The 144179-nt window shown below is 43.6% G+C and overlaps 1 protein-coding gene and 1 long non-coding RNA gene across 3 annotated transcripts; one reads left to right on the top strand and one right to left on the bottom strand.

Moving 5' to 3' along the window:
* The first annotated feature begins 58911 nt into the window (after window positions 1-58911).
* Window positions 58912-143896, top strand: TGFBR2 (transforming growth factor beta receptor 2). Its single transcript, XM_038761184.1, has 7 exons — window positions 58912-59058; window positions 99731-99896; window positions 108651-108841; window positions 128224-129011; window positions 130924-131065; window positions 138786-138913; window positions 141468-143896. The coding sequence occupies exons 1-7, from the start codon at window positions 58950-58952 to the stop codon at window positions 141645-141647; spliced, it is 1704 nt and encodes a 567-aa protein (XP_038617112.1). The 5' UTR covers window positions 58912-58949; the 3' UTR covers window positions 141648-143896.
* LOC119940842 lies at window positions 76445-88215 on the bottom strand. 2 transcript variants are annotated; one of them, XR_005455056.1, is made up of 4 exons: window positions 88133-88215; window positions 87113-87231; window positions 84534-84715; window positions 76445-76883 (listed from the first exon to the last, which is right to left on the bottom strand). It is a non-coding gene; the product is annotated as an uncharacterized LOC119940842 (long non-coding RNA). The 2 variants fall into 2 exon arrangements; XR_005455055.1 differs by lacking the exon at window positions 84534-84715.
* Window positions 143897-144179: the final 283 nt, after the last annotated feature.

The following is a 144179-nucleotide window of genomic DNA, read 5'->3' as shown; positions in this document are numbered from 1 at the left end:
TCCTAACTCCACCTGTAACAAAGTGCAAAAAATGATGTTTATCAGAACAGTACTGTCATAGGAGAAGAAAACAAGAATTATTTTTGCCTCTAGGTTAACACAGAAAACAAGATACCATGTCTGAAAGGCTCTCAGTCTAGTTGGATTTATGTCCATCTACCCAAAAAGCTGTTTTAAAAAGTTTGCACTGGACAACACCGAACTTGAAAAGATTTGGTGGGCAGCTATTTCCACTAAAACACACTGTGTAGAGGTAGGAAAATGGAGATGTACAAAACTGTCAGGAGAAAGAGAGTAAATAAATAAAACAACCAAGAAACAGCTGAATGAAAATCAGAGAACAGAAAAAGTGCATTGCCCTTATGAAATGGTTCTGCTTACTTCAGAATGTAGCAAAAGAGATACCATTTCTCAGCCAGACCAAGTTTGTTTCCTAGTATTTGGATTCCCAGCCATACAAAAGGATGCTTAGAAGTACTATGAGTTGGATTTTCTTCTTGAGGACTAAACTAATGTTTTAGTACGTACCATCTTTTCCCTTTAACGACTCAATGCTCCCTCTATTACCTTCTGGACCAGCTGTCTTTGGATTTAATAACAGTGGTATTTATTAAGTGCTGGAGTAGACATATGTCAATGAGGTCAGACACAAACCCCATCCCACAGGAAGCTCAGAGTCAAAGTAGGTGGGAGAACAGGTATTTAACCTCCATTTTACAGATGAGGAAACTGAGGCACAGAGATGTTAAGTGCTTTGCCCAAAGTCACACAGCAGGCCAGTGGCAGAGCCAGGATTGGAACCCAGGTTCTCTGGCTCCCAGATCCCAGTTCTTTCCACTAGGCCATTAAACATCTTCTGAACCTACTGATATTTTCTGCCTACACAATTTCCTGTGGTAACAGTCTACATTCTTAACCCTCAGTTCTGCTGAGTGCTTTTTTTGTGTTTTTTATTTGAATCTAAAGCAGCATGGCATAGTGGATAGAGCACTGGGCTGGAAGTATGAAGATCATGGGTTCTAATGCCGGCTCCTCCACTTGTCTGTTGGGTGACCTTGGGCAAGTCACTTCCCTTCTCCGTGACACAGTTGACTCATCTGTAAAATGGGGATTGAGACTGTGAGCCCCATGTGGACAGGGATTATGCCCAACCCAATTATCTTGTATCGACCTGGCAGTCAGAAGGTCATGAGTTCTAATTCCAACTCTGCCACTTGTCTGCTGTGTGACCCTAGGCAAGTCACTTGACTTCTCGGTGCCTTCGTTACCTCATCTGTAAAATGGGGATTCAGACTGTGAGCCCCACTTGGGACAGGGACTGTGTCAAACACAATTTGCTTGTATCCACCCCAGGGCTTAGTACAGTGCCTGACACAAGGAAAGCACTTAATAAGTACCATTAAAAAAATCTACCTCTTCAAGCTTACATTTAGCCTCGTTAAATGTAAGCTAATGGAGAGCAGTGATGGTGTGACTCACTTCAGTTCTACTCTCCCAAGCATTTAGTTCAGTGCTTTGGACTCATGGGTGCTCAATAAATATCACTGATGATGTTGACGTTAGTGACAATAGTTATGTGTTTCCCCCAATCACACCCTTCATGGTTTGGTAAATTTTGATATTGTCATGTGATGGGATGTATTTTTCCAGATGAAAATCCTACCTTCCTTTTCTTTCCCAATCTCCATTCTGGGGTCAAGAGAAAAATCCCAACCCTCTAAGTTTCCTGTCCACCACTCCCAGGGACTGGGGTTTAAGTGTAAGAGTGGCCAACAGCACTAAGGGGGGAGTTTTTCCAAAACTTCCAGTCATTTTTTATTTCTTTTTCTGTTCCTAGCCAAGACCGATAGTGCAAGCATCTCAGGAACGCCTAGATCAGCCCCTACCAACCCTAGTGTGGTAAAGCCACTGCAAGACTAACAACAGTGTTCACAGAGACCCAATAATGCCCCATTGACAGAACCTCCAGAGTAATCAATTTATCCAAAGAGATTGGAAGTAAAATCCCTAGTTTTACTATTCCTCGTACCTATTCACCTAATTTGAGAACCATGCCTCCAAACGAATGAAGTGATTTTAGCTGTGTTCCATTTCGTTGGGCTTATAGCTCTGTTCCGATTGATCCAGGGCAGAAGCTTAATTCTAAACAACTTTAAAATCGCCTTCGAGCCCCCCCAAAATCATATTCAACCTGTCTAAAATCCAATTGTCAAAAAATTATGGTGGAGCCCATATCAACCTGATTTTTGCATCTTTTTCTCTCTCCTCTTTGTTTAGTCCTTATTCTACAGCCTTCTTGCAATCCACAGGAGCTCCAACCAGTGAGACACCAGGCTGGAAAAACCCTGAAGGTTTTAAAATTTTGACACCAAATAAGTTTCATATAACACCTATCTGGTGGGAGAGTCATAACTTCAAATCTCCAATCCCAGCTCCCTGATTCAGTCCTTACTATGGTTCTTTATTCTCTCTTCTCACCCCACCTAAATTCTCCGTGATTCACTCCTGGTTCCGATTATATGAGCAGCTCATCCTGAAGAGCTGAACCCATCCTTGAATTTCACTGAGAGAAAGAATGGGTGAGGTAAGTGAAGGTGAGATAGGGCATGGGGATATACTAGGAGAGATTGTATATCCTTCTATAATAATAATAGTAATAATAATTATGGTATTTGTTGAATACTTATTATGTGCCAGGCACTGTACTAAGCACTGGGGCACTGTACTAAGCACTGACGGTAAGCTCACTGTGGGCAGGGATTGTGTGTACCAACCCAATTGTATTGTATTCTCCCAAGCACTTAATTCAGTGCTTTGCACATAGTCAATGCTCAGTAAATACGATTGATTCATTAATTCATTCAATCGCATTTATTGAGCACTTACTATGTGCAGAGCACTGTACTAAGCGCTTGGGAAGTACAAGTTGGCAACATACAGAGAGGGTCCCTACCCAACAATGGGCTCACAGTCTAGAAGGGGGAGACAGACAACAAAACAAAACATGCAGACAGGTGTCAAGTCATCAGAACAAATAGAATTAAAGCTAAATGCACATCATTAGCAAAATGAATAGAATAGTAAATATGTACAAGTAAAATAAATGGAGTGATAAATCTGTACAAACAAATATACAGGTGCTGTGGGGAGGGGAAGGAGATAGGGCTGGGGGGATGGGGAGGAGGAGAGGAAAAAGGGGGCTCAATCTGGGAAGGCCTCTTGGAGGAGGTGAGCTCTCAGTAGGGTTTTGAAGGGAGGAAGAGAGCTTGGCGGATGTGTGGAGGGAGGGCATGCCAGGCCAGGGGGAGGACGTGGGCCGGGGGTCGACGGCGGGACAGGCGAGAACAAGGTACAGTGAGATTGATGATGATTCTGGTGAAGGATGGCTCAGGGAGACGGGTTCTGGAGGCACCTCATTTTGGAGACATCATTCCTCCTCACCAGGGCAGGGTCTGCTGTGGGGTGGTTTCATGGTAGCCTGGTTTCTGGGAACAGTCCTTTAAACCTGCCTAGAGGTAGAAGTAACTGGAATCTCTTGTCCTGCCTTTGAACCAATAACCCTTCCCTAAGTATATTTGAGAAGCTGTGTGACCGTGTGGATAGAGCGTTGGATTGGGAGTCAGAAGAATCTGGGTTCTAATTTCAGCTCCACCACTTTTCTTCTGTGTGACCTTGGGCAAGTCAATTAACTTCTCTAGACCTCAAGTTACCTCATCTGTAAAATGGAGATTAATATTGTGAGCCCCATGTGGAACACGGGCCGTGTCCAACCTGATTACCTTGTATTTACCCCAGCACTTAGTACAGTGCCTGGCAAATAATAAGCGCTTCATTCATTCAGTCATATTTATTGAGCACTTACTGTGTGCAAAGCACTGTATTAAGCGCTGGGGAGAGTATGATAAAACAACAGACACATTCCTGCCCACAACAAGTTCACAGGGCATAACAAATATCATGAAAAAAAAAGTACTCTAATGCTCCTGACCCTTTCTGGCTCTAGTCTCTCATCTTGGGTGGAGGACAACTTTCTGATTTTTGTTACTCTTTATTTGATTTTTCATTTCTTTTCCCTTCTAGACTGTGAGCCCACTGTTGGGTAGGGACCGTCTCTATATGTTGCCAACTTGTACTTCCCAAGCGCTTAGTACAGTGCTCTGCACACAGTAAGCACTCAATAAATTCGATTGAATGAATGAATGAATTTCTTTTTTTTTTCCTTTTTCTCCTGGCCATCACAAGACAGTGGAGTGGATTCCCTCCCTGACCTTTAATAAACTAATCTGAGCAGCATATTCAAAGGTGGCTCAGAAAATGGGTGAGAGCACAGTGCTGTCTACTGCTCTTAGAGTTTCCAAGACATTTTTCCCTGTGACTACAGACTCTGAGCAGTCTCCCTACCAATTAATCAATCAATCAATCGTATTTATTGAGCGCTTACTGTGTGCAGAGCACTGTACTAAGCACATGGGAAGTACAAGTTGGCAACATATAGAGACAGTCCCTACCCAACAGTGGGCTCACAGTCTAAAAGGGGGAGACAAAGAACAAAACCAAACATACTAACAAAATAAAATAAATAGAATATATATGTACAAGTAATATAAGCAGCAGGGAATGTGTTTGCTTTTATATTGTACTCTCCCAAGAGCTTAGTATAGTGCTTTGCACACAGTAAGCGTTCAATAAATACAGTTGAATGAATGAATGAATGTGCACCTCAGGGCACAGGGGAACCAGGAGAAAGAGTATGGGTGGCTCAGCACAAACTATCATCTCTACTGCAAAAACATCTCAACCACATATCTTGCTGATGATGTCACGACTTTCTCCTCTTGGCCACAGGTATCCGAGCAGTGCTCACCCTGAGTGGCAAGGACAGAAAAACGTTGCACTACTCTAGAAGCACTGTTCATGTAAAAGGTGGGCAAGAGACTTTCGGTGTGACACCCGTGGATATAATCTCACTATCGGCATCGTCATTTTCCAACCTCTCTAGCACAGCATTGTTGTGTTGATGGACAAGATGAGGTTGAAGCCCGTTATCGAAAATGCCAGATGAACCTGAGATGTCAGGCCTGAAAACATAGATGGAGGAGTTGATTAAGGAGCTTGTGAGTTACACAGCACCATCTGCATTCTCTCTTCCCCGCTCACTGTGTTCCCACTGTGACATGGAATGCAGCAAATGAGGCAAAGTGCCAGCAGAGAATTATGTTTTCTTACATGCAGGACCCATTGACAGCTGATGTGACCCCAGCAGAATGTCAATGTCATCCCACAGAGCCAGAAACCAGCAGGAGATTTCCTCAGGAGTCACTGGCTGTCTTTGACGCTCATGTGAGCCTGCTGTCTTTTGGGAGTTTTGCCAGTCCTGTCCACCACAGGGAATACCCAAGGTGATTTTTGGGTCAGAAACCTACATTACTTAGGGTGTAGCTCCAGAAGGAACCAGGATAAGAGCCCAGATCTCATGAGTTTCAGATAGTTGCATTTTTTTATAGTATTTGTTTAGCACTTACTATGTGTCAGGGACTGTATTAAGCACTGGGGTAGACTAATGAGGCTGGACAGAGTCCATGTCCCACAGTCTTAATCTCCATTTTACAGATGAGGTAACTGAGGCACAGAGAAATTAAGTGACTTACCCAAGGTCATACAACATACAAGTGGCATAGCTGGGATTAGAACCTAGATCCTCCTAGCTCCCAACTTTCCACTGGACTAACAGTAGGGCCAGGCTATTTGTAATAAAGGAATGGATGGGTGATGGACTGACTGCATGGAGTAGTGGCTAGAGCATAGGCCTGCGAATCAGAAGGTCTTGGGTTCTAATCCCAGCTCTGCCACTTGTCTGCTGAGTGACCTTGGGCAAGTTGTTTACTTCTCTGTGCCTCAGTTACCTCATCTGTAAAATGGGTGCTGAAACTGTGAGCCCCATGCAGGACAGGGAGTGTGTCCAAACCAACATGCTTGTATCTACCCCAGCACTTAATACGGTCCCTGGCACATAGTAAGTGCTTAACAAATACCATAATTTATTATTATAATCTCTATTTCTTACTAAAGTTATTCATTCAGTCAGTCAGTCATATTTATTGAATGCTTACTGCATGCAGAGCACTGTACTAAGTGCTTGGGAGAGTACACCTAACACTTAGAACAGTGCTTGGCACATAGTAAGCACTTAACAAGTACCATTATCATTGTTATTATTACAATACAACAATAAACAGATACATTCCCAGCCCACAGTGAGCTTGTGACTGCTTTGGGGAAGTCCTGGAGTGTATCTTATCAGGTTGGGAAAATATAGAGACAGTATGGCAAAGAGGTGGAGTTAAGAGTGAAGGGATAAAGTGGGGTGTTAACCAAGGGTAAGGAAGGGAGCTTGATATTCAGGAGTGTGGGAAAGATTTTTCAAGCAAGTCACGCACTGAAACAAAATTGCAAAAGATTGTGTGGTGTCAACATGATTGACATTAACTTCTATGCATTCACTAACTGCAATGCCATTTTAATGCGCGCTGACTTGAACTGAATTATTAAAGCATGGCTTTGAATCCTACAAGAAAATCAGAGAATGTGTTTAGTACTGAAAAGGCATGTTGAGTTTGCAGAGCACGATGTGAGATTAGATGGCCCATCTGTGCCACCTCAGTCCCAGAAAGTAATCATAATGAACCAAGATTATAATTAAATACATTTTGCATGGCGTTATTAGCATTTTCAGATTTCCCATTGGTCACACACTACATGACATATACTCTCACTGCTCACTTCTGGTATTATTCTCTCTCTCTCTCGCCCTCATTTTGTAAAGCTATTGTCATAACTGGGTTAGCCTAGATTCTGGATTTCATTTTGAAGTTGCATTGTTTGGGATACAATTATTTGCTACTCTTTGATGACTGATTTCATGGGATGATTAACCTAACATCAATTGAATATTATGAATCAATTTTTGATTATTTAGTAGTAGCTATAGTATTTATTGAGTGTTCACTGGGTGCCAAGCAATGTACTAAGCTCTAAGAGAGAATACACAAGTGGGAATTAGACATGGTCCTTGTCTCTCACAGTGCTCACAATCTACAAGATTATGTAAATAAGTCTACTTTAGATTATTTATTATACCCTTAACTAGAACTTTGGCTGGCTCCATGCAGTTGCATGCTTCCACAGAATTAAAAAGAGAGGCATATTAGCATGATCCTTGACATTCCAGGTATCCTGTCTCCTTTCAGATCCATAAGATTACTGAAAGATAGGTGGCTGAAACACCCTCTGGTTGAAAATTCCAAAGTGCCTATAGCTAAACTATAGCTAATCCATAAATCAGCGAGGCCTAATGGAAAGAGCTCAAGCCTAGGAGTCAGAGGGCGTGGGTTCTAATCCAGCTCTGCCACATGTCTGCTCTGTGACCTTGGGCAAACCACTTAACTTCTCTGTGCCTCGGTTACCTCATCTTGAAAATGGGGATTAAAGCTTTGAGACCCATATGGGAAGTGGACTGTGTCCAACATAGTAATCAATCAATCAATCAATCAATCGTATTTATTGAGCGCTTACTATGTGCAGAGCACTGTACTAAGCGCTTGGGAAGTACAAATTGGCATCACATAGAGACAGTCCCTACCCAACAGTGGGCTCACAGTCTAAAAGGGGGAGACAGAGAACAGAACCAAACATACCAACAAAATAAAATAAAATAAAAATAAAATAAAATAAGTAGGATAGAAATGTACAAGTAAAACAAATAAATAAATAAATAAATAGAGTAATAAATACGTACAACCATATATACATATATACAGGTGCTGTGGGGAAGGGAAGGAGATAAGACGGGGGGATGGAGAGGGGGACGAGGGGGAGAGGAAAGAAGGGGCTCAGTCTGGGAAGGCCTCCTGGAGGAGGTGAGCTCTCAGCAGGGCCTTGAAGGGAGGAAGAGAGCTAGCTTGGCGGATGGGCAGAGGGAGGGCATTCCAGGCCCGGGGGATGACGTGGGCCGGGGGTCGATAATGATAGTAATGATAGTTATTCTTATTATTATTATAGTTGAAAATACTTACTATGTGCCAAGCACTGTTCTAAGTTCTGGGATATCAAGTTGGACACAGTCCTTTCCTACATGGGGTTCACAGTCTTAATCTCTATTTTACAGATGAGATAACTGAGGCACAGAGAAGTTAAGTGGTTTCCTCAAGCACTGTTCTAAATTCTGGGATATCAGGTTGGACACAGTCCCTGTCCCACATGGGGTTCACAGTCTTATTCTCTATTTTACAGATGAGATAACTGAGGCACAGAGAAGTTAAGTGGTTTCCTCAAGGTCCCACAGCAGACAGGCAGAAGAGCCAGGATTAGAACCCACATCCTTTGACTCTCAAGCCCAAACTCTTACCAGCATTTAGTAAAGTAGTGAGTGCTTAAGAAATTCCATAAAAATAAATCAATAAATAATAAGTAATACGTAAGAGAGCTACGAATGACTGCTTAAATAATAAAAAATAAATATAGCTGGCGCAAAATGCAAAAGTTCAGACTACACCAAGGGCTAGTGGACATTTCCCAGAGATAAACAAACTAATTCACACTTTTCCTTGGAGAGAAGGAGAGGGAGAAGAGTTATCTGGAGAGAAGGGAGTAGGAGAGAGGCGAGCAAGAACAGCGGCCCTGCCATGCAGTAGAGGGTCCGGCACAGATTCTGTGGTTTCTTTGGCTGCCTTCTGCTTACGGTCTGGTTCTGAACACAGATCAAAACTTAAAAGCCTACACTGTAAAAACAGACTTGAACACTACTCAGAAAAGGAGCTATAACAAATTACTCTCGTGAGGTCAGTACCTGAAGCAGACTTCCACTATGACCTTGGCATCACCAACTAACTTGATAAGGCAGGAAGGAGTAGCATTCCGATTTACTGACCAGTATGTCTTGCAGTAAGCCTTAGAAATACCATTCTGGTCTCTAGCCTGCCAGTCCTGATATCTACAGCACTTATCAGGGTTAAACCTTTCTCATGTTGAAGTTTAAAGTCTCCAAATTGTTCCTGTCTCCACAACCACAGTGGCCTGGAAAGTAGATATTTGGTCACTCAGTTAACATATTTTTGTTAACACTGTTATTATTTGTAGTAGTGTATTGACTCTTACATATAAAGAATCTGAACACAGTACACTTGAACCATTTTTCCTAAACAGTTTGCAAACTTCCTCTCTCATATTTGCTGAAAACATCATCGTGAAGAATTCTGTGAATTCTTTCATTTCAAAAAAACTTTCAAGGAAGTCAGCCCCTAGAGTCATGAGTTCTGTATTTATACTCGTGGGGAGAAAGGCAAGTGTGGCAGCAGCAGGATGCAGGCTATAAAAAACTTGGACAGAGAAGACTGATTAGTTCCTTCTTCCCTACCGCAAAATACGACTTCAACACAAGCCCACGTATCCCCAAAACAACAAACTGGGTGGGGAAGTGCGTAGTGCTCGCTCCTCACATGAATCGGGTGGCATTTTGGCTACTTTAGATTTCATTTCAGGCCATGGGTTTGAAAGTAAATGTTCTTTCACCCAGAAAGACGTACTAGTCTCTTCAAAGAGGTCAGTGATCTGTCAACTTCCTTTAACAGGAAGGAAATGAAGGGGTTTAGCTGAAACCACCCCGCTCCCCGCTTCGATTGGAAAAACTGGTAATCTGCTTCCTCCTTCTTTACCGCATGGGGCTGCCACACTAGCTGAAGCAACACAAAAACAAGATGCTTCAGAAAGCAATGGCAGAGAGCAAAGATTAACCAGACAACTCACTTCCAGATGAGATTCGTACTATCAATTTGCATTAGAAATTGATGAGCCGGGAATCATCCACTGTCCTAGATGAGTCCAGAAGAACAGTAAACAGTTCTAGGTGAAACTAAGGATACAAAACCCCTGTGCTCCTATTCCCAATTCACTTTGCCCCAATCTTCAACCATGCCAAGTAAATCTCTGGAAGTTGTGAGGCAACTTTGGGAAAGGGAAGTGATTGTCCCACAGGAACTTCGGTCAAATACAAAGTCCAATAGTTTGTGCACAAATTAACAGTCGTTAGCTGTGTTACACTATTTTTTTCAAATGCTATCTTGAATGTATCCAGTACTGTGCTTCCAAGTAGTTATTAATAGAACCTGATTTCAGTTAAAATCAAGTCTATTCTAGAATAAACACCTACCCCAGCTCCCCTGATTGCTTCCACCCCATATGTTAATGTTTTCTTGGTATTCCTCACAAGTGCTAATGCACCACTCAGAAATTCTCATTAGCTATTGCCTTTCTCCACTAGCGGGGTTAGTATTACCACCCTACAGACTTTGCGCCTCTGGCCATGACCACTGGTGCCATACTCTGCTTCCTGAAACAACCTGGCTTAGTGGAAAGCACTGAACACATCTTAGGTTTCTCTAGACTGCAACCTCGCTGTGGGCAGGAAATGTGTCTACCAACTCTGATGTATTGTATTTTCTCAAGAGCTCAGTGCTCTGCCCACAGCAAGCACTCAATACCTATCACTGATTAATTGATTGACAGACATTAAGTGCTTAACTACCATTAAGGAAAAAAACAAGCTTGGAACTGCCCTTGGAATTAATAGGTCATAATTATGATGGCATTTAGTAAGCACTTATTATGCTCTAAGAGCTGGGGTAGAAAGAAGGCAGAGAGAACCTGTATGGCAGTCTCACATGGCTCACATTCTATCTTATACCCATTTTACAAATGAGGAAACTGAGACCTTGAGAGATTAAGTGATTAGCCCACTTAAGTGATTAGCCCAAGGTCACACAGTAGGGCAGAAGCAAAGCAGGGACCTGAACTAGAGTATAATGATTTCCAGTCCCATGTTCTTTCCACTAGGCCATGGTGCCTCCCAATCACTCGATTAATTGATGGCATTTATTGAGTGCTAACTGTGCAGACGTGATCTTTGACCATGAAGAGTTTAGAGTTTAGAGAGATGTGTTTACAAATGATGGTCTTACACTTCCCTAGGAAAAGCAAGAGATCTGTATAAGGATCTAGATTCAGTCATCAACATTCAACCATCACTCTCGTCATGGGTGATGGGTCAAAGATGACTCCATCATTGGGAAAATTTTGAAGGAGGAATCCCCTTTCTGAGTCTTTGTGTAAAGTTAACATTTTCCTGCCAGTAGTTAGTGCAACATGCATATGACCAATATTGTGATTTTTAATGATTATATTATCCTCTGGATTGTGCTCAAAAACTTCAAAGTTCATACAATTTAAAGGTTCGATAATATGGTGGCCCAGAGAAAAGGGTAGGAATGGAAATATATTCTGCAGGTCAAATAGGTAATTTGTTCACTTATTATCCATATTGGGCACCTTGATGTATTTATTTCCCACCCTCAAAGCTCCAGTTTCCTGCCCATGCATTACGAATCCCCTCCACATTCTTGCATCTTCCCCTCATTGGAAGTTGTGCAAAGATGCTATTGTTTGGAACTTGCCACCATCCTTCAACTCTACTGTTGACCACTGTTGGTACTAAAAAATCCCGGACACAGAGACAAAAGCGGTGTCTGTCGTATGACCCGGGGCATGTGGTGCAATAAAATAATGTCATAAGCATCATTTAGTAGGAGTCTGCTGCATTCTCCCTACAATTAAATGATTCTCAGGGAGGGCCCCACCTTTTCTGCCCCCACCTTATGTCAGAATCATATGACTTTCCTCTTCCAGATCCCTCTGAACATAGGTGCCCCTTCTGAGCTATGAAAGTTGGCACCAGGAGATTTGGTCAGAGGAAGGCCGATATCTCAAAATACAAATGCCAGCGATACTGGCCACGAACGAGTCCAGTGTCATATCCATAACCAGACAGAGGAACAGGCCAGCTGTAAACCAGACTGTCTGTGTAAAAACAGACAAATGGCCACCCAAGAAGTCACAAGTCATTGCCTTTTGGCTTCAGAGTCTCCTAAAACAAGAGCTAAGTCCCTCAGCCTTCACAGATGGTTTTAAGTTCAGCAGCTCCACTGCTATTGTAAGACCCCCTGCCGCAGGACGAAGGTTGAAGAAGTGTGCTCGTAACTCTTCCACATCTCATGTGCCCTATGTGGTTGCCCACCTCCCCCTGATTTTGTGCCTGCCCTTGCAGCCCCCTGAAGGTTAACATCAAAGTGTGCTCCATTGACACTGATGTTTGGACATGTGCAGTCTAAGCTCCAAGTTTGGGTTTGAATACTGTTTTACCCAGCTCACTGGCACAGAACAGCGACTGTAAAATCAGTTTTGTTCTCAGTTCACTGAATGAACATATTTAGGTTAATTTAGGCCTGAAAATAAATGGCTAAATATATATCCACAATGCCGGCCATTCACCCATTAACAATTAACTCCCAGGTCTTTCTGACATCAAAACCGTCATTGGCCTACTCAGTCTTTCAAGGACTACAATTTGCTGGAGCAAGTGAAAAATATGCTAGACAAAAAGGCAGCTTTAAGCTCTATGGAAAACCCACATAAACCTTCATATGTCTATTCCGCAGTCGGCCACGACCTCACTGATTGGCCTCTTGGCACAGCTTAAGAAACCTGGGAAGTAATCAATCAATCAATCAATTGTATTTATTAAATGCTTACTGTGTGCAGAGCACTGAACTAAGCACTTGGGAGAGTACAACAGAGTTAGTAGGCACAAAGTACCGAGAAACATTCAGTCCTCCTCAAGAAACTCCAGTAGTTGCCCATCTACCGCCCATCCCGGCTCTACCGAATGTCAGCTGTGTGACTTTGGGCAAGTCACTTAACTTCTCTGGGCCTCAGTTCCCTCATCTGTAAAATGGGGATGAAGACTGTGAGCCCCCTGTGGGACAACCTGATCACCTTGTAACTTCCCCAGCGCTTAGAACAGTGCTTTGCACATAGTAAGCGCTTAATAAATGCCATCATCATTATTATTATTATTATTATTATTACCACTGCATCAGACAAAAACTCCTTACCATTGGCTGTAAAGCACTTAATCACTTTGCTCCTTCCTAACTCACCTCGCAATTCTTCTACTACGACCCAGACTGCACACTTTGTTCCTCTAATGCTAACCTTTTTACTGTACCTCCATCTTACGTATCTCAACACTGACCTGTCGTTCACATCCTACCTCTGGCCTGGAAAACCCTCCCTGATCATATCAGACAGATAATTGCTCTTCCCCACTTCAAAGCCTTACTGAAGGCACATCTCTTCCAAGAAGCTTTCCCTGACCTCCTCTTCTCCCACTCCCTTCTGCATCGCCCTGACTTGCTCCTTTCACTCATCCTCTCTCTCATCCCCACAGCACGTACACGTATATCCAGTGCTTAGAACAGTGCTTGGCAAATAATAAGCACATAACAAATGCCATCGTTATTATTTATATAATTTATGTATTTATGAATATATATTAATGTCTGTCTCCCCCTCTAGACCCTGAGCTCATTGTGGGCAGGGACTGTGTCTCTTTGTTGTTATATTGTACTCTCCCAGGTGCTTAGTACAGTGCTTTGCACATAGTTAGTACTCAATAAATATGAATGAATTATTGAATGAATACTGGGATCAAGGTAGGTCAGCCACTTTGGATGGAAGACTCTATTGATGCCTTTCTACTTGTTTTGTTTTGTTGGCTGTGTCCCCCCTTCTAGACTGTGAGCCCGTTGTTGGGTAGGGATTGTCTCTGTCTGTTGCTGAATTGTACTTTCCAAGGGCCTAGTACAGTACTCTGCACACAGTAAGCTCTCAATAAATATGACTGAATGAATGAATGAGACTCCCAACATCCTTGGAGACTATTTGTAGGGGTCTGAAATGATTTGGTAACATGTCATTTCCATGACTGAGCTCTTCAGGAAGAAATACTCTTATTGGTATTGTCTAATCATAGAGCTGAAAGAGAATTACAGGGTCAACAGGTCCAAACCAATGAGATATGAATTTCTATCCAAATTTTAAAGATCTCAAAGGTCTGTCTTTGTCTTTCCTTGTTCAATCACCCTAATGAAATTGGAGGATAATTCTATTATTTTGAGTAGGACGTAGTAGCCTGCTGCCCCACTAAATCTCATTTTTCACTAGGTTGTCTCCAAGACTTCAGAGAAACATTCTCCCTTTAATTAAAGTGGGTTTGAATGCTGTTTTACCCAGCTCACTGGCCCACAGCAACAACTGTAAAACAAGCTCTGTTCTCAGTTCACTGAGTGAACATGTTTAGGTTAATTTAGGCTTGGAAATAAATGCCTAAATATATACCCACCTTGCTGGTAATTCACCCATTATCAATTAACTCCCTAAACCTGTGGAGGAATGCTAAGCCAGACAGAATAATTTGACAATTAATGAGTAGCATTTTAAATAACTAATTTTGGACTCTGATGTTCTGTGGCAAGGGCAGGAAGGGAATAGGAGGGGAGGAGATCCAAAGGGCCTCTATCAGCCTCTGTGACCCGATGACTGATCTCCCCTGGACTCTCTCGCTGTCCCCAAACTTGAGCACCTGAGGGAAAAAGAGATAGTTCATTCATCCCTGGGACCAGAGCTGATTCTACATATTGCCAGGGTGGTGTAAATCACGGTAAAGCACTTATTATTCAGGGGCTCCACATCATCTTATCTGTCCACATATCAGTGCCACTGCTGCCCTCCTGAAAAGTGAAGGTCTCCCTAAAGCACAACCCCCATCCTTAAGCATGGCCCTGCCCCAGGCTATCCCCCAAATTGCCCACCCCTAAAATTGGCTCTATCGATTGCTAAGCTGAAAAAGTCACCAGAGGGAGGTTCTGGTATCCCTGGTTGAAAAATAATCAGTCAGTCACTCAATCAATGGTATTATTGAGTGCTTACTATATACCCAGCACTGTTATAAGTGCTTGGGAGAGGACAACACAATAGTCAGTCAATCATATTTATTGAGCAGTTATGGTGTGCTAAGTGCTTGGGAATGTACAATATAACAGAGGTATTCCCTGAGTTGGTAGACATGTTCCCTTTCCCCAAGGAATTTACATTCTAGAGGACTAAAGTCTAGAGGCCACTCCTTTAACTCACCCTTCCTGACAGAATGCCTCATTCCTTACTAATTAATGACTAAAGCCATGACTAAGTTTTCCCTAATGACTACATCCCAAATATCATCAGTGGAAACCTCTTGAATTGGGAACATGTCCTAATGTTAAATCAGTTTATTCAAACTTGTTAACCTACAGTCTTTCTATTCCTTGCCTTTTGCCCATCCCCAAAACACTAGAGTAGCAGAATTTCTGGGCTCTTGAAAAGAGGAGCTCAAAAGCATCTTCTCTTTGTTTCACTCAGGAGAGGAAAAACTACCACAGGAGCAGGAGGGAATGCGGTAATAATGGTGATTGATGTGCATATAGCTATAATTCTATTTATTCTGATGCTTTTGACACGTCTACATGTTTTGTTTGGTTGTCTGTCTCCCTCTTCTAGACTGTGAGCCCATTGTTGGGTAGGGACCATCTCTGTATGTTACGGACTTGTGCTTTCCAAGCGCTTGGTACAGTGCTCTGTACAGAGTAAGTGCTCAATAAATATGATTGATTGAATAAATGACTGATTCTAGAGGAGGCCATGAGAAGCTCTGACATGGGTACAAAGCACCTAGAAGCTGGGAAGCAGCGTGGCTCAGTGGAAAGAGCACAGGCTTTGGAGTCAGAGGTCAGGGATTCAAATCCCGGCTCTGTCAATTGTCGGCTGTGTGACTTTGGGCAAGTCACTTCACTTCTCTGTGCCTCAGTTACCTCATCTGTAAAATGGGGATTAAGTCTGTGAGCCCCCCGTGGGACAACCTGATCACCTTGTAACCTCCCCAGTGCTTAGAACAGTGCTTTGCACATAGTAAGCACTTAATAAATGCCATCATTAGAAGAGTCCGGTACCCACCTTTCCATGTTTATTTGTCCGTTGACTGGAAAAAGAGAAGCCCCGGGTAAGGAGTATATGTGACTGTGTAGGATGGAGAAGAGTAGTGAAGACAATGTAAGAGAGAGCTCACCTCTTGCTCATTCCCTCCCTTCTGCCTAGAACAAGTGCCCCCTTTCACATCCAGCAGACCACGGCACTCCACATCTTCGAAGCCCACCTGAAATAACATATCCTCCTCCAGGAGGATTTTCCTGATGAATCTCTAACCCTGCAACTGCCAGTTCACTACTTCCAAGTCACTGGGTATCATCCCACTGCCCTTAGAACTTTTTTTTTCTAATGGCATTTATTAAGCGCTTACTATGTGCAAAGCACTGTTCTAAGTGCTGGGGAGGTACAAGGTGATCAGGTTGTCTCCTGGGGAGTTCACAGTCTTAATCCCCATTTTACAGATGAGGTAACTGAGGCCCAAAGAAGTTAAGTGACTTGCCCAAAGTCACACAGCTGACAATTGGCAGAGCTGGGATTTGAACCCCTGACATTCTGACTCCAAAGCCCGTGCTCTTTCCACTGAGCCACTCTGCTTCTCTGTCTTGTCTTGTCTTGTCTTATGTAGTCACATCATCTCCTACCCACAGCCACACCATGGACACAGCTCTCCCAGAACATCCCATTATGTTATGTTGCCAATTTGTACTTCCCAAGTGCTTAGTATAGTGTTCTGCACACAGTAAGCGCTCAATAAATACGATTGATTGATTGATTGATCCCACCTTCATCTACAATCATTCTGGTAGTGTGTCCATAGAGTTTTCTCGGTAAAAACACAGAGGTAGTTTACCATTGCCTCCTTCCATGCAGTAAACTTGAGTCTCTGCCCTCCCCTCTCTCCCAGGCCACTGTTGCCCAGCACAGGTAAGTTTTGACTTGTAGCAGATTGCCTTCCACTCGCTGGCCACTGCACAAGCTAAGAAAGGGTATGCCTCTGCTTGACTCTCCCTCCCATAGTCAAGACTGGTAGAGTATTGGAAACTCTCCAGTTGCAACCCTGAGAGGGAAGAACTTATATATATATATTTATTCTTTATTCCTTTCTCCTCTATTCACTCTCCTCTATTAGATTTAAAGTCCTTGAGGGCACGGATTGCATCTTCTTATTTTAATGTAGTCTTTTAAGCACTTAATATGTTATTAGAGAGAAATGAAGAGAGGGAGTAGGGGACTAGTGTATGAAGACATAGTTAAACTGCTATTAGAGAAGCAGCATGGCCTAGTGGAAAGAACACAGACCCAGAAGTCGGAGGACCTGTTCTAATCTAAGCCTCTGCCACTTGCCTGCTGGGTGACCTTGGGCAAGTCACTTAACTCCTCTGTGCCTCAGTTTCTCATCTGTTAAATGGGGATAAAATTCATGTTCTCCCTCCCTCTTACTTAGACTGAGAGCCTCATTGGGGACAGAGACTTGTGTCTGATCTTGTATCTACCCCAGTGCTTAGTAAAGTGCTTGGCACATAGTAAGCACTTCACAAATGCCAGAAGTAGTATTATTATTTTCAATCTCTCACATTCCTTCCTATCCACTTTCACACATGCTCAAATCTCCCCTATATTTAAGAAGTCCTCTCTAAACCTATGGGGCTCTCTATATATTGTCCCATATCCCTCCTCCCATTCTTATTCAGACTCCTAGAATGGGGACTATACACTCTCCATCAAAACTCACCAGTCAGATTTTCGACTCCATTCACTCTAGCAAGATGGCACTCCCTAAATTCACCAATGAGATCTTTATAATAATAACACTAATTTTGGTATTTGTTAAGCACTTACTATGTGCAAAGCACTGTTCTAAGCGCTGGGGAGGATACAAGGTGATCAGGTTGTCCCATGTGGGGCTCACAATCTTAATCCCCATTTTACAGATGAGGGAACTGAGGCCCAGAGGAGTAAAGTGACTTGCTTAAGGCCACGCAACTGACAAGTGGCGGAGCCAGGATTAGAACCCATGACCTCTGACTCTCAAGCCCGGGCTCTTGCCACTAAGCCATGCTGCTTCTCTACTAAGCCATGCTGCTTCTCTATGCCCTTCTCCATCCTGACCCTCCTTGAGTTTCAGCTACTTAATATTAATAATAATAATAATAATGTTGGTATTTGTTAAGCGCTTACTATGTGCCAAGCACTATTCTAAGCGCTGGGGTAGATACAAGGTAATCAGGTTGTTCCACGTGGAGTTCACGGTCTTCATCCCCATTTTACAGGTGAGGAAACTGAGGCCCAGAGAAGTTAAGTGACTTGCCTAAGGTCACACAGCTGACAAGTGGCAGAGCCGGGTACTTCTGTGCTGTGGACCCCTCCCTCCTCCTAAAAACATTCCTAGGTCTCAGCGTTGCTGATTCAGTAAGTATCAGGGCTTGAAACGGCAGAACGACCAGTGCTGACCTTCACGTGCTCAGTCAGCAGTTGGCACTGTGACTCGGTCCGCACCAGAAGCTGGACCACATTCCCAATCCCCAGCTCTGGAAGACCCCCGACCTTGGAGCTGGAAGATAATAATAATAATAATGGCATTTATTAAATGCTTACTAAGTGCAAAGCACTGTTCTAAGCGCTGGGAAGGTTACAAGGTGGTCAGGTTGTCCCACGTAGGGCTCACAGTCTTAATCCCCATTTTACAGATGAGGGAACTGAAGCCCAGAGAAGTTAAGTGACTTGCCCAAAGTCACACAGCTGATAAGTGGCAGAGCCGGGATTTGAACCTCTGACTCCAAAGCCCGGGCTCTTTCCACTGAGCCACGCTGCTTCTCTGGAAGATGCTCAGTGTCAGCACTGGGAGGCAGGAAAGAGGCCAAGGAGCGGCAGCGGAAGGAGTCCAGTCAGTGGTACCGGGGGGGTGGGAAGAGGGGAGGGTCAGATGCGGGTCAGGGTTTGAGTTTTCCATCCTTCCATCTGAACTCTGCCAGGTCTCATTCCTTCCTCCTATCTCGGGGGTTCAGCTGGTCTTGTACCATTAAAGGACTGCGGAATGCTGGGTCACTCTGTTAGGAATTGTCAGGGATCTAGAATGAGGCACTGCCATACCCCTTCAGTGTGGGGACGGAGATCAGGAATGATCAAGAGCGAGGGAGGAAACTCTCCATTTCCTGGCAGATTGCTGGGAGCCAGGAACCAGGGACCTGGAGCATTCCCTGATGATCATCCACTAAGCAGAGGGTTGTTTTGTTTTCTTTTGTTTTTTATGGTATTTATTAAACACTTACTATGTGTCAAGCACTGGGGCGGATACAAGCTAATCGGGTCAGACGCGTCCCTGTCCCACATGAGTCTCACAGTCTAAGTAGGAGGGGGAACAGATATTGCATCCCCACTTTGCAGCTGAGGAAACTGAGGTACAGAGAAGTTAAGTGACTTGCCCAAGGCCATACAGCAGACAAGTGGCAGAGCTGGGCTTAGAATCCAGGTCCTGAGACTCCTGGGCTCATGGTCTTTCCACTAGATCGTGCTGCTTCACAGGGGTCACAAAAACATTTTCCACTCACCATGGAACATCCCAAAAGAGCTTTGGCACCCCCTGGCTGGTAACGCAACTAATCGAACTATATCGTTCCAGATATTAATCAATCAATCGTACTTATTAAGCGCTTACTGTGTGCAGAGCGCTACACTCAATGCTTACGGCATGGTAGATGGATATATGGTATAATGACATTCCATGTGGTAATCTAGAGGCACTTCAGTGTTACCTACATGGGCCTTGGAGTTTAGCCCCTGTGAGTCTATCACTACCACCATAGTTTTACAAGTACCTCTTCATAGAAACAGGATCACGGGACTCATTAAAAACCGTGTTCCAACTCCAAGTGAATGAAGTCCGTCCCATACGGGCACCGCTGAACGTCACAGTCTAGAGGTTAGATTGAGCAAGTTCGACAAAAATGATAAACATGATTCCAAGCACATTCTGTGCTGCATCCTTAGGGCTCAATTCCTGTTATCCATCAACTCTATTTTAAAATAGTCAAAGTTTTTGGTACTGCAAAGTCAACAGTACTGGAAAGTTGGCAGGTTTGCTTGTTTAAACAAAGTTCCCAAGTAGTGTTCTGGCAGGTGTTTCCAGCGTTCTTTGAGCACAATTCTTTGGATAGGATACATGCCAATGTACATAGCAACAGGAAAAAAATGTTTTCCTTTACCACAGTTAGGACAGTGCAGGGCTTTAGATGTTAAACTCTTTATTCATTTCAGGGGATTATTTTGGCATCAGGTCAAGGACTACCCAATAATAAAACACAGCATCTTCCTGCACACAATTCCGGAGCACTGCAGAATGGGAATAATATCTCCCTGACAGCAAGTCTTCCATGGTCCTAACTGACTGCTGGGATAATTTAGAATCAGTGATATCAGGACACCTCGAGCTGGGCTGTCAGATTTGCTGTACTTTCCACGAGTACAAGGGCCATAGCTGACTCTGGCATGAACGAAAGGGAGGTAAAACCTTTTTACCATGGTAGAGGAAAACACGTCTTTCCTGCTAGCTGTTTGGTATTGATTTCTCTTACTCCTGAATTTGGCTTCCAGAATCAAAAACTGTGGCCGACTTGAAAGCCCTTGGCCAGTTTTATAATCTGCTTCTTGTCAGTCTGTCCTGTTCAGTCTTGTGCTGTGACTTGATTTGTACTCTTCGCTTTTAAATAAAATTCTGCACTGCCATTGCATTGATCTCCTGTTCCTCCTCCAGGCTGAACACGAGGAAAGTGAAGGAATAAACCCGGCTCTAGGCCTGGAAAAAGTAGAAATATAGTGCTCTTTTGGTTAAAGCCGACAAAAGAAGGAGCTTTTCCTGTTTTTTTTTCCTAGTCTGACAAATTCCCTTTTATATCGCTATACAGCATAGCCTAGTGGCAAGAACACAGGCTTGGCAATCAGAGGCTGTGGGTTCTAATCCTGCTCCGCCACTTGTCTGCTGTGTGATCTTGGGCAAGTCACTAAACTTTTCTGTGCCTCAGTTACTCCATCTGCAAAATGGGACTTAACACTGTGAGCCCCACATGGGAACACCCAATTACCTTGCATCTACCCCAGTGCTTAGAACAGTGCTTAGCACATAGTGAGAGCTTAACAAATACCATAATTATTCTTATCAATTATTATTAATTCAAAAATGGACTTAGAGCTGATAAAAATGCCAATTAGACCCATAGAAAAAATAAGTCCCGTCATTTTCATCTCATAGAGTGTGGACTTCATTACATCACAGTGCGCTTTTACTGTCATCCTGTCCTAGAAATGTGTCCTTTTCCTGGCTGTGAATCTGAAACTGCCCATCTGATGCCTAGTAGGAGTGACTAATTTTGGGGAATGTACAACTGCCCAACAGGAATTGGATTTAACTTGAACCTTCCTTTATGTATCTTTCAAACGATGGCTCCTAGTGAAAGGGGCCTTTTTCTCTCCAGTGACTCAGTCTGAGATGTTGTGTATTTAGAATGAGCTCTTTACTCAGACACTGTGGGAAGTTCCCTGGTTCCAAATGGAGGACTGGTTTACTGTCCTGCAAAGTCTTGAAACAGATTTGTTTCTATTTTATGTGACAAGCATGGCAAGAGAAGTCAAAAAGAGGTTGAAGATGCCACCAAACAGAAGGACTCATCTTTTCACCCTGTGTTTGCTAAGAATATGGATATTCATGAAAAGAATAGTTTTCTGGGTAGAATTCTGCCATTAATTATATAATTTCCAGAATTTCTTCATTTCAGTTTATTGTTAATATAGTTCTTCATACCTGCAAGTGAATAGATGTGTACTGTGCATGGCGTAGTAGAAAGAGCATGGGCCTGGGTTCTCATCCTGCCTCTGCCACATACCTTCTGTGTGACCTTGGGCAAGTCACTTAACTTCTCTGTGCCTCAGTTACCTCATCTGTAAAATGGAGAGTGAGACTGTGAGCACTGCGTGGGACAGGGACTCTGTCCAACCTGATTAGCTTGTATCTACCCCAGTGCTTAGCACAGTGCCTGGCAAGTAGTAAGCACTTAATAATAATAATAATAATAATAATAATGGCATTTATTAAATGTTTACTATGTGCAAAGCACTGTTTTAAGCGCTGGACAAATACCATTTTTTAAAAAAGCTAGATTAAGGAGAGGGAACAGACCAGGATGATGTAGACTTGTTCCACAAGAAATGAACATGGTGGGGTTGCAAATTCTAAGCAGAATATTTTCTCACTGAAAGAAAGGGAAAGTAATTCTGAGGTGGGTACCACTAAAGACCCCAGAGGAACTTTGTTGTGGTTAAAATCTGAAACTGCAGGAGAATTCCTGTGACTATGCAAAACACAATGTTTCCCCTGGCAACTCCTGAGTAGTGAAATGAGGAGGAATTGATAAACGATAACCTTTTTCCACGTTCTCTTCCCCCTCCTTACTCCCCCCTCCCCCTGCACCTTCCACTTTTCCCTTTCACCCCAGGAAATAGGTTAGCAGTTCCAATGGGCTAAATAACCAGAGATATTTATTTTTTGCTTATCCTAAAGACTCTTTTAAAACTGACTCTCTGCTAGATTTCATTTCAGTGAGAAATCTGTATGTAATGTGCATGGTAAGTAAAACATATGCTCCCCATATGTATAAGAATTAATGAAAGTGAAGTATTTATTAGGTGAATCGCTCCCTTAAGTAGGGAATTGCCTCCCCCAACACCCAACCCCTGAATCTCAAAGAGTGAGGGAAGGAAAACAAGTACAATTTCTCTTCCATGAGGAAAGGGGAGAAATGATCAGCATTCCAACTTTTTCCTGCCCCGGGAAGAAACCCAAGACCAATTCTTTGGGGAAAGAAACCAGTCTTGAAAGCTTTTGTTCTCATCTTCCTGGCTTTGATCAACTGCGAAAACAACATCATCATCATCAAGAGGGTTTTTTTCTTCCAGAAGTCATTGTAAGGCCCCTGTTCCATTAAATAATAACATTTGTGCCCGTTTGCTAAGCACTTACTATGTGCCAAGTGCTGTACTATGTGCTGGAGTAAATACAAAGCAATCAGATCAGACACCTTCTAATCTCTACTCCAGACTGAACCCCGGAAACTTTTTAACCAGGGAATAAAGTCTAGTTATCAGAGACACAAACGTGTCTAATAATTAACACTGATAACAGCAAAATGTAGCACTCACAACTTCCCAGGACTTCCCTTTCCCTAACTGGTCTAAAATACAGAACACCTTCATAGGAAGCAATAGAATCAGAATAAAAGACCAGTTGATCGAAAGACAAAGGTTCATTCACTCAATCATATTTATCAAGCACTTACTGTGTGCAGAGCACTGTACTAAGGTTCTAGTCAGTGCTTACCCTGCTTGACCTTGGGAAAGTCTTGACCCTCTCTATGCCTTAGTATTAGTAGCTATAAAACAAGAATCAATCAAGCCATCAATTAATCGTATTTATTGAGCACTTACTGGGTGTGGAGCACCATACTAAGCCTATTGTAACGGAGTTGGAAGATATATTCCCTGCCCATAAGGAGTTTATAGTTGAAACAATAAAGGTATCTGTCTCATTTCACAATTAAGAAAACAACAGATACAAGGGTGTTAATGGAAAGTGAGAGACTTGATCAAGTCAGCATTGACAATAAAACATGACAAAATTCACTGTCATGATTTAAATGACACAACCTTTTAGGTCAACACTGAATCATCAACCAATCAATCACATTCCTTGAGCACTTACTGTGTGCAGAGCATTGTACTAAGCTCTTGGGAGAGTACATCATATCACTGTTGCCGACTTGTACTTCCCAAGCGCTTAGTACAGTGCTCTGCATACAGTAAGTGCTCAATAAATATGACAATGAATGATTGAATTAATGATAATGATACAATATAGCAAAGTTGGTAGACACATTTCCAGCCCACAATGAGCTTACACTATAGAGGTGGAGACAGACATTAACATAAACAAATCAATTACGGAAATGTGCATAAGAACTGTAGAGCTATGGGAGGTGTTAATAAAGAGGGCAAATCCAAGTGCAGAAAGCAGTGGGAGGAAAGGAAATGAGGGTTTAGTTGAGGAAGGCCTTTTGGAGAAGATGTACTTTTAATAAGGCTTTGAAGGTAGGGAGAGTGAACATCTGTTGGATATTTACCTTACTTACGGTATTTATTAAGTGCTTACTCGGTCAGGCACTGTCCTAAGTGCTGGGGTAAATACAAGCTAATCAAGTCAGACACAGTCCATGTCCCACATGGAGCTCACAGTCTAAGTAGTGGAGAGAACAGGTTTTGAATCCCCATTTTAAAGTTAAGGAAACTGAGGCACAGAAGTGAAATAACATAGCCAAGGTCACACAGCACGCAACTGGCAGATCCGGGATTAAAACCCAGGTCCTCTGACTCCCAGATATGAAAAGGCAGGGCATTCCCAGCCAGAGGCAGGACATGGGCGAAGGTCGGTGATGAGATAGATGAGATCGAGGTACAGTGAGAAGGTTAGCATTAGAGGAGTGATGTATGAATCAATCAATCAATCATATTTATTAAGCGCTTACTGTGTGCAGAGCATTGTACTAAGCGCTTGGGAAGTACAAGTTGGCAGCATATAGAGACGGTCCGTACCCAACAGTGGGCTCACAGTCTAGAAGTGTGAAGTCTGAGTTGTAGTATGAAATCAGGGAGGTAAGGTAAGAAGGGACAAAGTGAGTGCTTTAAAGTGCTTAGTACAGTGCTTTGCACACAGTAAGCACTCAATAAATGTGATTGAATGAATAAAGCCTGCTGTAAGGAGTTTCTGTTTGAGGTGGAGGTGGATGGGCAATTACTGGAGGTTTTTGAGGAGTGGGGAAACATGGACTGAATGTTTTTGTAGAAATATGATCTCATTATAGGTCATCTCACAGAATCCCTGACTCCAAACAGGCATATAATTAAATAATCCAATCAGTTTCTTAAAAATCTTCAGGAATAGGGAATCCACAAACTTCTTCAGTGACCTTCATTAGTATTTATTATCCCTGCCTCTTCCATTTCTTAGGAAAGTATATCTCTAGGTCGGAGAGTTCAGAGAATGAAAGAAAGTGCTGGAACAGCAACTAGAAAGTAGCGCAGGAGAAGTGAAGATGAGAGAGAGGTTCTCTTGTTTATAATTAAGTCTTAAAAAAGAAACACCTGCAGTTGTTGGAGATAGTATAAGATTCACAGCAAGGAACCAGAAATTAATTGGAAAAAAACCCAAATTGGTGAGGGGGAAAAGATATATATTAGATATGGTACAACTAAAAGTGTCAAATTGATTGTAAATGTTGCTCTTCTGTATAAAAAACCTATAAGGCAGTTTTCCTAGTTCCTGAGACCCAGTAGTCTAAAAAGAGGGATTCCTCAGAAAATGCCAATATGCCCAAAATAAAGCAGGGGAAGGAACAATCTCACTGTGATAACTTTCATCTATATCGAGCATTTATTATGTACAAAGCAGTATACTAAGCACTTGGAAGAATAAGATATATGGAGCTAAAATTCCTACCAATTTACACGGGACCAATCTGGCCCACTTGGAAAATCCCAAAGGACTTGTGGCTCCCATGTAACCTCATCTAAACAATGTCTCCAGACATGGGGGACTAGTTAAGGAAAGACGTTGTCGGCAACTGCACAGCCTCAAGAGATTGGAAGAGAACAGTAGCCTCTAGCCCCATTTTCAAGATTTCATGCTGCCGAAGATGTCAGAGTCAAGCTAGCCTTCCAGTAAGTATCTCTAATCCAGTGTAGGCCCAAATACACCATTAGAATTCAAGCAAATGTCTATTCCTCTTTTCTTGGCAAGAAATAGGAAGTTTAAGAGGAACAGCTCTACAAAATATTTCTGTGGGTTCATTAAACTAAGAGCAGACCTGGCTGGGTTATTTCTGAAGGAAGGGAAAGACGAATGGAATTGTGTTAAAATAAAAAAAGGAAGGGGTGGGGGGGCGGTGCGCGCGCACGTGCTCGTTTGGTATTATAAATGAAGTAGTCAGGGTCCAAAGTAAAGATCCATTGGTCAGAGAGAAAGTGAAAGGAGAACTCAAAATCCTCCACATTTTAATTTCAGAGCTTTCCCTGAAACACGATCATGCCACACGATGAAGACAGCCTCTTATTCTGTAGGTCACGGCAATCCTGGGAAGGGTTAGGATTTAGGCAGGCTCAAATGAAAACAGAAGATACGTAACTAAACCATGGTCAGATGAAACAGGAAAATGTCTCTCAGCGACTTACCTCGGAATGAATTCCTAGTTAAAATCAGTCAGTCAATCAGTGGTATTTATTGAATACTTATTACTATTAAAAATAATAATGACAACATTATCATTATTATTGCATTTGTTAAGCACTTACTACGTGCCAAGAACAGTTCAAAGCCTTGGGGTAGATACAAGATAGTCAGATTGGATACAGTCCCTCACCCACATGGGATTTACAGTCTTAATCCCCACTTTACAGATGAGGTAACTGATGCCCAGATAAATTAAGTGACTTGCACAAGTTCACACGGCAGGCAAGTAGTGGAGCCAGAATCAGACCCCAGGTCCTTCTGATTTCCAGGCCCATGCACTATCCACTAAGCCAGGCTGCTTCAGTACTGTGCAGAGCACAGTTCTAAGCATTTGGCAGAGCACTATGCAACAGAATTAGAATTAGAATGTCACTTTAAATGAAATTTAAAAGGCAAACTAGTAGTAGTATGTTGCACCGTGATTACTAATTTACAAGGACAAGCAGAAAAAATTCCATCCAATGGAATTATAAATTCCTTTCTATAAACAATTTTAATAGTCAAACAGAAGCAGTGTGGTCTAGTGGAAATAGCACAGGACTGGGAGTCAGAGGATCTGAATTCTAATCCTGATTCCAACCACTCCTGCTCTGGGACCTCGGGCAAGTCACTTAACTTATCTGTGCTCCGGTTCCTCAGCTGTAAAATGAGAATTCAATCCTAGAGCATGGGCTTTGGAGTCAGAGGTAGGGGTTCAAATCCCGGCTCCGCCAATTGTCAGCTGTGTGACTTTGGGCAAGTCATTAACTTCTCTGTGCCTCAGTTACCTCATCTGGAAAATGGGGATTAAGACTGTGAGCCCCCCCGTGGGACAACCTGATCACCTTGTAACCTCCCCAGCACTTAGAACAGTGCTTTGCACATAGTAAGCACTTAATAAATGCCATCATTATTATTACTTAGACTGTGAGCCCCATGTGGGACAGGGACTGTGTACAGCCTGATTATTTGATATCTATCCCAGCACTTAGTCCACTACTTGGCACAGAGTTAAGCGTTTAACAAGTACCTGAAAAAAAAAATCAACTTGCCATGACTAGCCGGGCCATTTCCATTAAGTCCAAGAGATTTTTTTAAAAAGCATGGACTTTAGGCCCGGTGGAATATTTTGTACAACTTGAGGAGAGCTTTTAGACTGTGAGCCCACTGTTGGGTAGGGACTGTCTCTATATGTTGCCAATTTGTACTTCCCAAGCGCTTAGTACAGTGCTCTGCACATAGTAAGCGCTCAATAAATACGATTGATGATGATGATGGGAGCTAGGCTTTGATAAATTAAGGGGGCTAGCAGGAACCTGTACAGTTGTTAGCCTTTGTTTCATTTGAGATCTATTTTTTCCTCTAGTATAAAAATAGTTTGAGGATAGTTTCTGTCACCCACATTTCTTGCACAAGTACACTGGAAATGATTATATGTAGCAAATGGCTTTTGGTTCCTTCAGTTTATACATTCTTGACCCTATTTTGTCCCAGCTTGAGAAAATGACTGCTGACTTTCTTGCTGCCTGGAGAGATGTAGCAGCGCCCTTTGCATTTCCAGGAAAATTGCCTGCTGTGTACCCCCAGTAGTGGAATGCCAGCTCACCAGAATCATTAGCTCCTTTCCTTGGCCAGGCCTGCCTTTCCATCCCCCAGAGCTCACCCCAGCTACGTCCTGGTGGGGAAATGAAAAGCAGAGTGACTCCAGTGTGGGCTGGTCAGTGGAAGCTTAGGAAAGAGAATAATAATTGGAGTCAGGCCCGAGCTTACTTATCACTGTTGCTTACAGCCCTGTTTTCTGGGTTTGGACTAGGGACAATTCCAATTTGCCGCGAGGGCAAAGGGAAAGTGCTTGTTGTTGTCTTATGCTGTCGATTCGTGTCTGACCCATAGTGATGCCATGGACTCATCTCATGCAGAACATCTCACCTTCATCTGCAATCATTCTGGTAGTATATCCATAGAGTTTTCTTGGTAAAAATCCGGAAGTGGTTTACCATTGCCTCCTTCCGCGCAGTAAACCTGAGTCTCTTCCCTCGACTCTCTCCCATGCTGCTGCTGCCCAGCACAGGTGAGTTTTGACTTGTAGCAGATTGCCTTTCAAGTTTACAACTGTTTCAAAGAGTTGGTATTATATAGTTCTTGTTTTGGTGCAGGAGGGTGGGGAGATGGTAAATAGGTTTTGTTAAGCACTGTACTAACTAATGCTAGAGTAGATATTATCCTTATCATTATTATTATAACTGTTATTATTATTATTATGGTACTTGTTAAGCACTTACTATGTGCCAAGCACTATGTGCCAAGCACACAGTCCCTGTCCCACATGGGGCTCACACTCTTTATCCCCAATTTACAGATGAGGTAACTGAGGCCCAGAGAAGTGAAGTGACTTGCCCAAGGTCACACAGAAAACATGTGGCTGACCCAGGGTTAGAGCCTATGACCTTCTGACTCCCAAGCCTGTGCTTATTTCCCACCTCACAGTTGTAAATGCTCCAAAACCAATAGAGAAACATGGTACCCCGAAAAGACCAATCAAAAGCAACTATAAAGAGAGAAAACCTAGTTTTTAATCACTGTTTCTTCTACCTCCACTAAACATTATAAGTAGCCTTTAATGGAATAGAAAATGAGACATTTAAAACTTAATTATGAAACAATGGAGTGTGGTGTGTGAAACTCCTTTTATCATCTTAGAAGATTAGGTGAAGGGAGGAAGGATTTTTACAATGTTAGCTTAGCTTTCCCTTATTTGCCAGGTTCATCCACCCTTTTCCACCCCTTCCTACTAAGTTTTTCGCTACTTTGCTATTATTGGCAGAAATCTCTCCCTCACATGTCATTCATGTGGATGGAAAAAAAAATCGTTATCCTCCCCACTCCATAGCCTTTTTTTCATTTGTGAGTAACTCACAGGGAAAAAAAATCATTACTATATTTAATTGTCAACTCGACACTTTGCTGGCAGTAGCAAATTCACTTTTAATACTTTTGCCCCCTGAATTGTGTATTACCACTAGCCAAATGCACAGAATTAACACACATAATTCCTCTGAGCTTAAAAGAATTTAGATATTGAATCCAGGCTTCTCCAGGTTCTGAAGCTGCAATTGAGAAAGAGGAAACCTGTCCACGACCGTTCATACCCTTGTGGAAACTAACACGGGGAAAGTCAACACAAGTCCTCAACGCAGTCAGCATGAAAGGGACGATCACACTTCAAGAATCATAAGCACATAAGAAATGCCCTTAATGGAGTAGACTAATGGTTGATACAGTCCAGTATCCCGATTCTGAAAGGGCGCAAAGAGGAAAATCATTATGGACATCCATTTCTGTAATGGGATGACACCCCCAACTTCCCCTGAGAAGCAGTGGGGCCTAGTAGAAAGAGCACAGGCCTGGGAATTACAGGCCCTGGGTTCTAATTCTGACTCTGCCACTTGCCTGCTGTGGGACATAGGGCAAGTTATTTAACTTCTCTGTGCCTCAGTTCCCTCATCTGTTCTCCCTCTTACTTAGATTGTTAGCCCCATTTAGGGCTTGATGGACTTGTATTCATTCATTCAATTCATTCAACCGTATTTATTGAGCGCTTACTGTGTGCAGACCACTATACTAAGAGCTTGTGAAGTACAAATCGGCAACATATAGAGATGATCCCTACCCAACAACAGGCTCCCAGCACTTAGTGTAGTGCTTGGCAAATAGTATGTGCTTAACAAATAGTATGTGCTTAACAAATATTATTACCCTTATCATCATCATCATCATTCTTATTCCCTATGATCATTCATTCATTCAATCATATTTATTGAGCGCTTACTGGGTGCAGAGCTTGGAAAGTACAATTTGGTATAATCCCTAAAGGGCCCTTATTTCATTAGCCTGCCCACACCTCTTTTGAATCTACTGCTATTTTCTGCCTGTCCAACTTTCTGTGGTATAAGATCCCATATAATAACAATAGTATTTGTTAAGCGCTTACTATGTGCCAAGCACTGTTCTAAGCACTGGAGCACTGTTTGAAACACTGGATAATAATAATGATGATGGTATTTGTTAAGCACTTACTATGTTAAGTGCAGAATTTGTTAAGCACTGTTCTAAGCGTTGGGGCGGCTATAAAGTAATCAGGTTGTCCCCCATGGGGCTTACGGTCTTAATCCCCAATTTACAGATGAGGTAATTGAGGTACAGAGAAGTTAAGTGACTTGCTTAAAGTCACACAGCTGACAAGTGGCGGAGTGGGGATTAGAACCCATGATCTCTGACTCCCAACCCTGTGCTCTTTCCCCTTGGCTACGTTGCTTCCATATGTTTATCATCTACTGCATGTAATGAGCATTTTCTTTGGTTTGTTTTAAAGTTTTAAGTTTCAGTGGATGTTTCCTCATTCTGGTGCTATGGGATTTCATCATTATAATTAACATTTGGGGACTGTGTTCACCCTGTACACATCCGTCATGATTTTATAAAGCTCAATCTGGTCCCCTCTGTTTCTCTTCATGACGAAGTGGCCCATTCTTTTCAGCCCCTCAACCTAAGGAAGCTGTTCCATATCCCCTGGTTGCCCTTCTCAGTTCCTTTTTCATCACACATGCTGATCTGGATCCAGGAAGGTGGTCACCAGAATTTAAAATTTAGAAAGGTCACTAAGTGATGTAACATGTTTAATGAATAATATCTTCTGGTGTCTGGAAAAAGTAGAAGGTGAAAGGGCATTGAATGTATCAATTATCACTTTCTGTCTTGAAAAATATGAAATAGAGCTTCTATTAAGCTATCTAGAACTCGAAGGGATAAAGAAGCTGCAATTCATATTTGACAAATTGTTATGACCTGCCCTTTAGGTACACTCGCTGTCTGAATTCACAAGTTTATTTTCCTATTACAGTCTGCTTTGGCAATGTACCCCACTGATGATTTGTACTTTAATACCTGACTGAAATATTAATGTTTATTTTATTGAACCTGCGCCTCTGTTTACATGTACGTGTAAAATATGTGAAACCTCCTTAGATAACACTAATTCCACATAAATGAGAGCCTGGCTCTGAGTATGTGATTATAGTTTTAGCTCCTTTATTTCAAATATTTGATTTTATTGACCCTCATATTTTACATTGCATTTTATATTAAATTGAAAATGATTAAAGAGGTTGTTCACATAAGGGGAGTTTAATGAAAATATTTTCTAAACCATGCCTTCAGATAATCTCAAATCTAAGCTGAAGTGTCCTCAGAAGGAATGTTTTCACAAGTGTACAACATCGATAGGGAAATTTTCTCTGTTTCTAAATCCCAGAGAAAGAGTAATTGTTCAATTGTCCTTAGATTCTATTTCTGGAATAGGGCTTGTTAGTTATAATATCCATTAAACACACTGTGCTAAGCACTGTACTAAATTCTGGGGAAGACACGAAATAACCAGATCATACAGTCTCTGTCAAGAGGTCAAGAAGACAGATACCTTAAACCCCTTTTACTGAGGAAATTGAAACACAGGAAAGGCAAGTGATTTGCCTGACGACATAGAGTAGAATTTGAGCAGCAAAAATGTTTGTAGTCAGTATGGCCTTTCCACGGAAAGATTTTTTCATTTGCTTGTGTTTCATCTCTCTATTGTCCCTACTACTTGCTATATTTAAAATTTTAGATTCAAAGGATGGGAGGAATATCTTAGGGAGTCATTAGATGCCTAAGGTAATATTACATATCCATTAATGGGGGAAACTATACTCTGTCCTTGGAGCAACTCTGTTGTATTGTAGTCTCCCAAGCATTTAGTATCGTGTTCTGCACACAGTAGAGCATGAACCTGGGTTTTGGCTCTACTACTTACCTGCTGTGTGACCTTTGTAAATCACTTAACTTCTCCATGCTTCGGTTCCCTCATCTGCACAATTGGGATTCAATACTTGTATTACCTTCTACTTAGAATGAGAGTTCCAAGTGGGACCTGATTATCTTGTATCTTGCCCAGCAGTTAGTACAGTGCTTGGCACATAGTAAGCACTTAACAAATATTACAATTATTATTATCATTGTTGCTATTATGATTAATGAGCACTCAGTAAATGCCACTGATTGATTTAAATAAGCAACTGTTCTTACACTGACTTTAACATTAACTTCTAAATGACATTTTTCCTGAGCCAAGTATACAAGAACTAGTATTGGATTTCACTTCCTAACCTGCTACATTCGTCTGAAATAGTCTAATACAAGCTATCACTGGGATCCACATTCACACCTCTTGGTAGGAAAAAATGGGGAAAATCAGTCAGTGGTATTTACTGAGCATCTACTGTATGTACAGTACTGTATTAAACCCTTGGCAGCGTTCAGTACTATAGAGTTGGTAGACAAAATCTTTGCACTCATGGAGTTTACATTCCAGAGTTTTCTTATCTCTCCAGTATACGTCTCATTGAACAGTCAAGATTCTCTGAATAAAACATTTCCATAATGTTCCTAATACCGAACATGATACCTTGAAATTACCACGCAGGTCCTGATGCTTTGGAGTTCTCTTCTGTTATTTTTCAAACAGGGATAGCCACATGAAATTCGATAAAGACAATACAAACTAGTTATAATCCAAATTATTTTGTAAATCTATGATTTACACTTCTCTACCGATGCTTCCTTAAGACACTGCAGTATTTCCCAGGTACCCCTTTTTCCTCCTTTCAGAGAACATAGAATCTTTCTAATAATAATAATAATAATAATGGCATTTATTAAGCGCTTACTATGTGCAAAGCACTGTTCTAAGCGCTGGGGAGGTTACAGGGTGATCAGGTTGTCCCACGGGGGGCTCACAGTCTTCATCCCCATTTTACAGATGAGGTAACTGAGGCCCAGAGAAGTGAAGTGACTTGCCCAAAGTCACACAGCTGACAAGTGGCAGACCCGGGATTTGAACCCATGACCTCTGACTCCAAAGCCCGGGCTCTTTCCACTGAGCCACGCTGTTTCTCTAAGCTGCTTCTGATTTCTGTAATTGTTTCAATTATTTGAAATTGGTTTCTTTCTTGAGTAAACAACAAAGCAATCACTATGTGAACAGTTTAAATCGAGAGAAGTTCTCTATTAGATGGCACCTACGGGAAAGTAGATGCAATTTCAGGCATGAGAATTTTGACACTCTTCCTTAATTGCAGAACACCTAGTGACACCTTTGCAATAATGCTTGTCTTCTTGGTTAATGGATAAAACAGTTGTTCCTGGAAATTAAACAGAAAGTGCTCAAGGAAGTTGGGATTTCTGTTTACCTAAATGTACTCATTCTAGACAATAAATGGGAGATTAATTAATGTTCACGCACTACAGATTTTGCTGTGTAATTTGCAATTCTGGGTTTAAAGACACTCACGCAGAACCTCATTACTACACATCTCCAGTGTTTGTTCATGAGAATCATTTTTATAATACTTCTATCCAATCAATTTTTATTAAAATTCCTTTGTCCTGTATATTCATTTTGATCACTTCTGTTAATCGACAAGGAAAAAATGGTTGCCTGCTGAGTCTTTTGTTTTCCAACACAGAATGCTTTTCCGCGTTATGGAAATTTGAAGGGAAAATCCCACAAATTTACTCTCAGTTTGTTGTTCCAATTTACTGCGGAAATGATATTATGTTGGAACTAAGTACTTTCTCCCCTTTCAATCTGAACTTGGAACAAAAGAATGAGAGCATGGGTTTAAGCAGTGGAGGAGATCCTGTGGGATTCAACAGGTTAGTCACATACAATAGGTCTGATTAATGGCTAAAATGATTGTTTGAGGCTTTGTTTCTCTCTCTCCCCAGACCTCTCCCTCCTCTTTCCCCCCTCCTAATTACAATTGCTTTTCATTACTTATTCCCCTTTTAAACTTCTTTGTATAAAGAAAAAGCATTTTATCTTTTGTAGAGAAGCACAGTGATAATCAAGTCTGAAGAGGAAATATGGGTGGGAATGAGTAGGAAGTAAAAAAATTAATAATGCTTCAGTTTGGGCTTCAGAGCAAATAAGTTAGAAGCAAACATTATTTTTAGGAAAGGAGTGTTCAGGAAAGAGGTCTAAAAATCAAGACTTGCTTTAAACATAATCACAAATTCAACTGTTTCTGATTAGAGATGTAGCTGCAGTCATGCAGAAAGGAAGGAAAGAGAACCCCTACCAGAAACTTTTAGTTTACATCTAGAAGTAGTAATGGCATTTATTGAGGCCCTTCAGTGTTCAATGCACTGTATAAAGCACTTGGGGAAGTACAACATGCAGTAATGATGTGATAGCTGCCCACAGGGAGCTTACATTTTAACATGGGACAGACATAAAGTTATTGACAATGTATTCCAAATAAATAATAGACTATACAACTGAATGAATATATATATATGTACCTGATGAGGATGGGTAAAAATAAATGCACTAGATTTATCTGTTGTGTGTTGATGTAACCTGGAGTGCTGGCAGTTAGTCAGGGAAGCCTCTAACCTCAAAAAGAAGTGATCTACAAAAGCAAAGATCTGGAGTGGGGTCAGTGGATAGAAGAATCATTTGTTTTGTTTTTTCTGGAGATTCTAAAATGTGTTCTGGTTGAATAAAAGGAATTTATGAATTCAGGCCAAGAGTATGACTGCTTAGTAGTAGTAGTATTTATTAAACGTTTACTATGTGCAGAGCACTGTACTTAGCACTGGGAAAGAAAGCGCAGATGAGAATTGGGCAGAATTAAACATGGTTCTTGTTCCTTGGGTGCTAACAACCTAAAAATATAAAGAAGGTGGGGGAGAATGCCAGCCCAACAGCCCTTATGCACAGATATGCAATTTATGGATTTACATTTATGTCTGTCTCCCCCCTAGGCTGTAAGCCGCTTGTGGTCAGGGAATATGTCTGTTTATTGTTCTACTGTACTTTTCAAGCACCTAGTATAGTGCTTTGCACCCAATAAGAGCCCAAAAACTACAATTGAATGAATGAATGAATGAATGAGAGATAAAACAAAATACTAAGACAACTTAAAGGTACATATTTATTATTCTATTTATTTTATTAATGATGTCTAGATATCTATAATTCTACTTATCTATTTTGATGCTATTGATGCCTGTCTACTTGTTTTGTTTTGTTGTCCGTTTCCCCTTCTAGACTGTGAGCCCATTGTCGGGTAGGGATTGTCTCTACCTGTTGCCAAATTTTACTTTTCAAGCACTTAGTACAGTGCTCTGCACACAGTAAGCACTCAATAATACGACTGAGGCAGGAGAAGGAGAATTTCAGGCCCTTCGCGACTCAGAGTCAATACTCCCAACCGCAGTGACAGCTACAGGAGGCTTGGTCACAGCCTTCTTCCCAAGGCTTTGTGGAAGCGGCACCAGGATGCAGCTGCTTTTCTCTTTCCCTCCTGGGTGTCGGAATGGAGGCTTGATAACTTGGAGGAGAGCAGGTGTAAATTCCCAAGGAGACAGCGTGGTGGTCAGGAAGAGGAAGGGGCTGAAGGCCTGGGAGCTGGGGCCTGGCTATGAACTGAATCCTCCCCACTGTACAATGCCAGGACCTCTTTAGCATCTCATGGGTTACAGGATCTCTATATTCATTCATTTGGATTCTGCGGGGACTGGAGTGACTTTAAGATGGCAGAGCTGCGGAGTAGAATAAGTAGGGCTGTCTCCATGGGCTGAACATCATGAGAGGTATGAAGTTGGAGCCTCTGGACTTTACCCCCTCAGAGAATTGGCCAGTGTGCATTGTTGACTTTCTCTCCATAACTGGGGTGGCATGGCTTAGTGGAAAGAGCGTGAGTCTGGTAACAATAATTTGGTATTTATTAAGTGCTTACCGTGTGCAAAGTACTGTTCTAAGAGCTGGGGAGGATACAAGGTGATCAGGTTGTCCCATGTGGGGCTCACAGTTTTAATCCCCATTTTACAGATGGGGGAAGTGAGGCACAGAGAAATTAAGTGACTTGCCCAAAGTCACACAGCTGACAGTTGGCAGAGCGGAATTTGAACCCAGGGCCTCTGACTCCAAAGCCCGTGCTCTTTCCACTGAGCCACGCTGCTTCTCCTAAGCACTTAGTACAGTTCTCAGCACATAGCAGGTGCTCAGTAAACACGATAGATTGATCAATTGATTCTTCCAGGAAAGTCCCTAAATGTATGAGCATATTCAGCACTTTTTGTAACATAAAAAGAGGAAGTATCTGACGTAAGAAGACTTCAATTTAATTCACCTCGTAGTATTCATAAGCGTGGCTCAGTGGAAAGAGCAAGGGCTTGGGAGTCAGAGGTTGTGGGTTCTAATCCCCGCTCCGGCACGTGTCAGCTGTGTGATTTTGGGCAAGTCACTTAACTTTTCTGTGCCTCAGTTACCTCATCTGTAAAATAGTATATCCTATACTGTGAGCCACCCGTGGGGTAACCTGATTACCTTGTATCTCCCCTAATACTTAGAACAGTTCTTGGCACATAGTAAGTGCTTAACAAATACCACCATTGTTATAGAAAATGAATGCCAGAGCAGAAGAAACTGCTAATCTTTTGTACCAGTGTTTGATTTAAAGACAAAGTAATTTAGAGGATGGAGTAAAACAAATGACCCAAATATCTCACTGGGAAAACCAAAATGGATAAAAGAAAACAGTTGAAGAATGAATAAAAAAATATAATAAAAAAGCCATTTGTTGGAAAGAAATTAGAGAGAGAAGGGAAAAGGCAACGGAAAGGCCAAGATAGATACCGCTGGGAAACGTTAAATGAAAGGTATTGAAATCAGGCTAGTGGAATCTGCAGACGAAACTAAACTGCCTCTGATTAATCAACATGATTAAAATCTGACTGTGAAAGCTAGTAATTTTCCCATGCTAGCATTCCAAACTTTAAAGAAGACAAATAGAAGGAGCAAGTTTTATCAAAGGGCTGTGTGCGCTAACCCTCAATTACTGTAAACTTTTGCTTCAGCATAAACATTCTGAGACTGCAGTTCCTCACGTCTACCTCTTCCTCCCTCACTGTGATTCCAAATTTCCTTCTCAACATTGGCCTTGAGCCTGGCTGACGACCAAATTTTCAAGTTGCATCACCGCTCTGCAGTCCCAGTAAAGGAATAAGTCCTTCATTTGTTCTAAAGAGAGGCTTCTCAAGAGGGTTAGATTTGCTCATTACAGCTCAGCTCTGCTCAGAAAAGTTTTGGAGACCCTCTTAGACACTTAACAGAAACCAAAGATGTGGAGCTCGGATGAAACAGCAGGGCAGAGTGCAGGATAACTGAATCCAATTTCTTTTACTTCCCTACTCTGCAGCTGTATTTCCCTGGAAGCAGTGAGGCCCAGTGAATAATAATAATAATAATAATAATAATTGGCATTTATTAAGCGCTTACTATGTGCAAAGCACTGTTCTAAGCGCTGGGGAGGATACAGGGTCATCAGGTTGTCCCATGTGGGGATCACAGTCTTAATCCTCATTTTACTGATGAGGTAACTGAGGTCCAGAGAGGTTAAGTGACTTGCCCAAGATCACACAGCAGACATGTGGTGGAGTCGGGATTCGAACCCACGACCTCTGACTCCAAAGCCCGTGCTCTTTCCACTGAGCCACGCTGCTTCTCTAAAACCTGGGAGTCAGCAGGAGCTGGGTTCTTATCTTGTCGCACTTGTCTGCTGTGTGACCTTGGGCAAGTCACTTCTCTGTGCCTCAGTTAGCCTATCCGTAAAGTGGGAATTGAGACTGTGAGCCCCATACGGGACAGGAACTCTGGCCAACCTAGTTAGATTGTATCGATCCCAGGGCATAGAACAGTGCCTAGCATATAGTAAGCGCTTAACAAATATCATAAAAAAACTGCCGAAGACCAGCATGCCACCCAGTTCGCTCTCTTTTAAACTATGGGTTCATTGTACATTCTAGACTGTGAGCCCGTTGTTGGGCAGGGATTGTCTCTATTTGTTGTTGAATTGAACTTTCCAAGCACTTAGTACAGTGCTCTGCACAGAGTAAGTGCTCGATAAATACAATTGAATACAGTTTTTGTTACATTTTCAAGAATTGTTGTCAGTTATGCTTAGATCCTACTATTGAGGGTAACTTAAAAAGGAAAGCATCGTTAGAGTTGATTTATCTTACTTCAGTGGTGCAATGCAATCCTTCACCGGTTTAAAACTTAACAGACTTCTTTTGTTATGGTATTTAGCTTTGATGTGTCCATCTCTGAACAGCATATAATTGCTGCTATAAATTCTTTGACATGAATCACTGACTCCATAACTGAAGCAGTGTGGACTATTGGAAAGAGCACCGGCCTGAGGGTGAGAGGACCTGTGTTCTAATTCCGACACTACCATGTGTCTGCTGTGTGACTTTAGGCAAGCCACTTTTCCTTTTGTGATATTTGTTAAGCGCTTACTATGTGCCAGTCCCTGTACTAAGCCCTGAGGTAGATATAAGTTAATTAGGTTGGACATAGTCCATTTTCCACATGCGGCTCACAGTCTTCATCCCCATTTTACAGATGAGGCAACTGAAGCACAGAGAAGTGAAGCAACTTGCCCAGGGTCCCACAGCATTAAAGGGGCAGAGTTAGGATTAGAATCCAGGTCCTTCTGAATCCCAGACCCATGCTGTATACACTAGACCACACCGCTTCTCACGTAACTTTTCTATACCTCAATTTCTTCATTTGTAAAATGGGGATTAAATTCTATAACCCTCCTACTTAGACTGAGAGCCTCATGTGGGACAGAGATTTTGTCACCTTGTAAAATCCCCAGAGCTTAGAACAGTGCTTTGCACATAGTAAGCGCTTAATAAATGCCATTATTATTATTATTATTATTATTATTATCTTGTATCTATCACAACGCTTAGAACAATGCTTGGGACATAGCAAGTATTGAATAAATACCACAATTGCCATTTATTATTATGTTTGTGACCTAGAATTAAACACGTTACAGCTCACTGAGGGCAGGGAATATATCTGTTTATTGTTGTATGGCACTCTCCCAAGTGCTTAATACAGTGCTCAGCACACAGTAAGCCCTCAATAAATATGATTGAATGAATGAATGAATGAATCCACCCAAGGACTCAGCAAAGGGTTCTATGATTTCAATGTCTAGTGAATAGTCCTTTTTATGCAATGACCAAAGTGCCCTGTAAGACCATGATTACAGCATTAGATAGAGAATGCCTTTCCAAGTTACTCAAGTACCAGTCCATTACAGAGAATGTGTTTATCCTGCAGACACCAAATTCTTCAAATATGAAGGACAGTAATGTAGGCAAAGTTAATAGAAAGTTAGACATCCATCTCATTGAAACTAGTGAGTTTGAAAGCTGTTTCAGTCCTTGAAAAATATCACTGTAAAATCTGTCATCGTTGCAGAGGAAAGCCAGAGGACCTGGGTTCTAATCCCAGCTCTGCCACTTGTCTGCTGTGTGACTTTGGGCACATAACTTCTCTGTGCCTCAGTTACCTCATCTGTGAAATGGGGATTCAATACCTGCTCTCCCTTCTGCTTAGTCTGTGAGCCTCATGTGGGATCTGATTACCTGGTATCTACCCTAGTGCTTAATACAGTGCTTGGCACTTATTAAGCACTTAACCAGTGCCACAATTATGGTTATTATTATTATTAAGTGGAACTGTGGGCCCTGGGAGCCTCCTGTGGATGGACTGGGCCCATTACCAAAAATACAATAGGCCGGCATCTCTTGGCCTGCTGGGACTGTGAGCCCCATGTGGAACATGGACTGGGTCCAACTTGTATAGCTTGTATCTACCCCAGCGCTTAGTACAGCACCTGGTACATAGTAAGGGCTTAACGAATACGATAAAAACGAAACGAGACAAAATTTAAAATCGATGCCATATTTTCTGCAAATGTGGAGTCACTCAAGGATACTACTTTCTTTAATGTTCCCCACATTACTAAGAAGAGGAGAACAGTTAATATAATTCCCATTTTGCAGTTTGGAAAATTGAGGCCCAGAGCGATCACACAGTTGGTAGAAGAGTCCAGGGACTAAACGGTAGGATTCCTGACACCTAGGAAGCCATGAAATACCCTGGAAGGCACTCTGCACTCTGGGGGTCCTTCAGGGTGCAGGTAGGCATTGATAATTACTAACCTGATGATCATTACATCAATCAATCAGTCAACCATATTTACTGAGCACTTACTATGTGCAGAACACTGTACTAAACTCTGCGGAGAGTGCACTATAACAAGGTTGGTAGATATGTACCCAGCCCTCAGTGAACTCAGAGCCTAGTGGGGGAGTCAGATGTTAATATAAATAAAAAAATTACGGATAGGTACATAAGTGCTGTGGGGATGAGGGAGGGATGAACAAAGGGTGCAAGGGTGACGCAGAAGGGAGTGGGAGAAGTGGAAATGAGGGCTTAGTCGAGGAAGACTTCCTGGAGGAGATGTGCTTTCAGTTAGGCTTTGAAGGTCGGGAGAGTGATCGTCTGTTGGATATGAAGAGGGAGGGAATTCCAGGCCAGAGGCAGGATATCAGTATAAAAACCACAGGCAGCCCCCACTGTCAAATGAACTAGTGAGGGGGGCATAAGTAGTCAGTCTGGTTGACAGCCTAATTCTGGGCTGCAGCTGAGGAATAAAAGTAACAATAATAATAATAATAGTAATAATAATAATAATGTATTTGTTCAGTACTTAGTATGTGTCCAACACTGTTTTAAAAGCTATTAATAATAATAATAATAGTGATGGCATTTATTAAGTGCTTACTATGTGCAAAGCACTGTTCTAAGCACTGGAGAGGTTACAAGGTGATCAGGTTGTCCCACGGGGGGCTCACAGTCTTAGTCCCCATTTTACAGATGAGGCAACTGAGGCCCAGAGAAGTTAAGTGACTTGCCTGAAGTCACACAGCTGACAATTGGCTGAACCGGGATTTGAACCCATGACCTCTGACTCCAAAGCCCATGCTCTTTCCACTGAGCCATGCTGCTTCTCTGTTCAGGTTGGACACAGTCCCTTTCTCACATGGAACTCATGGTCTTAATCCCCATTTTACAGATGCAGCAGCTGAGGCCCAGAGAAGTGAAGTGCCTTGCCCGAGGTCACACAGCAGACACGTGGCAGAGCTGGGCTTAGAACTCAGATCTTTCTGACTCTCAGGCCTGTGCTCTGTCCACTGGGCCGTGCTACTTGCTAGTGACCCTACTACCTTTATGGTTTCCTGAACATCCCTAAAGCTCTTTCTGTCTCCGTTTGGGTAGCAGAGGCACTGCAGAGGGCCCTGTGAGCCCACTGTTGGGTAGGGACTGTCGCTATATGTTGCCATCTTGTACTTCCCAAGCGCTTAGTACAGTGCTCTGCACACAGTAAGCGCTCAATAAATACGATTGATTGATTGATTGATTGCCCAGATCTCAGCACAGGTGAGCCGAACCCCAAAGCAGCTACATCTTGGGTCCCCTTCTCTGTGGGAGCCGGGACATGTCCTCAGATCTCTCTCAGTGCTGCCACAAATCGGAATGGCAGTAAGTGCTTAACAAGTACCATTATTATCATTGTTATGATTATTATTATTAGGCTGTAAGTTTGCAATGAGCGGAGAATAATAAAAATAATAATAATGGTATTTGTTAAGCGCTCACTAGGTGCCAGGCACTGTTCTAAGCGCTGGGAAGGATACAAGCAAATCAGATTGGACACAGTCCCTGTCCCACGTGGGGCTCACAGTCTCAATCCCTATTTTACAGATGAGGGAACTGAGGCACAGAGAAGTGAAATGATGTGCCCAAAGTCACACAGATGATAAATGGCAGAGCCGGGAGTAGAACCCATGACCTCTGACGCCCAAGCCCTTGCTCTTTCCACTAAGCTACGCTGCTTCTCACGTCTCTGCTAATTCTGTTGTACTTTCCCAAGAGCTCAGTACAGTGCTCTACATGTAGTAAGAGCTCAAGAAATACCACTGATTGACTGGTACACAGACATACAGTGTCTGTATGTATACATACTGGTATAAAGACATACAGTGACTATTCAGTCAAAGCCAAACATTTCTCTATGTATTTAAAAATGTCTTTAAAAATTGATGTTAACAAATCAAGCTAATGCATTTCAGGGAAGCAGACGGCTGGGGTGAAGCGAAGCATGATAAAAGGGGCCTGTACGGTAAATAGCAATATTTGAAAGTGAACATTCAATTTCACAATAATATTTCAAGAATCTTTCCTAGGCAGATTTGTTAGAATACAGAGCAAAGATTAATACAAAATTCAAGGACAACGTTATTGTTGTGTTACATCTGAAATTCTGAGGAACTCTCTAATAGCCTTTTGGTGATGAATGATTGCAAAAATCAGATGTTTATACTTTATTATGCCTTGGAGATAAGAATTATGTTGAGGGAATACAAATAGTATTCAATTGGTCTTTCCTTTCTTCAGCTTTGATGTTAAGCCAGCCTCTTTTAAATGTCTATAGTTAAAACCCCCACCTGATTTCATAATGATCTGGTGTGTTGATCATTAACAAGAAGTGGAGATAAACTGGAGAGATTGTGCAAAAGCAAACATAATGGACATTCTTCACCCCTTAGTAAATTCAAACATTTGTGTTCTTCTAGAGTTTATATCTGCAAGAAGGACTACAGGCTTTTTATTTCACAGATCAGCTTAGTGGAAAAGATTTTAGATATTGGATAGATATTAAAAATTAGACTAGATATTAAAGATCGAGCATGCTTTTTTTTCCTCAGCAAGTGAAAAATAGTGCACTATTCACTAGATTTCAAGATGTGGTTCTTTTCAAACAAGGACACCAAAAAAAAATTTAAATGCATTTTGGTATCTCATACCTTAATGCAGAAGAAATTCTAGCCAACACTTAATGGCTTGATTTAGCTCTTTGGATTTGGGGTTCCAGGAAATTTAAGTGCAATAAAAATCTCTATGGGTGCCTTGTCCTCACTTGATACTAGGCGAGAAGCAGAGTGGTCTAGTAGATAGAGCTGGGGAGTCAGAAGGACCTGGATTCTAATCCCAGCTCCGCCACTTGCCTGCTGTGTGACCTTGGGCAAATCACTTCCCTTCACTGTGCTTCAGTTCACTCATCTGTAAGATGGGGATTAGGACTGTGAGCCCCATGTGGAACATGGACTGTGTCCAACCTAATTAGCTGATATCTACACCAACCCTTAGTACAGTATTTAACAAATGCGATAATAAATATACATAAGTAGATGTATAGATATAGGTATATAGTTTGCCAGGGGAGGAGAGATGCAATGAGGGCCCTCGTTGTGAGGAATCTTGGCCGTGTTTCTGAATAGTCCACAGTGGGTGACTTTACTGTCCCAATTAGGGTTGACAGCCTCTTCAGTCCCTGTTACAAATGGCCTATTGGCAGTTGACAATGGGCATGCGGTCTGCGCTGCTCACCCATCTTGGGGCCAAAAGACAGAGACAAGAGCCCAGGCCTGGCATAAGCCATTTTGGCCGTCTCACTTAATCACTAATAACTGTTTTGACTGGAAACCTCCCCTCTCTACGGCGGAACACACTGGCTCAAAACAAACCTTTTGAGGGGCTGATTGGTTGAGCGGACCAAGTTAAGAAACTTCCATGCCTGAATGCCCTAGTTTATTCCATGCCAAAACATTTTTAACCATTGTGTGGACATAGGCCAAGAGTTTTCCTGCCAACATACATTCCTAAGGAAAATAAACAAAGAGGAAGGAGCAACGGAATAAAGAGCATTTTAAATGTCTCCTAGGGCTGCCGCCTGATTTCCATTTGGCTGTCCCTAATTTCCTTAAAACCCCAGGGCCAAGTGATGCGTGTGGCAAACCAGAGCAGGGCTACATCGACTGAATCAAGCAGCTGTCCACTGGGGCCTTTAGAGAAGCGGTTGTTTCATTGCACCGGACCCAGTCTCGACCAGTATCCTCAGTTTCCCCATGACATGCGTTTTCACTCTACGGTTTGGACAGAATGCTCTTAGGGAATGAGAGAAAACATTTCAACAACCCCATCAATCTGAAGAGGACCTGATAGGATGTTGGAAGAAACAGTTGTGCACATGCCTGTGACACAGGTCAGGGTATACATACTATTCCAAGTTTTTCTAAAGTGAGGTTTGCCAGGAATGTAATTCCTGCATTATGGGAGAAAGGAGTGGACTTATTGCCTTCCATCAGTAGAATTCAACGAATACTAGCTGAGCACAGAGCACTATGCTAAGCATGGGGGAGTACAATACAATTAATAGACTTGATCCTTCAAGGAGTTGCCAGTCTCGCTGGGGAGACAGACACTAAAATAAATCACAGGCAGGAGGAGACCATAGGGTATAAAGATATGTAAGAAAGTGCAACTGAGAGGGGTGAGGGTTACCAAAATGGTCAGCAAAAGTGCTGAAGAGACAGAAAGAGTTGTTGTGTGTTGGTTGGGGCTGGGGGAGACAGAGTGGGGAGTGAGAGATTAATCAGGAAAGGCTTTCTGAAGGATAATGATAATAATAATTATGGTATTAGGTGCTTACTATGTGCCAGGCACCATACTAAGCACTGGGGTGGATACAAGCAAGTGGGATTGGACACAGTCCCTGTCCCACGTGGGGCTAACAGTCTCAATCCCCACTTTACAGATGAGGTAACTAAGGCACAGAGAAGTGAAGTGACTTGCTGAAGATCACACAGCAGACAAGTGGTGGAACCGGGATGTAATTCAGAAGTGGTCTTGAGGGTTAGGAGACCAGTGGTTTACCGGATGAGAAAGGGAAGAGAGTCCCAGGTAGAAAGTAAGACATGAGAATGGTTGGCAGTGAAGTAGATAAGAATGAGGGGCAGTGAGTAGGTTAGCATGAGAGGCACTGTGGGAAAACAGTGATGATAGGTAGTGGGGAGAGAGAGCCGATCGAGTGCTTTAAAGCCAATGGTCAAGGGTTTCTACTTGATATGGAGAGGGATGGGCAAACATTGGAGGGGAGATGGGTGCAGAATGATAGTATGGTGTGAAGAGGGTAGAGCCTAGAGGCAGGAAGGTTTTTTGAGGATACCGATGCAGTACGCAGGCCGAACATGAGCCATGCCTGGGTGAGCATGTTGGCAGTTTGGCTGGAGAGAAAGGGATGGATTCTGGAGAAGTTTGGGGAGGAAATGTGGGGATGTTGTTTTCATACTAGCTTAGTGGTTGTTTTGCTTATCTGACTGTGATCCTTCTAGACTGTAAGCTCATGGCAGGCGGGGAATGTGTCTTCCAACTCTGTTATATTGTACTCTTCCAAGCGCTTAGTACAGTGCACTGCACACAGTAAGCACTCAGTATACGATTGAATGATTGATTACATAGCACACTGCTGCTACATTTGTTAACAGAAATAGTCTCAACTAATCACTTGGCTTTCTATACCAAACTCAGATGTGGTGTTTAAAATCACGACTTGGCTTCTTGTTGCTCTCACCTTTTAGACATTTTAAATCGTCAGAAGAGCATTGAAAATATGCTCTTTCCAGGTCCTCTGGATTGTAGTATCATTTTGGGCAGGCAGTGTGTCTGCTACCATCCTCTGGACTGTAAGCTCACTGTGGGCAGGGAACGTGCCTACCAACTCAGTTATATTGTACTCTCTAAAGCACCTAGTAACAGTGCTCTGCACATAGTAAGTGTTTAATAAATACAATTGATTGATTGATTAACTGGCAGGTCTGTGGTGCATAATGAACCCAAGCCACTGTGTCCTCTGGGATTTTGAGCCCTGTGAATTCCTAGAAACACGTCTCTCGAGGACACGTTGGTCCGTCTAAGCTGCAACCGTGCCAGCAGTGGGATTGCTTAAAGATTGGACCGCCATCCTGGCCTGGCACCAAGAAGTACTGTGTGCTTTTGGAAGCATGCCTGCACACAATGTGTGACAGAGGCAAGGACTTTCTCCCCTGTAGAAGTCTGTAAAGGAAAGCCTCAACAAATGTGGCCTTATTGACAAAGTAAGGGGGAAGAATAGAGCTTCACACTGTAGGCCAAATGCCTGGAAAGCCAATAGTAGCCCAAACACCAAAGTGCACTTTAGTCAGAGAAGGACCCCTGAGTCCCCTTTCCCGTACCCTCAAACTCACACCTAGAGTAGAGAAATGTTTCAAGGTGTCAGCAGGGAGAGGGCAATCTTGTCTGGCAAGATGAACTGTCCAAGGCCCTGGATGCAAAGGGAACTGGGTAACCGACTCTGGGTGGTGTCTGGCTGAATATTTCCCTTAGGGAACAGAGGGGACCTGAATGAAAAAATTAAAATTAAATAGAGATATTGAGTCACCAGTCAAATACAAAACCACATTATTAAAGATCCCAGAGCCCCTCCCAAATTATATTTTGGAGAAGTGTGGCCTGGTGGATAGAGTCCGGGCCTGGGAATCAGAAGGACCTGGGTTCTAATCCCGGTTCTGCCACCCATCTTCTGTGTGTCCTTGGATAAGTCACTTCACTTATCTGTGCCTAACTTACCTCTTCTGTAAAATGGGGATTCACTCCTACTCCCTCCTACTTGGACTGTGAGTCCTACATGGGACAGGGACTGTGTCCAACCCGATTAGCTTGTATCTGCCCCAGTGTTAGTAGAGTAAGCGCTTAACAAATACCATAAAAAAGGAAACTTTTCCCTTTACTCCACTGTCCCTTTGCCTACCTCTTGGGAGGCACTGTACTTCTTGGGGAAGTGGCATAGCCGAGTGGAAAGGGCACGGGCCTGGAGTCCCGAAATTTATATCCATAATTTATTATATCCGTAATTTATTTATTTGTTTTAATGCCCATCTCCTCCTCTAGACTGTAAACTCGTTGTGGGCAGGCAATGTGTCTTGTATTGGACTCTCCTGAGTGCTCAGTACAGTGCTCTGTACACAGTAAGTGCTCAGTGAATATGATCGATTGACCGATTGAGTCAGGGTACCTGGGCTCTTAATCCTGGCTCTGTCACTTGCCTACTATGTGACCATAGACAAGTCTCTTAATGTCTGTTGGCCTCAGTATCCTCATCTGCAAAATGGGGATTCAGTGGTTGTTCTCCCTTCCCCCTAGACTGCAAGCCCAGTTTGCGTCAGGATCTGTGTCCAACCTGATTATCTTGTAATTACCCCAGCGCCTAGTACAACGCTCAGCACTGAATAAACACTTAACAAATACCCCACGATTATTGTTATTATTGTTGAGAGAGGAAGCTCTGGGTAGAGTGGTGGGATTAAGGTTTCCAGTGAGAAATGTCAAGCAATTGAGACTTAAAAGGGGCAACCAAAATGAATCGCTTGAATCTCTCGGTTGTGTGGCATCTAGGCCAAATGCTCCTCTTCCTCATTAGGTTAGCAGTTCTTAAGGAAAAACACTATTGCTCACACTTAGGTTCCTTATGCATATCTGTTCACCGTAGGTACCCAACAGATTTCCTTGAGGACTATGCGGATGTTAAATCACTGAATAACAGAGGCCCAGAACAAATAAAAGGCTCAGGAAACAGGAAACTGAAGCCTAAAGTGGTGTTCAAAGTGAAGCATAAAGGGAGTGAAGGGAGTGGAGAATTTAGAAGGTGAGCAGGGAGAAACTAAAGCAAGAAGAGAAAGCTGATGTGTGGAATGAGGAAAGTGCGGAGGGCTGACCCTCTGACCTGCTTTCTTTCCTCTCAGACTACATACAAGAAAACATATAGAACTCAAATAAACAAGGAAAGGGACTAAAACAGAATCTTTCTTCACATTCAGAGCATAAAGGCTAGTCATTTTATTTACCTAGACCACTGAAAATACATACCCCTTGCCTAGCATCTGGGCTCCTCTGGTGCATGCCTGATAAAGATAAAAAAAGTTTGCCTTTGTTTTGATTTTATCTTTATTATTTGTCATAATGCTCAATTTTTCAGCTGACTATCGCTGATCTTTGCCATACTAATGACACCAAAATGTCAGATTAGATTAGTTTGCATTTGGTTTCCTTCCTGACCTAGTTCATTGATTGTAGCTACGGGATCTCAGAGCACTTAATATCCTCCAGACTGACGTGCAGATGTTGCTAGAGGAATTTATCATCATTAACAGTATTTATGGGGTGTCCACTGCATGCTGCACACTTTACTTGATGTTTAGGGAGCATTTAGGGGACATCTCTGGAGTTGAAAAGGAAGTAAAGTTGACATAAAAGAATGAAACAATAACTAAAAGGTTGAGGTGGATACAGATAATATGTGATATAAATATGATGGATAAACCAAAACAAACAGAAAAACAGAATGGTGAGTGCGTGGCATAAGCAAGCAGGTGGAGGATTAATCAGGAAATGCTTCCTGGAGTAGCATTTAGAAGGGCTTTGAAGGGGCGGAGGGACATATTTTGGCAAAGGAGGGAAGGGTGCACTAAGCAGGGGGAACAGTGCAAGCAATAGATTGAAGGGAGAAGTGGAGGGTGAGGGATGGTGATCTGGCTTTCTTGGACGAGTAAAATGCATGATCTAAGTGTAGTAGGAAAAGAGCCAGAGAAAGGTAATAATAATAATAATGGTATTTATTATGTGCTTACTATGTGCCAAGTACTGTTCTAAGCGCTGGGGAGGTTACAAGGTGAACAGGTCATCCCACAGGGGGCTCACAGTCTTAATCCCCATTTTACAGATGAGGTAACTGAGGCCCAGAGCAGTGAAGTGACTTACCCAAAGTCACATAGCTGACAAGTGGTGGAGCTGGGATTTGAACCCATGACCAAAGCACATGCTCTTTCCTCTAAGCCACGTTGCTTCTCTGCGCAGCATAGTTGTAGTAGTAGTAGTAATGGTATCAAATTCAGGCCTTCCCAGACTGAGCCCCCTTTTTCCTCTCCTCCTCCCCTCTCTATCGCCCCCCGTCCCTCTGCCCTACAACACTTAATAATAACAATAATAATAATAATGGTATTTATTAAGCACTTACTATGTGCAAAGCACTGTTCTAAGCGCTGAGGGGATACAACGTGATCAGGTTGTCCCACGTGGGGCTCACAGTCTTAATCCCCATTTTACAGATGAGGGAACTGAGGCAGAGAAGTTAAGTGGCTTGCCCAAGGTCACACAGCTGACAAGTGGCTGAGCCGGGATTCGAACCCATGACCTCTGACTCCCAAGCCCAGGATCTTTGTATAGATTTGTACGTATTTATTACTCTATTTTACTTGTACACATTTACTACTCTATTTTATTAATGATGTGCATATAGCTATAATTATATTTATTCTGATGGTTTCGACACCTGTCTATTCGTTTTGTTTCGTTTTCTGTCTTCCCCTTGTAGACTGTGAGCCCGTTGTTGGGTAGGGACCGTCTCTACATGTTGCCCACTTATACTTCCCAAGTGCTTAGAACAGTGCTCTGCACACAGTAAGCGTGCAATAAATACGATTGAATGAAGTGCAGTGCACTGCATTGAGTGCAAGTCGTTTTTGGAGAGTCACGAAACTGATGGCCAGGAGTTTCGTTCTTACACACACACGCTAGTCTCTCATGCACTGGGCGAATAAAATGATTTCCTTCCTTGGGCTATTGCAGTTGCCATTTGCAGAACCTGGTGCTGTTTTTGACTCAACCTCTTATTCTCCGATTTTCTTGGTGCCTCATTTCTCAGACAGACGCTCTACAGAGGAGTGGCATGGCACAGTGGATAGAACAAAGCCCTAATCCCTGCTCCGCCACTTGTCTGCTGTGTGACTGGGAGCTGTGTGCTGTGTGAGCGGGAGTAGAACCCACAACCTCTGACTCCCAAGCCCCTGCTCTTTCCACTAAGCCACGCTGCTTCTCAGATGTATGGCTAGAGCTGCTGCTACAGGAAGTGGAGTAGTTTCATAAATGCTGTTGCAATCTACAGTCAAGGAAGTGGAGGCATCATCACTGCCTATCCAGAGTCTGGCCTGGCTTGCATCACAAACCATCAGTTCACAGGACTGTAGGTTCAAAAGCTGAAGTACAGGCCTTCCATAGGTCATGAGAAAGGCTGGAGACCATCATTCCGGTTTCAGTCCTGTTATCACCTGGAAGTTAGTCTATCTTCATTCTTGGTGTACCATTCGTCCCTTGCTCCCAGGACGGGCTGTGATTACCCCAGAGAGCATTTGTTCAATCACCAGATAACGCAGGGTGGCTTGAACTTTCTAATGGAGGGAGGGGAACGGTGGCAATCTGCTTCCCAGTTTCCATGTCCACCAACAGTCATCCCAAGCTTAGTGCTAACACGTCGGGTGGCTCAATTCCTGTATTCCATGACTCCAGAAATAGAGGCTTACAGAGGCTGGAATTCTCAGGCCTGGACTAAGTTGAGCCTCAGGAGTGTGGATCTTCTCTCAGGTCTGAAATTCCATCAGAAGCTTTGAGGGTGAAGGTGGAGGCCGCGTAAGTGTGGTGTAGTGTGCAAACCCATTTTTCAAAAAGGCCATTTTTCAAAGTCTTCTGCTTCTAGTGGAATTCCAAGCATGTAGTACTGGGCTCTGCACACAAGAAATACCACTGGTAGGGGGTATGCAGAACTGCCCCTGATGGTGGACAAATACCTCAGAGGCCCCCCAAAATCAATCAATGATATGATTGAGCAATCAGTGTGTTCAGAGCACTGTACTAAGCAGAAAGAACGATACAACAGAGTTAGTAGATGTACCCCCTCCCCACAAGAAGCTTATACTCTACAGGGGGAGACAGACATTTCAGTAAATTAGGGCTTGGGAAAATAGTAGAGAACAAGAATATTTACATAGGTGCTGTGGGGCTGGGGTATCAGAGTGTTTAAGGTGTACTTAAGGAAAATAAAACGCGTAGTCTGTGAAGAGCTGTTGGAGGAGACATGATTTTAGGCAGGGTTGTGGGGAGAGTGGAAGATGGTGGGATATGACAAAGGAGGGAGACACAAGTCCGAGGGAGAATGTGGGTGGGGGGTTGGTGGTGGGATAGATGAGATTGAGGTACAGAGAGTAGGCTGGTTAGGGGAGAGGAAAGTTGGGGTTAAGTTGTAGTTGGAGATAAGCAGAGTTAGGTAGGGGAGACAGTAAGCTGATTGGGTGTCTTAAAGCCAATATGCAAGGAGTTTCTGTTTGATGTGAAGGTAGACAGGCAACTATTGGAGGTTTTTGAAGAGGAGGGAGATATGGACTGAACACTTCTAGTCAGGAGGTACAACTACTAGTCAAGGTGGGATATGATAAGTGATATGGTCAGCCTGATAGCAGTTTGGATGAAAAGGACAGGGTGTATTCTAGAGATGAGGTGAAGGTAGAACCCGTCTTAGACTGTGAGGACCTATCTGCAACAGGGACTATGTCTAACCTAATTATTTGCTATCTACCCCAGCACTTAGTACAGTGCTTGGCATACAGTAAGCACTTAACAAATCTAAGATAAAAAAAGATTTCATGACATTGAATGCATGTATTGAATATGAGAGATGATTCGAGATAATGCCAAAGTTACAGGTTTGTGAGCCAGGGAGGAGGGTGGTTCTGCCTGCAGCGAGAAGAAATTCACGGGGATGACAGGGTTTGGGTGGGAACACACCTAGCAACTCTGTTGTACGGTTATTTTGTACTCTTCCAAGCACTTAGTACAGTGCTCTACACATAGTAAGTGCTCAATAAATACAATTGATTGACTGATTGGTATCCAAGTAGAGATGTCCTCAAGGCAGAAGGATGTGTGAGACTGCAGAGAAAGCGAGAGATCAGGGCTTGAGAGGTAGATTTGGGAATCATCCACGTAGAGATGGTAGTTGAATGAGTTCTCCAAGGGAGTGGGTGTAAATGGGGAAACTGAACCTTGAGGTGCCCCCACATTTAGAGAGCAGAAGGCAGAGGAGCCCACAAAATGGACGGAGAAGAGCAGTCTCTGGAGTTGCCCTTATGCCTTCGTCTGGTCCCCGTAAGCCCTGTAATACTCACCCTACCCCCTCAGCACTTAGCTTCCTATCTTTACACTGGATTCCTTTTCTTGTTATTTGGTTGAATGTCTGTCACCCCCGCTAGATTGCTTAATGCAATGTTCTGTGCACACCAAGTACCCAGTAAATACTACTGACATTGATTGGCCAGACAAGTCCCACCCTCAACTGGATGAGGCCCAGTATTCATTAGCCCATTTTAGCCGTAGCAGTGCTCTACCTGATAGACTCACTTCACAAAAAGCTCCATTCGGTGGTCCAACAATCAAGGGATTTTGATTCATCTGTTGAGAGGAGGTGATTAGACACTGCTGAGTTTACTGTTGCGAGGGACATTTAAGCACTTTGTGAAACCACAATGATGACCTCAAAGGCACTGGGACTGCTGCACCGAGGAATGGATTAGAGTGCTAGTGGTTTGCACAGCACCCTGTCCTCCCTCTCCGTTTGGATAGAGTGCAGGGGGGTCGTAGGATGGCAGGGGTAGAGCACACCGTGAGGTGCCCAAAAACGTTTTCACGTAAAAACCATTTTCAGCTCAAGGGGCCAAAACAGTGCCACGGCCTCACGGGAGGTGACACCTAAAGCAGAGAATAAGGGGTCGGTAAAGTTCACAACGAAAGAATCACGCAATAGCTCCCAGAAGAGACATTCCTATGTTTTTAGGCTATGTCTGAGTCCTCCATTTGTTTTTGACTAATCCTGATTTTAAGAAGAAATTGAGTGAAATCTAAGATCTTGGGAAAGAAATTCTATTCGGCCTCAACAGGCTCCTCGGAGAGAGGCCAGAGAGGTAACTCACCAAGCACAGGGTAGGAGGTGATGGGGCTTTTTCTCCCTCATTGTTACTACCTGGGTCCCAGATAGAAAGAGACACTGAATAATAATAATAATGATGATGGTATTTGTTAAGCGCTATGTGCAAAGTGCTGTTCTAAGCGCTGGGGAGGTTGAAAGAGCCTGGGCTTGGGAGTCAGACATCATGTGTTCAAATCCCGGCTCTGCCACTTGCCAGCTGTGTGACCTTGGGCAAGTCACTTAACTTCTCTGGGCCTCAGTGACCTCATCTGTAAAATGGGGATGAAGACTGTGAGCCCCACGTGGGACAACCTGATTCCCTTGTATCTACCCCAGCACTTAGAACAGTGCCCGACACATAGTAAGCGCTGAATACCAACACTATTATTATTATTACAAGGTGATCAGGTTGTCCCACGGGGTGCTCACAGTCTCCATCCCCATTTTATAGATGAGGTAACTGAGGCTCAGAGAAGTGACTTGCCCAAAGTCACACAGCTGACAATTGGCAGAGCCGGGATTTGAACCCATGGCCTCTGACTCCTCTGAATCAAGGGTTTTACTGAGTTTCTAGACTGTGAGCCCGTTGTCGGGGAGGGACCGCCTCTGTATGTCGCCAACCTGTACTTCCCAAGCGCTTAGTACTGTGCTCTGCGCTCAATAAGTACGATTGAATGAGTGCAGAGCACTGAATCTCGCTAGGATTTCCCAAAAGAATATCTGAAGCTGGGGGAAAAGAAAGATACCATCAGAAGGACGTTGGATGAAGCCCCCCATTCTCTCAGAATGAAACATTTTTAAACAAGTGTTTGTGAGGTTCTCCACGCCTGAGGCAGAAGGCCTTTTGGATGGTAGTTTTCCTCTGAAAATGGTAGTTTTCCTCTGAAACCCTTCCCCACCTAATCAGTCCTGGGGGCCTGGGGCTGGAGTTTGGGGGTCCCCGGCGGCACGGAGGAGGCTGGTCTCGGGGAAGTGATGTGAGGGGAACTGCAGCGAGGGAAAAGGGAGACTAATAATGATAATAATGGCATTTATTAAGCGCTTACTATGTACAAAGCACTGTTCTAAGAGCTGGGGAGATTACAAGGTGATCAGGTTGTCCCACGGGGGTGCTCACAGTCTTTAGACCCATTTTTACAGATGGGGTAACTGAGGCACAGAGAAGTCAAGTGAGGAACTGCCATAAGTGTAAGCGGTGCTGCCTGCCCTGCTGTTGGCCCAGATTTCCTGTTTCCCCCCACGACGCTCAACTCAAGTTGAGTCACATATCCGCGTGTATTACGCGCCCGCCCGCCTGCACACCCAGACTCACTCTCTCTCAGATTCTCTCCAAAGACACTCACACATTCATCCATTCATTCAGTTGTACTTATTGAGTGTTTACTGTGTGCAGAGCACTGTACTGAGTGCTTGGGAACTACAATTCAGCAACAAATGGAGACAATCCCCGCCCACTCCTAGTTTCTGTCTCTCTTCCCACCTCCCCATACATACACAAACTCTTATACACACACCCAATCTCTCTCTCTCTCTCACACACAGTCACACATTCATCCATTCATTCAGTTGTACTTATTGAGTGCTTACTGTGTGCAGAGCACTGTACTGAGCGCTTGGGAACTACAATTCAGCAACAAATGGAGACAATCCCCTCCCACTCCTAGTTTCTGTCTCTGTTCCCACCTCCCCATACATACACAAACTCTGACACACGCACCCAATCTCTCTCTCACACACAGTCACACATTCATCCATTCATTCAGTTGTACTTATTGAGTGCTTACTGTGTGCAGAGCACTATACTGAGCGCTTGGGAAGTACAATTCATCAACAAATGGAGGCAATCCCCGCCCACTCCTAGTTTCTGTCTCTCTTCCCATCTCCCCATACATACACACACAAACTCTTACAGATACACCCAATCTCTCTCTCACACACAGTCACACAAACTCTTACACACACTTCCAGAATCTCTCCCTCACACACACATAAACTCTTACACACACCCCTAGTCTCTCTCATACAAGCTGTTAACCCCTCCGAGTCAGTCTCTCTCTCTCTCTCTCTCTCTCTCTCTCTCTCTCTCTCTCTCTCTCACACACACACACACACACACACACTCTCCCAATGTGTCTGTGTTTCACCCCACGGCACAGGGTCTCTCCTTCCCTCTCTCACACACACACTCCCAGACTGTTACACTCCCCGAGTCTCTCACACACCCCCCCACATGCGAACACACCCCCAGAGTCTCTCTCTCTCTCACACACACACAAACACAAAGCTCCCCCCTCCCTTTCTCTCTCTCTCTCTCTCTCTCTCTCTCTCTCTCTCTCTCTCTTTCTCACCACACACACTCCCAGACTGTTACACTCTGTCTGTCTGTTCTCACCCCTCCCCAAACACACACAAACTCTTACACACACCCCCAGAGACTCTCTCTCTCTGTCTCACACACACAAGCTTTTACACCCCACCCCCAGGGTCTCTCTTTCTCTCTCTCACACACACTCCCAGACTGTTACACTCAGTCTGTTTGTGTCTCCACCCCCCCCCCCCCCACAAACTCTTACGCAGACTGCCAGAGTCTCTCTCTTTCACACAGACACAAGCTCCCCCCCCACCCCCGGGTTCTTTCTCTCTTTCTCTCTCTCTCTCTTTCTCTCTCTCTCTCTCTCTCTCTCTCTCTCTCTCTCTCTCACACACACACACACACACACAATCCCAGACTGTTTGTCTCACCTCTCTGGCACACGCACACACACTCCCAGACTGTTATACTCCCAGAGTCTGTTTGTGTCTCACCTCCCCAACTCATAAACTCTTACACACACACTCAGAGTTTCTCTCTCACACACAGAGAGGCTCTTCCCCCACCCCCAAGATATCTCTCTCTCCACACACACACACACACACACAAACACACTCCCAGACTGTTACACTCCCAGTCTGTCTCAACCCCCGCACACACCCACAAACTCTTACACACAAACCCAGAGTCTCTCTCACACACATAAGCTCTTACACCCCACCCCACCCACCCACCCAAACTTTTACACACACCCCCAGAGTCTCTCTCGCACACACAAGCTCTTACACCCCACCCACACAAACTCTTACACACATCCCCAGAGTTTCTCTCTCACACACATAAGATCTTACACCCACCCACCCACACGAACTCTTACACACACCCCCAGTCTCTCTCGCACACACAAGCTCTTACACCCCACCCACACAAACTCTTACACACACAAGCTCTTACAACCCACCCACCCAAACTCTTATACACCCCCCACCAGGGTCTCTCCCTCTCGCACACACAAGCTCTTACACCCACCCCCAGAGTCTCTCTCTCTCTCACACACACACACACACACACACTCTTACACCCCACCCCCAGGGCCTATCTCTGTCTCACACACACACTCCCAGAGTGTCTCTCTCTCCCTCTCTCTGAGCCTCATTGTCGGCAGAAGCGCCTTTGGGATAGCGGCCGCTGTAAGCGACGCCCCGCCCCTCTCCCCCTCCTCCTGTTCCCTCTTCCCGTCCCAATCCCAGGGAATACATCTGGGAGAGGCCCCGCCTTTCCCAGGCCAGGGCGGGAGCAGGAGGAGGAGGAGCAGCAGCAGGAGGAGGAGCAGGAGTATGTTAGTATGTTTGTTAGTTAGTAGTATGTTAGTATGTTTGGTTTTGTTCTGTCTCCCCCTTTTAGACTGTGAGCCCACTGTTGGGTAGGGACTGTATATGTTGCCAACTTGTACTTCCCAAGCGCTTAGTACAGTGCTCTGCACACAGTAAGCGCCCAATAAATACGATTGATTGATAGATTGAGGAGGAGGAGCAGCAGGAGAAGGAGTAGAAGAGAAGGAGGAGCAGCAGGAGAAGGAGGAGGAGCAGAAGGAGAAGTAGGAGCAGCATCATCATCATAAATCGTATTTATTGAGCGCTTACTATGTGCAGAGCACTGTACCAAGCGCTTGGGAAGTACAAATTGGCAACATATAGAGACAGTCCCTACCCAACAGTGGGCTCACAGTCTAAAAGGGGGAGACAGAGAACAAAACCAAACATACTAACAAAATAAAATAAATAGGATAGATATGTACAAGTAAAATCAATCAATCAATCATATTTATTGAGCGCTTACTATGTGCAGAGCACTGTACCAAGCGCTTGGGAAGTACGAATTGGCAACATATAGAGACAGTCCCTACCCAACATTGGGCTCACAGTCTAAAAGGGGGAGACAGAGAACGAAACCAAACATACTAACAAAATAAAATAAATAGGATAGATATGTACAAGTAAAATCAATCAATCAATCATATTTATTGAGCGCTTACTATGTGCAGAGCACTGTACTAAGCGCTTGGGAAGTACAAATTGGCAACATATAGAGACAGTCCCTACCCAACAGTGGGCTCACAGTCTAAAAGGGGGAGACAGAGAACAAAACCAAACATACTAACAAAATAAAATAAATAGGATAGATATGTACAAGTAAAATCAATCATCATATTTATTGAGCGCTTACTATGTGCAGAGCACTGTACCAAGCGCTTGGGAAGTACAAATTGGCAACATATAGAGACGGTCCCTACCCAACAGTGGGCTCACAGTCTAAAAGGGGGAGACAGAGAACAAAACCAAACATACTAACAAAATAAAATAAATAGGATAGATATGTACAAGTAAAATAAATAAATGAATAAATAGAGTAATAAATATGTACAAACATATATACAGGTGCTGTGGGGAAGGGAAGGAGGTAAGATGGGGGGACGGAGAGGGGGATGAGGGGGAGAAGAAGGAAGGGGCTCAGTCTGGGAAGGCCTCCTGGAGGAGGTGAGCTCTCAGCAGCAGCAGGAGAAGGAGGAGGAGGAGGAGAAGGAGGAGCAGCAGGAGAAGGAGGAGGAGGAGGAGAAGGAGGAGCAGCAGGAGAAGGAGAAGGAGGAGCAGCAGGAGAAGGAGAAGGAGGAGGAGGAGGAGAAGGAGGAGCAGCAGGAGAAGGGGGAGAAGGAGGAGGAGAAGGAGGAGCAGCAGGAGAAGGAGGAGGAGAAGGAGGAGCAGCAGGAGGAGAAGGAGGAGGAGAAGGAGGAGCAGCAGGAGAAGGAGGAGGAGGAGAAGGAGGAGCAGCAGGAGAAGGAGGAGGAGGAGCAGAAGGAGGAGCAGGAGAAGGAGGAACAGTAGGAGGAGGAGAAGGAGGAGCAGCAGGAGGAGGAGGAACAGCAGGAGGAGGAGGAGCAGCAGAAGGAGGAGGAGGAGGAGGAGGGGGAGAAGGAGGAGCAGCAGGAGAAGGAGGAGGAGGAGGAGGAGAAGGAGGAGCAGCAGGAGAAGGAGGAGGAGGAGCAGGAGAAGGAGGAACAGCAGGAGAAGGAGAAAGAGCAGCAGGAGGAGGAGAAGGAGGAGCAGCAGGAGGAGGAGGAGAAGGAGGAGGAGAAGGAGGAGCAGCAGGAGGAGGAGGAGAAGGAGGAGCAGCAGGAGAAGGAGGAGGAGGAGCAGGAGAAGGAGGAACAGCAGGAGAAGGAGAAAGAGCAGCAGGAGGAGGAGAAGGAGGAGCAGCAGGAGGAGGAGGAGAAGGAGGAGGAGAAGGAGGAGCAGCAGGAGGAGGAGGAGAAGGAGGAGCAGCAGGAGAAGGAGGAGGAGGAGCAGGAGAAGGAGGAACAGCAGGAGAAGGAGAAAGAGCAGCAGGAGGAGGAGAAGGAGGAGCAGCAGGAGGAGGAGGAGAAGGAGGAGGAGAAGGAGGAGCAGCAGGAGGAGGAGGAGAAGGAGGAGCAGCAGGAGAAGGAGGAGGAGGAGCAGGAGAAGGAGGAACAGCAGGAGAAGGAGAAAGAGCAGCAGGAGGAGGAGAAGGAGGAGCAGCAGGAGGAGGAGGAGCAGCAGAAGGAGGAGGAGGAGGAGCAGCAGGAGGAGGAGGAGCATAAGGAGAAGGAGGGGCAGCAGCAGTAGGAGGAGGAGGAGGAGTGTGGCCCTTGCAGCCGCCGTTTTTGGAGGAGGGCTCGGGGTTGGTGGCGGGCCCGGTCCCCGGCGCCATGGGCCGGGCGTCTCCGGGCAGCCTGGGGCTGCTGCTGCTCCCGCTGCTGTCCGGCTTCCTGGGGCCCTGCCTGGCCGCCACCGTCCCCCCGCCCGGACGGACCAAGGGTGAGTGACCGGCCCGCCAGCAGCGAGCGCTCAGCAAGTAGCCGCCAATCACCGCCCGCCCGCCCAGTCGTTCGGTCGGATTTGTTGAGCGCTTCCCGTGTGCAGAGCACTCTGCTGAGCGCTAGGGAACTACAAGTTGGCGACGTACAGAGACGGTCGCTCATTCATTCAGTCGTATTTATTGAGCGCTTCCCGTGTGCAGAGCACTGTACTGAGCGCTTGGAAAGTACAAGTTGGCGACTTGGTCGCACATTCATTCAGTCGTATTGAGCGCTTCCTGTGTGCAGAGCACTGTACTAAGCGCTTGGGAAGTACCAATTGGCAACATAGACGGTCGCCCATTCATTCAGTCGTATTTACTGAGCGCTTCCTGTGTGTAGAGCACTGTACTAAGCGCTTGGGAAGTACCAATTGGCAACATAGACGGTCGCACATTCATTCAGTCGTATTTATTGAGCAATTCCTGTGTGCAGAGCACTGTACTAAGCGCTTGGAAAGTACAAGTTGGCAGCATACAGAGACGGTCTCATTCATTCAGTCGTTTTTATTGGGCGGTGACCGTGTGCAGAGCACTGTACTAAGCGCTTGGGAAGTACAAGTTGGCAACTTAGACGGTCACACATTCATTCAGTCGTATTTACTGAGCGCTTCCTGTGTGCAGAGCACTGTACTAAGCGCTTGGGAAGTACCAGTTGGCAACATAGACGGTCGCACATTCATTCAGTCGTATTTACTGAGCGCTTCCTGTGTGCAGAGCACTGTACTGAGCGCTTGGGAAGTACAAGTTGGCAACATACAGAGACGGTCGCTCATTCATTCAATCGTTTTTATTGGGCGGTGACTGTGTGCAGAGCACTGGACTAAGCGCTTGGGAAGGACAAGTTGGCAACATAGACGGTCGCACATTCATTCAGTCGTATTTATTGAGCGCTTCCTGTGTGCAGAGCACTGGACTAAGCGCTTGGGAAGTCCCTACCCACCAGCGGGCTCACCCGGACCCACCCAGGCTTCGGAAAGGGAATTGGCCAAGTTGGGTGGGCAGGGGGGGCGTCTACACCGTCTGCAGCCGGTCATTCGTTCATTCAATCGTATTTATTGAGCGCTTCCTGTGTGCAGAGCACTGGACTAAGCGCTTGGGAAGGACAAGTTGGCAACACCCAACAAGTTGGGGTGTAAGAGCTTGTGTGTGCGAGAGAGAAAGAGACTCTAGGGGTGTGTGTGTCCTCCACCCCGGCCTGCTGGACCCCCCCTCCCTTTTGCATCCCCCCAAATCGCCCCCCAAATTAGACTGGGAGCCCACTGTTGGGTAGGGACCGTCTCTATAAGTTGCCGACTTGTACTTCCCAAGCGCTTAGTACAGTGCTCTGCACACAGTAAGCGCTCAATAAATACAGTTGAATGTGATTAAATGTTGTCTGTCTCCCCCTTCTAGACTGGGAGCCCGTTGTGGGGTAGGGACCGTCTCTATAAGTTGCCGACTTGTACTTCCCAAGCGCTTAGTACAGTGCTCTGCACACAGTAAGCGCTCAGTAAATGCAGTTGAATATGATTAAATGTTGTCTGTCTCCCCCTTCTAGACTGGGAGCCCGATGTGGGGTAGGGACCGTCTCAGTAAGTTGCCAATTTGTACTTCCCAAGCGCTTAGTACAGGGGTCTGCACACAGTAAGCGCTCAATAAATACAGTTGAATATGATTGAATGAATGAATGTCTCCCCCTTCTAGACTGGGAGCCCGTTGTGGGGTAGGGACCGTCTCTGTAAGTTGCCGATTTGTACTTCCCAAGCGCCTAGTACAGTGCTCTGCACATAGTAAGCGCTCAATAAATACAGTTGAATGTGATTGAATGAATGTATGTCTCCCCCTTCTAGACTGGGAGCCCGTTGTGGGGTAGGGACCGTCTCTGTAAGTTGCCGATTTGTACTTCCCAAGCGCCTAGTACAGTGCTCTGCACATAGTAAGCGCTCAATAAATACAGTTGAATGTGATTGAATGAATGTATGTCTCCCCCTTCTAGACTGGGAGCCCGTTGTGGGGTAGGGACCGTCTCTATAAGTTGCCAACTTGTACTTCCCAAGGGCTTAGTACAGTGCTGTGCACACAGTAAGCGCTCAATAAATACAGTTGAATATGATTAAATGTTGTCTGTCTCCCCCTTCTAGACTGGGAGCCCGTTGTGGGGTAGGGACCGTCTCTGTAAGTTGCCGACTTGTACTTCTCAAGCGCTTAGTACAGTGCTGTGTACACAGTAAGCGCTCAATAAATACAGTTGAATATGATTGAATGAATGAATGAATGAATGTGTCCCCCTTCTAGACTGGGAGCCCGTTGTGGGGTAGGGACCGTCTCTATAGGTTGCCGACTTGTACTTCCCAAGCGCTTAGTACAGTGCTCTGCACACAGTAAGCACTCAGTAAATACAACTGAATGAATCACCCCGGTCTTCTGGAAACCCCCTTGCAATTGCCCCCCAAACTAGACTAGGAGCCCGTTGTGGGGGAGGGACCGTCTCTCTTTGTTGCCGACTCGTACTTCCCAAGCGCTTAGTACAGTACTCTGCACACAGTAAGTGCTCAATAAATACAATTGAATATGATTGAATGAATTAATGAATGTCTCCCCCTTCTAGATTGGGAGCCCGTTGTGGGGTAGGGACCGTCTCTATAAGTTGCCGACTTGTACTTCCGAAGCGCTCAGTGCAGTGCTCTGCACACAGTAAGCGCTCAATAAATACAATTGAATGAGTGAATGAATCACCCCGGACTGCTGGACCCCCCAGCCCTTGCATTCCCTCGAATAGCCCCCCAAACTATTCACTGCATCACCCGACTTCTTTGAACGTTTATACAATGTACAGGCTCAGTTCTGGGCCCCCTTCTATTCTCCATCATCTACACCCCGCCCTCAGTATATTTGTGCACACTTATTACTCTATTTTCATTCATTCAGTCGTATTTATTGAGCGCTTACTGTGTGCAGAGCACCGGACTAAGCGCTTGGGAAGTACAGGTCGGCTGGGAAGTACAAGTTAATGATGTGTATGGATCTATAATTCAATTTATTTTGATGGTATTGACGCCTGTCTCCTTGTTTTTGTTTTGTTGTCTGTGTCTACCTTCTGGACTGCGAGCCCGTTGTTGGGTAGGGACCGTCTCTTTCGCCGAATTGTACTTTCCAAGCGCTTAGTACAGCGCTCTGCACACAGTAAGCGCTCAATAAATGGGATTGAACTTTCCAAGCGCTTAGCACAGTGCTCTGCACACAGTAAGTGCTCAATAAATACGATTGAATGAATGAAAAAGGGCTCCATCCACCCAGGGGAGGGGGGTCAGGTTTCCAAACTCCAGCTGTGGCCCTGGCGGGGCCCAGCAGAGACAGACAGCGAGGAGAAACAGCGTGGCTCAGTGGAAAGAGCCCGGGCTTGGGAGTCAAAGGTCATGGGCTCTAATCCCGCTCTGTCACTTAGCTGTGTGACTTTGGGCAAGTCACTTGATTTCTCTGTGCCTCAGTTACCCCATCTGTAAAATCGGGATTAAGACTGTGAGCCCCAGGTGGGACAACCTGATTGCCTCATATTCCCCCCACCCCAATCAATCAATCAATCAATCGTATTTATTGAGCGCTTACTGTGTGCAGAGCACTGTACTAAGCGCTTGGGAAGTACAAGTTGGCAACATATAGAGACGGTCCCTACCCAAAAGTGGGCTCACAGTCTAGAAGACTCACCCCCCCACCATTTTTCCTCCCTTCTGCGTCAACTGTGCCCTTGAATCCAAATCCCCCTACGGTTTTCTGCACCTCCTTATCACTTATGCACATACTCTCATCCTCTGCTTCCCCCTACTTTATTACTATTACTGTCACTATCATAATAATAATGATGGCATTTATTAAGTGCTTGGCACATAATAAGCACTTAACAAATACCATCATTATTATTATAGACCAGTCCTTCCAGGTTCAGGACCAACGAGCTCATTTGACCCCTGTTTTGCCCCTGTGGCAGTATGGGGTCGTAGGGGGCTTGGTTGTGCAAACAACTCCCCCCACCCCCAACAAACTGCCAGTTGAGGACTCCTTTGGACCCACCTCCTGGGGGACTTGGGTGCTCTGCACTTTGTGAGGCATCAAACCCCGGACTCTAGAACCGGGTTCTCAGAAAGCACCCCTCGTATTCATTCATTCAATCGTATTTATTGAGCGTTTACCATGTGCAGAACACTGTACTAAGCACTTAGTGGGACAAAATGAAAGATCATTGTTCTTAAAAAAAAGGGCAAATGGGCATCACCTACCCAATGGATAACGTGGCCTGCTGAGCTCAATCCAAATTCATCATTTTATAGATAAGGGGTCTCTTCTTCCCGGCCTCATTTTGTCATTAATAATGACGGTATTTGTTAAGCACTTACTATGTGCCAAGCACTGTTCTAGTCATTCATACCTGACTGACAAATGGGTATCTTTGGGTTTTTGGTTTCTTGGATGACCGGGCCCTAATTGTAAAAGGTTGCTTTAGAGATTGGAATTATTATTTAAAAATCCTGGTGTATTACATCGTGAGGGAGTATTATTGAGATCTGGAAAGTGATTAGCACAGTCTTCTGCACACAGTGCTCAGGAAATACGGCTGATTGATTAGAAAAGAATCACAGTGTGAAAGATGAGGCATGCCTCTCCTGTGTAGGTCCTAAACTTTCGCAAACTTTCTTTGAGTACTACGTTATGTGGAAGTACATATCGGTAACCAAGTATTGAATCTCTGGGATAGAATGGATAGGAAATAAATGCTTGGAATTTTAAATAACGGTGCCTTTGTTCCAGGCTCTCAATTCTTCTATTTGAACTTTGACTGGCCGGTACACGTAAGAATAGTTGTAGAAGGGACAGGAAGATAACCTGCGTGTGTAGTGTTGAGTTTTGAAATACCGTTCAAATATATTTGGAAATAGGTCTCGGTTTTTGTTTTTCCAGTGATGAACTCGAGTTTGACAAATTCCATCCTGAAGAGTTGATGACTTTGGCTCTTTTAATAAATTTGGCATTTTAAGTTTCATACCAAGTGCAACTTTTGGAAAAATAATTCTTAAAAAATGATGTGAGACAAATTTCATGAATGAGTTTGGGAATTTTCATATACAAAGTTAAGAAAGTATTTTACTTTTTAAAGTTATTGAAATTGCAAGTCATAGAATTGTAAACAGGATGTATAATTCCTTTGGATTGGAAACGATTCTTATCCCCCGCCAAACCTTTGCCCCTTCCCCCTTCCTTGCAGGTTCTAAGAACCTAGAATTCTTATTTTGCCCCCTTTTAGCAAACTTCTAAAAGTAACTTTTGGGATTAGTAAGGTTACACCTTTACTTCAGGTGCATGCATGCAGCAGGTAGCTTAATATTCGTCTAGAGGATGAAATGATGCAACAGTAAACTAGTTTTATTATAAAATATTAAGTCTTTGAGGGGCATTTTTGGCTTTCTCTCTGATCCAGTGAATGTACCCTTTCTGAGAAGTCCAAACTGGTTCCATAGAAAAGCGTTTATGAATACACTAATAAATGTGATACTTTAATATCTAGGAAACCTGGCTTAAATGCAGTTCCAAGGGTGTGTATAACTTTAACTCTTCCGAAATAGGTATATCGTGTCTCCATTCTTTTAAGGATGAAAGATAGTGTTATGAACCATGCACCCAAAATGGATATTAACGTATCTATTTCATTGCCTTTCAGGTTTTTAGCATTTTGAAAACACTTTGAAAACACATTTCATCTCACCTTCTTAGTCCCTCTTTAAATACTACAATATATTGGGTCAGTTTTTATTCAGCTGAAATATTGGGGTTAGAGTAGCATTACAAGATGTATGTGATGCTATCTAGAAAAAGACTTCACTACAGTTGTATATCATCTCTATTTTCTATTTCTCAAATTTCAATATACCCTCATAACCTGTAACCAAGTTTTTGTAAATTTCATTGTTCTTCTCTCTCCATTTTGAGAGATCATGGAAGCCTCAATTTCCATTGTGTAAAAGTGTTTGTTTTTAATATGCGGGACAAGCACTGGACTTTCTAGCCATCTGTTGGAGCAAAAAGGCATGGAGATTTCAACCATGAAGATTATTGAATAGCTCTGTATAGTCACACAGGACAGAGCAGACTGTGTACAAGAGAAAGTTACTTGAAATAGGAATAAGGACTCCCAGGCTTAAATTTCTTAACTAGTCACTCCTGGGGATGGTTATAGGCTCAACTGATAGAGACGTGCTTGCTAAAGTATTTTTATTTAGCTGTAGAACTCAGCTCATTTCTGAGACATCCACTCTTGAGCACTTCAAAGCATTTGCTGTTTGTGCATGGTACATTCTGAAAGTGAAGATCCATTCAGGTACAGAGGCTTTGCTTGTATTGTCTAGGCCGAAACAGGGGTGTTAGAACTTTTGTTTTCTATGGTGAATTATGGAAATAGGTGTTGCAGATTTGAAGTGAAAAAAACAAGAAAGTTGATGGAGTTTTTGTCCATCGTGCCCTGAAATTCTCAGAGTGAATTCGTTAGACATAAAATGTCAGCAACAAAGACATGGAAATGCAGTTAAATTTCTACATAACTAGAGAAACTTAAGTAAGCTACTGAATCTCATATTTCTTAGATGATGGACCTGATGTGGGTATTAAAAAGTGAAGGGCCAAAAGCTAAATTTAGTATGAGCATTTTTTTTTCCTGATGTGAGTGGTTTCTAGTACGTAGGCAGTCAAGCAAAATTGGTATCAGTCAAGTGTATCCGTTTAGCAGTTGCCTGTCTGGAACTGAGCCCCTGGAGATTTGGGCCCAAACAAAAAGATAGATCGATGAGCCAGTGGTTTGAAAAATGTGTTTCCAAATGGTTTAAGTACGTATATCACCATGTGCATTACGGTGTGGGCACGGACCATACTGCCACCTCTCCCAAGTGTTTGATACGGTGCTCTGAACCTAGTAAGGGCTGTATTAATATGATTGATTGGCCGATAATTTATCAACCTTTCTGAATACAGTGCTTTTTAATGTTATATTACATAACATTTGTCATCTCACCTGGTGCTCATCAGTCAATCACATTTATTGAGCACTTAATAAGTGCAGAGCACTGTAGTAAGCGGTTGGGAGAGTATGACACAACAGAGTTGGTTGACGTGTTCCCTGACTACAGTGAGCTCACAGTCTAGAGGGGGAGTTTACTCATGTAAACTTGGACAGAACTTGTGATTCTCTTCTAGTTGAATTGGGTAGTGCATATTAGCAGCAACAATAGTAACATCTTATTTTGCTTTTGCTTCTTTCCTTTTTAAATATGTATATCACCATATGTATTAAGTTGTGGGCAGGGGCCGTGACTACCAACTCTCCCACGTGCTTGGTACGGTGCTCTGCACACAGTGTTCTGCTCTACTGTTTGGGTCTCACTTGTGCAAGATTGGTATTATAATATGTTCCTGACTGATTGCCCGAAAGATTTTGAATGTTGAACAGATGAGTTTATCTCTGTTGGAACTCAGAGAGAAGCTGGACATATAAAAACAACTATCCGTCGAACGAACTGCATTTCCCTTGCGTGCAGCTCTCATCTGCTTTTCCGTGCCACTTTAGAAGACAGGGTGATGCCTTCAAGGAGTAGTAGCATCTCTAGTCTGCCATTTCTCATTAAGATCCCCATGTTCTTATTCTGACCATCTGATCTTGATAAGAGAGGAATGGTTATAACCCTTCACTGATAATGAAGGCAATTCTACACCTACAAACCTCCCCCCCCACAACTCAGACATTTATGATAACCAACTCCATGGGTGTATTTCACCATCTGTTCTGCAAAATTATTGCCCCGAAGAAGTCCATGTCACCACAGTCACGGAGAGAAGATTAAGATAATTGAAATAGCGCTATTTGAGCCTGTGCTGTAAGCTAAGTGCTGAAATGGATACAAGATAATCAGGTCAGACTCGATTCCTGTCTCACGTGGGGTTCACTCTGATTCTGCTCTTTCCATTAGGCCATGTTGCTTCTTCTTGGCCTTTCAGCCTCAAAGTAAAATGAACATGAAATCACAGGGTATAAATATGACTTTCCCACACATTACAGGCTCATATGGCCTTTCAGTTTAACTTGTCCACTGTGGTTGTAGCCTGACACCTACAGACTTTCTCTCTCTGCATGTGAGTAGGAGCCAATTATCTATCTTCTGATTTAAGATGATCAGGTTACTTAATACTTACCAACAGGGTCAGATTAACCCACAAGAAAGTCAAGGCATTTTCCTAGTGACCTGTGGAGCAAGCTGCATATTTTGCCCCTTTCTAGAGATAGGGCGGGGAACCTGTGGCTTGCCTTTATCATTCCCACCACTGCAGTGATATCACTTGTGATGCCCCAGTGACTTGGCATCTTGAATATTAACCTGTTTTTTGTTCTTGTTGCTGTTTTTGCAAGGGGTTTAGAATCTTGAACAGACAAGAAATAAAGGTGCTAACATGGCCTGGTCTGGTGCTGACTCCCAACCTGGGCACCCGAATGCCAGGATTGCTGCCAGGCCTGTGCACATCTCTTCCTGTACTGCTAGAACTTGTAGTCCCAACTCATGTGGGGCAGTTTACCATTTCCTTTCCAGAAGTGATGTGTGGATCATTCCCTTATCACCCCAGGCCCATTCCGGTAATGTGCTGGGAACCTTGCCCAAAAGGGAGGAGTTGTCAGGAGGTGTGTCCAAACAGTCTGAAAGCATCTGGGTTCAGATCGGTGTCAAATGGGCACGGTCCTGTGACCTTGAAGCCAGGGGGATCACCAGGCTGGGGCTGACCTGTGTGTAGTTCTTGTGGAGTAAACCCAACCCTGCTTCCAAAGAGCCGTCAAGTTTACGCAGGAGCAGTTTTCTGAGCATCAGAGTAGTTGCCCTGTAAGGCGAGGGAGACTTTCTGCAGCCTCTAGACTGTAATCTTGTTGTGGGAAGGGAATATGTCTACCAGCTCTGCTATGTTATATTGTACTCATCCAAGCCCTTAGTACAGTGCTCTACCCATAGTAAATTCTTAATAAATATGATTGATTGATTGCCCGGAGCCACTTCTTGTAGAGGCCAGGGTGCCTTTCTAGCCTCCCCAAGGTTCTTTATTCCCGTATGCAAATTCTTCTTTACCATAACCTTCTCAGCCAGTGCTGAATGCAAGCAATATTGAAACAGTGACATGATGTGGTTACAGTTCAATAATGTTGCATCACAGCAAAAGGCTGGGAGTCGGTTGCTCAAGATAGACCAGTGTGGCCTACTGCAGTCAAGAAAGGAGTAGCTTTTTTGGAACAGAAACTTCATAAGAATGGTGAGCCAAGAAAGCAAATTCAAAAACAGAACTGGGGACTGCAAAAACAAGCACGACGGCACAGTCTTTGTGAGTGCACAATGCAACCTGGACTTTGGGAATTTTACATCGGCCCCTTCAGCCTTATTCACATCCTTTTGGGAATTTCACCATCAGTCTCATCATCTTCGAATACGAAGAACAAATAACCATCCCCTTGTCTTCAGTACCGTCTCACTCATTTATATTGGACAGTCTGGTTTTCAGCTGGTCTGTCCCCTGTCTGATGCAAACTTTGTGTTGGGTATTTTCATTTTAAATGCTTCAGCTCCTGCCTCTGATTCCCACCTCTTGGAAGCAGTTCTCGGATTACAGGGATTTGGTAGGGAAATGCAGAGGTAGGGATTAAAGACCCTTCTGAGGATATGTTCTTGGTTCCGTGGGTTTGTGCCAGAAACATTTTGTGTATCCTTATGAAGCCACTGATTACATTGCATAATACCCTATATCATGTACATAACCTCTGTTACATCTGGGACAGTAAAGGGGGGTTTGGCATTTTCTAGTTCTGCCAGTGGTCTTCCTCCACTACACTGTTTATGTCACAGTGCAACATGCCTTCAGCCTAAATGCCTGTAATCGGTAAAAAGGGGTAGTGGCTTTGTACTCTCCCAACCATTTAGTTCAGTGCTTTGCACATAGTAAACACTCAGATACCACTGATTGATTGATTGGAAGGATGCCTTGTGGCTTTTAGGGAGGCTCATGGCAGCCACCCCAAAAGCAAGTCTTTGTCACCTTTCTCCCTCTCACTAACTGTCTAGTTTTGTCACAGCCACTAATGTGATAAAAATAGCCAGGAGGTGGGGAAACTGATCTCCAGGCTCGAAAGAGAAGGTGAGCACTGGGCAGAGGAGACCAACTAAGTTTCCTCTGCTTCTCTGCCCCGGGCTCTGAAGAGCCTCCATCCATCTGGGTGTCCATCCATCCAGTTCTTCCTTCTTTCCTTCTCCCTTTATGAGCCTTCCCTCTGAAGACACAATGCACTAATTCTGTTGGCTTCTTCTGGTGGAAACCACTCTTATTTCATTAGCATGTGTTTCCACCCTGAGGAGCTCTACATGAAGAAGCATGAATTTCACTGGTTGTGAAATGGGGCTCCCATGAGCTTCAGTGGAAAAACACATTCCAGTACATTGAAGGACAACATTTAGTGCAGGTTATCTATTCACAGTGAACTCCAGACCCATCACTCCGAATCCTTACAAAGATTTTGTAAATCAGTAGTGAGAATGCTTGGTTAATCAGTACTGCCTTCTATTCAATGCAGTTCTGTTTAGAGACACCCAATCAAATGACTGCACTGTAGAAAGTGGCCTTCTTACCTGACTAGGTAGGAGAGATGGAGAATGGAATGAAAAGAAAAATCAGTACTGCTCCAAGATAGGGATAGGAAAAAGGTAACCAGAATGGATGGTATACACCACCTTGAATGAGGAATAAAAAAAACCCTTAGCTCCAGTGGGTGTTTGGAGGTGTGTGGGGATTTGAACTTGGAATAAATGCATGCTGAAAGACTCAGTTGAAATATTAACTCTTTGAGCACATGTAATTGTTACTATTATTGTATTGTATTCAGGTGCTTACCGTGGATCAAAAACTGTCCTCTGGATTGTAAACTCCTTGTGGGTGGAGGATATGTCTGTTATTGTACCCTCCCAAGCTCTTAGTACAGTACTCTACACACAATAAGCGCTCAAATAAATACGATTGATTCTAAGCACTGGGAAAGATACCTGTGAATCAGGTTGGACCCAATCCCTGTTCCACAAAGGGCTCACAGTCTAAGTTTGAGTTCACAGTAAGTAGTTGCAATAATAATTGTGGTATCTATTAAACATTTATTATGTTCCAAGCACTGTAGTAGGTTTGGAGTGGAAGCAAGGTAATCAGATTGGACACATTCTCAGCCCAGATCAATCAATCAGTTGTATTTATTGAGCCCTTACTGTGTGCAGAGCACTGTACTAAGGGCTTGGGAAGTACAAGTTGGCAACATATAGAGACAGTCCCTACCCATGGGGTTCACGGTCTCAGACAGGAGGGGAAACAGGAATAGTGAGGAAACTGAAGCACAGAGAAGTAACTTGCCCCAAGTTGTGTAGCAGGAATAGAACCCAGGTCTTTTACTCACTTTGTCATTGGTTATTGATAATTAAAGTTTGTGTTATTAGTTGAATGCTGGTCTGGTTACAGTGGAGACATCATGTTAGCAGAAGTCTTTGTGCCTTATTCAAAAGCTATTTTGAAGGAGTGGGCAATTCAGAATCCTGGTACTTGAAAATGGAATCTTTTTTTTTAAGATTATGAGGATGGGAGTAGATTAGGATCAGTTTGACGATGTTATGTAGATTCAGTGCACGTTCTTCCTCCTACTTAATGAGTCCCATGTGGGACAGGAACTGTGTCTGGTCTGACACAGTTGCATCTACCCCAGTGCTTAGAACAGTGCTTGACACATAATGGTTAATACTAAGAATGATGGTATTTGTTAAGCACTTACTATGTGCCAAGCACCGTTCTAAGCGCTGAGCATGCAAAAAAGCGATCATATTTACTTCTCAGAGTCATTGCCTACCAAACTACGGTCACTTTGGAAAGGTTCTTATCCTAGGTTTAATATTGAACTGCAGTTTTACAGTTTATTTTCAGGGCCACGTGAAGATTCTAGTTGGGCTAGAGTAGTGAAAGTGCAGAGGGACCCCTGGATGCAGCTCACCCCTCTGGTTTTCCCCCAGAGTAGCATATGCTTTGTCTCTGCAGTCATACCCTCCACACACACTTCCATCCTACCCCTTCCTGACACTACTTTTAACTTAGAGCGGTGGCTGCAAAATAGCCACAAAAGAGGTAAAAACTGTGGGAGACAGAGCCAGCTTTAGGTGGGTGAACTGGATTATCACCCAGGGCTAGTTATACTTTGGTTTGTGATATTTATTCAGCATTTACTACATGCAAAGCCCTAATGTTAGGTATAAAATAATCAGATCAGACATATCTCCTGTCAGCCATAGAGGAAGAACAGGTATTTTATCGTCACTTTACAACTGAAAACATCGAGGCAGATAGGTTGTGGCTTGCCCAAATTCAGTCAATCAATCAATCAGTCAGTGGTATTTGTTGAGCCCTTACTATGTCCGAAGCACTGTATTAAGCGCTTGGGAGAGTATATTACAGCAGAATTAGCAGACACGTTCTCTGCCTATAATGAAATTTGCACAATGGCCAGTGGCAGGACTGGGATTAGAATCCTTGTCTCCTGATTCCCAATCTTGTGCCCTTTTTACTAGACCACACTGCCTCTCAAGACCAACAGATTTAAAAATCCTTGTCTTTCCTCCCTGAACTAGAAGTGGCAGAGCTTCTGGGTTGGGGACAGATGGGACAATGAGGAACTTACATAAGCAGTGGTTCACTGGGTGTGGGGGCTCCATGAGGAGGAGTGCAGGGTAAGGAGGGGTCCCGTGGGTCCCAGCAAGCAAATAGTTTCTCTTCCTAACCTCCCCTTCCTCCTTTACACCCACCCTCCAAACCTGAAGTGAACCCACATTACCAAATTTTTAGTGGGCGCCTCACTGCTCTGGGGTGTTTTCCTTTCCATTCCATGGTTAATGTGACCCTTCACGCAGGGGCAAGAATGTGTGGACGTAGACCATCTATTTGGAGTTTTCTTCCTTTCTTTTAGTTACTAGATTTTCTCTTTTAGTGACTAGTTGCATCTTTCTTCCAAAGAACTCGGGCTGCTCTGCTTCACCTCAACATGTTCCAAATGAAGTTCAGAGAGGGGTAAAAGTAACTCCTCTAGGCAGATGCCTCATCAGTGAACATTGCAAAGCAGACAGATGACAAATTGGGCTTTCATGTTTGTGGTGCACAGGGAAGAGGAAAGAACATTTCTCTTCTGTCCCGCTTTGAGTTGTTTCTGGTTTTAATTCAGGAAAATGCTGAAATACTCTAAATGAATATTCTGTTTTTGTACGAAAAGGGAAATGTGTAGAACCGTAATTAGTGTTCACTCCCTTTCAGAGATTTTTCAAATAGTCTGCTTTCTTAAAATATTACTGTAGGAGGCAAAAATTGCCACAGATTTGCAGTTTTCAGCCTGCTGTTTCAGGGAAGGGTGTAACGGTAGAGTCCAGTAATTGTATTTTCGTATAGCCTATAGATACTAATTAGTGTGAAATAGAAATACTTTAACTACCACTTTGAGTGAGCTCCCTGTGACTGAAGAGCTGTTTGATGTTTTGGTCTCAAAATGCACAGCACCATGAAAACACCACTCTAAAAATCCACCTTTAGCATATTTTTACAATTCCAAATCACACAGCACAAACTATACAATGAAGAGTGTATGATCCCCAAGTCCAAATATTACATGATTATCAAAATCCAGATAGATTCTGGTACTTTGTCTCCCAAAAACACATAACTGCGTTTTCTAATCCAGATTTATTTACGTGATTCCCAATGTAATATTGGGGCTTGGCTCTCCTGAGTTTTAGTACCTCTTTCTCTGTCCTGTTTTTTTGTCTCTCCTCCCTTATGCATTTACAATTCACTTTGCTTTCTAAAAGCCAGGCTGTCTTTGGAGTAAATGGTGTGGGAATTTTACCTCAGTGGAGAATGGAGACTGCCTTATTCAAATTTCCCAGATCTTGTCAGGAATTCTGGCTCTGTGAACGGGGATGGAGTTTCCATGATTCATTGACGAACGGTGGTTTTTCCTTTCTGTGAGGAATTTCTAGTCTCAGCTTAAAAACTGAGCTTCCCCCTCAGCTGATATAATAATGATGGTATTTGTTAGGACTTACTATGTGTGAAGCGCTGTTCTAATCACTGGAGGGGGATGCAAAGGTGATCAAGTTGTCCCACCTGAGGCTCACAGTTTTAATCCCCATTTTACAGATGAGGTAACTGAGGCCCAGAGAAGTTAAGTGACTTGCCCAAAGTCACAGAGCTGACAGGTGGCAGAGCTGGGATTTGAACCCATAACCTCTGGTTTCCAAGCCCATGCTCTTTCCACTGAGCCACGCTGCTTCTCTTGGGATATTTGGGATATACCACCCAAATATTGATTTTTTTTTTTAGTGATTCAGGTGACTCAGTTCTGAAATTATTTCCTATAAATGAGGGTACTTAGCAAAAGTTTTAGCAGCCAGGTTTAGGAAATATCCTGTGGATTTACAACTTCCAGTGACTTTAATAGTCCCGTATTTAATGCTTCAAGGTTATCATATGTCATGTTGGCCAAGAAGTGTCATAGATGAGCTGCAGTTTTTAATTGCAAGATTATATTCAGATGTAGATAATCTCTTAGAAGATTTGCCCCCATATTTTGTTTTCGGCACCTCTTTGGGAGCCTGTTATTTTGTTTGAATTCTTCAGTAAAATCTCTGGTCTCATATTTTGCAGATTAGCTGGTTTCCAGGATAGTCAGAACATTCTCTGAACCTCTTTTACTTTTCCTCTTTGTAAATTATTGGTGCCAGTGTTATCTGTTACTATAATAATCCAAATAGCTTTGGGCCTTATCTCTTTTCTGACTGACCGAGTCATTTTCTGGCTCAGTCCTCTTTCTTTCATAACTTTAGTTCTTGGCAGAAATATTTTCCCGATTCCATTGCAGCCAGTGTTCTAGTTGTTTGCATCCACCTGCACAGAATCTCAGAGCGTTTGTCATCTGCAATGGAAACTACTCAGCACCCATTTCAGTGGAAACAACAATCAAGTTGTTGGGATTTTTTGTATGTGTATGTGTGTAGTATTATCTCTGTTTTTTAACTTGTCTCTCTTTTACTGCCTGTCTGTCTCCCTCTTCAGTCTCTCCGCCCCCATGGTTTTTAAAAATGGTATTTGTTAAGTGCTTCCCATGTCCCAGATAATGTTCTCTGCAGTGGGGTAGACAAAACTGAATCAGGTTGGACACAGTCTGTGTCCCACATGGGGCTCACAGTCTTAATCCCCATTTTACAGATGAGGTAACTGAGGCACAGAGAAGTTAACCGACTTGCCCAAGGTCACACCCTCTCTAGACTGTGAGCTCGTGGACAGGGAACGTGTTTGATGTTATATTGTACCCTCCCAAGTGCTTAGTACAGTGCTTTGCACACAGTAGCACTCGATAAATACAATTAATAATAATAACAATAGTAATCACAGCAGATGTGGCAGAGCTGGGATTAGAACCAGGTCAATCAATCAATCGTATTTATTGAGCGCTTACTGTGTGCAGAGCACTGTACTAAGCGCTTGGGAAGTACAAATTGGCAACATATAGAGACAGTCCCTACCCAACAGTGGGCTCACAGTCTAAAAGGAGGAGACAGAGAACAAAACTAAACATACTAACAAAATAAAATAAATAGAATAGATATGTACAGGTAAAATAAATAAATAGAGTAATAAATATGTACACACATATATACATATATACAGGTCCGTCTGACTCCTGGGCCAATGCTCTATCCACTAGGTCATGTTGCTTCCTTCCCTTCACTACTACTCCAAGTTCCTAATATTTTCCTCCCCCCTGCCCAGGGGCGGGGAAGGGCTCATTTTCCCATCTGTTTTGGCAGGCTCAGTTGAGGGCAGGATTCTCCCAGATCCCCTGCAGAGGCAGCAGTTGGGACTGGGATGTCTTTCTCTCTTGCCTACTCTCCCTGACTTTCAGTATATGTGGCTTGATAGTCACTCTCCCCCACAAACCTCATACATATATGCTCTATACATAGCCTCTTCCCCTAAATGTAATTTGTCTGTCCCCAACTCAGATCCTGAGGGCAGGAATCATGTCTCCAACTCTGTAGTATGCTGCTCTTCCAAGTACTTAGTACAGTCCAATGCACACAGTAAGTACTTAATAGATGCCATTGATTTGATTGATTGTGGAAAGAGCAAAGAGAAGCAGTGTGGCTCGGTGGAAAAGAGCACGGGCTTTGGAGTCAGAGGTCATGGTTTCAAATCCCGGCTCCGCCAACTGTCAGCTGTGTGACTTTGGGCAAGCCACTTAACTTCTCTGTGCCTCAGTTCCCTCATCTGTAAAATGGGGATTAAGACTGTGAGCCCCCTGTGGGACAACCTGATCACCTTGTAACCTCCCCAGCGCTTAGAACAGTGCTTTGCACATAGTAAGGGCTTAATAAATGCTATTATTATTATTATTATTATTATTATAAGGACCAAGAGGTAGATTCTACTCCTGGTCCTCACACTTGTATGCTCGGTGATCTCCTGCAAGTCACTTAACTTCTTTTTAATAATAATGATGGCATTTATAAACACTTACTATGTGCAAAGCACTGTTCCAAGTTTTTGCCTTAGTTTCTTCATCTGTACAATGGGAATTTAATACTTGTTCTCCCACCCTTTTGGACTGTGTAGGATAGGGACCATGTCCTATCAGTTTCTCCTGTATCTGTCCCAATGCGTAGCATAATGCTTTCATTCATTCACTTGGTTGTATTTATTGAGTACTTACTGTGTGCGGAGCACTTTACTAAACGCTTGGGAGAGCACAATGTAACTGTAAACAGACACGTTCCCTGCCCACAGAGAGCTTACGGTCTAGAGTGCTCGACACATAGAGTAAGCACTGAACAAATAATAATAATAATGATGGCATTTATTAAGTGCTTACTATGTGCAAAGCACTGTTCTAAGCGCTGGGGAGTTTACAAGGTGATCAGGTTGTCCCACGGGGGACTCACAGTCTTAATCCCCATTTTACAGATGAGGGAACTGAGGCACAGAGAAGTTACGTGACTGTCCAAAATCACACAGCTGACAATTGGCAGAGCTGGGGTTTGAACCCATTACCTTTGACTCCAAAGCCTGTGCTCTTTCCACTGAGCCACGCTGCTTCTCTAAATAAATAAATGCCATTATTATTGTTACAGTTCAGAGGAAAGATTGAGTTATTGGCATATAACTATCGTTAGTGTTTAAAATGAAAGTACTACTTGTTTCTTATCTGGGTGCATAAATATGCTTAAAAAGCTGTATTGGAATTAGGCTCTAACTTATAAGGTTTATATTTACAAAGTGTACCTCATTGTAGTGTTGCATTTACTAGTTTCAGTATCTGGTGCCGCTTTCAATTCTGCTTCTGCTTGAACACAGCAATTCCGTTCCTGATGGATTGACACACTCCAGGCTAGTCCGCCTACCACTGTTGCCTCCCAGCCGTCAATTACCCCTTAAAAACATTTTCCGTCTTTTCTGCTTGGAGTGGCAGCCATTCAGTGGAGATGGAGAGCTCAAGTAGGTTAGAAATGGAGATTTAGAAGTCAGAAGCTCTGGATTTGACAACTGGTTATATTTTGGCTTACCCAGTGGACTTAAGCAAGTCGCTTGAGATTCTCTTTGCATCTCTTTTTGTCCTTGTAGAGTGGGGAAAAATGAAGATCATATCCCATATTCTGAAGGGCACGTTCAGTCAACTCTGAAAGATTGCAGGAAGCAAGTAAATTGGTGAAATTCAGCTCCAAGTTTTATTGTATGCAACATTTGCCTCCCCCAGCCCCCTGAAGAATTGAAAAATATGGGAGAATCAAGTTCATTATGAAAGAGGAATTGCTAATTATGATGGAGTTGACTGTAAGGTGGTTGTGAGCAGGAACGTGACTACCAACTCTGTTATATTGTGCTCTCCTAAGGATCTCGTACAGTGCTCTGTGCACAGTAAGCGCTCAATAAATGTGATTAAGTGATAGATTGAAAGGTGGACAAGGCTATGTCCTGACACTTTAGGACCAAGGATTCCATCAATGCCCCTGCTGGGGCCAGCAGGGCATCTTGTGAGTCAGCAGGCAGGTTCTTCTCCGCATTGTACTTGTGGTCAACAAGCAGTAGCAGCATAGTGACTGGTGCTTAGTGCTGAGACCTGGCAAGAGTTGCCTTGAGAGCCACTGGGGTCTTCTCTGTACACATTAGCCAGCTAATTTTCTGGATTTCCCTGCCCACAATGAGTTTACAATCTAGAAGGAGAGACAGCGTGCACAATACCCATTGTGGTTTTTCATTCAAAAACCTTGACTGTTGATGGCATGGCCCCAGGAGGCCAAACTAGGATTAGTATCCAAGTTTCCTGATGCCCAGAGAAGTGTTCTTTCCACAGATCAACAGTCAGGAAATGCAGAAATGCTACCTGAAAGGTGTGCTGAACTTCAGCCTTTGGCATTCAGTGCTTTTGGGAGTCTGCAAAGCCATCTGGAATTGGTTTTTTAGGACCTGATATGGGGGAGGCCCCATTTTTGATCAGTGGTTGTTTTGCAGGAGTCTGCTTCACTTCTTCTGGAAACCAGGGCTTAATGGAATAACCATTGCAGTTGAGTGCTGGGTAGAGTTTTCCTTTTTCAGCTTTTAAATAAATTGAATTTAATGAGTATTTACTGTTTGCAAAGCACTGTACTAAGCGCTTGGGAAGGTATGGTATAACAGAGTTGGTAAACGTGTTCCCTGCCCATGACAAGCTTTCGGTCTAGATGGGGAGATGGACAATGATATAAGTAAATTATGGATATGTGCGGAAGTGCTGAAGGGTGAATTGAATAGTTCTAACAATAATACTTATATTTGTTAAGCTAATAGTTTTAGTAATTATGATTATATTTGCTAAGCTCTTTGTGTCAAGCACTGTTCTAAGCACTGGGGTAGATACAAGATGATCAGGTCGGACATGGTTTTGTCACAGCAGTACCCGAAAATTGAGATATTTCCATCTGTCACTGAAAACTTTTGATCTGTTATTGATTCATTCAGTCATAGGTTAATCTTCTAATATTCGATGCCATATAAACTCATAAAGAACACAATAATTGTATGACATAAAGCAAGTTTCCCACCCACAGCTGTTCTGACTTCAGGCCTTGCCACTTTGTTATATGTCTGTCCTGGAGGAACTCTGGTGTTGATTAAACAATCGATGGAATTTGAGTGCTTGCTTAGAACAGTGCTTTGCACATAGTAAGCGCTTAATAAATGCCACCATTATTACTATTATTATCATCCCAAACTTGAGGTCAGGATGTAGTGTAAGATTAGTTTTAGAGAAGTGAATGAAGTTAAAAATTTCTGTCAACATGACCTCATTCCCCCGATTTTGCATTTAAGGTATCATAGGAAGCACCGACTTATTTTAAGAAGTTTGAAACCAAGCCTAATGTACCCTTTCTGGGTGAGTAAATCCTGCTTCCCCTGTTATGGTTCAGTTAGACTGCATTTAAACATCGTTGCTCAAACGGTGCAGTGAGATCATTTTAAAACAAAGAATTGTAAACTTTTTAAAAATCAAAAACTACCAGAAAGTTTCCACATATTCAGCAAGTCATTGGTATTTATTGAGTCTTTGCTGTGTGCAGAGCACCACACTAGGTGCTTGGGAAAGTACAGTGCGATAGACTTGGTAGGTACAGTCCCTGCCCACAGGAAGCTTACAGTCAACAGTGGAGACCCACATTAAAATGAGCTTCAGAGAGGGGGAGTAGTAGAGTATTATGATGTTTATATAAATGCTGTTTGGCTTAGATTTTAGTGGTGCTATTCATTTCAATTCAATCATTTATTGAGGGCTTACTGAGTGCAAAGCACTGTGCTAAGCACTTGGGAGAGAGTACAATATAACAACAGACACATTCCCTGCCCACAGTGAGTTTACAATCCAGAAGGAGAGGCAGACAGTAATCCCACCCTCATCTCTACAGTGTTTATGTCCATATCTTTGTTTTATTTATATTAATGTCTGTCTCCCCATCTAAACTGTAAACTCCCTGTGGACAGGGAATGTGGCTACCGGTTATTTTATTGCACTTTGCGAAGTGCTTAATACCGTGCTCTGTGCACACTGATTGATAGACTAAGTGCCAAGGTGCTTAAGGAATACGTAGCCAAGTGCGTAGTTGATGGTAAGGGGAGGGTTGATAGAGGAAATGAGGGGGCTTTGTCATTTTTTATACAGGTACTACTTACATTCCTTCAGAACTTGAAAAGATCAGCATCTTATTCATTTTTTAAACAGAAGCACAGATTTATCTCTTGCTGGAAGTTACTAGTTTCATCTCTGAAGATCTTACATTCTTTTGTGGTCAAGATTTTCTGTCAGTGGATTCTGCTTCTCCCAGGCACTCAGATTCCTATCTTAACCAGTACTGCAACTTCACATCATATTTTTCTGGATCTTTGCTGAGCTTCAGTAAGCACTACTGTCTTTGACACACTCCGAAGTGTAATTTAGGGAGAATTACGATTTGGCCAAAAATTAAGTCGTGTACCCCACTGTTGTTTTGCCAATTTAATCTTTTCCTTCCTCTTTTGGAATCCTTAAGGCAATTTAAAGTCAAAAAAAAAGTTCAAGTGGAGCCTATCTATGCAGGCCACTGGGTTTAAGGATTATATTTTTTGAAACCCACTCAACATAATTCTGCTTCTGTAATTTCTGTCTGCAAGGGTAATATTTTTTTTGGAGGAAAATGTCCATCCATGTAAACCATTAACTCATTTCCAGTGTTTTTTAGGAATGATTTTACCATCTCAACTCAGTTGATGGGTTGAATGAAGTTGAGTCTCTTTTTTACGTCAGCAGGTCTAGCTATTTATTTTGAGCCTGGGGACTTTGAAGTATTGGGACAGGAAAGAAAGGGGGAAATAGACAAGAAAAAGAGAATGTAGAGAAAAGAAGGGATAAATGGGAGAGAGGGAGGAAAGAAGGAAAGAGAAAGAGGGTGGAATGGGGATGGTGAGAGCACTTGAAAATGTCTCTTCTGTTATACTCTCCCAAGCACTTAGTACAGTGCTCTTCCATGCTCCATTAAGGAACTTTCTGTGCCTGCTGCATTAGCATGGCTTCACCCTCCTTCTCCTCTCCTCCTCCTCCTTCTCCTCTTCCACTGGCCCACCAATATGGGCATCTGACCCAGGCCTGTGGCCTGGTGAGGGCTGCAAAATCCCACCTATCCTTGGGCCAGGTAGGGGACCCTGGTGGGAGTTGAGTGCTGCCCACTGTTGGGTAGGGACTGTCTCTATATGTTGCCAACTTGTACTTCCCAAGTGCTTAGTACAGTGCTCTGCACACAGTAAGCGCTCAATAAATACGATTGAAGGATGATGATGGATGGATAGACTGGAAGCCACCCATCTGACCCTTTTCCAGCTAAGACTGTCCACAATGCCTAACGACTTGTAGGGACAAAGCTAATGCCATCATCCCCATGGGAAAAATGGCCCAAATTGCTCCCGTGTGGTGGACACCTATGTCTCGTTCTGTCTTCCTTGGTGAGATTGCCCTTCAGATAATGCAGTAAAAAGACAAAGCCATTGAGAAACGCAGCTTTCCTAGGACACTTGTTTCTTAGCTCGTCTACATAGAACAGCCTTTAATCTTTCATACCCCTGGTGACTGAGGGAGAATTTTTTCTTTTAAAAATATATAGGATTGGTACTTCTTGATGACACCAAGAATTTGTTCCCGATAGATTTGTGGAACCAGCGCAAAAAGACGTAAGAGAAACTGTGCTCGCAATACTCCTCCTTCATAAATATGACACATTTAGGCTGCTGCCCGGATTATCTTTGTCCAGAAACGCTCTGGGCATGTTACTCCCCTCCTCAAAAATCTCCAGTGGCTACCAATCAATCTGTGCATCAGGCAGAAACTCCTCACCCTCGGCTTCAAGGCTCTCCATCACCTCGCGTCCTCCTACCTCACCTCCCTTCTCTCCTTCTACAGCCCAGTCCGCACCCTCCGCTCCTCCACCGCTAATCTCCTCACCGTACCTCGTTCTCGCCTGTCCCGCCATCGACCCCCAGCCCATGTCATCCCCCGGGCCTGGAATGCCCTCCCTCTGCCCATCCGCCAAGCTAGCTCTCTTCCTCCCCTCAAGGCCCTACTGAGAGCTCACCTCCTCCAGGAGGCCTTCCCAGACTGAGCCCCTTCCTTCCTCTCCCCCTCGTCCCCCACTCCACCCCCCCCGTCTTACCTCCTTCCCTTCCCCACAGCACCTGTATGTATGTATATATGTTTGTACATATTTATTACTCTATTTATTTATTTTACTTGTACATATCTATTCTATTTATTTTATTTTGTTAGTATGTTTGGTTTTGTTCTCTGTCTCCCCCTTTTAGACTGTGAGCCCACTGTTGGGTAGCGACTGTCTCTATATGTTGCCAATTTGTACTTCCCAAGCACTTAGTACAGTGCTCTGCACATAGTAAGCGCTCAATAAATACGATTGATGATGATGATGATTTAGGCATCAAAATAAAACTTTGCCATCGAAGCCACGTGTTCCTTCCTGATCCTCTCGATGTAGCTACGTATTTCTCTGCTACTTCCTATAGGGCTCTCCTCAGGGAGGAGGCATGCTCCATGAGAGGGGCTGCTTGGCGTTAGTTCAGTAGTGTATGGACAGAGGAAGCAAAGGGAAGCAGAGGTACCTGGGGAGAAATGCAGGGCTACAGGGATCTACTTCCATCATCCTCAAGACCTCTGGCTGTTTGGGTTGCCCCTTCCCTCTCTCCCTCCCCACACCACCTATTTATGGTATTTGTTAAGCACTTACTATGTCCCAGGCCCTGACCCAAGTCCTGGGGAAGGTTCATGCTAATCAAGTTGAGCACAGTCCATGTCCCACATGGGGCGCCCAGTCTTAATCTCCACTGTAAAGATGAGGTCATAAAGGCACAGAAAAATTAAGTAATTTTCCCAAGGTTACAATAGCAGAAAAGTGGAGTATCTGGGATTAGAACCCAGGTTCTCTGACTCATAGGCCCTTGCTCTTTCCACTAGGCCATGCTGCTTCCCTGCCCCTTTGTGGGAACCTCCTTGTATTGAATTCCCAGGTAAATTCCCCCCTCCTCAATTAGTACATTGAGGAGAGGAATATGGTTCCTTTTTCATTCATTCATTCAATCATATTTATTGAGCGCTTACTATGTGCAGAGCACCGTACTAAGCACTTGGGTGACTACAGTATACCAATAAATAGACACCTTCCCTGCCCACAACGAGCTTACATATGTATATTTGTGTGTGTGAGATGCAAGAGATTCTCCACTTCTACCATTTGTAAATAATTTCTACCTGTCTTTCCCACCTCTTGGACCCGTAGCTCCTTGTGGGCAGGGAGTATATTTTTGCTTCTGTTATACTTTCCCAAACTCTTAATCCAGTGCACTGTACCCAATAAGCGTTATTACATGTCATTTATACCACCACTGTTACTCTCTCAGCAGCACTCATGCTCATGGAAAGAATGTCTTTGGAACTTAACTTGTACTTCCCAAGTGCTTAGTACAGTGCTCTGCACATAGTAAGCGCTCAGTAAGTACGATTGAATGAATGAACACATCACGTGGGCCGCAACAGTGAGAGGCCTCTACAAAGTTAATAATTATGGGCAGCTTTGTGACTGGATTTTCAGCGCTGGGGTTGTCAGGATCCTGTTATCACCGGACTTGTTGGATGCTGAATTTTGTCTTTTATGTTTACATTATTTCATCTTTCTTAGCGGGCCTGTCGCCAAACACTTCCCCACCAAATTTTTAGATGCTGATTCCCCTGGAAAGCTAGGGATGATGTCTGACTCTCATCTGTGATTTTTTTTGTTTAATAATTCTAATAATAATAATTATGGTATTTGTTAAGCGCTACTCTGTGCCAGGCACTGTTCTAAGCGCCGGGATAGATACAAGATAATCAGATCAGACACAGTCTCTGTCCCACGTAGGCCTTACAGTCTTAACCCCCATTTTACAGATGAGGGAACTGAGGCACAGAGAAGTGAAGCGGAATGCCCAAGATCACACAGCCGACAAGCGGATTAGAACCCATGACCTTTTGAGTCCCAGGCCCGCATGCTGCTTCTCTTGTTTCCCAGCGCTTAGAACAGTTCTCTGAACATAGTAAGCACTCAATACTACTACTACTACTGCATGCATATACATATATGAGTGACACTTGAAATATGTTCTTCCAAAATGAAACACCAGACAGTAAGATGTTATTCATGGATGATTGAAAGGACAGAGTCCTCTTCACCATACACAATAATAGTAAGTAGTAATGGCATTTATTAAGCACTTAATGTGCCAAGTTCTAAGTGCTAAGTAAACGGTGCTGAATTAGATGTGGTTGTTGGCCCTCCAGTCTAACAATAAGTTGGAGGACATGGGGCAAAAAGATCTCTGACATCTTTTCAGCAACAAGCACTGTTAGGCTTTCACCTGCTTTACAAAATTCAGTTGAATGTTTGCTCATGGTAGCCAAACAGTATCAAGAGGCCCTTCTGTCTTGCTCGAACTAGTGGAACCGAATCCCAGAAAGCCCTGGAAAAACCCAGTAATGCTTCTACTTTTTCAGTTTCAGTTCTTTGTAACACTGTGCATATGCCCTAAGGAAAATAGCCTGTGTCAGATCCGCTCGGGTTTAATTGAAATGTTGCTTTATATAATAATGTTGCCTTTATATAATGTTGCTTTTAGATACTGTAGAATCCTGATGAGCTTTTTTCTTAAGTCCCGAGCTTCTGTCTCATATGAGAATTTCTGTTTTTGACAAGAGCAAATTCAAACCCTAAGGGGTTTAAGATTGGTTCCAAATTCAGGCTCCACAGTGATTCCTTCATTCCTCCTCTCAGAAAATCCCCTGAGGCTTTCTGCATACATCACCTCCCCCACATGCTTCTGAGTCACTTTGCACAATGTTTCAAATAAACTTCTAGTGCCCCATGCTTGGACTCTCAGAATCTCTGAGGAAGAGGCCAGATCCTATCAGAATATGGCTGATAAACACCTCTCATCCAGAAAAAATAAAAAAAGGTTCAAACCTCAACGTATTAATTTTCCTTCTCCAGCCTGCTTTCCTTTTACCTAAATTAGCTTAAGGATTATTTATGGCACCCGCATTTCATAATTACAACTTCATTTCTACATCCAAATGCAATATGAAAACAGATTCGTTAGCGGCCTCCTCCAGATACAACCGTAGGATTTTAGTTGTGTTTGTGAGTGCTTAGTTTCATTTTTTGTCTGTTGTATTGGACTCTCCCAAATGCTTAGTACAGTAGTCTGCACATAGTGAGCACTCAATACATACCATTGATTGATTTTATATCCTTACTGGATGACAAGAAATGTAGGCATTCCAATACATTCAGTAACTCAATGCCATTTTCATTAATTTAGGTAGAAGGTGCCTGCTGAGCAGAAAAGGTTGAAGCCAAACTCTGAGCTGCAATGTGTTAATCTCTGCTTAATATCACACCAAAGTGATGTTTACTGTAAAAAACAGAAAGATTATGTCCCAAGTGCGTAATACACAGGAAAGCCAGAGATCAGACCATACATGGTGCTTATTCATACACGGTGTTGTGAGAACTAGCAGAATTGCCCAGCTACAGGCAGGTTCTCGTATTTTAGTTTCAAATTTCCTGCCCTTTGTTGTACTTTCTTGAAAACGTAACAATACATGAAAGTTGTTTCTTTTACATTTCATTTCCTCTGGTTGAAAAACACGAAGAGAAGGTTACAGACTATCCTGTTATCTGGACTCCAGAGCGAGTCTGAAGATTTCATTTTGACTCTAACTCCAACCTGTGGATAGGTTAATGTAACTATTTTAGCAGTTGGTTAAAAGTTTTTGTGTTTATGAAAAATACACAACTCTTTTCAGTTTTAAACAGGGGTTGTGAAAGAAAGATTCAGTGGAAATTGAGACCATTTTTATCAGCCTAATTTGGGTCCCAAAACCTGCTGTTTTGGCAGGGGCAAAGAAAGATGATTTGTTAGTCCTCTGAAATTATTTCTTAGAGTTCTCCTATGTCTTATTGGCCTTTGGAGGGATTTGCTTCTAATTCGGTACCCTTGACCACCCCCCCCCCCCCGGGTCCCCCGCCCCCCCGTGCTTTCCAGTTATCACCCCATCAAACTCCTACCATTCCTCTCCAAACTCCTTGAGTGAGTTGTTTATACCTGCTGCTTCCGTTCCTCTTCTCCAATTCTCTTCTCCACCCTCTGCAGTCTAGCTTCTGTCTGTGCAATCAACCCTCTCTAAGTTCATCAGGGACCCCCACCTCCTTGTGAAATCCAACGGCCTCTACTGCATCCTAATTCTCATCGACCTCTCTGCTGCCTTCAATGCTGTGGACCACCAGCTTCTCCTGGAAACGATACCTAACCTTGGCTTTACCAACATTGTCCTCTCCTGGTTCGCCTCCTGTCTCTCTGGCCACACCACAAACTCTTTCGCTGGCTCCCCTGCCTCTCACCCCCTAACTGGAGGTCCTTGAAAGCTCAGGTCCGGGTTCCCTGCTATTTTCCATCTACACCTACTCCTTTGGATAACTCATTTGCCTCTACAGCTCTATGAAGATGATTCCCAAATCTACCTCTCCATCCCTGACCTCCCTCCTGCTCTGCAGTCTCGCATTTCCTCCTGCCTTCAAATCATCTCTTCCTGGATGTCCCATTGACACCTCTGCCAAGCCCCAAACCTTGGTAATATCCTTGACTCTTCTGTCATGCAACCCACATATTCAATCTGTCACCAAATCTTACTGGCTCTACCATCAACAACATTTCTAGAATCTGCCCTTTTCTCTCTTTCCAAACACTGATCATGGAACTTATATTCCACCTTGACTGCTGTATGAGCTTGCTGTTCTCCTTTCTCTCATTCAACCCACATGTTCAATCCATCCCTAAATCCTGTTGGTCCACTTTCACAACATTGCTAAAATCCACCTTTTCCTCTCCATCCAAACTGCTGCCACGTTAGTACAATCACCCGTCCTATCCCGCCTGGATTACCTCATCAGCCTCCTTGCTGATCTCCCAGCCTCCTGTGTCTCCCCACTCCACTCCATACTCTGCTGCCCAGATCGTTTTTCTACAGAAACACTCAGGCCATGTTCCCCCACTCCTCAGGAAACTCCAGTGGTTGCCCGTCCACCTCTGCATCAAACAAAAGCTCCTCACCATTGGCTTTAAAGCACTCAATCACCTTGCCCCCTCCTGCTTCACCTCACTACTCTCCTAGTGCTAACCTTCTCACTGTGCCTAGATCTTGTCTACCTCACCACTGACCCCCTCACCCACTTCCTGGCCTGGACCACCTTCCCTCCTCAATTTCAACAGACAATGACTCCCCCCCATTCAAAGCCTGACTGAAGGCACATCTCCCCCAAGAGGCCTTCCCTGACTAAGCCCCCCCCTTTCCTCTTCTTCCACTCCTGCTGCATCACCCTGGCTTGCTCCCTTTGTTCATCCCTGCCTTATAGCACTTATGTATATATCCTTAATTTATTTTTATTAACGTCTGTCTACCCCCTCCTAGACTGCAAGCTCATTGTGGGCAGGGAATTTGCTTATTGTTGTATTGTACTCTCCTAAGTGCTTAGTACAGTGCTCGGCACATAATAAGCACTCAATAAATATGATTGAATGAATGAATTAATGAACCTCCCTGCCTCTTGTCTCTTCCCCCTCCAACCTAGGTGTCATTCTGCTGCCTGAATCTCTTAATGGGCAGGGAATGTGTCTGTTTATTGTTATATTGTACTCTCCCAAGCACACAGTAAGCACTTAGTAAACATAATTGAATGCTTGATTGAAGGCAAGTGGTAGTGACTCCTTTATCTATGCTTTTCCATACTGGTGCAATTGAGCAGTACTCACCAAGGGTCCCAAAATTGTGTCGCATGGCTCAAATGCTCCAACCCACCAGCTTTGGAGAGTGGACTGAATTCTAAAAATCATCTGTTAGACTTCAGAATACTTGTGTCGTGGTATTTTATCTATTGGGATAAAAAATCAGCCTTAGGCTAGGTTATTGTTCATATTGAGCCTAACATATCCATGACCAAAATGTAAACCTTTGAAATTATGTGGTATGTAGCTTTTATTGCAAATATCAACGCCCTAAATCCCTAAATGCATATTTCCCATTTTCTGAGATAATGGAAATGCTGGCAAGATCTGGGTGGAAAATGGATCTTTGTCAACTGACTTAATATTCCTACCTTCAGGCCTCGTGATATAGGGATGAGGGATCCACTGTTGTTCACCCAGGACTTGCCCCTAAGAGTAAGGGCTTGGAAAAAAGCAGAACCCAGCCAAGTTGCTAGAAATAGGTCCCTTCATTAACCGAGATAATTATGGAAGGAGTCAGACATTTTTGCATGCTTCTGAGCCTTCCAGCTTTGGTTTTTGTTTTATGTACTTTTTCTCAGAAAAAACTCTCCTCATACAACATAGTAAGTGCTTTTTAAGGGCAAGCACTGTGCTAAGCACTACCTCTGGTGCATTTCGGGGGTTTTTTTTTAGATGAGGACATGGGTTGGTGAGAGAAGAATTGTGCCTTCCCTCCACCTGGACACCCAGAATTTGGGAGCTTCAAAGTTTTAAAATAGAAAGAATAAATCATAAAGAGGCCTTTTCATTTAAACTGTGACCACTTTACTGCCTCACAATAGGGGATAAAAACTTTTGCAGCATTTTATACAGTCAGAATGTAAAAAAACTGCTTAGTGCCACACCACTCTACATATGGAAAGCAATCATTCTTGACCAAAGCATCAGAGTACACAACCTGAGCCCCAAATACTCGAATAATACTCTTCAGTTTTCACCCTCTGCTGACTCTTAATGTGCTGTTCTTTGAACTTGTGGTTCAGGCGATTTTAAAATGATCATTACCTAAAATCCATATGAATTATTAGTTGCAAAAGCTGTTCCTTTGATCTGAAACATTTAATTTGGGTTACTGAGACCTATTTGAACAGTTTCAAAGCTTCCAAGTGTACAGAGGAGTTTTGGTGGTCTCCATGGAAACAAAGGCCTTCTAGAATCTGCAACCCCGAATCATCATCAGTGGTATTTATTGAGTGCTTACTGTAGGAGTACAGCCAAGTTGGTAGACACATTCTCTGCCCGCAGCGAGCTTACAGTCTGAAATGAGTATAACTTTGAAGGTGGAATGAAGTTAATTTGATTCAGTGATATTTATTGAGCACTTACTATGTGCAAAGCACTTTAGAACTGGGGAGAGTACAGTACATTAGAGTTGGAGGACAGGTTCTTTGCCCACAACGATTGTTTTCTCTAGTTAGTTGACTATTAAAACCACATCTCTTACTTTGCTCAGCTGGCCTTTTCTACACATTTCTTCTGTGGAAACTAATCACTCCGTATTAACATTCATGGCTTTGTTTTTATTTCTCTCCTCGTTCCATCCCCAACCTCTTCTTTACTGCTGCCTAGTTTCATCTCCTCACATCTAGCTCCATCTTTTCACACGAGATCAGAAACTGTGGCCAGAGTCTGCTGGCCAAACAAATGCTGTATTGTTTCTACAGGGTAATAGCATATGTGTCAGCAGACCCATCGTATATGTAAAATTCACCCAAGCATGTTTGAAGCATCCTGGTCACAAGAGAGTTCAAAACTAAAACATGACTTTGAAAAAAGGAGTAGAGAAAAGCTTGGCCTAGTGGATAAAACTTGAGCCTGGGAGTCAGAAGGGCCTGGATTCTAATTCCAGCTCTGCCACTTTTCTGTTGTGTGACCTCGGTCAAGTCACCTATCTTCTCTTGTGCCTCAGTTACCTCCCTCATCTGTAAAATGGGGATTAAGATTATGAATCCCAGTGGGACAGGGACTGTGTTCAACCTGATTAGCTTTTATCTACCACAGAGCTTAGTTCTGTGCCTAGCACATAGAGCTTAACAAATCCTTAAAAAAAAGAAGTATGTCCATAAATACCTTTTCGGATTGCCTCTCATTCTTGGCTCCGTGCCTCTTGTATTAAATACAAGCTTTAGTGAGATAACACAACTTCTTACTGAAAAAAGGAACACAATTGAATTAGATCCTGATATAACTGAGGAAAGAAATTAACGTGAATACATGTCTCTGAAGTGGGGTGGCTTTTTTTTGCACAGAAGGTCCATGAAGCAGAGGCAAATGGCCATTATGGCATGGAGCAATCTGAAGGTAGATGGAAAAATGCATATACTCATTATCAGAAATACTTGGTCTGAGTTCTGCCATTTTCCTTTACTTGACACTCACACTGTGTCCTGCTCCCAAATCCAACCTTGTCGCTTCTTTGGTCATATATCCTGCCCAGCCAAACTACCTCCCCAGGACTCAGCTCAACTGTTATCTTGACAATTCTAGGCTCTTAGGATTCAACCAGGATGGCTCTTCCCCTTCCATGCTGCTTTGACTTCTGAAGGCATGTCAAACTGGTGATCAGAAGGGGACCCAACCGAATGCCTGAATTACTGAAACACTGTCCTCTTAAAACGTCAGAGAAGTCTCAGTAGGAAGAGAGGGAGGCGTAGGGTCTTACTGAAGCTGGAAATGTATTTTAGAATATTTTCTTGCAATGAGAGAGCCTTACTTGATTCATAGCTGAAGGTACCGTGTTCCCTTCTCCTCTCTTACTTCTTCCCCAACTCAACCCATGGCCTCGCCCTCCTAGCCTTTCACTTTGGAGGAACTTCTCTGAACCACTCAGCATTCATCAGTGACGCAGATGGAGGCATATACTCGTTCCTATATAAAACATACACTGCTTGTGTGTTGTATGTGTGTTTATATTTAGAGAGAGAGCGTATTGTACTGCCCGTTTCCACATTTGAAAAGCAGTTCTACACTGGCTGAGTCTGTGCAAGACAAACAGTAAATTCAGTATGAAAATTTACAGACTAATTTACAGCCATGTTATGTATATTCATATATTATATATAATATACATATTTTATATGTCTGTATAGAGAGAGCATATTGCACTGCCCAGTTTTCACATTTGAAAAACAATTCTACACTGGCTGAGTCGGCAGAAGACAACCAGGAACATTAGTATGAAAAATTACAGACGATAATAGATATACAGCAAATTATATATATATATATATATAATATACATATTATATACACTTGCCTCTAATGAAATTGATATCTTTAGCCAGCTTTCATTTGGGGGATTTGTAGCTTTTGTCGGATTCTTTCTGGAATGTGTGAAAAGCTTTAGATCGTAGTGACGCAGGAATTTTTCTGGTACAACTATAGTCCTTCTGTATGCCGCCTGATGGGCTCAAGGGAGGTGAAAGGTTTTAGTGTCTTTCCTCACTGTATTGCCAACCCGTCAGGATTTTGAGGACAGCTCTGAAGTCTACAATGGTGGGAAAAACAAGACTGGGAACTGTTGTCAGTCAATTAGGGAGATGCACCCATAGCCGTCTCTGAGGAGGGATTATTGAGGCACATGGTTAGACATGTTAGTTTGGTCTAATCTAAAAGTTAGGTTTGTGCATGAATATTTGGGTCCAAAAAAGGAATTTTTCACCTTAAATACCTTTCAGAAGTTAATCTTCAACCTTGTGAGGACATGGTAGTAGTAATAGTATGCATAGCATGTATTCCATTCTTACTGTATGTGCAGAGCATCGTCCTAAGCACTGGGAAAAAAAACACACAATTGGGAAATATTGCCATACAGGTCATTCTATGGCCCAGAAATAAAAAATGCAGTTATTTTAGCTGTAATGGAATTTCACTATCAGTCATAAAGGGAGTATCTTATATAGTAGCATAAGAGTACGCCATTTGCAAGATTTTGTTTTCATGCTGAGTGCTAGTTAAATGTGTTTTATTTCCAGTGAGTCTTGTGTTATTTTTCTGGTTGCTGCAGCAAACCATCCAATAACACTAACTGTGGGAAGACCGTTTGCTTAGTCGAGGGTTCTTGATATAAAATAGAAACTCTGAAATACTAGTAAGTAAAATGATAAAATTAGTATTTTTAGGGGCAAAACATTAGCCTAAATTCTCTTCCCACCTTTGGTATCATCTTTTTTGCAGCCTGTTGTGTCCAGCTCTTTATTCCCTTCCTCTTTCTTCCATTGTTGGTTCTGCTTCTCAAGATTTGTGCTTCCAGCATTCCCTAGACTACAGTTTTGCCAAAGAAATATGGAGTCAAAATCCAAACTGTGTTGCTTTGGCTCTGGAAATGGCAGTTGAGAGTACAGCGTTCTCAGAAAACTGAGGTACTGAGGCCTTCTGAAGAGATGTACATGATTTTATCCATATGATGTTCATTAAAGACAATGAGAGTCAGTGAGCTAAAACATGGTGCAGCTCTGAGAAAATATCAGGAGAGCTATTCTTTTGAGCTCCTGGCAACAACAACAACAACAAAATTTGCCATCTGCAAGTTATTGAAAGTATTTTAGTATTTTTCTCCTTATGTGATCTGATTGGAATCGGGGTCACTTGCCTGGGAAAATTGGATACATGCCTAGCGTCCACTGTCTTTGGCAGCTCCCCGGCAGCTGAGAGGTGGCCAACATGTGCTCAATTGAGATATACTTTTCTTCACCCCTGCAAACTTTTTCCTTGCCCATGTCGCCTATTCTAACCAAAAATAACATTGTGTGTCGGGGAGGGAAAGATGTGCTTGAGGGCTCTGGTTAGGTGGTGAACTTTGCTCAGGGGAATCACCTGAACCTTCCCCTAGCCCTGAATGGGGCTGTCTTTCATTTAAAAAGCCTGGATTTAACCAAGTATTTGGATAATTCAAACCCCAACATCCTTGGCTCTGTTCTTCAATAGGCCTCATATTTCAAGAAAATGCAGAAGAATGTGCCTGACCAATTTGTGCTTGTTAGAGAAAAATAAAAACCTTTGTCTCAGAAGCAAGCTAGCTTCTTTGGAAGGCAGAGACCCAGTCTGCCCAACTGAAAGTATTCAGATAATTCAGGCTGAACATAACAAGCAGCTTGGCCTAGTGGATAGGACCCGGGCCTGGGAATCAGAAGGACCTGGGTTCTAATCCTGGCTCTGCCATTTGTCTGCTGTGTGTGATCTTGGGTGTGTCATAGCTTTTCTGTGCCTCAGTTGTCTCATCTGTAAAAAGGGGATTAAGTCGGTGAGCCCCACGTGGGAAATGGACTGCATCCAACCTAGCTAACTTGTATCTACTCGACGTAGATACGGCGCTTAACCTGGCGCATAGTAAGCACTTAACAAATTAAAAAAAAATTTTAATTACCTCACCTTCCAAAAGACATCAGAGATTGTTTCTTTCAAAGTGTTTGTTATTTCAAAGACCCTTTACACCAAACGAGGAAGCACTATTGAAAAGCAGTACTGTCGACATGGTATGTGACACCTAGAGAATGGGACTCCAAAGAAAGACAAAATTTAAGAAGCATGTGACACTCTGAATAGACTACAAAATGTACCTCCCCCCTTTTTACCAGAAGCTTTTCATCTTTGTGTTCATGGGTGTAGCCATTTGTGACATTGTGGGAGGCGACATTTATGACAGCAGACAGTTTTGGCACCCTGTGGAAAATACTGCTACCCAGTTTTTAACTTCCTTTAAGTATTGGTTAGGATTCATAAAACACTTGCATACTCTAATATTAATCATCTCACAAAAATGTTTCTTGAATCAAGCTATTTTTTTGGATAGTTGGCTAGTGTAAATGAAAGGAGAGTACAGTTGTTTTGAGGATACCTTACTCTCCATGAAGAAACACTGGGGTGTTTAGAAAGGGCCATGAGCCATTTGTGTTGGTTTAGGGCTTCTTTTTTCCTGGATTACAGAATTAACTCATCAGTCCAGTAGACTCATCATGCTCTGTCCCATAGATATGGAGTGACATTGACATTTTGAACCATGCTGCTTTATAGCCAAATGCCTTCAGCTTTCTGCTCTGCAAGGCCAGTTCCGATGGAAGACGTTCTGTTAAGGGACCTGTTAAGGCCTACTTTTGGTGATTAGTGCAGCCAATCCAGTGAACATTTAAAATTGTGGCTCAGCAGAGGTAGAGTGGGTAGAGGAAAAAAGCAGCAAGATTCACCGAGTCCTTCAAAGCAAGGATTCTGTTTTCCTGTGGCAATCCTGAATGAGAGTATTTGAAGAAAGATAGCCAATAGAGGGGATTTACTGCAAAGATATGAAAAAATGGCAATTTAAAAATAGATATCTAATCAGATCAAAGGTACTTTGAAATGAAGTCTTATGAAACTGCTTATGAAACTGCAAGTGTTTTCTTGTACTTAGCCAAGGTTTTATTGGCTTTTGGATCCTGCTGCGAGCTTCATAATCCTAAGCACGGAATTCATATGTTCGAATGGAAGTCATCTATTCGCTAGTGTCCTAGAGAGAATAGCACATCACACTAAGACAGTCAATAGTAAGAATGTTTGAAGATAAATGAATTTGAACTATTAAAATATGTTGGGATCTTTCCAAAACCATGGAAGTCACCTGTTGTTTCCAAACCTCAGATAAAATGGTAGGCAGAGGTCAAAAGATTTGGAATTTGATTGCATTCTATCTGAAATGTGTTCCATGCCATTCTGGGCAGGAATGTTAGATATTTTTGTTTTTGTTTAAGTTGTTTATATCTCCAGTTGGGGAGAAAGAGGTGAAGTGGGATTAAAGACTATTTTATATGACAACTTCAAACAAAAAAATTCACCCCCAAGAAGGGGCACAGATTAATTACTCTGCAGCCATATGCCTGTCTCCAGATCTAGTTTGTGTGGTCTTGGTTTGACTGCATTAACTGGAGACAGAATGAATTGGAGAAAAAGTGTGTTTTGAAAAAAGGGGAAGAGAGAAAGAAATTGACCATAGGTACTGCTGTTACTCATGTGTTGGAAGAGAAGTGAAACATGATGGACCTTGTGATTCTCTGAATGGGTATTAAGAGGTGTCATGAGGCACCATTGAGACATTCCTACTGTGGAGAAATAGTGCACATCTCAAGTTCATTTAGCTTTTCTTAGTTAGAAAACACCCACAAGGGTTGTGATTTGCTCAAAAGTTGTTCTGTAGCAACCACAAAATAAAACCAGCCTGTAAAAACATTGCACCAGGAAATCTTGGGATGGTAATTCAACACCCACCTGAAATAGAGACAGGGAACAGACTCTTTAGTCCCCACAGCTGCATGTCCCTGTGGGTTTGCATATGAATTTCTCTCACCTGTCGGCCCCCAAATTTAAGTTTGGGTCAGTCTCTGGAGACCTTTAAATCCAATGAATAAAGTATAAGGAGAACTAGATATGCTAACTTGGTTTGTGGGCAGCCTTAATTTTGGACGTTGATCCTATTATAGGAAAGAAAAAATGATATTCTGCTTCTCCAGGCCCTCAAAAATCTTGTAGAAAAGCCACCTTGAAGTTGAGCAGGTTGACAATTCCATACTGCAAGGTAATTTTTCACCACCTCATGAGAAGAAAGCATACCAAAAAGTATTGAGTACAATAATTTGGTGAATGGCAGCATCGAAGAGCCAATAAAAGGACGCTGGGAGGGAGAATCGATCCAAGATTCTAACAATCCGGAGCAGGGAATATTAATGCAGGTCCCTCTAATGGAAGCACAGGGTGCAGACAGGGCTGATGTTCCTTGGATTATTATTTCCTTTGTTACTGAAATTTACCAATTTAAGAAGACTTTTGAATAGAAGAGAAGGAGCATGGCTCAGTGGAAAGAGCACCGGCTTTGGAGTCAGAGGTTATGGGTTCGAATTCCGGCTCTGCCAATTGTCAGCTGTGTGACTTTGGGCAAGCCACTTAACTTCTCTGTGCCTCAGTTCCCTCATCTGTAAAATGGGGATTAAGACTGTGAGCCCCCTGTGGGACAACCTGATCACCTTGTAACCGTCCCAGCGCTTAGAACAGTACTTTGCACATAGTAAGTGCTTAATAAATGCAATTTTAAAAAATTGGTCAAATTGGGTCCCTAGATCCTCAGTACAAACTTCAGGGTCCTTCAGCTAATGCTTTTCTGGATAGGGGGTGAGGAAAGAGCAAGAAGTAAGGGTATCACAGCCAACAATCCATCTTCTGTGCTTATTGGGAAGCAACTAAAAATCCACAGATTATCCAAAAGAAAAAAACTGAATCTTGCATAATATACATTGATTGCAACCTAGTACGCACCCATCTACTTTGAAAAAGTGTAATGGAGACCTTTGAAATATAATTTGGCGGCTTCTCGTATTTGCTGAGATTGATCTGGGGTGAGGTACTCAACTCCCATCAGCCCCAACTTCCTATTTCATCACGCATAGAAGTGTTGAATGGAACAATCCATTCTAAGTTGTTCCATATTTTTTAGATACGAATTTCTGTATGCTTACTTGAAAAGCTGAGCAATAATCCCGAAGCAGTCCTGTTGAACGTGACAGGTACCTCTGAAATGTTGAGAAGAAGCATCTTTGTTCTTCTAGACTGTGAGCCCACTGTTGGGTAGGGACTGTCTCTATGTGTTGCCAACTTGTACTTCCCAAGCGCTTAGTACAGTGCTCTGCACACAGTAAGTGCTCAATAAATACGACTGATTTACTTCCAAAGCGCAGCATCTTCCCCTGTGTACTTTAATTCTTAAAGTACACACTTTGGGGAAATGAGAAATGCTTCCAAAACCAGATGGAAAATCATTTATCAGTATTCAGTGCTAGGAAAGTGGGGATATGGGAGGATAGACTCACATGAAATCCTAACTAAGTATTAGATGTAAATCTGAACCAGAGTACACCAAATCACACTTCATTTTAGAACTTGCACCCAAACCTAACCTTTTTTTTTTTAAATGTAGAGAAGACAGTCATCATCCTCTTCAATAGCATGGCTTAGTGGATAGAGCATGGGCCTGGAAATCAGAAGGACCTAGGTTTTAATCCCGGCTCTGTCATTTGTCTGCTGTGTGACCTTGGGCAAGTCATATCACTTGTCTGTGCCTCAGTTATCTCCTCTGTAAAATGGGGATCAAGAGTGTGAGCTCCATGTAGGACAGCGACTGTGTCCAACCTGATTAACTTGTATCTACTCCAGCACATAGAACAGTGCTTGGCACATAGTAAGCACTTAACAAGTACCATAATTATTATTATTATTATTATGTGTAGAGCATTGCACTAAACACTTGGAAGACTACAACAGACCTGGCTGACACATTCCCTCCCGACGACGAGCTTACAGTCTAGAGACGAGTTTACGGTCCCAGTACATCTTCTGTTTGACAACTAGAAGGTTAAGTTGCTTTTTCCTCAAAACTTAGTCAAATCTAGTAGAAAAAATGAAGTGATTTGTTTACTTCGAAGTTTAAACAAGATCCCAAATGCCTTTCCGCTGTTATTTTCTGCTGAGAATAGGGATGTTGGATTGTGAGACATGGAGAATTCCAAAATAGTATGTGATCTAAAAATGTGTTTCCTGAAATACACTATTTGAGGCCTGAGAATGAATGGCTTTATTTTTTGGTACATTGAATGCCACCACAAGAAAGCATACCTTAGGTTAAGTGTTTGTAGTGACCCAGAAAACAGGTGCCAGGACTCAAAAAATATGCATGACTTGGTTTTAAAGAGTGCAAGAGTTGGTTAAGGGGAGTTGAAAGTACAGGGAATTTGAGAACTGCAGGGGTCATCTCATTCATCTATCCCCCTTCTTAGAGGCAGAACTCTACTTAACCCACCTCAGAGATAATTGTCTGTCCTTGGAGATGTAGAATATACAACCAGTGCAACTCAGGGGCTGCGTCTGGATGTGCCAAGTGTATATGTTAAAGTGACTTTCCTTGAAAATATGTTTGCTCCAAATTCGCCCAGGGTAAATCTAAGCAAATCATGGCAAGGATTTGCAAACGGATTTAGGTCCCACTCGTTTCCGGCAATCTTACCGGCTGACCAAATGCATTTCGAGCTCTTGCAAGCCATTTTCCACATTCTTATGCTCTGCCGCTGTCCCGAGGGCTCTAGGAGCAGACTGCGGCTTTCGGGCAGGATGGCGGGGAGATGGCAGTGCAGCGGCGGGCAATCTGATGGATTCTCAGACCTATCAGGGGAATCGCCTTGCTTCAGCCTCACCAATAAAATATCCTGCCCTCTGCGCACTATTTTTAGCTCAATGGTGAACTGAGATAATGTCTACTAATCGTCAGTCTCCTGAACGTTAGCTGGCTAATGAGCCGTGTGTTGCTCCTGTCCCAGTTCTGTGATGTGCAGATCACAAAAGAGTGAAGCTCACGTGCTAAGCTTTTCCTGATAGCACTGCAAGCGCTTAGTACAGTGCTCTGCACGCAGTAAGCGTTCAATAAATACGATTGAATGAATCTACTCCATATACTTCCCTTCAAAGCCCTACTGAGAGCTCACTTTCTCCAGGAGGCCTTCCCCGACTGAGCCCCCTCCTTCCTCTCCCCATCCTCCCCCTCCCCATCCCCCCACCTTACCTCCTACCCCTTCCCACAGCACCTATATATATATATATATATATATATATATATATATATATGTTTGTACATATTTATTACTCTATTTTAGTTGTACATATTTATTCTATTTATTTTATTTTGTTAATATGTTTCGTTTTGTTGTCTGTCTCCCCCTTCTAGACTGTGAGCCTGCTGTTGGGTAGGGACCGTCTCTATATGTTGCCAACTTGTACTTCCCAAGTGCTTAGTACAGTGCTCTGCACACAGTAAGCGCTCAATAAATGCAATTGAATGAATGAAGGAAGGAAGGAATGAATATACGGTTCTTCCAGGTTTGGATTCTGTGTCTTCTGCTTTCCCATTCCTCATGTCCTTGTCATTTTTTTTTTTTTTTTTATATTTGTTAAGAAGAAGTGTGGTCTAGTGGAAAGACCATAGGGCCTGGGGGTCAAAGGACCTGGGTTCTAATCCTGGCTCTGCCAATTGCTTGCTTTGTGACTTTGGGCAAATTACTTAGCATCTCTGTGCCTCAGTTTCCTCAACTGTGAGCTGCGTGCCGGACAGGGATTGTGTCTGATCGAATCAGCTCATACCTTCCCCAGCACTTGAAACAGTGTTTGACACATTTGTAAGTGCTTAACAAATACTGTAAAACAAAGAAGCACTTACTATATGCCAGCCACTGTTCTAAACACTGGGGTAGATACAAGGCAATCAGGTTGGGCACAGTCCATGGGAGTCACATATGGGAGTCAGAGAGACCTGGGTTCTAATCCTGGCTGTGCCACTTGTGTGCTGTGTGACCTTGGGCAACTCACTTCACTTCTCTGGGCCTCAATTACGTCATCTGTAAAATGGGTATAAGACTGTGAGCCACACGTGGGACAAGGACTTTGCCCAACCCAATCACCCCTTACCTACCCCAGCACTTAGTACAGTGCCTGGCACATAGTAAATGCCTAATAAATACCACAGTTATTATTATTGTTATTATTATTAATCCCCATTTTACAGATGAGGTAACAGGCACAGAGAAGTGAAGTGACTTGCCCAAGGTTACACAGCAGACAGGTGGCAGAGCTGGGATTAGAACCCAGATCCTTCTGATCCCCAGGCCTGTGCTCTATCCGCTAGACCATGCTGCTTCTCATTCCCCTCTTATCATTCCCTGTTGTTACTTTGAAAAAAAAGACAGATTCTTTAGTTTTTTCTTTCGCTTGCTTCTCTCCCTTAATTCCTTGCAGGGATGGAAAGAGGAGAGAGAAGACATAGTTCATTTCCCTAGTGTTTTAATAATAACAACAGTATTTATTAAGCACTTACTTTGTGCCAGACACTGTACTAAACACTGAGGTAGAGTCAAGATAATCAGGTCTCACATGGGGCTCACAATCTAAGTAGAAGGGAGGCTTTGAATCCCCATTTTGCTGGTGAGGGGACTGAGGCAAAGAGAAGTTAGTGACTTGCCCAAGGCCACACAGCAGACAAGTGTCAGAACTGGGATTAGAACCCAGGTCATCTGACTCCCATGCCTGTGGTCTTTCCCTTGTGAGTCAAGCAGTCACTTCAATTCTCTGTGCCTCAGTTACCTCATCTGTAAAATGGGGATCCAGGTTGTGGGCCTCATGTGGGACGTGGACTGTGTCCAACCCAATTAAATTGCATCTGTCCCAGCCTTATGGGTTTCAGGAGCATTATCCAGGAAAGTATATACTCTAGAAAGTCTCATTATTTGCTTTATAAGATGCCAGTAGATTCTTTCTCCCTCTCCCCCAGTTCCTATTGATTTGTCGGTAGTGGCTTGTGTGTATTGAGGAGGAAACTCAGGCCAATATACCTAAATAATTCTTTAGTTCTCAAATCAAATTTTTTAAGTAATCCTGTTCATTTTAAGGGGGGCACAGTGTCTTCATTCATTCATTCATTCAATCGTATTTATTGAGCACTTACTGTGTGCAGAGCACTGTACTAAGTGCTTGGGAAGTACAAGTCGGCAACATTTATGTGGCAAATACTGAATTTTTCATTCATGTCTCTGTTTTCTTTTATAGATAATTTATTTCCTAATCATGTGGCTGAGAGTGCCCTGAAATTCCCTGGATTGTGCAAGTTTTGTGATGTAGCACCAACCATCTGCACCAACCAGGGGGTCTGCAAGAGCAACTGTAGCATCACTTCTATCTGTGAGAATACTTTTGACATCTGTGCAGCTATTTGGTAAGCTGACTTATTTTTCTCAAAAAGCAATTGGATTTTTTAAAATCAACGTTTCATCAGACTTTAATTGATTTCTCTCTGAGCGCTTTGAATCATGTTTCCCCTCTCAGTGGGAACTTCTTTCCAATGGCAGCCACTTTCAAAAGTCCAGAATATACAGTGTGATTCCTGTGGACATTTAGGAAAGGAGATTATGGGCCCACATGGTAGGGTTTTCAACCGCGGAGTGTTAGGAGGGATGGTGTGGTGAATTGTCAGAGGGAGAAAGCAGGCATGTTTTTATAGCTTTTTACAGAGAAACAGCGTGGCTCAGTGGAAAAGAGCACAGGCTTTGGAGTCAGAGGTCATGGGTTCAAATCCCAGCTCTGCCAATTGTCAGCTGTGTGACTTTGGGCAAGTCGCTTAACTTCTTTGTGCCTCAGTTCCCTCATCTGTAAATTGGGGATGAAGGCTGTGAGCCCCCTGTGGGACAACCTGATCACTTTGTAACTTTCCCAGTGCTTAGAACAGTGCTTTGCACATAGTAAGCGCTTAGTAAATGCCATTATTATTATTATTATAGCTTCATGAAAGGGCCAGGCACAAGGAGGAGGCAGCTTCAGTGATGTCTCAAGAGCCAAGTGCTTAACAAATACCATTAAAAAAAAGCCATCTGAATCAGCTTTTTGAGCACATGTACTAAGGAATGTGCTCTGCCGCTCTTTTTTTTAAATGGTATTTGTTGAGCACGTACTATGTGCCAGGCACTGTACTAAGCACTGGGGTAGATCAGGTTGGACACAGTCCATGTCCCACATAGGGCTCAGTCTTAATCCCCACTTTATAAGATGAGGTAACTGAGGCCCAGAGAAGTGAGGTGACTTATCCAGGGTCACATAGCAAACGAGTAGCAGATCCAGGATTAGAACTCAGGTCCTCCGATTCCCAGGCCCGGGCTTTATCCATTAGGCTCTCCAAGACTGAGCCCCTTCCTCCCAGACTGAGCCCCCTCCTTCCACTTTCCCCTCCCCATCCCCCTCGCCCTACAACCTTCCCCTCCCCACAGCACATGTACATATGTTTGTACAGATTTATTACTCTATTTTACTTGTACATATTTACTATTCTATTTATTTTATTTTGTTAATATGTTTTGTTTTGTTGTCTGTCTCCCCCCTTCTAGACTGTGAGCCCACTGATGGGTAGGGACCATCTCTATATGTTGCCAACTTGTACTTCCCAAGCGCTTAGTACAGTGCTCTGCACACAGTAAGCGCTCAATAAATACGATTGAATGAATGAATGAATTAGGCTACACTGCTCCCTGTGACCCAGCGGGGATGTGACTGGCAGAGATGATTTAGTGTATGCGGCGTTGTGCAAACCACTAGCAAGATAATCAGTTTCTCCCCGCAGGCTCTTGGCCTGAGGTCTCAGGACCGAGGCAGTTTTCAGATGCTCTTGTCAACAGGTGATGCTCCATCATCATCATCATCTTCAAGCCACACACGGGAGCCATTTGGTTGACACCATTCCCAGAATGAACTGCCAATAGGAAGCCAAAACTTTCACTGTAATTCTGACGAGCAGAGTCAGACTTGAGGCTCAATTCTTTAATTAAAAAGAAATTGAAGGGGGCCCGGCTTAAGCTTTTCAATTTGTAATATTGCTGAAACGAATGTGCCTCTAAGACTTCCTCATCATTATTAACATTAATGCGCTCCCAGCTCATCCCTGCATTCCCATTTCAGTCTGACTGAGCACAGAGTCAGAGAGCAGATCCAGATGTCATCACCTGCCACAGATGAGTAAGCCTGTCACGGTGTGGCTTAGTGAAAAGAGCACAGTTTTGGAAGTCAGAAGACATAGGTTCTAATCCCGGCTCCGCCACTTGTCTGCTGTGTGACCTTGGACAAGCCACTTAACTTCTCTGTGCCTCAGTTACCTCACCTGTAAAATGGGGATTAAAACTGTGAGCCCCACATGGGACAACCTGATTGCCCTGTATCTACTCCAGTGCTTGGAACAGTACTTGGCACATAGCACTTAACAAATGCCATTATTATTATTATTATTACTATGGTGGAAGCCACCCAATGTGACCTCCAAGCAGTCTCCTCCTCTGCGGCAAAGGCACCTTCCAAAATTGCCTGCAGCCAGCACACGATCAATAAAAGTTCATTTAGTTGATACCTGGGATGGGTACCTGAGAAAAAAGGCAGCTTCACTTCATAAAATAAGTAGCAGCCCCTACGCTGCACTCACTGGGTTTCTTTGAACGGTGCAGCAGAAAGAACTATATGAATTGCAGAGCACAGCAAGTCCATCTGCTGGGGCCAATTAGCAGATTCAGTCTTTTGAAGAGTTCCTCTCCATAATCTCAGGAAATAGCACTACAGTAAACTGTACGGCTTCTGGGCCGGTGGGTAGCGAAGAGCATAAATTCTGTGGCCCTCATCCCTAAGGGAGCCCGCTGAGACGTGCTCTGGACCACATGTGGTTGAGCCTGCTGATGGGAGCTGGGAATTGTGTAGACCATCAGCCACAAATACCTGGGGATGAGCTAATTTCCTAAGGGTTTGTTCCCCATGCACACCGAGGCTCTTTGCTTCCCGTGCCTGTCGGCCTAGTTCATCATTTAGCCAAGGTTTGTCATGTGGAAGCATCCATGCGGGGGAAGGCTCCTTACTCATCTCGTAGCATGCTCCTTCACCCTCAAGCCCCTCAAAAATGAAAAACTACAGCGTTCAGCTTATTGAGTATTCAGTTAACTGTCTTAAGAGTAAGGATGTTGAGTGCTGCTTTCCGAGACTGTGGGGATAGGATGGAATCTCCCATCAACCACAGTGGATGAGCCTCGGTCCCATTGCAAAGGCTTAGGACTCTGAACCCACTAAGTGTGGCTTAATGGAATGACCATGAGATGGGAAGTCAGCGGTCATGGGTTCTAATTCCACCTCTGCCACTTGTCAGCTCTGTGACTTTGGGCCAGTCACTTAACTTCTCTGTGCCTTAGTTACCTCATCTGCAAAATAGGGATTAAGACTGTGATCCCCACGTGGGACAACCTTATTACCTTGTACCTTCCCCAGCGCTTAGAACAGTGCTTAGCACATAGTAAGCGCTTAACAAATGCCATTATTATTATTCTAGTGGTCTTCACTGCCCATGGTGCTGACTATTTTTAGGGTTCCTGCTGAGCCTGTCCACCTTGCAGAATGCACAAACTGGCCAATTTTGTCAAAAGCTAACACAGCCCCAGCAGACACTACCCTACTCTGTTTCACTTCCCTCCCTACAAATGTGGGGTGTGGGGAGGAGCGTGGGGAATCTACTGAAAAAGGAGTGTAGTTTGGAGTTTTCATTAAAAATCAATCGATCATATTTTTTGAGTGCTTACTGAGTGCAGAGCACCATGCTAAGCACTAGGGAGAGTACAATACACTATAGTTGAAAGACATGTTCCCTGCACACAGTGAGTTCCTTCCAGAGCTGTGAAATGTAAGGTAGAAAACATAATACTGAACATGCCTTTTCATCAGTCCCATATAGATTTTTTTGATTAAATCCTTTTGAGAAAGGATGTTGATTTTTTTTTTCCTTTGAAAGGGGATGTTGAAAGAATCTTTGTAGATTTTGCCATTGCGCATTCATCTGTTACCTCTAACTCTAACCAAGGGCAGTATAATAATGGTAATAGAAAGGGAGCACAGTAATACTGGATCAGGTTCCCTTTTGCTTAGACTAAAGATGCCCTGTGGTACCAAACTCAGGTAGTTTGCATTGGTTGACTCTTGATTAGTTGGACTAGTTGGTTGTGAGTTTTTTGTGAAGACATATTTTGGGCTCGGAAAAATGTTGGAATGCTTAGCCGTGTGCCCAGAGTCTCTTGAAACCAGAAATGATTTTCCAGGATTCAGTCAATATGAATTAATGAGCGTCCACAGATTGAAGAAGACTGTATTTACTTTGCTGTAAGCCACCCTCAGTCCATCAGTAGTATTTATTGAGTACTTTCTGCACACAGAGCACTGTACTGAGCACTTGGGAGAGTTGGTAGACATGCTTCTTGCCCACAAGGAGCTTACAGTTGAAGCTGATCAGGAATGCCCTTGTTCAGGGAGTACTGCATATGAAAGGAGAAGAGATGGTCAAACCTAAGAGTAAAATGTAAAAAATATGAGTAAAACTCAGATTGCCTCCTTAATAAGAGTAATTCCTAAGGCCAGAGTTTGGATCCAATGTGGCCTAATGTTAAGAGCCTGGGTCTGCAACTTGCTTGCTGTATGACCACGGCCAAGTCCATTACTTTCTATGTTCCTCAGTTTCCTCATATGTAAAGTGGGGATTCAGTACCTCCTACTCAGACATGAGCCCCATGCGGGAGAAGGACTGTGTTTGACCTGATTATCCTGTGTAAACCCCAGTGCAGAGTACAGTCTTTGTCATACTGCGGAGGCTTAACCATAGAGGCCTTCCCAGACTGAGCCCCCCTCCTTCCTCTCCTCCCGCCCTACATCCTTCCCCTCCCCACAGCACCTGTATTTATGTTTGTACAGATTTATTAGTCCATTTTACTTGTACATATTTACTATTCTATTTTATTTTGTCAATATATTTTGTTTTGTTGTCTGTCTCCTCCTTCTAGACTGTGAGCCTGCTGTTGGGTAGAGACCGTCTCTATATGTTGCCAACTTGTACTTCCCAAGCGCTTAGTACAGTGCTCTGCACATAGTAAGCGCTCAATAAATATGATTGAATGAATGAATACCACAGTTACCATAATCGTTATTATCAGTGTTGTAATTATTAATGCAGTCTCATAATGCTTTCATTATTTGGCTGAGGTTTTGGTTGTTCCTCTAAAAAGACTTTGTAAACTAGTGGCATTCAGCCATGAGATCATATTGGATTGGTGAAAACATGGAAGAAGCAAAGTAAAATATCCTTTTTGAGGGAGGTCAATTTATAGGCAGTGGAAAAGCCTCATGAGCCTATGCTTTGCTCCGGGGTAATAATATTTATATTCAACCCTGAAATATAAGCATTTCCTGACCACATCTTTTTTATTTTTTACTAGTTTACCTTCCCTGTAGGAGACCTAACTGCAGTTAAATGAATGAAACCCTCATTCTTTTTAACTTGCCCAGCATGAATTTCTACCAACTGTGGGCATGTAGGGAAATGACTCTCCCCACAGCTGTTACTTTCTGAATAGTCTATTCCAGCAAATGGCTGGATTTTTTTTGATGTAAAGAAGACAAGGTTTGAAGGAAAAAAATAAGGCAGGCAAGGTATTTGAAATAAGGATCAGTCAGGTAAAATTGTAAAAATCACAAGTCTGGTACAGTGAACCCCAGAGATGGTGTCAGAAAACTTGGAATCTTGTCATACTTTCACCATTATTTCACTCTGTAACTTTGGGAAAAGCATTAACCTCTCTGTGCTTTGGTTTCCCTATCTGCAAAATAGTAATGGTACATTCCAACTGTAGAGAGAATACTACAGAAAGAGTATTGCAAGCCCTTATAATAATAATAATAATGGCATTTATTAAGCACTTACTTTGTGCAAAGCACTGTTCTAAGCGCTTGGGAGGTTACAAGGTGATCGGGTTGTCCCAAGGGGGCTCACAGTCTTAATCCCCATTTTACAGATGAGGGAACTGAGGCCCAGAGAAGTTAAGTGACTTGCCCAAAGTCACACAGCTAACAATTGGCGGAGCCAGGATTTGAACCCATGACCTGTGACTCCAAAGACCGTGCGCTTTCCATTAAGCAACACTGCTTCTTCCTTTACATCATTACATCCCTTTACATCATTCCAAGAGGTTGGGAAGGAGGTTGATGGAAAAGAGAGAAATTAGTGTTTTCAATGGACTTGCAGAGAGAGTTGCTCAATGACTGTGAACCAGCATCCAGATAGAAATCGCTTTGCAAAACTTCCTCCTTCGCACACTTGCCTTTAGACCATCTTAAGAAAGTAGACTTACTCCTCAAGTGACACTCAGTCACCCATTGCCTTTATTTGATGGCGCAATGACTTTCCACCTCTCTTGAATTCCAGTGTCACTTCTTTGGCATTTTGACTTGTGGTTGCAGTATTTCAGCAGGTTAACTTTTTTAACCAATGTATTTTGCTGTCAGTTGATTTCAAGCAGAAAGTGGCAAAGCAGCTACCAAACTTCAAAATATCTAAGGCCCAATTCTGCCTTCTCTCCGTTCCTCTTCTAGGATTTTATTTCACTTGTACATATTTACTATTCTATTTATTTTGTTAATGATGTGCCTCTAGCTTTAATTCTGTTTCTTCTGACGACTTGGCACCTATCCACATTTTGTTTTGTTGTCTGTCTCCCCCTTCTAGACTGCGAACCCGTTGTTGGGTAGGGACCGTCTCTATATGTTGCCAACTTGTACTTCCCAAGCGCTTAGTACAGTGCTCTGCACACAGTAAGTGCTCAATAAATATGAGTGAATGAATTTAGAAGTAGCATGAGAGACAGCAAATAGTCTGCATGTGTAACTACAGGTTGGGTTGCTTATCAGTGAACAGGAGGTTGAGGAAATATAAAGTTGGCCTTTGTATTTGAAGAAGACACTGTTGATGGTGAAATTCACGTGTGTGTGTGTGTCTCTGTCTCTCTCCCTCTCTGAAAAGGCCTATGTAGGATCTATAGTCCCAGCCACATTGGGCACACAAAAAGGTCCCTTGTGTTGCCTTACTTAATGTTTGTAAGTGCCATGAGCTGTTTCCTTATTTGCCTCCTTGTCTCTTTTAATATGAAGCTTTTCCTCTGAGATCTACTCCCTTCCTGATGGCATGGCCCAGGAAAAAAGAGGGCAAGGGAAAAAAAGTTGTAAATGAGCTTTAAAATCAGCCAAACCAGAATTTTTTTTTAAAGTGCAGCAGTATAACTAGGTGAAATTGTAATGTTTTTCTAATTCTGCTTTACTGAAAGTGTTGATCATTTCCTTTGCACTCCTAACTGCAGGATATCTCAGAACCTATTTTCTTCAATTGTTTGTTGTTAGTCTGAGCTTGAGGGCTTTAACATAGGTTTATATATTGTTTAAACAGCTCCCTGCAGTGATCTGGCATTGGTCTTGTGAGGGGTTTTTTCTCAGTCCCCTAGCCCCCGATCAGAGAAAAAGAGACTAGATATATTCCTGGGTGAGGCAGATTTTAAGTTCTAAATATACCATGTCAGGTGTTGCTAAATAGATTTGAAGTTGCTGGAGGCAAAATGTAGTCTGGGTGGTTTACATATGCCTAAAATATTTCAGTGAACTTGTAAATGAAAAAAAGTACAATTCCTTGCCATGTGTTTTTAATTCTTTCATCTGCTGTTTATAGCACTCTCTTAGGAAGTAGGAAATAAAACTATTTCTCTACCATTTTTATTTGGCAAATGTTGGCCTCACACAGTGTTGGGGGTGGGGAACCCAAAAGCCAAAATTATTAAAAAAAAGTCTTCCTATTTGAGGACAGCTTTCAGCCAACTTTACGTCAGCTGCTCAGAATAAATCTGGGAAGCCATATGAGCCCACGTGGGACAACCTGATCACCTTGTATCACCCCCAGCGCTTAGAACAATGCTTTGCACATAGTAAACACTTAACAAATACCATTATTCTTATTATTATTATATGAGAGCTTAGCAACTATAACATAGAGTGTTTAAATATCAGCTCAGGAACTCAGAATCTTATATCTTTCCTTCCCCCAAATGGTTCGATATTTAAAATTACCCCCCATGACAGTCTAACAAGGGAAAAGACTTCCTTGCACCTGGAATTATAAGTAGGCCATTGCCAAGGATGACAGAAACAGGTGACGAGGAAAAGATGAAAAATTGTATTCATGGATGTTTTTCTCCTTTCTATAGCTCTCCCCGTCAGGAAAGAGGGAAGGTCACTATGTGATCCATTTTGGGCAGAGGCCTGTGCTTTGCCCCTGGAAGGGATGAGGCAGTCGGGGAGAGGGAAAAAGTGGGGCTTCAGAGATGGGAAGATTTGCTGCTTCAGCCAAAGTATTGGACCAGTTCATCATTGGACTTCCCCACTCCTTACTCTTCTTCATGATAACACAGTGGGTATGGGGAAAAGAATTGGGCCCAAGAGTTGAGGTGGACATAGAGCAGAAATTGTTACAGACTAGTTATTGGGAAAGTGAACAGGGAGTGAGGGAATTGTCTAAGTGCTTAGACCTGTGACCTTTGGACATTTATTATTCTCCCCACAGCACTTATGTACATAGCTATTAATTCTATATTATACATTATTTATGGTAGTGTTATGTCCCTGTCTAGACTTGAAGCCCGTTGTGGTCAGGGAACGTGTCTACCAACATTATTGTACTCTCCCAAGCACTTAGTACAGTGCTCTGCACACAGAAAGCACTCAGTAAATACCACTGATTGATTGAACTGAGGGCCCCAATCCCTGACCCTTCCTCAGAGACCGATTCTCATCCCAGAGTTCAACTCTGGGGTTTATGGCCTTGAATGGGGCAGGGCAGGATGTACTTTAGAGCAGACCTTGGGGTCCAGCCTGATCATAGATGCTCTCCAGTTCCCACTGCACCATACTTCACCACCACCCCTAGGCACCTGAGACACGTCCTCAGTGATTCTCTAGCTTGCTTCAATTCTCCCTGTAGTTCATATCTGGGGAGAAATGAGAAGTTCTGTGAGGCTTTCAGAAAAAAAACTGCCTGTTTTTTACCCACTATGAACTCTTCCCTCATTTTGATTTTTGAACTAACCTTTTATAGGAGAAAGAATGATGAAAATATAACCTTGGAGACCATCTGCCATGATCAGAGGCTCCCACTCCATGGTTTTGACCTAGAGGACGTTGCATCTTCAAAATGTATGATGAAGGAAAAAAAAGTGCTCGGAGAAACAGTGTTCATGTGCTCCTGCAGCTCTGAGGAATGCAATGATATGCTTTACTTCTCAGAAGGTAAGTTTGTCTTTTTCTTCTCCATCTGTACAGCCGCGCTGGACACTCATAGGCAAATTTCACCATCTTAAAATGGTGTCTTAGAATATGACGTATAACTATATAAATATGTGGTTAGAGGAGCAATACTTATTTTTTCTTTCTGTGGTTATTTTCCCTGCCCTTTGTCTAAATTCTGTTTTGTTGATTGGTTCTCTAATTCTCTATCAACCTGCCTCTCACCCATATGTACAGTTAGAGATTTAGGCATGACTCTTGCCTCTTTCTTCGAGAAATATGGTTAAGGGTAGCAGTGGTCTGGAGTAAAAAGCCCCAAATTGTTTAAAATTAAATGTCTAAAAGTCAACTGCTGAGGAATTCCAGTGGTCCATGTTGTGTGCAAGTGAAATCAATCTCTCATCCACCTCAGTCGTCACTCTAAAGTAAACTCTGGTCCACAAAGTCTTCATACCAGATACAATCTGCTGCAGCCTCTGAGTAGATACAGGGCGCGTCACTTGAAACTGGATGACTCCTTTCTTGTGGAGCAGACTGAGATCGCTGATCCGATCGGATTGCCTTTTACGTGAGACTACTAAAATTCAAATTCCATTAGCTGGATCAGAGTTGGCCATTCCAATCAGCGGTAGTTCTTCCACTCCAATCAATCAATCATATTTATTGAGTGCTTACTGCGTGCAGAGCATTCAGCAGCTGTTGTGTTTGTCGACCATTTTTTTTCTCAGATCAGCTATCGATTTGGTCAGTAACTGCAACGTTTGGCGATTTAACATTAGTCGAGTTGATGTGTTGGTGTTGGATCATTTAATATTTACCCATTTGTTGCAGCCTTGTGTTTGCCCATATTCATTCAAGGAAGGGGGAGTCTTGCTGTGGTGTAAAGAAAATTATGGTATTATGTTAATTATGGTATGGTAAACCTACTCAGAATCCAGCACAGAGCCTTAGTGCGGATGAGGAACCCTCGTACCCTCCACTGTCACAGCTGTGATCTTTCCACTACCTCCCACAGGAGAATTTGACCTCCTATAAAATTTCTCAAGAAAGTATGTCACTAAGACCCTGCAAGTCAACAGTTACTTTATGAAACTCTCATTTATGAAACTCTCATATAATGCCAATTACTGGTAATGAGATTTTGACCCTGAAGAAGTCTAAAATGTGAACAGTGTAAATGGAAAAAGCTTATGAAACTACATTATAATTAACGTATGGAACCAACACTTCAGGAATCTGTTGTCTTGTCTTTCCCCATGTGCTTGGTAATAATAATAATAATGATGATGGTATTTGTTAAGCGCTTACTATGTGCCAGGCACTGTTCTAAGAACTGGGGTAGATACAGGTTAATCAGGTTGTCCCACGTGGGGCTCACAATTTTAATCCTCATTTTACAGATGAGGTAACTGAGGCACAGAGAAGTTAAGTGACTTGCCCAAGGTCACACAGCAGACCCGTGGCAGAGCTGGGATTAGAACCCACGTTCTCTGACTCCCAAACCTGTGCTCTTTCCACTAAGCCACACTGCTTCTCTGTATTCTATACCCAATAGTCATTCAATAAATGCTGTTGTTGATAAACTTCCCTATCTGTCACTATAAGATGCAGCTTCTTTCTACTATGATTCATCAATAGAATAACACTTCCTTGTTCAGTGCAAAAAATAACTTGCTGGTGCTGCACTGAGAAACCAAAGCCAATATTTTATGATTTAATAAATTTCTTGTTCATCTATTGCATCAGAAGTTACCTGGTTGGCTTGATTAGTTTTTTTTTCCTTCCCATCTCTTTTTCCCCACCCCAGCAAAACCTACTTTACCTCAGATCATATTTCTCTCCGGCTTTAATTGAAATAACAGAGTATGTGTGACATTTCTTGTCCCCATCCTCCTCATCACCTTTTATTTCAGTGAGACGAAGCCTGGAAACTTCTCTTAGGCAATTTTCATTCACGGCTCCATCTCCCACACTGCCGGTTAAGTGTGTGTCTTGGATGTACTAGGCTCTTGCAGTCAGCCTTCTGACTTGTGAAACCACAGCAAACTCTAATTGTACACCATTCTTTTAAAAAAATTTGACAAGAAACAATGTGTATGCTGGATTATCTTGGTTGATTTAGCTTTTTTGTTTCTCTTTCCTCAAATATCTGTGGACTCTAAATCTTGAAAATTTTGGATTTTTTGTCGTGGCCTTTTCTGATTTAATATAAATTTGGTTTCACACTGCCCTTTTCCTCAGCCAGGTCTATGGTTGGGTAGCTTAGTTTGCTGGTACTACTACAGTATTGTGGGGTCCAGAGAGTAGGTGATGTGGCTTTCATTCTCATTCATTCATTCATTCAATCATTCAGTCGTATTTATTGAGCGCTTACTGTGTGCAGAGCACTGTACTAAGCGCTTGGGAAGTCCAAGTTGGCAACATCTAGAGACGGTCCCTACCCAACAGTGGGCTCACAGTGTAGAAGGGGGAGACAGAGAACTAAACAAAACATATTAACAAAATCAAATACATTCATTCATTCATCCACAGACTCTAAGATTGTGCCCACATGACAGGAGTAGGTGAGAGGGTTCAATATTATTTGTCTCAAAAAAGTTTTTTATTTTTTTTAAAGTTTAATGGTGTTTCTTAAGCACTTATTATGTGCTGGACACTTACTAAGCGTCTGGGTAGATAGTAATAATAATGATGATATTTGTTAATCGCTTACTATGTGTCAAGCACTGTTCCAAGCTGTGGGATAGATACAAGGTTATCAGGTTGTCCCACGTGGGGCTCACAGTCTTAATCCCCATTTTAAAAATGAAGTAACTGAGACACGAAGTTAAGTGACTTGCCCAGTGTCACACAGCTGACTAGTCACCATGCCGGGATTAGAACCCACGACCTCTGACTCCAAAGCCCATGCTCTTTCCACTAAGCTACGTTGTCCAAGGTGACCAGGTTAGATACAGTCCCTGTCCCTCATAGGACACATAGCCTTATTCCCGTTTGTCAGATGAGATAACTGAGCCAAAGAGAAAGTGAAGTGATTTGCCCAAGGTCACCCAGCAGACAAGTAGTGGAGCTGTGATTAGAATCCAGGACCTCTGATTCCCAGGCCCATGCTCTTTCTACTAGGTCACACTGCTTCCCTACATGCTCTGTTTTAGATTACTCTCTTGCTCACTGCTCTCTTGTTTTGGATGTGCGCAGAAAATTTGTGTGGTTGAACTTGTTTCACTGTTGCACACAGATCCCACCATGGCTTCTTAACTGTGCTGCCTCACTAGATAGAAACTATTCATTATCACACTTTCTGGAGCCAAGTTGAGGGACCTGTCTTTTCATTGATAGTTCCATTCATCTGCCCCCCTGCACTTAGTTCTTCTTGCTGATATTTGGGCTGGAGGACCTCAATCTGGGGTAAACTCATTGTGGGCAGGGAATATAATAATAATAATAATAGTAATAATAATAATAGCATTCATTAAGCATTTACTATGTGCAAAGCACTGCTCTAAGCGCTGGAGTAAATTCAGAGTAACCAGGTTGTCCCCTGGGGGCTCACAGTCTTAATCCCCATTTTGCAGATGCGGTGACTGAGGCACAGAAAAGTTAAGTGATTTGCCCAAAGTCACATAGCTGACAATTGGCAGAGCTGTGATTTGAACCCATGACCTCTGACTCCAAAGCCCGTGCTCTTTCCACTGAGCCACGCTGCTTCTCTATATGTCTGTCATATTGTCATGTTGTACTCTCCCAATAATTATAATAATGATGGCATTTATTAAGCGCTTACTATGTGCAAAGCACTGTTCTAAGCTCTGGGGAGGTTACAAGGTGATTAGGTTGTCCCACGTGGGGCTCACAGTCTTAACCCCCATTTTACAGATGAGGTAACTGAGGCCTAGAGAAGTTAAGTGACTTCTTTAGCCCAAAGCCACACAGCTGACAATTGGCGGAGCCAGGATTTGAATCCATGAACTCTGACTCCAAAGCCCGTGCTCTTTCCAGTGAGCCACGCTCCCAAGCGCTTACTATAGTGCCCTTCACACAGTAAGCACTCAACGAATACAGCTGATGGATTGAGTTTGGTCTGGACCTTTGAGCATTCTTCCTCCTGCCCATCTACTCATCTTTATAGTGGACACTCGTTCCTCTGGGTTTCCTTTCGCATTATCCATTTTAACATGAGCCGCACTTCCAAAAAATCTGCAAATGACTAATAAGTTACAAATTGGCTGGCAACTTAATGTATTATTATCATATAAGACAAAAAGGCATATTAAACTGGTGGAGAGAACTCTCACTATTATTTGCTAACCATTACAGAGCTAGTGGGTGGGGTTGCCGTGGGCCTGGAGACGGTGATCCAAGAACAGGAGAGAAAGAGGGCAAGAAAGGGAGGACACAGAGAAAGTTGAAAGAGACAGTAATAGAGAGACACATGAGAAGCAACATAGTCCAGTGAAAAGAGTACGTGCCTAGGAGTAAGAGGACCTGGGTTCTAATCCCAGCTCTGCCAACTGCTTGCTGTGTGACCTTGGTGCCTTAACTTCTCTGTGCCTCGGTTACCTCATCTATAAAATGGTAATTAGATAATAATAATTATGGTACTTGTTAAGTGCTTACTATGTACTGAGCCTTGTTCTAAGTGCTGGGGTAGATCGAGTCAATCAGGTTGGACACAGTCCCTCCCTGTCCCACATAGGGCTCACACTATTAATCTCCATTTTCTAGATGAGGGAACTGAGGCACAAAGAAGTGACTTGCCCGAGGTCACAGAGCAGACATGTCGCAGAGCAGGGTTTAGAACCGTGGTCCTTCTGACTCCCAATCTTGTGCTCTATCCACTAAATCATACTGCTTCTCCTCTGTCCAACAAAGACTGTGAGCGTCATATGAGACAGGGACCATTTCTATCCTGATAAGCTTGGATCTGCCTCAGTGCTTAGAACAGTGCAAGACATATAGAAAGTGCCTAACAAATACCATAAAAAAGAGAATGAGAGAGAAACAGAAGCAAGTGACAGAGATGGATTAAAATATTTCCTTCTAGAAAGGTGAGTGTGCAGTGTCTAGGATTTAAAACAGGCTCCATCCTTTCCTTCTTAATACTAAGAATTAGTTCTCGTCATCTGTTTTGCCAAAAAATCACAGCATGAAGAAGCTAAATCAAAACTGGACAAATCAGGTGTGATTTCTAGTTCACTGACTTTAGAAAAAAATATGTTCCATATGTACAAAAGGATGAATTTAGCTCACTCTGTTTCCACCTCCCTTCTTTGAGACATTTCCTTTAGGCTAACAATAGCCTGTTACTCTAAGTCATTTAGAGGTAAAGTAATTATTCCCTCTTGTCACCCCACAATGGGCTGTGTAAACAGAACCCAGAGTTGTTACCTGGGTATTTTTGCTCTTGGTTATGAGTCATTCCCTCTCACTGAACTCAGGGCTGTCTTCTCCAGGGCTCTGTGCCTTAGACTGTGTGTGTCTTTTAGACTGTGAGCCCACTGTTGGGTAGGGACTGTCTCTATATGTTGCCAACTTGTACTTCCCAAGCGCTTAGTACAGTGCCCTGCACACAGTAAGTGCTCAATAAATACGATTGATTGATTGATTAGAGAGTCCTCTCCCTCCCAGTACACATGGCAAAGCTGCTCACTGGAGGCAGCAGGTCAGGGGGAGTCCCCGTAGGGGTAAAAAACTTTTGGGAGCAGCTTACGGTATGGAAACTTAAAGTGTAGAAGCACTGTTGCCTAGTGGATAGAGCACAGGCCCGGCAGTCAGAAAGACCTGGGTTCTAATCCCAACTTCACCACGAGTCTGTTGTGGGATCTTGGGCAAGTCATTTCACTTCTGTGCCTCAGTTTCCTCATCTGTAAAATGGGGATTAAGAATGTGAGCCCATGTGGGACAGGGACTGAGTCTAACTGGGGAATCAGTCAATCACTCAATCAGTCAATCGTATTTATTGAGCACTTACTGTGTGCAGAGCGGTGTACTAAGCGCTTGGGAAGTACAAGTTGGCAACATATAGAGACGGTCCCTACCCAGCAGTGGGCTCACAGTCTAAAAGGGGAAGCAGCGTGGCTCAGTGGAAAGAGCACGGGCTTTGGAGTCAGAGGTCAGGGGTTCAAATCCAGGCTCCGCCAATTGTCAGCTGTGTGACTTTGGGCAAGTCACTTATCTGTGCCTCACTGTACCTCATCTGTAAAATGGGAATTAAAACTGTGAGCCCTCCGGGGGACAACCTGATCACCTTGTAACCTCCCCAGCGCTTAGAACAGTGCTTTACACATAGTAAGTGCTTAATAAATGCCATCATTATTATTATTATCACCTGACTAGTTCGTATATACCCCAGTGTAGTTCAGTACCTGGCATATGTACCCCAGTTTAGTAAGTGCGTAACAAATACCATCAAAAAAAAAAACAAAAACCCAACCTCACTGGTAAGGAAATCTGCCCCTAAAACTTACTTCTACTTCTCACTTTTCATTCTTTCCCACCAAACCAAACCCAGAAGTGACAGCCTCACACCAGCCTCTTTGTGTTTGAGCTCCTGTCTGCAGGGGACACTCCCTAATTTGTACGGAGCAAACAAGAGGCTTGAGAAATGAATTATTGCCCAGGAGTTCTGATCTTCAAAGCAGAAGGTGCTTACTCTAGGCCAGGCCTGTTGGCCCCAAACAAAAGTGATATTAGGCATTGGCTTTATTACCTTAGCCACAAAAAGGGCGGTAGAGTGGTGGCTATCTGGATTCCGACTTCAGGAATGACCGGGCACTCAGCTCGGATTACAAGTCAGAAATCTGGGCTCCTAGCCAAGTACAAACAAAACTAAACCTACAGCGGGAGCCCGGCACAGCTGCTACCGCTGAATGGCACAAATTTTGGTTGTGGTTTAGCATGGCTAGAGGGCTCAGATTTTGCCCAAGGCCCTAGTTTGCAAAGAAATGTCCATCTACAACAGCCTGGGCAGAGGTATGTACTCTGCTACCCAGTAAATCCAAGACTTCACTGAAATGTACCCATGGAAATGCCAAAATTGCCCCTCACTCATCCCCTCCAAAGGGTGTGGGCTTTTTGGAGAAAGGAATCTTTATCATTCCTTTTTTATTGTTGTGGATTAGAATTTCCTTTAAATGAAAACAGCCTCTGTGGGCTCCTTGCGTGGTTAGCCATGGCAGGAAGACAAATGATTTTTACAGTATCAGACATGTGGTTTCCTGTCTGTGTTTAACTTTTAGCAGAACATCTCAGCCAGCTGGTCCTCTGCTCCTCCAGACAACTAGATAATAGACTGTAATAATTTTCCCTTGAACTGACTGTCATCTGTACCCATTCTGCACATTGTTGTCATGGTTGGCATTGCTCTTTTTTCTCTAATACTGGGGAACTTTGGGATTTTTTGGCCCTTTTTGCTCTTCCTCTCTTTTCCTCCCTACCCTGCTCCTTGAGTGCGGCCAACCTTAGTTCCACCCAGTCAGCTGAAGAATAAAAAAAGGAAGTTTGGGACCCATGGGCATTCTGGGTGTGTTTTGTTTGGTGTTGTTTACTAAGTCTTGTCAATAACTGGCATGCCAACTGGGACTGCTACTGTCCAGAGGCCCAAAGCAAAGTAGGCTAATTTTCTTCTTTAAATATAGAAAAAGAAAAGGATGGGAACATGATGGAGTGAATCTGTTGGAATAAAGAATAAAAACAGCAGGTTCTCATTTCTATGAGAAGGAGTTAGTCATTAGAGGTGATGAATCAGAGCTCAAGTAGCCTAGGGCTTATGGACATCTTAGTTCAGGGAGCTGTAAAATGAATAATGTTCCATATTTATCCATGAAAATAATAAAGATTGTGGGTTGCAGTAGGCTTTGTGACTCAGTCAAGCATAACTTAGACAATATTTGAAGTGGCTAAATGCAAAGAAACTGTCTCTTGTGAATTTTTTTCTTAAACAGACAAATAGTAAAATCAGCACAGTTCACCAGAACCAGACAGATCTCATGATGGTTCTGATGGGCAATTTTAGGGTGCTTAAGCACTCTGGCTGCCTCACCTGTTCTCTGACCCACCCTGTTTAGACTGAGGTGGCAATCTGAGTGTTACCCTTTTGCCAGCATAAATCACTTAAAACACCAAAACAATGGAAAAATATCCAGCAAACCAGCTCACAGCTGTTAGCTTTCCTTCTGGGACTAATCTAAACTGGCATGCTGGCACTTGACCACACCAGTTGGACTTGAGAAGATGCTTCGTACAGTGCTCTGCACACAGTAAGCGCTCAATAAATACGATTGATTGAATGAATGAATGAATTGGAAAAGCCTTTTCTGACCTTACTTATACCAGCCTGATGTTAATTAGCCATATTTAAACATCTAATTTCATCTGTGTTTTTAAAGAATCGCAAGGCACAATTCTCTCCTCCCCAAATGTTGTGAAATTTTGATGGAAAGGTTTTAGAAACCATTTCTTTTTTTTTTTTTTTTCTTTTTGGAACACAGACCTGATTTGCCTCACAAAACTCCAGCTGGTTCCAGATGTAGTCATAAAAGTTTCCACTGTTATTTTTCCATCCAATTTCAAACTACCTTGAGTGGTCAAACCCAGCTAGCAGGATAAATGCTGATTTATCTTTCCATTTCTTTCTTCGCACTTGTCTCAGTGTTTCCCCTTTTTAATCTGGGAGGGAATATAATTAACAGGAGGATGCTACCTTGGTATGGAAACCCCAAAGGGAAGGAATGAACTGAAATCCACTCTCTAAGTGTACAGGGAAAAAAAAAGCCCAACGGCTTCACTGCAAAATGACACAAATGCTTGATTGTTCTGCCCTCTGCAGTTCACGAGGAACTCCCTTTGTAAGGGGCGAAAGAAAGACACAAGATTCCAGGTCATGGCTGAGAAAATGATAAATGAGCAAGAAAATATATTCTCAGTATCCATGGGGAACTGAACCTTTGTCTACCTTGTGTTTTTTAAGAAGGGTGCATTTGTGTGTGTGTGTGTGTGTGTGTGTGTGTGTGTGTGTGAGAATCATATTTATTGAGCACTTACTGTGTGCAGAGCACTGTACTAAGCACTTGGGAGAGTACAGTAGAATGGGAAACAGACACATTCCTTGCCCACAACAAGCTTAAAGCCTAGAGGGGGAAACAGACATTAATATTAAATAAATAAAATTACAGATGTGTACAGAAGTGTTATGTGGCTAGGGTGGGTGAATAAAGGGAGCAAGTCAAGGTGACAAAAGGGAGTGGAAGAAGAGGAAAGGAGGGCTTAGTCAGGGAAGGCCTCTTGGAGGAGATGTGCCTTCAATAAGGCTTTGAAGGGGAGGAGAGTAATTGTATATGAAGAGGGAGGGCATTCCAGGCCAGAGGCAGGACGTGGGTGAGAAGTCAGTGATAGATGAGATAGAAATACAGTGAGAAGGTTGGCATTAGAGGAGCAAAGTATGCAGGCCGGATTGTGGTAGTTGCCAACTTGTACTTCCCAGGCACTTAGTACAGTGCTCTGCACACAGTAAGTGCTCAATAAATACGATTGAATGAAAGAATGAATGGTAGGAGAGTAGCGAGGTGAGGTAGGAGGGGACAAGGTGATTGAGTGTTTTAAAGCCAAATGGGAGCAGAGGTGGATGGGCAGCCACTGGTAGTTCTTGAGGAGTGGGGAATCATGGCCTGAATGTTTTGTTATAGAAAAATGATCTGGGCAGCAGAGTGAAGTATGGACTCAGAGGAGGCAGGGAGGTCAGCAGGGAGACTGATGCAGCAGTCAATGTGGGATAGGATAAGTGCTTGGATTAATAATAATAATGTTGGTATTTGTTAAGTGCTTACTATGTGCCAAAAACTGTTCTAAGTGCTGGGGGGGGGGGATATAGGGTAATCAGGGGTGTCCCACGTAGTGCTCACAGTCTTAATCCCCATTTTACAGATCAGGAAACTGAGATGCAGAGAAGTGAAGTGGCTTGCCCAAAGTCACACAGCTGACAAGCGGCGGAGTTGGGATTAGAACCCATGACCTCTGACTCCCAAGCCCGGGCTCTTTCCACTGAGCCACGCTGCTTCTCATAGTGGATTAATGTGGTAGCAGTTTGGATGGAGAGGGAAGGGCAGAATTTAACGATGTTGTGAAGGTCCCATGGACAGGATTTAATGATGGATTGGATATGTGGATTAAACGACAGAGAGGAGTCAAGGATAGCACCAAGGTTATGGGCTTGTGAGATAGGAAGGATGGTGATGCTGTCTACAGAGATGGGAAAGTCAGGGGGAGGACAGGGCTTGGGTGGGAAGTTGAGAGGTTCTGTTTTAGACATGTTACGAACAAATTGACAGCGGGACATCCAAGTAACAATGTCTTGAAGGCAGGAGGAAATGCAAGACTGCAAAGAGGGAGAGAGATCAGGGCTGGAGATGTAGATTTGGGAATCATCAGCATCAGGTTGAAGCCATTGGAGCGAATGAGTTCTCCAAGGGAGTGGGTGTAGGTGGAGGATAGACTGTGACCCAGAACTGCACTTTGAGGGACACCCTCAGTGAAGGGATGGGAGGCAGAGAAAGAGACTGAGAATGAGAGGCCAGAGAGATAGGAGAACCAGGAGAGGAGAGTATCAGTGAAGCCAAGGTTGGATAATATTTACACGAGAAGGAGTTGGCCGACAGGGTCGAAGACAGCTGAGAGATCGAGAAGGATTAAGAAGGAGTAGAGGCTGTTGGATTTGGCAAGAAGATCATTGTTTCCTTTGAGAGGGTGGTTTCTGTGGAGTGAAGGGGATGGAAGTCAGACTGGAGGGGGTCGAGGAGAGAATTGGAGGAGAGGAACTTGAAACAGCAGGTGTAGACAATTCACTCAAGAAGTTTGGAGAGGAATATTTGGAGGGAGGTGGGGTGATAACTGGAGGGAGGGGGGTGTGTGTGTGTGTGTAGAAGAGAGTAGTTTGGATTTGAAATAATGGTGACTGGTATTAGTTAAGTGCTTACTAGCTGTCAAGAACTGCACTGCACAAACACTGGGGAAGGTAAAAGATAGCCAGATTGCATACATTCCCTGTCCCACACTGGGTTTACAGTCTAAAGTAGGGGGGCTCACAGTCTAAATAATAGGTATCAAGTCTCCATTTTACAGATGAGGAAACCGAGACACCGACAAGTAAAGTGACTTGCCCATGGTTACCCAGCAGACGAGTGGCAGAGGTGGCATTAAAACCCAGGTCCTCTGTCTCCAAGGCCTGTGTTCTTTCCCCTAGGCCACACTGTTTCTCGTGAAGTGCATCACAGGACTAGAACCATTTCTACTGGTTGTAGTTGGAGAGCCTGCTTTTCTTCCACCATTTTGAGAAGTTATTCTCAGGAGGTTCTTACTACTATTGGAATATTCAATATGCAGTACTGCTATGGTAGTGAGTTTACGTTTAAGTATTTTTGTGTGTTATTAGCACACACCTATGCTTACTGACGGAGGCAATAAAATTAATTGTATTCATGTGAATTTTAATTTTAGTGTTTACTGAGGAGATAGATTTTGATTTCATGCATCTCCCCTCACATTTTCTCTCTCTCACGTAAAGTCACTAGCGCTTATTGGTACAGTGGTGAAAATTGATTGGCATGGCAAATATTATTTATGTAAACTCTGAATTCCAGGACATTTTAAAAATAATCTACTCTGCCTATGCCATAGGCACAAAGGTATCCAGTACTTAAACAAGAGTAAAGTTCACTTCTCTGGCCAATGCAAAAGCCAACTCAATGTTTCTTTGACTCAGCCTGCCCTTTTGCATGGTACCTTTCAGAACTGTTGGGTTGATGAATGAAATAATGTTGGAGAAGCATCTTAAGCTCCTTGGAGAAAGATAGCATATGTAATAAAGAGGTAGTGTACCTTTGGACGTTGGTTTGGTGTTTAGTAATGAGAGAAAGAAATGAAAAGACAGGAAGAGAGGGTGTTTGTTGCTCTGAAAAATATTTATTGCTCCCTAGGATCGTGACTGGAGAGAGAGCCCAGTAAATCTCTTTTGGGGAAAATTGTCAACATATGTAACCGGTGGTCTTGCTTGGTTTGCTTGTTGACATTTCCATCACCAGGTAGAAGATTAGCGACAAGGAAATCAGGCCAGCCTTCATCAGCATGCCAGAGAAGCATTATATATGATAGCGCATCGGGGAAATTGTAACTAAAATTGAATTTGTCCTGTATGGAGGAAATGCAATACTTGTGGGTAGTGAGGCTGAAGCCAAAAACAGACACACTGATTTGTTCCTTTCCAATAGTAGCTGTCATTCAGAAACTTAAAAATGTGGTCATTCATGAGAGATTATCTGCTAAACCATGAATAAGAGTGGGTGGGGTGATCTTTCAGGTAACTGGCAGTAAGCTTTTTCATCAACAGTAAAGGGACAGACCAAAGCATACCTACATACCTTAATCATCGCAAGAAAAAGAGTTGGGAATGAGAAGGAACAATCAATCAATCGATTGTATTTGTTGAGCGCTTATTATGTGCAGAGCATTGTACTAAGCCCTTGGAAAAGTAGCGATCCAGCAGAATTAGCAGATCCGTTCCTTGCCCATAACAAGTTTAGAGTCTAGACGGGGAGGGGAAAAATGAAAAATAAGATTCTTAACAAAATTGGTGTTATGTTAATGTACAGAAATACTTCCCTGCCAGAAAGGGAGAAGAAAAATGGTGAAGTGAACAGTTTTTCTGTCCATCAGTGAATCAGTCAGTCCATCGATCACTGGTATTGAGCACTCTCTCTGTGCAGAGCCCTGTACTAAGCACTTGGGAGAGTACTGTAGAGTTGGTAGACATGATCCCTGCCCTCTAGGGATTTCTAAATCACCCTAATAGTTTCTTAACCCTCCCAAGTTAAACATGTAACACTTAGCCATAAACTTGAAGTTAGATATTCCATTTACCCTCCCATCTCCTCTCTGCAAGATAGTAAACCAACACTTACACAATGAAATCTGGAGACAGAAAAGTATTTACTCTGGGAAATAAAGTAGCAGGCTAGGAGGTCACATTCCCCAGTAATATTAACATTCCTTGTAAGATAAATGCCAAACGAATCAAATTCATGCTGTTAAAGTTATGAGTGGCTACATCCAGGAAAATCCCTACCCTCGATCTTATTCAAGTTGTTTTATACACTTCTATTATCCTCCTCTGGACTGTAAGATCATTGTGGGCAGGATATATGTCATATTGTTATATTGTACTCTCCCAAGTGCTTATTACAGTGCTCTGCACACAGTATGTTCTCAGTGAATGCGATTGACTGACTTTTATGCCATTTAATAATAATAATAGTAATAATAATAATAATCGTATTTGTTAAGCACTTATTATGTGCCCAAAAAGTAGTGCAGCACTATAGAAGAGGCTCAGTGGTCTGTCTTTAGACAAAACTAGGGTTGTACTGACATTATCAGGAGTCTACCAGAGCCAGAAAAACCGAATTTACCCCAATGGATTTTAAATGCATCCCACGTCCAAGTTCCTCCTGGGGAGCAGTGTGGCCCAGTGGAAAGAGCACGAGTCTAGGCGTCAGAAGAACTGGATTCTAATCCCAGCTCCATCACTGGTCTGCTGTGTGACCTCGGGCAAGTCACTTAACTTCTCTGTGCCTCAGTATCTTCATCTGTAAAATAGGGATTAAATGCTGGGGCTGTCTCTGTTGCCGAATTGTAGTTTCCAAGCGCTTAGTACAGTGCTCTGCATACAGTACGCACTCAGTAAATACGATTGAATGAATGGTTCTCCTTCCAGCTGAGACTCTAATCCCCATGTGGAACACGAACTGTGTCTGACCCAATTATCTTGTATTTACCCCTGTGCTTCGTACAGTGCTGCACACATAATAAGCCCTTTACAAATACCACAATTATTTTTATTATTATCATTGTTATTTTTTCCTTCATTGGCTTGGAAGGAATTTTTAAGTTTCGTCTTACACTATAAAAACAAAGTAGAGAATTACGGCAATAATCTAGATAATTTCAGGCCCCTTAAACCAATATCACTTGTGGTCCTTGGGTTTTTGAGGTAAATGTGATTTGCTTTTCTTTTGTTAAGAGAGTCCTGAAGCATGAGAGTTGAGACCCAAATTCTAGTTAACTGTGCCACTGTATCTCATTAACTTTTAAGAACCTCCAGTCTCCAATTGCAAAATGGGGCTAATACCTACATGCACCTCCGTACTTTACAGGGTTGCTGTTTGAGGCATACGAGCTCCTGAGAAATGTAAATATATGGGGACAAAAGAGTAGAAGAATCAATATATGTGAAACCCACCTGAGGTCAAAATTAGGACTCATTATCCCTTTGGGGAAGAGATTCTGCCTTTCCCCTTTGATAAACTTCTTTCTGGCACTGTCTGCTTGGAGGCATCTTTGCCAGCATCAGATGAAACTAAATCGGATGAGGTAGATAGCAAATGTTGAGGCAGAAATATTTCCCACAAATTCCCTCAGTTCCTATGCGACACCAGCATAATTAAACAAACACTTTTGCAAGACGTTTGGGGAAATTATGACTCGAGCTGTTGCTTTACTGCGGAAAACAAATTCAATCTTTTGGTCGGTCTTTGGCCAAACTCCACCGTAGGCCTTTTCTAAGTTGTATTTAGGATATTCCTTTGGGCAGGGTCCCTAATAGCCAATTCATCTAGGCAGGCTTACATTCCAGGTAATGTATACTGAACAATCTGCCCACAGTTTTTACTACCTTGTTTGTAATTTGTAGTTATTGACCTTTAAAATCATGAATTTTACAGGCCTAGTTTCAAGCTGCCTTTAAAGAAACCTCTATCTGATATTAACTTAGGGGGTTGCCCATGGTTTAAAAAGCCCAAAAGACATCTGTAAAAAGCCAGAATAGTCACTTTTCTAACCACCAGAAAATCATTGGGCTTCATTTTAATTTTTTTTCGGCAGGTTTGTGGTTTACTTTGTGTACTGAACGCATTTCTGCTTGACATTTGACTTGAAAAATGCTTGCTGGGAATTCAGACAGCTCAAAGATTCCTTTCATTTAGAGCAGTGTGGCTGGGTCTTTTTGCTAGAGGATTTTTGGATTACCAGTGACCCTGGGTCTGTTCTGATGCCTCCATTCATGGGAGAGTCTCGGACCAAGGGATTCACCAGCGAATGTGTCTCGCACACACAGTTGTACCCTGCCCCACAGGGTGAGCGTGGCTTCCAGATTTCACCTCGAACAACGTTTGCCATTTTCTGTGGGGAGAATGGCCTTGTGGAAGGATCTAGCTCTCCACTGGCCACGTAAAAATAGGGAGTGAGAAGTTTTGCCCTTTTGACTCTTATCTGTAGAAGTAGGTGTTGTTCTTTTTTTAATTGTATTTGTTAAGCGCCTACTATGTGCCAGGCACTGGGGTATGATACAAGCTAGGTTGAACACAGTCCCTGTTCTGCGTAGGACTCACATTCTTAATCCCCATTTTACAAATGAGGTAACTGATGCAGAGAAAAGTTAAGTGACTTGCCCAAGATCTCACAGCGGACAAGTGATGGAGCTGGGATTAGAACCCAGGACCTGGCTCTGCCACATGTCTGCCGGATGACTTCGAACAAGTCACTTCACTTCTCTGTCCCTCAGTTACCTCATCTATAAAATGGGGATTAAGACCATGAGCCCTATGAGGAACAGGGACTGGATCCAACCCAATTATCTTGTATCTACACCAGTGCGTACTACAGTGCTTGGCACACAGTAAGCGCTAAGCAGCGTGGCTTAGTGGAAAGAGCCCGGGCTTGGGAGTCAGAGGTTGTGGGTTCTAATTCCGCTCCGCCGCTTGCCAGCAGTGTGACCTTGGGCAAGTCACGTAACTTCTCTGTGCTTCAGTTACCTCATCTGTAAAATGGGGATTAAGACTGTGAGCCCCAAGTGGGACAATCTGATTACCTTGCATCTATCCCAGTTTTTAGAACAGTGCTTGGCACATAGTAAGCGGTTAACAAATGCCAACATTATTATTATTATTATATCTCATTTATTGTTATTATGCTTAAGTCCTTTTGACTTCCAGGCATGTGCTTTATCAACTATCCTCGCTGTTTCTCTTGCCTACTGCCCGTTAGGAAAGGAGAAGTTACCTCAGTCAGTCCAAACTCCTCAAACCTCTGTCAGTCTTGATCGCATCTGGAGCTCTGAACCCAACACAGGTTCAGGCCAGACCGGGAAATTGCTTCAAGCCCCAAGTGAGAAGACCACGCGCCTGAGAGTCAGAGGCCCTGAGTTCTCATTCTGGCTCTGCCACTTGTCTGTTGGGTGACCTTAGGCAAGTCACTTCACTTCTCTGCGCCTCAGTTCCCTAATCTGTAAAATAGGGATTAATAATAATAATTGTAGTATTTGTTAAGTGCTCACTATGTGCCAGGCACTGTACTAAGCACTGTGTGGATACAAGCAAATCTAGATTAAGACTTTGGGCCCCGTGTGGGACATGGACTGTGTCCAAACTGGTTAGCTTGTTTCTACCCTAGTGCTTAGTACAGTGCTCGGAACATGATAAATACTTAATAAATACCATTAAAAAAAGTTCCACTGGGTGGGATGGGAGAAGAGGGAATCAGACCCTGCCCAGCCTTTCCCCTCTTTCAGGGCACAGTCCTGAGTCCTACTCAACTGGGTCATTTAAAAAAAAATCAATTTTGGGGTCTGAATAAATCATTCAGACTTCAAAGTTGTCTTCTTGGAGCAAATCAACTGCATAATTGCTCAGTTCTACTTCAGTAGTGGTTGTGTAGACTCAGCGATTCGTCCACTTCTTCACTAGGGGTATGGAGTAACTCTCTGGATTTTTGTTGCAGTGTCAGTAGGAGTCTAAGGGTTACTGAAGTTAAAAAAGGTGTGGGTGACATGCTTAGATAAAAACCTAGCCAGGAAACCTCCTTTTAGTGTGCTTTATTACACTTTTCACTGGATCTTAAAGTTTCAAGAACCACTGCCCTTGCACCGTAATTTCCCCCAAAATTTTCTGTGTAGAATTTTCAAACAGCAAAGGAAAGATAGAGAAGAAATTGGAACTTCTGTTTGCTGTCAGTGGCCTGGGGGGATTTCTAAAGACCTTGCTTAACTGAACAGTACAACAAATTTCAGTTTTATTGACACCCTACTGAAGAACAGGAAGTAGCAATGAGCAATTATAAACTATCCCTACAATCTATGGACAGACCATAATTGCCTTCTTTTAAACTTTCTTATATTTGGAATGACACCTTGGCATATTGAGAAGATTAATTTTTAATAGATAAACATGCTGCATCATAACTTCATGCTGGAAAAATTCAGGTTAGACATAAATAAGACTTTTTAAATAACCCTGCTGAATGGTTCAAGATTATTCTGATTATAACATCCAGTCAAACACTATTTAAACATATCTAGGGTTTATCCCATATATCTCTATCTGGCGTAGTCACAGATAGCCTCATAACTCTTTTTCTTCTCCAGAGTCAATCCCTCTGGGTACTTACTATTGTCCCTTGTTTTTGATATTATAGTCCTCTCTTGCGGGATGGACTGTGAGGTGGTCCACAGGGAGGGGTAAGTTTGGAGATTGTTACATTGCTAGCCATCTGTGTATGACTTTTTATGGGGTGGAAAGGAGTGGGAACGAAAGGACATTTTCAAAATCCCCATGTCCTTTTCCTTTCTAGCTGCTTTTTTTTTTCCTTCATTATTTAAAGATGCCTCCTTGGGGTGCTTTTGTATCAGGGGTATGTATACATGGAATGAAAGCTTAGGATTTTAGGCTTAAATGCCGATCCAGTGGAAAAATTATTTCCCAAGTCTCCTAGATTGTTGACTTATTTACAAAGGTGTCTAAAAAGGTGATAGAATTATTGCCCCAGGCTGAATAAGTAATTGTGAACATAAGCACCTTCTTCCCGCCCCCTTTCCCCCCCTTCTCTTAGCCACAACTGCCTATTCAGTGATCTGCTAGCTTTTGTCTCCTGTACAAGTCCTCTCACAAACGGGGAGCTGAGAATCATGGTTGGGAGTCAGTTTCAAACTGAGAAACGGGGCTCAAACACGTTCCTTAATGCTAGTGTCCGCTCCAAAGTGAAATACAAAGAAGCCCTGTAAGACTGATGCCATCTCTGGTTCTTGGAGTGCGTTTCAGTGGTTTGGTTCTTCTTGGCCATGGTCCTCTTCCCTCCGCCCTGCTTCCAGAAACTCATCTCAGCTTTGATCAGTTCCTTTGGAGTAACAGACTGTGGTTTGCAATATTGCTTTTCAGTATTCCCATAGGACTAAAAAGACAACTAATCTAAATAGTAACGAGGATGTATACTGTGGGTTGGTTTGTGGGGCGGTGGCAAGCTGCAGACACTCCCACCTCCACAGCAAACTGTTTTTCAGGGATTGCTCTGCAAGGAAGCAGCATGGCTCAGTGGAAAGAGTGCGGGCTTTGGAGTCAGAGGTCGTGGGTTCAAATCCCAGCTCCGCCAGTTGTCAGCTGTGTGACTTTGGGCAAGTCACTTAACTTCTCTGTGCCTCAGTTACCTCATCTGTAAAATGGGGATTAAGACTGTGAGCCCCCCGTGGGACAACCTGATCACCTTGTAACCTCCCTAGCGCTTAGAACAGTGCTTTTCACATAGTAAACACTTAATAAATGCCATCATTATTATTATTATTATTAAGGAGACAGCTTGGGGCCTAAAAGGGAGCAGAAGAAGGGTTATTGCCCTCTACCACTTCCCGCCTGCTCTTTGTCTATCTCCTTCCTGATGCTAATGACTGTGGCAATTGTTAAGTGCTGGCTATGTGCAAAGCACTGTGATAGCTAGAAGCAAATCAGGTGGACACAGTCCCTGTCCCACATGGGGCTCACAATCGAAGGAGGGGAAGGAGAGTGGTATATAATCCCCATTTAATCGCTGAGGAAACTGAGGCACAGAGAAACTAGAAGTTATTTGCCCCAGTTCAGCCAGTGGGTAAGTGAAGAAGCTGAGACTAGAACCCCAGTCTCCTGACTCGCGGGCTGGTGCCGTTTCCAGTAGGACATGCTGCGTAATCCTGAATGTAGCTCGGAAGCCTCTGGGATGACGTCGTTACCTCCCTGCTCCCGGGACTCCAGGTTGGAGGTCACGGGCCAGGGTTCCCTCTGTGGCTCGGTCTTTTTTTCCGTGGACCCAAGAGAAAGTCCTGACCCCTACGTCATCGTCATCGTCAGCAACAACTGCATGTAGTGAGTGTGCAGATCGGTGTCCAGAGCCATGCATTAAGCGCTAGGGAATGTACAGCAGACAGTTTCGTGGCTTCTCCAGAGTGTTGGGAGGATTCCCAAAGTGGAAGGACTAGGCAGCCCTACAGCTCCCTCGCGGACACTCTTGTGAAGTATTTCTTTCCTCTCCCCCAATTCTAGAAGTCGCCGCCAACCCCGAGCTGATGGCAGTGACGGTGATCAGCCTCCTCCCCCCGCTGGGGATCGCCGTCGCGGTGATCGTCACCTTCTATTGCTACCGAGTGCAGCGGAGGCGGAAGCTGAACACGGCCTGGGAGAAGAGCTCGAAGGGCCGGAAGCACATGGAGTGCAGCGACCGCTGCGCCATGATGATCGACGACGACCGCTCGGACATCAGCTCCACCTGCGCCAACAATCTCAACCACAACACCGAGCTGCTGCCCATCGAGCTGGACACCCTGGTGGGGAAGGGCAGGTTCGCCGAGGTCTACAAGGCCAAGCTGAAGCAGAACACGTCCGAGCAGTTCGAGACGGTGGCGGTGAAGATCTTCCCCTACGAGGAGTACGCCTCCTGGAAGACGGAGAAGGACATCTTCTCCGACATCAACCTGAAGCACGAGAACGTCCTCCAGTTCCTGACGGCCGAGGAGCGGAAGACGGAGCTGGGGAAGCAGTATTGGCTGATCACCGCCTTCCACTCCAGGGGGAACCTGCAGGAGTACCTGACGCGGCACGTCATCAGCTGGGAGGACCTGTGGAAGCTGGGCAGCTCCCTGTCGCGGGGGATCGCCCACCTGCACAGCGACCACACCCCCTGCGGGCGGCCCAAGACCCCCATCGTGCACAGAGACCTGAAGAGTTCCAACATCCTCGTGAAGAACGACCTGACTTGCTGCCTCTGCGACTTCGGGCTGTCCCTGCGGCTGGATCCCACGCTCTCCGTGGACGACCTGGCTAACAGCGGGCAGGTGAGGGGGCGTGCATGGGGCTCGCTGCCTGCCGCTTCTGCCACCCCGGTTTCTCCGGGATCTGGGCCGGGTTGGGGGAGTCTTTCAGCCCGATTACAAGTAGACACAACGGCGTTTAGAAACACCGGGGGCTCCAAACCAAACTCAGCGGCCCGCGTGATTTTTGTCTGGCAGCTTAAGGCTAAGACAGCACAGCCGTCCAGTTCTGCCACTTTGGGCAGGGTCAGCGGGGGCACGTGGAATTCTTCATTCCCGTCGAACCGGCCTGCTGGCCTCAGAATCCAGGGGAAGCATTTTACGGTCATAGGTAAGAACGAGAAACGTATTTAGCCAAGAAGCTACTGCGCAGAACTGCAGAATGTTTATTTAAAAAATGAATTCTTCAGATTAGGGCCGATAGATAACGCCCCCAAGGTGATAGCGTCTTAATAATTGTGATTTCTCTAGACACCCTCGGCCGACAGGCTATCGCTAATAGTTCAGTGGAATTGTTTTGTATCCTGAGTTTTGGGGATATTTTTCCCTCTATAAAACGTCTTCTGGGGTTGTCAAGCTAGCTTAGGGCAGTCATGCTAATTTATCATATTTCCCGTATCCCAGGAGATATCAGTCGGTGCGGGCCTAAAACAGATTGAAAAAACCCTGTTTTCCTTTCAGTCACTTTTTTTATAAGGGGGACTCGACATGCATTTCTTCAGGCAGCCTCGGAGGTCTGTTGATGTAGTGAAATGGAGTAGGATGGCTAGATAGATTTGGGACATGTACATCATCAGTTCAATCCAAATTTAGTAAGCATTTTGGTGGGTCTGAAAGTTCTATCCCCAAGGCTGTTTTCTCTTCAGGAAGATCCATTTCATCCCAATGTTAACTTTCTGCATGTATCCACTTAGTTTCTTCCTCAGGTGAGCAGTGGCATTAAAAATATCATTTTGGACACCCCCATTGAGGCAAAAAAGGGAACCAAAAGAAGAGCTGTCTTTTGGGTTGGGATTCGTCATAGTACTTCAGAAACCGTAGTTGTTCAGCTTCCTCTGGATACAGAGTAGGTGTGATTGAGTAGGTGACTGGCCACCTGGAGAAGTAGTTTATTTCTTCTTCTTTTTTACATCTGAATTTTTTGCAGAGGTGTTCCTTTTTGTCTTTGATTAAAACAAAAAGCCCTGTAGAAAATGTTAATCCTGAAGTAAATCCTCATTGTGATAGTTTCACATTCAACATCAAGAAGCCAAGAAGTTCTAGTGGTTTGCAGAATTGTCTTTTGCACGATCCATGAGGATGGTGATGAGGGGACTTATATGCTGACCAAAGTCTGTAGATTCTGGCATTTCCTTACTTTGGTTGGGTTATATGTGCAGTATTAGCAAAACAATTTTTGGACACGATGGCAAGAACCTTTGAAAATCAGTGATGTCCATTATTTGCAATGTGGAAAGGTTATTTTTAAGATTTCTTGACTGGGTAGAAAGTTTTTACTCTGGGTTTTATTTCTGTACTTGTCCAAACATCAGCTGAATACAGTGCCACCTTTGGGTAAAGCTCTCTAAACATGGTTATGCCGAAGAGTGTATCTTATTAACTAATGACAGGCTTACTACTAAATAAAACCACACAGAATTCAGAGTCATCCAGCCACCGGGACGCACAAAACCTGGAGTCCAGGGCTGAGGATAATTAGCTGCCTTGTCTCTCATAGCTGTGCAGTCTCTCCCCTCCCTTCCTCCATCCCATGTCCCTGTGATTCCCTTATCCCCACAGAAACCCAAATGGTTCTCTCAACTGACTGTTTCCAATTAAATCTGCCCACGTAGGAAGAAGGAGCTGCAGATAATTTGCTGAATGTTACAGGTATCAGCAGAATTCATAAAAACTGGAGTGAAACAGAACTGTGAGCTGCTTTTTTATCATGTTCCAGGTCGGCACAGCAAGATATATGGCTCCTGAAGTCTTGGAGTCCCGAATGAACTTAGAGAACGTTGAGTCTTTCAAGCAAACTGATGTGTACTCCATGGCTCTGGTCCTCTGGGAGATGACCTCTCGCTGCAATGGAATAGGAGGTATGCACTTGAATTCTATAACCTAACGCTCATTACCCCCTTCTATTTGTGCAGTACACAAAACTGATCAGCAAGGCTCATTCAGTAGTCAAGATGGGATATGCCTGCTGGGCCAACGTGGCATCCGTTTGGATAAAGAAAAAGGAGTGGATTCTGGCGTTGTTGTGAAGAAGGAACTGACGTGATTTGGTGACCGAATCATGTGAAGATTTCAGGCTTGAGAGATGGGAAAGATGGTGGTGGTGGTGTTTGCATTGATGGGAAAGTTAGGAGGAGGAGTGGATTTGGGACGGAAGGTGAAGAGTTTAGCTTTGTATGTATTTTATACGTCTCTCAAACTTCCAAATATTTACTCAAAATTGGCATAAGCAATAGCATTTGTAGCTCCCTGGGCAGACAAAGCAACTCTTAGGATTTCAGTTCGGGAAGTCTGGTGGAAAACAGTGGCTTACAACCCAGCAGACGGGACTTCCAAGTGGTGCCCTAATTAGGGTAAAAATGAATATTTATCCAAACTTGGTCATGAACCTTTAATGTTTTTCTGTCACACCTTTCTCCAAGATCCCAGCTCACAGAGGGACCAAGACTCTCAGTCCTCCTGAGATGTAGGAAGGAGAAAAGGTAGCATCTCAATTTGCGGATGGTGACGGTCAGTGTTGTGTCAGCAGAGCTGGGAATGTTACCCTACATTTCCTGAATCCCAGCCCAGTGCTCTTTCACTTCTTCTCCATAGCATGAAGATCTAGAACTGGGATAATGCAGAGCTGACGGGTCCAAATTAGCTGTCTGCAAGGCCGTCCTTGGGCAGTCAGTCAATCAATCAGTCATATTTATTGAGCACTTACTGTGGGCACAACATTGTGCTAAGCACTTGGGAGTCAGTCCAAGGAGAGCCTTTGAGAAGCAGTACAGCCTAGTGACAAGACCATGGGCTTGAGAGTCAGAGGACGTGGGTTCTAATCCCAGCTCCACTAGTTGTCTGCTGTGTGACCTTGGACACGTCACTTAACTTCTCTGTGCCTCATTTACCTCATCTGTAAAATGAGGATTAAGACTGTGAGCCTCACGTGGGACGACCTGATTACCTTGTATCTCTCCCAGTGCTGAGAACAGTGCCTGGAACATAGTAAGTGCTTAACCAATACCATAATAATAATTATTATTTGCTCTGTCTGATGTTTCACTGCAGTGCCATTCCTCTGTGGGTAACCTATATTAAGAGTCCCATCCAGGCAGTAATTCTGGCAGTACTTTGTTTTCAGTTCCGAGTTCAATTTGTATACGAAAGCTAAATAGTTCAAGAATAGTGTGGGGTTAAAAATAATTGAACAGTTGCTTGATGTACTCAAAATTCAACTTCCAACTGGAGTTCTCGAGGCCTACCGGGGGAATTTTACTTAGATTTTGATTTCCCCTCCCTGCTGCTTTTAAACTATCATTCTGTAACCAAGGAATAGAAAGAACATTATTGGACATTCATCCTCGGGTTCTGTGAAACAGACTTATTAAGGAAGAGCCCTGTGTGTGAACTGCCTGCAAACTAGGTGCCAGACATACGATGGAGAGTGATACCCCAAAGGCCTCATCTGGTCTGCTGAGGGATTCACTTTGGTCTGCCAGCTCATCGGTGGCAGGAGTGACTGATTGGTTTTGCCCTTGGAGCCCAACCAAGAGCTCCTGCAGCCACTTCCCCTCTGCCGCTGCTGGAGAAGTATGTGTGCAGCCAGCACATGATGGGAAAATTCAGTAAATGACTTCCACAAACCCACCCCCATTCTAGAAAGTCCATTCTGAAAACCCTTCATGCAGTCACCTGGTTTGCTTGTAACCATCTTTTCTAGAAGAGTATCTTGACTACAGGACTCCAGCCTCACATTTCACAGACCAAATCCCTTAAAGTTCTCAGTTTTGCCAACTCATCTGTCCAAATTCCTGGGGTCGGAATCCCTCCAACCTGTAAAATTCCATTGCATGTCGCAAAGAGGCAAGAAGGGAGTGGAATACATCCTCATAGTTCCAACATCTTATGGGATTTCTGTGGTTGTTTGTATTTGAGGTTTTTCGTTGGTTTTTTTTTTTTTTTTTTTTAAAGAAAAAGGGGCACCCGTTCAACAAGGCCAAGTCCCATTGACTATTTCCTGTTCACAAAGACAGCTCTGTGTTTGGCGTTCGTAGAGCTGCTTGTGTAGTGTGTGGGAAGTGGCTGGTGGCATATACCAGTTCAGTTCAGTCGTTTTACTGAAAGCAACATGTACAGTATTCACAGGCTTAACAGACAATGCTAGCAAATATTAAAAAAAAACCCAAAATATCAAACTTAATTCATTTATGTGGGGTGTAGAGGAGCAACAAACTGAGCAAGGCTATAACTTGGAGAGTAACATTACTTCATGAATGGCTCTGCAGTCATTGTCAAACTGTTGCTTTGTGAGGCAAAATGGACGCGAGGGACAGGAAAGAAACATGCTTGCCGGGATCTTTAGGAGAGGATCACTTGGAAAGCAAATGTAGACACCCTGGGGTGCTGCTTTTGGGGAAAACTTCAGTTTGCTTTACTGTTAATTTGGTCTTTCAGCCTACTAAACAGCTGGGCATCAGGTGCTGAGCTTTGTGAGGAATATAATTTTTGTCCCAGACACTTACCTTCAGAGTGATGTGGATGAGACGGGAAAGGCAAGCGTAATCTCCCTAATGGCCTCCGAGGCCGAAATGCAGAGCAGAGGCCTGTTTCACAGAACGAGGAGAGGAAATGCAGTTGACTCCCTCAGTGAGAAGGCAGTGGGGTGGGGACAGACAGAGGGAAAGAGAACTGGTTGCAACCCGTGCCGGAGAGAGCTTGCCTAGGGAGAGGCTGGTGTTGCTGGAAGCACTTGAGGAAAGATTTCAATGGCCAGCCATGGTGGAGCTGCCTGGCGTGCAATCTTTACAGTAGGAGCAGGAACACCAAAAGAGGCCAGGGAGCTGCTTTTAATTAAGTAGCTCTGCTGGCTCCGTTCCACAGCATTTGAGGAGAACGTTAGGAAGCGGGGAAAGATAAGTGAGTATGGGGAGGAAGCAAGAAAGTAGCGTCGGCTCCTTTTCTCCCTCGACGTTCACTTGACCTCTTCTCCCACTCCCTTCTGCGTCACCCTTGCACTTGGATTTGCACCCTTTATTCACCCCTCAGCCCCACAGAACTTATGTACAGATCCATAATTTATTTATAGTAATGTCTGACTCCCCTTCGAATCCGTAAACTCCTCATGGGCAGGGAATGTGCCTACCAACTCTGTTATATTATATCTATTCAATTGTATTATTAATAATATTATTAATAATAATAATGGCATTTATTAAGCACTTACTATGTGCAAAGCACTGTTCTAAGTGCTGGGTAGGTTACAAAGTGATCAGGTTGTCCCACGGTGGGCTCACAGTCTTAATTCCCATTTTACAGAGGCACAGAGAAGTTAAGTGACTTGCCCAAAGTCACACAGCTGACAATTGGCGGAGCTGGGATTTGAACCCATGACCTCTGACTCCAAAGTCCGTGCTCTTTCCACTGAGCCACGCTGCTTCTCTAAATAGGTTCTTACTGTGGGCAGAGCACTGTACTGAGCGATTGGGAAAGTACAATACAGCAATAGTGACAATCCCTGCCCACAACGAGCTCAAAATCTGTTGTACTTTCCCAAGCACTTAGTACAGTGCTCTGCACACAGTAAGCACCCAGTAAATACCACTGATTGATTGATCCTTCTTCTGCTATTCATTCTGGCATCTCCACTGAGGGGCTGTACCATCCCGCCAAACTCCCGAACTGGCCCGAGGCTCAGATTTCTAAGGGCAGCGGCTGCCGGTTCTTGCACCTTAATAAAGGAGAGATAGGGTCTTGAGGCTAAAAGCCCATCTTGTGGAAGGGAGTCTGCTCTAGGAGGGTGGGAAAGGATTGATGCCTCCTTGCCCCCTAGCCTCCAAACCAGGAGCCAAGCCTCCAACCACCAACAGTAATCCGGTTTTATCGGAGATATCAGAGGGCGAGAAGCACAGGGAGGAATCCAGGCTGCGTGCGTCACTGCATGTGCTTCATTGAAAAGATATGCGATTTAGAACCCATTCTCTTGCCAGAGGAGATTAACCATAGAGTCTGAACTCACAGGTGCAGACCTGCACTGGGCTTACTCATGACATGACAGGGCCCTCAGATCACTTCTGATTTGTGGCTCTGAAATGCGGGCTGAGAGAAACCTGAGCCAGGATCCTCACTGTCCCATATCCCACGCTCCCCGGCCTCGCCCTTACATTCCAGCCTCCACCCTGTTTTACAGGCTTCCACTAGAGCAGGACCGTGAGGGGCCTCTGATTTACAAGGAGCGACACGTGGGGAATTGTTAAACTGAAGCCTCTCTCCCATCTCCGGACACTTGGCAAGGAGCTTTCCCTGCACCCCATCCCCAGGCTCAGCTGAAATTTTAAATAGCCAAATTCCCAATTCCATCCGTAGGGTATTTGTGCATCAGTAACCGTATCAGGCTAAACTTGAGTTTCGTAGATAATACTGTCAGGAAGGTTGGCTGTGGACTTCCAGAGCACAATTACTTGTGTTGGCAATAACCCAATAGTGAAGCATTGGCTGGATAACATGAAAACACGTCACAGAGTATCTGAGCAGTGTGGCAGCGAGTGGAAATAGCCGGTCGTTTGGAGGCAAGTAAAGGAAACGTGTGGCACTCACTCAAGTTGAAGATAGAGCAAGAAAAACCTAGCGAGAAGCTTTAAAACTTGGATATGGACATAGGTTTAGAAAGTTTCCCAAGAGATTTTGGAAAAACACGTTTTGACAGCTTTAAACTAGTAAAACCTTTGCCATTTGCACTTCTGGAGAGCATTCTAATAGAACAGATATTTTGAGAGTGGGGGCGTACTTGTGTGGTAAAATTGAGGATCACCTCAGATTCTCTGTCATTCATTAGCTTGGAAGCTGGCAGGAGAGGCCTTTACAGAGGTTTCCTGATGATGACAAAAAAAAAGACAGGGACCTGCTGGGCCCACTCCCCCTTCTCCCCTCTCCCAGGGCTGGGAGTGGAACAGAAACCCTTATTCCTTCTTGGGAAAGGAGGAGAGCCCTTCGTTGGCTGTCCCTTTCCTTCCCTGGGCGTTTGGGAGCTCCGTGAATTGTCAGGTAGGAGAATCGTCACAGTGGACCCTTGTGACATGAGAGGTTCTCTTGATCCCCATCCCCCAGAAAGCTGAGGACGTGTCAGTGTGTAGAGGAAAAGGAATTGATGCAGAAAGATTAAAGATCTAACATAGAGGCCACAACATCCTGTAAAACGGAAAGCAGTGAGGACGTGTCATTGCGTAGAGGAAAAAGAATTGATGCAGAAAGATTTAGGATCTGGTGTAGTCAGAGGCCACATCATCCTCTAAACCACACCCTGTGATCCAGGCCTGCAGGGCAGGTTGAGCTCAACTGGGAGGAATTGGGAGGAGGAAGAAAGCATCACCATTCTAGGAGCCAAAGGAGGAGGATGGAGAGGGGAAGTAGGTGTGTCATGTCAGATGAAGCCTATGAAGTAAATTAGCTGAAGAGCAAGGCACTTAGCCCATTCCTGCCAGGGCCTAAGCAATTTCCCAGAAGTTAGTTGGGTATCTCTTGGAAGCCACATTAACTGTTGGTGACATTTACTTCACTGAAGCAGTAGCTGTTGGGTGGACCACTAGCATGACGGTGTTCGCACAGCGTGCAAGGATGCCTTCCTTCTCACCAGAAAATCAGTCAATCATTAGTATTTATTAAGTATTCCCTACTGTGTGCAGAGCTGGAAACTCGTGGGCAGGTAATGTGTCTGTTGATTGTTATATTGCACTCTCCCAAGCACTAAGTACAGTTAGCTCTCTTCACTTAGTAAGTGCTCAATAAATATGACTGAAGGAAGGACTGAACTGGACTAAGCACTAGGGAGAATACAGCAGTTAGTAGACATGACACCTGCCCTTAAAGGAGCTTAAAATATAGGACATACTGTTCCAATTAGTGCTTTGAGACAAAATATATGAGTTTTATTAAAGTCCACACATCTGCAATGAAAAATAAATGGGATATTGCTTGTGGTAGGCATCTTCCCTCAAATGACTTTTTGTTTTTATAAGGCAATACAAGGATAATTTGACTTGTTTTAAGAATGGCATGTACTTTTTTTGCCATTCTAACATCTCTAGCCCCTGAGGGTTTTCCCCTTTCCAAGGAAGCTCTGAAAAAAACAAAATGTTAATGTGATTCCTGCCTGCCATCCCATTTCCAAAAGTTCACTGAACCCTTCTCAGTGCAGACCCGTGTTCCCCTCCAAGAATCCCTAAGTACCTTTGTATTCCAAGGTAGAATGTTTCAACCATTTTAAAACCACAGTTCCCCAAATCACAGGATTGCTGAAAGACAAGAGGCTGATGAGAAACTTTAAAAAACAAAATTCCCCAAACCAATTTCCAGTTAAGTCCCCAAATTTGACCCCATCCCTTTATTACCAAACATTTAAATGGCAGTAGAATATAGAACCATGAAGCCACTCCAATACGGTTATGAACTACTTCTTCTTGAAAATATTTCCACTTCATTCACACAACTTCAGGGCACCATTATAGCCATTATATAACACAGAGAGTTATTCAAGAGCTTAGACCCTGGGGGACTCTGACTTTTTGTTAAGCGTTTACTAGGTGCCAAGTAGTATACTAAGCTGGGGTAGATACACAATATAAGACGATGAGACATAATTGATGTTCCACAAGGGGCTCACAGTCTGAGCGGGAGGGAGAACAGGTATTTTACCTTCATTTTTATAGATAAGAAAACCAAGTGCTTCGCCCCAGGTCACACATCAGGCAAGTGGCTGGTCCTGGATTAGAACCCAGGCCAATGCCACCTGTCAGCAGAAACCTGAAACCTGAATGAAGGATCCACTTTGTGATCCAGAGTATAATGGAATTAGAAGGCATATCCTGTCCATCGGGGTGTTTGCATTCTACTGGGAGAGATGAGCATTAAAATAAATATAACTGCCCCTGGGGCGAGTGCCCAGATCCTTGGGTGGCATGGAGTTGCTGAAGTGGCAATTGGAGATTCCAAATGAATCTTAACAGGCCTCCTGGAGGAGATGCGATTGCAGAGGGCTTTAAAGATGGGGAGAGTGGGGGCCTGTCTCCTCTGCAGTGGGAAGGAGTTCCAGACAGGAGGGGAAGTGTGAATAAGAGGTGGAGGATGGGAGCGAGCCGGCTCAGCCAAGAGGTCAGACAACTAGTTACATTGTCGGGATGAGAGCTGGCCTGGTGGTTCCAACCTTCAAAGGTCGCTCAAGATGCAGAGCAGGGTCAGAGTTAGAGGTGCAAAAGACATAAGTAGGCAGGTGTTGATCTTTCCCCCACAACACATACCTGCACCTTCATTCCACTGTAGCGCTTAACTTTCCGCAAGATTATTCTGATGATATTATTATTATGCTTTGTTTAGGTTAGGACCTCTGCTGGAGTAGAGGCCTTGGATGGTTTATTCTCCACACCCCCTTAGCTCATGGCATTTACTTCCTTGCCAGCCACTCTGTAGGGGACTCCTCCTCATCAAAAACATCGATTGAGCAATTGCTGGGTGCAGAGCGATTCTGGGGGCAGTAAATAGTACTTGATCCAAGCTTATTCACACACACACACCCTTAACGTAGTTTTCTGTTTGTGTGTCTCTCTGCAGAAGTTAAAGACTACGAACCTCCCTTTGGTTCCAAGGTGAGAGAGCACCCCTGTGTAGAAAGCATGAAGGACAACGTGTTAAGAGATCGAGGACGGCCTGAGATACCCAACACGTGGCTCAGTCACCAGGTAAGCAACTTCCAGCTGGGACCTGTGAGCCAAGGGTTCTCCAAGGGAAACTCCCAGCAGGGAAGAGCGCTTTGGGGCCAATTCACAAGACTAGAAAGCATGGATCATTTTGGGTTACGGGTCAGGTTTTTAGGCGAAAAAGAGAAGGGAGATACTGGAATGGCTTCTTTCCCCAGGGCAAACCCCCGTCTGACAGGACTAGAATATCCACTGAAGTATAATTCTGTGTTAAAGTTGTAATTTTTCCCAAGCCATTCTGCCCCACCTCTCCAAGGCCCTTGAGTGTTCTGATCACCAAATAGGTTCCAAACACACACTATGTCATTTCACAAGAGACTTTCCTTTTATTTGTTTTGAATTTCCACCACTCCTCACCTCCAGACCCTGCCCTCGGTGCTGGCAGCTAATCCTCACCAGATCAGGAATGGGGTGGGACACTGCTCTGTTCGCCAGTTTGTTCTAGCCGTGCCTGAAAGGCATGTGCTGGGTGTGAACCCCAGGGCGTGGAGGAATGTTTGAGCACGCCAGAGCAGAAATGAGTAACAGGAAGAAATGAAAATAAGGGCCAAGACATCAAGAAAACTTCCTGCTTGGAAAATCCCACTAGATTCTTAATGAGTTTTTCCCCATGAGGTGATACAAACCCCAATCTCAGAGACCATCAGATGCTTAGCTGGGCAGAAAAACTGAATATATTCTGGAAATTGTCCAGCCATAGTTCAAGGGTTGGAATAAATGTCAATGTAAAGCTTTTTAACTCTGATTTCTCGGCTATGACAGTGATGCAAAGTGTGTGCATGTGTGCACATGCACATTGAGGGTTGGGGCGGGGGAGAAGAGTTAATACCTAGGTACTGAGAGCTATGGATAAGTGTATAGGAGATATGGAAATTAATTGTAAGCTTCTTGAGGGAAGGGACCATGCCTACCAATTCTATTCTGTTATGCTGTTCACACAGTAATTGCTCATATCCCATTGAGTGCACCATCAATGGTACATATCGAGTGCCTACTGTGTGCAGAGCACTGTATGAAGTGTTTATTTATACATGCATGTATTATATATACACATATATGTGTGTGTGTACATATATATGTACATATAGCACATATACATGTGCATAAAGTCAAAAGATAGTTGGGTGTGTGTTCATACATTCATGCACACATATTCATGGCTGTACATAGCCCTGATTAGCCTCCCTAAGAAATCTATTCTTTCCAGTCTGTATTCCTTTTTGGGAGTAAATTTAGATGGCTATTTTCAGTAAAAGCTCACTCCCTCAGTGGAGCCAATAACCAAGTCAGATTTTGTTAACGGGCAGTGAGAGGACAGATAAGAAATGTAAACAACAAATCAGGCACAGTCAGGAAGATAAATTGGGCAGGAAAAGTTGCCTCTAGCTTTGTGCCAGACCTAGCTTTGTGCTGATCATTTAGGCCAACAACGTGGAAGCGATAGAAACCGCAGGCCAGTAGTAGTAACAGGAGAGTTAACAGTCTCTTTGGTAAAGTGAGTTCCACTAGACCGCAGAGTCTTACGATCTTAAAATTCAGGGCTGTTCAGTATTTATTTTGTACTCAGAAGATAAAGTGCTATATCTCTTCCATATTCATCTCTCTCCCTGGCAGTAGGGCTGATGTAATGAACCCATTATTCATTGTGATAAAATCCTGGAATGAATATGCATAATTCATTTTTTCTCTTAATGAGATTTGTTGCGCTATTGATTTCAAGTTAACGTTCAATATTTAATTTAATTTACTGCCTTTAATCTTTGTGCCAGAATAAAATAAACGTTATTTGTATACAAACAATCATCCCGCTATTAACTATGACATTCATCAACACCCTCAATTAGGTCAATTGTACAATTAATTCACCATTGTGAAATCATGATGGGGGTGGGAGAGTTTGAAAACATTTGGCATGTGTAGAGAGCGGCCAGTGAAAATCCAAGCCAGCAAGGGCTAGGTCAGTGATCCTTCCATGACGTGTCCAAGCTCAGAGGCTGATTTCCCAGCCACGAGTGGAGTCACTGTGGAAACCGCTGGTTGATGTGATTTGTGGGAAATACACTGAGCTGGCGTAAGTCTGCCAATTTCTGATGGTGGTGGTTGTGGGGGGCAGCGGGGCTTGGGGGGAGCGCTATTTGGGACTGGGAGGGGACGTCGTCGTAGTCAGTCGATCCCTGAATGGCAAACTGGAACCCTCACGAGGACAAGTCAGGTGTCCATTTCCTAGAGCCATAGTTTGTGTGAGCAGAAATCAAAAGGATCAAATGGTGTCCACACCCGTGTGTTCGGTCTTGGGGGTCAAGCAGAGACAGTTCCAAAAGGTAAGGGGGATCTTGATCCTGATCTCCCACACGCCCTCCTCTTGACTGGTAGCTGGGTACTGCGACCCCCCCATCCCTTTTCCTGCCTCTTCCTTTCCTCGGGAGTTCTGAGGGCTTCCACCCCCATTTGCAGCGCCAAGTCTTCTCTGGCTGCTCTCCCCCAAGTTCCCGTCCCTTTACACAGACTCACAGGTGTCTTGGCCTTCTTTCCCCAGGGGATCCAGATGGTGTGTGAGACGCTGACGGAGTGCTGGGATCACGACCCCGAAGCTCGGCTGACGGCTCAGTGCGTGGCGGAGCGGTTCAGTGAACTGGAGCACCTGGACAGACTGTCAGGGAGAAGTTGTTCGGAGGAGAAGATTCCCGAGGACTGCTCCATGAGCACTACCAAATAGCCACTGGGGCAGGCTGGATGGAGGCCGCTCCTCCCATCCCGGACATGGAGCAGGAAGCGGGACTTGATAAACGTGTGGACTGGTTTCCTGTGAACTCGGGGTGCGGGATTCTCACCATTCCCCAGAAGCTCTGGCCCTGGAGAGGAACCAGGGGTTCTGGGAACCAGCGGAATTGGGGAGTGGGTGACATATAGCATTTGATGCCTTTGACATGGTTATAGGATAAGCTGTGTTAGCACTTCCTCAGGAAATGTTTTCTTTACATTAGCCAATAACAATTGCACTTTATTAATGCCTGTACATAACTATAAGATAGCTATGTCTATATATGTATATATACATATATATATATATATATATTCAGCCGGACTCTGAAAAGAGGAAAGGAAAGTGCTTCCAGGAAATTACGGTTGCATTAATGAGCTCCAGACCTAAGTGACACTCTGGGGCCCTAAGACAGCATTATACAACCCCTGAATGAAAAACGCCACACCAGCTAAAGGGGAAATTCAAATCAGGAAGATGGACTCAATGACACACTGCCTCCGGGCACTGAGGCTCACACTCAACAGGCATGAATCTTGGCCTTTCTTAGGCTCAGTTCAGTTGAGCCCTAGGGCCTTCCTTCTCGGAGCTGGTTTTCAAGACCCTTTCAGGGGCGGAGCCACCTCTCACCGGTGTTTGTACCACATTCCGTAAAATAACCCAGACTTGCCTTTCTTTCAGCCCGCACCTCCAAGTGAAAGGTCAGTTTCCATTAAAGGTTTAATTAAGGCCTTGAACTTTTCTCTTCATGTTGCCAGGCTGAGGGGGGGAAGAAAAGCCATGATACAGTTTTCTCAGCACCACCCATGAAGTCAACCATGGCCACCCCGAATTCAGGCAGATGTTTTATATTTGCCAAACGTTCTGAGAAGGTCCAACTTTTTCCCTCCTTTGTTGGTATATATCTTGCCAAAAAAAAAACAAAAAAACAAACCAAAAAGCCCACCAATCATCCCAATGCAAGAAACCCCGGTGTTGCATTTCTTGATATTTTTCTTGTAACCTCTAGCTTTCTATGCAAAAACCAATGAACTATACACCCCCACTCCCCTACCGCCCCCGTGAATGCACACGGACACTTTGGCACTGCGGAAAGGAGTTATATTGCAGTACTGCTGTTCTCAGGCCTGCCACCCTGCAGGGAACGCTTGCAAGAAGTGTGGGTTCCAGCTGGGGTCCATTTTCTGCACTTTCTGCAAGTCTGTCTTCCTTAGCCATCCCTTCACCCAGCTCAAGCTGGACTTCGGTTGGAATAGAAACAGTTCCAGTGAGGGGCTATTGGTCGCCAGATCGTCACGGCTTTAACCCCGTTCCTTGCAACGATCGCCCGCTGACGCCGAGGCCTGTGCCTGTAGCCATCAGTTTGCCACCTAAAGCGAGCCTATCACTCCCTTCCCTTCCCCAACTCCCCCCGCCCGGCTAGCTAGCGCCAAAGAGAGAAACAGGTCGTGTCCCGTGGCCGCATTAGGAAGCCAGGGGCACAGTGATACAAGCCAGGCAGTATTGCTTTGCAGATCAGTAAGAATTGTGTTTATCCACATAGGAGTTGTAAGATTTCAAGAGAAGAGATTTTGTTTAAAATGCATTTCTATCGTCTCGTTTTCGGTAAACTAGATATTTTTGAGAGAGAGACTAGTGGCAGACAATCAGTGGTTCCGTGTTTACGAGGTTAGATTGGATTGGGGAGTTTTCAGAAGGCTCAGAAAAGGAGGATGGAGAAGAGGTGGGCTAATGGGTCCATTATGGGGCTACTGGGGCAGTGTGGATTCAAGCCATTCCGTCTTAGCTAGTTCTGTGCTGTCCTACAGCTGGGACCCGCTGCCGGTGAGTTGGAAGAATATTCTGGTACCATTAACTACGTGGGGAGCGGAAAGGTGCTTTATAACTCCCCAGTCAGGACCATAAACTGGAATGTAATGTAAGATTACACAATGGCCTGTTGTTTTCTCATCCGAGATCGAAATCTAAGGAATAGCACGTTGTCGTTCCTGAAAATACTGACTTTTTTTAAACTACTACACGTAAAGGGAAATTTTTATTCTTTTATGGAACACTTCAACTGTACATCATGTAAGAAATAGGAATGTGAATGATATAATCTTTTTTATCAAATGTCTCAAGCACTTATTTTCCTTCAAAGCGGTGTTTGTTTTTTGCATAAATCTAATGTTTATAGATTAAATAAAGCAATAACACTCAGGAAAGCTTCCCGTCTAAGTTTTTTGTGTCCTCGAGGGCAAAGCCCCGTGACCCTAGTTAATCGCCTCCCGCGGAAGGGTTGAGATCTGCAGATCCCAACTCTGGATTCTGGAAACCATTTTCCCCTTCCTGACCTTTCACTCACCTTCATTAGTTTCTCAGTTTCTGGAAAACTGTAGTATGTGGGATTTACTGCAGCTAGGTACACCTGCTTAATGGCCTTAGTCTCCCTCCTTTTGCTCAGTTTCTCCCATTTGAGAGGGCCCAAGTTTGCTTCTGTGGAAGTAT

This window comes from Tachyglossus aculeatus, chromosome 2 (assembly GCF_015852505.1).
Source record: "Tachyglossus aculeatus isolate mTacAcu1 chromosome 2, mTacAcu1.pri, whole genome shotgun sequence".
Taxonomy (NCBI): domain Eukaryota; kingdom Metazoa; phylum Chordata; class Mammalia; order Monotremata; family Tachyglossidae; genus Tachyglossus; species Tachyglossus aculeatus.
The sequence above is the reverse complement of the archived record's forward strand: the minus strand, read 5'-3'. Positions and strand labels throughout refer to the sequence as shown.

Bases quoted from the DNA above. Each gene is read 5' to 3' on its own strand.
- TGFBR2 (XM_038761184.1), top strand. From the start codon at position 58,950: ATGGGCCGGGCGTCTCCGGGCAGCCTGGGGCTGCTGCTGCTCCCGCTG. The intron at 59,059-99,730 runs GTGAGTGACCGG...TTTCTTTTATAG, and splicing joins CCCGCCCGGACGGACCAAGG to ATAATTTATTTCCTAATCAT. The intron at 99,897-108,650 runs GTAAGCTGACTT...AACCTTTTATAG, and splicing joins GACATCTGTGCAGCTATTTG to GAGAAAGAATGATGAAAATA.